General features: G+C 41.0%; 3 protein-coding genes across 6 annotated transcripts; 1 reads left to right on the top strand and 2 right to left on the bottom strand.

Moving 5' to 3' along the window:
• Positions 1–13,531: 13,531 nt before the first annotated feature.
• LOC121146989 (peflin-like) lies at positions 13,532–14,973 on the bottom strand. The gene is given in 1 exon segment (XM_040966594.1): positions 13,532–14,973. A coding segment is annotated over 1 exon segment (846 nt). The 3' UTR covers positions 13,532–14,127.
• Positions 14,974–32,777: 17,804 nt separating this feature from the next.
• On the top strand, positions 32,778–67,448 carry HPGDS (hematopoietic prostaglandin D synthase). 2 transcript variants are annotated; one of them, XM_040967371.1, is made up of 6 exons: positions 32,778–32,830; positions 45,015–45,156; positions 55,252–55,344; positions 58,839–58,948; positions 65,128–65,226; positions 67,100–67,448. In XM_040967371.1, the coding sequence occupies exons 2-6, from the start codon at positions 45,024–45,026 to the stop codon at positions 67,262–67,264; spliced, it is 600 nt and encodes a 199-aa protein (XP_040823305.1). In that variant the 5' UTR covers positions 32,778–32,830; positions 45,015–45,023; the 3' UTR covers positions 67,265–67,448. The 2 variants fall into 2 exon arrangements, with proteins under 2 accessions (XP_040823305.1, XP_040823306.1); XM_040967372.1 differs by lacking the exon at positions 32,778–32,830 and adding an exon at positions 35,462–35,715.
• A 2,414-nt stretch (positions 67,449–69,862) lies between these two features.
• Positions 69,863–135,930, bottom strand: SMARCAD1 (SWI/SNF-related, matrix-associated actin-dependent regulator of chromatin, subfamily a, containing DEAD/H box 1). 3 transcript variants are annotated; one of them, XM_040967369.1, is made up of 25 exons: positions 135,784–135,909; positions 134,955–135,206; positions 123,326–123,503; positions 116,268–116,433; positions 114,261–114,327; positions 113,865–113,867; positions 111,774–111,874; positions 104,025–104,126; positions 102,680–102,761; positions 100,431–100,822; positions 94,669–94,868; positions 87,529–87,619; positions 86,594–86,693; positions 85,770–85,829; positions 85,602–85,677; positions 84,360–84,495; positions 83,734–83,871; positions 80,106–80,201; positions 79,894–80,011; positions 79,586–79,707; positions 78,372–78,560; positions 77,317–77,435; positions 76,346–76,528; positions 75,686–75,795; positions 69,863–71,810 (listed from the first exon to the last, which is right to left on the bottom strand). In XM_040967369.1, exons 2-25 carry the CDS (start codon positions 135,142–135,144, stop codon positions 71,749–71,751), a joined length of 3,081 nt encoding a protein of 1,026 aa, XP_040823303.1. In that variant the 5' UTR covers positions 135,145–135,206; positions 135,784–135,909; the 3' UTR covers positions 69,863–71,748. The 3 variants fall into 3 exon arrangements, with proteins under 3 accessions (XP_040823303.1, XP_040823304.1, XP_040823302.1); XM_040967370.1 differs by lacking the exon at positions 113,865–113,867 and having other exon boundaries at positions 135,784–135,930; XM_040967368.1 differs by lacking the exons at positions 113,865–113,867; positions 135,784–135,909 and adding an exon at positions 135,584–135,766.
• Positions 135,931–144,179: the final 8,249 nt, after the last annotated feature.

Below are 144,179 nucleotides of genomic sequence, written 5' to 3'. Positions count from 1 at the left end.
CAACTGCATCTTCTGTATATTTCACTCATTTGGTCTTCACAACTATGCTATGAGACAAGTATTATTGTTACAGAATGACCAGAAAACAGAGGCACACTTATGTGTTACTTACCGGTCACACTCCAGCCATTGCAACATTGTATATTCATCTGCATTTCCTAATGCCGCTAAGGATGCAGAACTAACCTGGATGACAGCATTTCATCACACTACCGATTTCCTCTATTGCAGCTGAGAACTCAGTGGACAGTCATTATAAGGTGGTCTGTATTTTATCTCTAGTTACTATTTCTCTTTAATATTTCTCTGCAATGTGATAGATTACTCCTTTTTCATTGGTTTAGTGAATCTTGATTAAAATTTTCATCATTTTGAAAAAATTTTTAAGTAATTATTTGTTTGCACTTCCTCTCCATTTCCTATACTTTCTCTATGCAGAAACTTCAGTTGGAGGGAAAAGTCATCTTTCCTTTCGTCCCCACGCTCCTGAGCTTCCCTTTGCCCATTATGTTCCTTACATATGTTCCCACTATGTGTCTCCAATGCACACCTGATCACCTGTCTTTCATTTACAAAATTTATTTTCAGCCATTTCCAATCTGCTATTTAACAAAAATACACATTTGCTAATAACATAGTAATTTTCATTTTCTGATGTTCATTTTTATTACTTTTCAAATTTGTTAATATTTTGTTCTTGCATCACACTTTCAATAAATTATATTTTTACTCTGAAGCTAAACTACCTGAGAAAGCAGTGAAGATGGTCCAAATGCTTGGGATGCTGCCACCCACTTGGGAGACCTGGAAGGATTCCAGGCTCCAGGCTTCAAAATGGTCCAACCCTGGCTGTTGTGCGCATTTCAGGAGAGAACCAGCAAATTGAAAATCTCTCTCTTCATCTCTTCCTTTCTCTAAATCTGCCTTCCAAATTAAGACATTTCATATTAACAAGAAAAAAAAAGCCTTATATAATAATGTTAGCTGTATCCTATTAAGGATTTCTCTGATGATCAGATTGTCATTTTTTTCAAAAAACAGAGGTGAAAATTGGATATCTTATCAGAATTGAAAGCCCTTGCTTGCTTTAAACTGCATGTCTGCCTATGTGAACTGATGGATTACATATGTTTTAAACAATTATAAATGAATAATCCAGGAAAAGATAACTGCAAATGAAACAGGAATACAGAAGCAGAAAATGCAGGCAGAGACAGTCACCAAGAAAGTTACTAAATGGGCTTCTCTCCTCCCCTTCTTTGACAGCTGTGTTTGGAAGTAAAAATAAATGATTAGGTAAATAAAGCACATATAATCTAATTGCATAAGAGAAGAGGTAGTCTAATAAAATTAGTCAAACAATCAAGAAAGCCATTTGAAGTATGACTTGAAACCACTATTATTAGCAAAAGGTTCTGTGATAAAGGTAATTATACTTTAAGATATTAGGTAACTATAGTGATATATTTGCATAATTTTGTCATATAGCAGAAGTCACTTTGCATGCTTCATTTTTATTCTATATTTAGGCACAGCTGATATTTTTTAAAGTTTAGAGACCACTGCTATAACCAATTGGATTATCTTTCTGTAGACAATAAAAAGCTGCTGAAGCCAAAGGCTAACATGATTATTTTGCTTTTTAGATAGATTAATTTAATTGTAAAACTCAGGATGAATCCAAAGGAGTAAGACTGGAGGCAGGAAGACAAGTTTTAATGATTTAACTTAATGTTCAAGGGAGCTTCCTCCAGTATACGCTGATGGTAATTTCTATCAAACCTGAAGTCTGGATGGGGTTTCATTAGATTATCATCAGTAATACTGAATCATCACCAGTTACAGCGAGCCAATGAACTGGCTTTCTTAACGAAGTTTTCTAAATCATGACCCCCAAATAATTTATATTAAACAATTAACTGTACTTCATAATCATGATCAGAAACGGCAATCGTTTGTTCATACATCTTTTAGAAACATGGTTGGCAGCAGCTTCGGAGTGTAAAACTCTCTGATTAATTGAAATTGATTTCATTTTAAGATTATACTTGCCCTAGCTGGGGAACTACAGTCTGAACAAAGAAAATGAAAGTTATAAATTTTTTTTCACTGTATTTCTGTATGGCGTGTTTCATATCACTCATAACATTTACTCTTCCTAAAACAATTCTTTTGGGATTAAACTCAGAAGCTCAGGATAAATTTACATTTGTCTTTAGTGAATTTTAGTTAGATAAAGAGGTATGGGTTCCACACTGTAGTCCCATACCTTCTGCCACATTGTTGAGCTGCTTTCTTCACAGCAGGCTATCAAAACAAACAAACAAACAAACAAACAAAAAGCCAGCTGTAGTGCTTCTACTGCTGACCACTTTGAAGCTTGGAATTTGTTGCTAAGGCTACCTCTCTTTTCTCTAGAATAAAATCTAGCTAAATAGGATATTTGGAGGGGGAGACAGAAGGTGAAAGATACATGCTAAAATGAAATGAGTCTAGCATTGATTTTTCAGTGTCTGTCTTGCCTCCAGCACGGCTTAACTAAACCTGTTTAATCGGTAAACACTGAGTCAATTTCATTCTTGTCACAGATGAAAGCAAGCAACAGCAAGGAAATCAAGAAGGCATTTCACTTTGTGGCACACACACAAGGTCAATGCCCAATGATTCTCAATCAATTAAGTAAATCCAAATCAAAGGTTAACTGTTTGATTTACCAAGGCTTGAAGCCTTTTGTAAAACATTGGAGTATTGGACCCAGCGTGATAGTGTAATGGTTAAGGTCCTTGCCCTGAATGCGCCCGGGATCCCATATGGGCACCAGTTCTAATCCCGGCAGCCCTACTTCCCATCCAGCTCCCTGCTTGTGGCCTGGGAAAGCAGTCGAGGACAGCCCAAAGGTTTGGGACCCTGTACCAGTGTGGGATATCTGGAAGAAGTTCCTGGATCCTGGCTTCAGACCGGCATAGCATTGGCCGTTGCGCTCATTTGGGGAGTGAATCATCGCACAGAAGATCTTCCTCTCTGTCTCTCCTCCTCTCTGTATATCTGACTTTCCAATAAATAAATCTTTAAGTTCAAATGCTTCCAGAAATTAGTTAGAATATATATATATATAATTAAGCTATAATAAGCTTTATATATTAAGATTTATTTAATTTATTGGCGAGGCATATTTACAGAGTGAAGGCAAGACAGAGAGCAAGATCTTCCATCCACTGGTCCACTCCCCAAATGATCACAATGACCTAAGCTGAATAGGTCCAAAGCCAGGAGCCAGGAGCCCTCTCTATGTCTTCCAGGCAGGTTCAGGGTCCCATTTTCTTGGCTTTGGCCCATTTTCTACTGCTTTCCCATGCGATAAGTAGGAAGCCATCTGGGATGTAGAACAACAGGACGTAGAGTGGAATCCTTATGTGATGTCAGCATTTATAGATAAAGGATTAGCCAATTGAGCCATCACACTGCCTCCTAATTAGCTATATAATGTAGACAAATTTCAAGCCTCATTTCCTTACTTATCAATTAATGATGATAATAAAAGTAATACATACCACATGATATTTTGCGAGGATTAATTATAATAATTCAAACAAAAATATTAGAACAATTCCTGTATTAGTTGTTTTAGCTGTGATTAGAGAGTGGAAATAGCAATTCAACCTTGGTGGCTCAGGTGACGGCAGCCCTCCGCAGTGGTGGCAAATCGCTTGTGGACAGTACCCGGGCCAGGACAGACTCAATGCCTGGGACTTGACCCCGAGCACTGTGGCCACAGGTGAGAGTCCTGGCTGGTGGGAGGAATGTGTGCCCTTAGGCACCAGGCTCTGCTTGCTGACCACCCGGCAGCAAACTCTAGGGTTTTTAGGGTATGTAATTGTTGCTTAGGGACATCCAGGGATAAGGCTAGTGTGAGTGTAGGTAAGGGATGAATTCTGTGTGATTCCCAGCGACCGGGTGACAGAACTTGCTGGCAAGCATGGGGACTGAGGCTTGGTGGTTTGGAGGGGAGAGTCCATAAATTCTATTTGAGTCAGAATGATTCACCAACCCACATGGGAAACCTGAGATGGGCTGTTAGTGCAAAGCATCACTGATTGCCACACACCAGTCTACATGAAAGTTATGGTTAGGGGCCTGTCTGTCAGGGCTAGGTACAATACCTGACCAAGTGGGCAGAACAGGGGATGGGTCACACTTGGCAGGGTCAGGACACTAACGAACATGCAAGAGAACCAGATCCAGAGGTAAATTCTCTGGGGGAAGTGTGGACCCAACCCTGTGGAAATACAAGTCCTGTTGGTTAGCTCATGAGTTGGGGTGGTGATGGGCTGAACTAGGTGTCACCATGGCATCTGCCATCACTTATGGTTAAAGGAATCAACAACAGTCTGGGCAGGCCAAGGTAGCACCACCTGAAGGTGCATCCTAAAATAGGATGTGGGGTGGGCTGAGCTGCAACTGGAAGGGAACAGACCGGGCAGGGCAGAGCAAACCTTAACTCACAAAGAACAACAGAAATCAGGATGGAGCGCATGTCATGCTTACCTAGGCTCTTACACTGACTGGTCTGCATGAGCCAGGAGTACTAGGACACAGTAACTAAGGCAATGGCCAGATAGGTGAGGAACTATGCCAACTAGGTCAGAGCAACCACTGGCATGAATGCAATCCATGGCTGGGAACAGGTCCGATTGGGGAGCCAAGAGGACAACCTAACTGGTTTGGCATTCCCACTGGTGAGGGTGGGGCCAGAGTGGGGGCTGCATTCTGGTCTGGATATGGTTGCAATCTCCCTAGGCACAAGTGTGGACTCGGACTGGATACCCCAGGCCGAGCTAGACTCCAGCACTCTCTGGTGCCCTGGAAGACCAGGGTAGATGTACGACAGAGTAGGCTGGGTCTCTGCCACTACTGAGCCATGTGTGAGCAGTGTCTGGGTATGGACTAGCCTTGGCTGGGCTGAAACGTCCAACAGTAAGAACTGGAATGGATTGAAGGCCAGTCAGAAAAGGCTACTTTTCCTGCTAGGACAGGAGGTAAACTAAGGGCTGGCTCATGGACCCGCACGTATGCGCAAGATCTGGTAATGGGAGAGGTTCTGAAGGAAGAGCCTGGGCAACGCGTCTGGCAAGACACAGCCCATGCAGTTGAATGCAAGAACCACGATAGGAAGCAGACCAGGCCAGGGAAAGGTACCCACGGCATACATTTGGTATAGCTCAGGGCAGACCAGGTTTAACCAGTTCACATCACCCGCTGGCAAATCTGAACACCAGAGCAGAGTATGGGTCGGGCCAGGTATGGTTGTAACACATACCAGTACACATTACTGCTGAGATTGGATGCCTGGTGGCTGGGATAGGCTATAATCCTCACCAGTGTCAGCTGGAATTGGGTGTGGGCCGGACTAGGCCGGGCTACAATACCCATTAGCAAAAGCCAAGGTGATGTGGGCTGTTCCAGACTGGGCCAAGTGCCCAACCAGCACATGTGACAACCAGGGAGGGAGAGGGCAAAGCTGGTAAGGGGAATGTGGAGGGCTCCCCTACTGATGCTACTCCCACTGGAGAGCATGAGCTGGGATGGGGGCACACCAGACCAGGCAAGGCTACAACACCTGGGGACCTCATGTGAGCTAGATTAGGGAAGGGCCAGATGGGGCTGACTGTTCCTGCTGGTGCAAGCAAAAAATTAGAGTGGGTGAGGGTTAGTTGGGCTTTGCTGGAGCATCAACTGCTAGAGGCTGGCACTGGGGGTTAATTCTGTTAGGTTAAACCACAGAACGACCTGGAGAGTGCATGATCTGGAAGTTGGAGTGACCTAGTAAGGAGATAGTGGGCACCTCCCTAGTGGGTAACCATTCCCACTAGAGAACATGAAAACCAGGACAGAGGCACGGATGGCTAGACAGAAAGGTACATGCCTGTATGCATGTGGGCTGGATAATAGGGCAAGTTGGGTTCCACTAGGCTTGAATGCCCATTGACATGTTTGAGAGCTAAATGGGATGTGGGACAGTCTGAACAAGTCTGCCGTACGTATTAGCAAGCATGGGAACCAGGGTAAGGAGAAGGCCTGGTGGGTTAAGAGGAGTTGCCCTGACCATGCTGCAGCTCCCACTGGTTTGTGTGAGGGCTGAGTGAAGTGGGCAGGACTGGGCTAAACTGCAACATCTGTTGGTTCGTGTGGAAGACAGGGTTGGAAACAAATTTAACCCAGTAATTGCAACCATCAGCATATGCTTGAGCTGATTGGGGCGACGGACTGTGCCGGACCCTGTACTGGCAAGCACACACAAGAATCAGGCCTGGGATCATCTCAGATGAAGTTTCTCTGGGGACCCTTCCAACTGAACTGCTGATTTCAGAACCCCAACCGTGAAGAGACTATGTCAGCCAGTGGATTCTGAAGACTTCATTGCGCTTGGAGTGGCAAGATTGGCAGCAATTCAGAATTATTGAACTATCAAAACTGCATGAGCAGGACTCTTGCAGCATGCCCCATGTCAGAGACCTGGGATGGGTGGGAGGCTGGATGGGGGTTTCCCTTAATCTCTTCCCTTACCCTGGATACAGAAAAAAATATTATTAATATGGAAACAATGGTCTTACCCACTTTCCTGTAGCCCTTGACCCTTTGTGCCCTAATCAACCATGTAAAGATTACCAAAATAAAAGAATTTTAAAAATTTTAAAAAGAAGGTAGAAATAAAGAACAACTTAGACTTTGGAATGGGGCCATTCTATCTCAAAAGAAAAGGTCAAACATGGTGTTCTAATGAACTGATCTATTTGATCAGAGATCGCTTAGTGATAATAAATTGAAATACTTGGCTAGAGTCATCTTCAATCCTGGTATTTTTCACAAAACTTCCAACAGTTACATATACATCATATGCTGCACTGGGGAACAATGTAGTTTTTTCCTTAAAAGGAAAAAACAAACAGAGGGCCAGTATTGTGACACAGTGTGTTAAGATGTGATCTTGGCATCATATATTGAATCCTGGTTCGAGTCTCAGTTGCTCTGACTTCAATCCAGCTTCCTGCTAATGGGCCTTTAGAAGCAGCAGAAGCTGGTCCAAATGTTTGGGTCCCTGTCATCCACATGTGAGACCAGGATGCAGTTCCTGGTTTCTGACTTTGGCCTGTCTCACACCAGCCTGTTGCATTCATCTGGGGAGTGTACCAGTAAATGGAAGATGTCTGCCTTTCTGTATCTCCCTCTGTCTCTACCTTTCAAACAAATGATAACTTAACACACAAACAACAACAACAACACTCTTTATAATAGGCATTACTATATAGTAAGAATAGAAATACTACTTATGCATCCAGTCTCTGATATTTAGTTAGATAGCAATTACTTTATACATATTAGATTCCAACACACAGTTAAACAAATGAAAACGCACACAACAGTGTGCAATTATATTTATTTTTCAAGAGTCAGCAAAATGAAAAGATAATTTTCAGTATTTGTACCTAGAATCATTGCAGAATACATAATCTCTTATCACTAAAAAAATCTGGAAAAGAACATTATGTGTCTATGACAGGTGCAAACCTAGGTCCACTTTACATGAAAAACACGTCCTCATGTGACTTGCAAAATCTAGTTGAGACATGTGATCTCCTGGATCAGGGGACTATCACCACCACACTAAGCATTGGTCCCAATAAATTAGAATTAAACATCCTTGGAGTTGTGCATAAATCTTGGCCTGGCAAATGGACATGGAACAAGCAAACTGTTTCCATACTCATATGTTTTGTAACACTTGTACAGCAGTTAGGGAAGTCTTTTTTTCCATCAAAAGCTGTTTTATAGAAGTTCTGCAGAATAATTGGCAAAAACAAAAACAAATATTGAACACACATGCTGGGAAAATAATCCACATTTTCTGAGAGCTAACGATACTCCTTTCACTCCAAAACTGAGCTTGAGTTGGACATTTGGCTCATTTATTTAAATGAATCAGTAAGGTTGTGAGTTATATTGTCTGCATCCACAAATGTTATCCTTTAAAACCAAGCCAAATGCATTCAGAAAGGTTTTGGCAAGAACTTCACAACCACTACTGTGGTAGTCACTCAAGACTCGAAAAAATAACATTTGCCAAAAGATCAAGCTCAATTAGGGGACTATGCTTAAGTTTTGGTCTGGCTTAGAACACATAAGTTTTTTTTTAATTGTAGGAAAATTGTATGAAATTTATTATCTCAACATACTAATGGTGTAGTTTGGTGTCATTAGAATTTTCACACTGTTTTGTGACCATAGCCACTTCTGCCTTCACTATTATTTCATCAGTCCCCAGAAAGAGGAGTTTTAGAATACACATATACCAGGCTCTTTCCCAATTGATTCCTTACCAATGCATTTTTAAAGAAACTTTCAATTCCTCCCAGTTGCTTAGAAGAATGTGTATCTGAGTCAACCATATGAGTTTAATTTGTTCAGATGGATGTTCTGCTGCCTTGCTTCTTTTAGGTTTGACTTTATTTTCATTTTATTTGAAAGGTAAGAGAGATTAGAGAGAGAAATCTGCCAGTTGATGGCTCATTCACCAAATGAACAGCCAGGCCTGAACCAATATGAAGCCAAGGACCTAAACTCCATGTGGTTCTCCTGGGTGGGTGGTGTGGTTCTCCATGTGGTTCTCCTGGTGTGGTTCTCCTACGTGGGTGGCAGGAAGTCAAGTCCTTGAGCTATTACCTGCTGCCTCCAGGTTGCACATTCGCAGGAAGCTGGATGGGAAGCAGAGGAGCCAGGATTCGGCCCAGGTGCTCTGAGATGGTGTGCAGGCATCCCAAGCAGTGCTGCATCACTGTGGCAAATGCCTATCCAATTTCTGTGTTTTAATTCTCTGCTTGGTAAATAGCAAGTATCCCTATTGTAAGACACAAGGAGATACTAATGAGCAGAAAGTTATCTTGAATTATATTTTCATCAATGTGAATAGGCATGAAATTTTTTGGCTATGTTTTTACATTTTTTTTAATTTAAAGAGAATAGATTTCATACATCAGGTAGAGTTCTAAGAAGATGATCATGCTCCCCTCCCTCTCCTTTCCTCAGTCCCCCTCCATCCTTCCTTTTTCCCTTTTAATTATCTCAGACATAATTTCAATCCATTCCGTAATCATAGGCTTAATGTACCACCTGATAGCACTCCAACACAGAAATTATCAGTATTCCCCTTTATCCAGTAATTTTTTTTCAATTTATTATAACAGAATTCTTGTTTTATAAAGGTACATCTGAAGAAATCAAAAAAATGCTGATCTGCAGATAAAACTTACTCTCATCTCTCCATCCAAGCTAGAGCATCAAAGTTCCACTTAATATATTAATCAGTCTCTTAATAGTACACATAGAAAAATATGTATAGTATGGAATAAACAGAGCTGATATATGACTCTTTGAGTTTGAAAATTGCTTTGGGCTTTGAGTCTATCTGAGGCCTAGCACTATAATCCTGCCATGTTGGCAGTAGGGTTGGCAAGGTCACCTAGTTTCTGATCCACTTTAGGGTCTTGCTGCACTGAGACTAGCCATCCTTAGACAACATGAGTGTATACTCAAGAGACCTCAAGGTGGCAAAGGTCATTCCTACCCTGCAGGGACTCCTCTGAATGTGTAATCATGGCAGGAGGGCCATTGACAATCTTATTGATCACTGATTTCTGGATTAGTGCCAGACACATAGATGTCACTCATGAAATAGTTCTGGGGTAGACATTTAGTTCAGTAGCTTAGACATCTTATGAGATGCCTGTGTCCCAAATCAAAGTGCTTGGACTTCAGTCTTAGCTCCAGTTTTGATTCCATCTGCCAACTCATGCTAACCCTAAGAGGCAAGAGTGGATGGCTGAATTCCAATCTCCTAGCAATAGCCTTGACTTCTTGCGAGCATTTGGTGAATGAACAGATGAGTTGATAAATCACATGCTCTTTCTTTTTGCCTTTCAAATAAAGAAATTAAAGCAAGAAATAATTCTAGGATGAAAGAATGTTCTCCTTCCACCTAATCTGCCACCCCTCCTCACACACACAGTTATACACATATCCCTTAGTTCTACAAGCAGGAAGATATAAATGAAATAACATTGGCATAGATTGCCCAAATGGTTCAATGCCTCACCTTCCTGATAATTATTATCCTCTCTATCCAAAAATCCTCTGTAGTTCTTTGTAGTCTCACAAGTGTTTGGAGCAAGTCTGATCTGGCTGTTCTGACTCTGCTCCTTTGTCACTGCTGCCTGTTGCCTACCAGAAGTAGGAAGTGTGTCCTTATTATGAGAATGCCATGACTAAGCAATGTGAGAGTGATGCTACCCTTGATAGGAGCACTTTGGTGTCGTCATGACTGAAAAAAATCTTGGCATGGCAAATGGCATCATCCACTAACAACACTTGCTGGTGTGGAGGTGGGAGAAAAGGCACCGTGTTCTACTGTTGGTGGGATTGTAGCCTAGTGCAGCCACTATGGAAGTCAGTATGGAGAGTGCTCAGACAACTGAAATTGATCTATCATATCCCCAGATACGCTACTCCTGGGAATATATTCAAAGGAAGTGAAATCTTCATATGAAAAAGTGACCTGAATCCTATATTTTCAACAGCACAATGCACAATAGCAAAAACATCAAAACAACCAAGAAGCCCATCAAAAGAGGGACTGATAAAGAAACCGGTACATCAACTCCATGGAATACTACTTAGCCATTAAAAAGAATGAAATTCTGCCATTTGCAAGCAAATGGTCGCAACTAGAGACCATCATTCTTGGTGAAATAAGCCAATCCCAAAAGGACAAAGATCATATGTTCTCTCTGATATAAGGCAACCTCAATGCAAAATACAAAACAATTAGATATATAGTAAGCCCAGTATATACATATATTCTCATAGATGAACTTTGTAATGGAGACTAACATACCGGGAAGTAAAGATATGATGCAGTATACATCTCTACTCCAAAATGGAAGAAGAACTAACAAAATTGTTAAATGTGCCTTGACAATGTTATAATAGATTTTCCACCATTGCCAATACCTACAATGCCATGATACAGTGAAGTAGCAGAAAACGTTGGACTTGTGACTGTTGCTGAAGATCCACACTAGTATGATAATATGGAGGACAATAGTGGGGGATGGTGCAAGGGGAAAAAAGAAGAGGTGGTGGAGAGGAAAAAAACTGTTAAAAAAAAAAAAAGGCTGGGTCCATCACGATGGCTCAGTGGTTAATTCCTCACCTTGCATGCGCTGGGTACCGGCTTAAGTCCCGGCTGCACTGCTTCCAATCGAGCTCCCTGATAATGGCCCGGGGAAGATGTGGATGATGATCCAAGAGTTTGGGCCCCTGCACCCACATGGGAAACCTGGAAGATGCTTCTGGCTCTTGGCTTTGAATTGGCACAACTCGAATCATTGAGGCCACTTGGGAAGTGAACCAATAGATGGATAATCTCTCTCTCTCTTCTCTTTCTATATAACTCTGCCTTTCAAAATAAATCAATTTTTAAAAAGTAAAGAAAGCATATTTTGCAGGGTGAGCTTTGGGCTTCATTTAATTGTTGCATGGAATGCTGGTATACATCTCCTAGTGCCTGGTTGGCAGCCTGGCTACTTAGCTTCCCACCCAGCTTCCTGCTGCTGTTCACCCTGAAGGGCAGGGCTCATTTAGTTGGGTCTTTGCCTTCAAAGTAGAAGACATGGCTTGAGTTCTGGGCTCCTGGATTCAGCTTGGCCCTACGCTGGCTCTTGTGGTCATTTGTAGAGTGAACCAGTGAAAGAAAGATTTTCTCTCTCTCTCTCTGCTTTTCAAATTAATGAATGCAGAAGAGAAGAGAATATTTGACAATGGCTTTGGTATAAAGAGGAATATATTATCTATATACATGTTTTGAACTAGAAATTGTTTTCATGTGATTTTAAAGAACTTGACACAGATTCATGAGACTCATCTAATAACGTGTAATTGTCTAATTACAGCCATTGTGAACAACTGAATACTTGGTTTAGGCTAGACAGATTGAGAAATAGGCACTGTGTTGAGAGAGATTCCATAATTCCATTTACTTTTCTATGATATTTTAATGTAGTTTCATTATTTAGCATAAATTAAGCTTCCTATTTTCTTCAATCTATATTGGTCAGAGTGATTGTTCACCAGTGAAAATGCACTCCTGTCTATACTTCTTACTTCAGTTAGTTCTTCAGTGAGGGCTCACAGTGTAGAACATCAAGGCTCCTGAGGTGTCACTCTGGTGGGATACAATCTCTAAGAACCATGTGAGGCTCCCAATCTTAAATGGGTAATGCCTTCCTCACTTTTACTTCTGTGTCTTTGTGAAATGTTCTGTCTAAAATGTATTTCCACTTGATTGTATTGACTCTTCTGCAAAATTTGACTTAAGAATTACATAGTTGGGGCCAGTGCCATGGAAAAGTGGGTCAAACTTCTATCTGAAATGCTGGCATCCCATATGGATGCCAGTTTGAGTCCTGGTAGCTCCACTTCTGATCAAGCTCTCTGCTTATGGCTTTGTAAAGCAATGGAGGATGGTCCTTGGGCCCCTGCACCAGGGAGACCCAGAGGAAGCTCTAGGTTCTTGGCTTCAGGTTGGCTCAGCTCCAACCTTGTAGTCATTTGGAGAGTAAAACAGCAGATGGATGATATTTTTTTGTCTTTCCTTATCTCTGTAAATCTTCCTTTTAAATACAAATAAAATAAGTGTGTTTAAAAAAAAAAAAGAATTGCATAGTTGTTGCTCCAGAAAGACTGTGAAGTTGGGTTATGAGACTTTCCAAAGAGGCCATCTCCATGCATCTCCAATTTTCTCCTGATGACCCCTGATGCTGGTTCCCATGACAGTGTTTTAGATCTAAAATGAAGCCTTAGTTCTGTATGCACAGACACGACAAAGTGGAGCATGTTATTAGCAGATGAGAGACTCCTGAATGGTGGCTTGTCTCTGCTTTCTGTCACATTGTGTAAGACCTTCTATGCTCTGGCCTCAGGCTTGATGCTCTGGTCCAGAGCTGAGTTCACTGAGGCATCCTGCACCTCAGCCTTCTCTGTTATCCTAACCTCAAACTGACTACTAGGGCACATCCTATACAAAGTCCCAGAAAGAAACAGTGGTGAGCCTGGGGGCAAGATGCAGGCAAATTCTTGGAAGAAATAATTCATGGAAAACGGAATGAAAAGATGAGTTTGTCTTGGTTACAAAATGTTGAAGTCCGGACATACTTTTAATCATAAAATGAGTTTTCTATGAGCTTTTTAGAGAACTCCCATCTAACTCTTATATGCAGGCATAATTCAAAGACCCTTACAGAATTTCTTTTTTTTTTTTTTTTTTTTTTTGAGTTTCATCCTTTTATTGATGCTTACAGTTTCACTGGACTTTTGGCCCCAAATGAAAAAACTAGAAACAAACAAACAGACAAAAAAAAGCATTGGCAGTGGGAGATGACAACTGTCCCCCGGGGAATAAAGTCTGCAGGACAGGGAGGGGTCCAAGCCACAAGGAGCACAGCCGAGCCAAAGGTGTCCAAGGTGTCCGGAGCAACCTGTTCTTGCTCCCAGGACAGACAGCCCCAAGGCAGCTAGAAGGTTGACTCACAGCGAACTGTGGGGGTGGGACATGGCAAGCCACTGGTCCCATGATCAGGCCAGATCAACTCCACTTTGGCAAAACTGGACTCATCTGACAGGACGGTCTGGGGGAGGAAACAGGTGCTAGTGCTAAGAGACCAGTGCACTTACCCTGGCATCAGGGTGTGGAAGGGAAAGCCAGAGCCCAAGCCCAGCTGGCCACACACCAACTGCACTGCAGTGATTGCAGCTCCTGCTCCTGGGGCCAGGCGGTGCCACTCAACTGCTCAGTCCTTCACTTTTCTCCTAGGTCAGATCCTTAACTGTGTGGCCTCAACCTAGGTTCCCCATTATTTGGTGGACACACAGGACTCTCGCCTCTCTGAGTGTGCTGCATCAGCAAAGGAGAATCTTTTTCTAGGAAGGGCAGGAAAAGAGGAGCGGCCCACATCCTTTCCGCTGCTCTAAGGAGCCATGAGAGGCCCCCGGGGCAATCCACGCTGCAGACAGGCTGGGTCAGAGCATCCGTGAGGCTGTCATGGTAACAAAGTCCTCGAAGCTGAGCCGGATGTTGCCCTGTACGGCGGTGTCCTTCTCCCGGAAGGCCTCAGTCAGCACCTGCAGCTGGGTGCACACCTGAATGAAGCGGTCAAGCTGCATGGCAGGACTGGCAGAACGTGGGCAGTAGCGGGAGACCAGGAGCTGGGTGAATTGGGGGCTCAGGTTGTAGCCCATCTGGGAGAGAGCTTGCTGCAGCTCTGTGTAGCTGATGGAGCCAGAGTGGTCATGGTCATACTGTTGGAAGAGGTTCTTCCACTGCTGGATGAACTTCCACAAGGCCGAGAATCCGTAGACATCTATGCGGCCTGACTTTGTCTTGTCAAACATGTTGATCATCATGAGACACGTCTCGTCATTGAACGAGGACCAGTTGGAGTTGACCAGCGCCTGCTTTAGCTCCTTGATGGAGATGTAACCACTGTGATCGGAGTCCACTGACTGGAACCAGGAGTAGGCCTCAGGATCCACACCGGGAGGGGCGCCACCTTGTCCGTAAGCCCCAGGCTGCTGGGCTCCATAGGCACTTGGAGGTGGTGGCCCATAGGGGCCTCCTGGGGCTGCCCCACCATAGGGTCCTCCAGGAGGGACGCCCCCTGGGGTGGGGTGTCCATAGGGCCCTCCACCAGCTGGTGGTCCATATGGCCCTCCAGGCGCAGGACCCCCATAACCACCCCCAGGGGGCAGCCCACTGCCATACTGTCCTCCACCGTGGGGGGGTCCAGGGTAGTAGCCACCTGGAGGGGCTCCGGGCGCTTGTCCTGCAGCTCCTGGGCAGCCCTACCCGTACGGATAGCTGGCCATGGCGCTTCTCGACCCTTACAGAATTTCTTAAGTGTTCATTGGTATGAAGGAGTCCTCCTTATATGAAAAGGTCTGTTACTACTCTTAGTTCCTCCTTGAAATAACAAAGAGAAACAATGCATTTTACTGAGACCACTTCCTCTTGCTCCTCCTCTTGGCTACACACTTTTTCGTCCTCTGTACCACTGCCCAAATTTAATGTTTCCAGAGAAAGCCTTCATAAACAATATGCATTTTCAACATGATTGGTTTGTCTTTTTTTTCTCCTGTTAAATAAAAGCACAGATAGATTTCCTCCTATATTTTAGAGGTTTGCATTTTGTACCTCTTGGGTGGCTCTAAGGGATCAGTAGTTATTATTAAATGAACAAGTCCCAGATGCAAGCCAACCCTTTTGTGCTTAGCTGTGACCAAGATGGGGCTCAACCCACCAGATGAGAGAGAAAGGCAGGCTGGAGGAGGCATTTTAGCAAGGAGCTGGATTAGAAATGGAGCAGCAGGGACTCAAGTTGGCATTCCCCTATGGTATGCTGGTGCCACAAGCAGCTGCTTAACCTAGTGTGCCTTACATACAGAAAATATTGTGCCATGATTTATGTGCAATGTTACTTAATATAAGACAAAAGGAAAAAATGGTCAAATTGAAGAAAATTCGTTGTTCTCTGATTTTGCCTGAGAATCACCATGATTACATGGCAGAGTGAGGCTAAAAATTTCTCTGTGATACGAAAGTCTTAATTTTGCAAGGGGCACAGTGACTAAACTTACCAATCAAATAACAAATCTACCACCACCGGAAAGAATTTCTTTTGGCCCTATAAATGTACTTTTATCTCGAAACGTTACAAAATCTCTCTACAGGAAAGAGAAAAGAGATAGAATAAAAGGTAAAACAAAGAAAATGAAGAGAATGCCTATTAGGAAACATTTTAACACGCTTTCTGGATTTCTTTATGGTTCTTTGAAAAGCTTGCAATTTAGAGAATTTTATACATAGATTGTAAACCTAAAATACTTTTTAAAAAGATTTATTTATTTTTATTTGAAAGGTAGAGTTATAGAGAGAGACAAAGAAACAGAGAGAGGGATCTTCCATCTGCTAGCTTACTCCCCAAATGGCTGAAACAGCTGGAATTCAGTCAGCATGAAAGTCAGGAGCCAAGAGCTTCTTCCAAGTCTCCTGTGTGCTGGACCCATCCTCTGCTGCTTCCCCAGGCCATAAGCAGGGAGCAGCATCAGAAGTGGAGCAACCAGGACTGAAACTAGTGGCCATATGGGATGCCAGCACTGTAGGCAGAAGCTTAATTGACTACACCACAGCATGAACCTCACCCCTAGCATATGTTCTCAAAAGTTGGTTTACTAGAGTTTAAAAATATGAGTACTTGTTTTTATCTTTCAAGCTTTTACTTCAGTGAAACAATCTGGGCTAGATTGTTAAAGGGGCTCTTGTCAAAAGCAGCCACATTCTACAGATGGCTGTTAGTCCTCAGGAGCCAGGATCTGTCCTCCAGTGTATCTATCCCACGTCTGTCATGTTCGCTACATGCTGTATTTAAAGGTTTTAAAATCCACATCCTACTGGAGCTAGTTTAGAGAAAGTCCTAGACCAAGTCATCTGTCTGAGTACTTGGGACACACTCTTCCAATCTTGCCATCACTATATCATTACCCCGAGGTTTTGTGTGAAGTAGGATGGAAAACTGGATCACAAGTACAACTCACCTGGCTTGTGGGGTTCATCCTGTGCAAGCCCTTCTTCCTCAGCCTCATTGCCCTTGCACTTTCCTCCTCCCCTTCAGATCCAACAAAGTCAGTGTCATCATCATCTTTCCTATTTCTGACTCCACTTTCACTTCCTGTGCTATCTTCCACATCTGCAATGCCATACTTGCCCAACACGTTTTGTCCTCTGGGCAGGCTAGCCTTCTCCTGCTCCTAAGTCTTGATGGGATGACACTAGTGTAGGGTGTGACACAAGTGCACGGTGGGCCAGAGACAGCTTTGGATACAGTTTGTGGTGACACAATCTTCTTTATGCAGCTCCCGTCCAACAGGTCATTGACCATCTGGAGACCAGGGTTACTTCGCACATCTCCAAAACCCCTGGTAGCAGCTGTGTCTAGGAACTAGGGGCAGTGGAGTCAAGGAGTACAGGATATGGGCATCCAGTGCTGAGAGAGAACAAAAGAGCTAGTAGATATTAAAAGAAATAATAAAGGAGGGCCTGGCATGGTGACCCAGTGGCTAAAGTCCTCACCTTGAATATGCCGGGATCCTATATGGGCACTGGTTCTAATCCTGGCAGCCCTGTTTGCCATCTAGCTCCCTGCTTGTGGCCTGGGAAAGCAGTCGAGCAAGGCCCAAAGCCTTGGGATCTAGCACCCACTTGAGAGATCTAGAGGTAGTCCATGACTCCTGGCTTCGGACTGGCATAGTAACGGATTGCAGTCACTTGGGGAGTGAATCATCACAGGGGAGATCTTTCTCTCTGTCTCTCCTCCTCTCTGAATACCTGACTTTCCAATAAAAATTAATGAATCTTTAGAAAAAAAACAAAAGAAACAGAGCAGTCAGGACTCAAATTTCTACTCTAATATGCGAATGCCAGCATTACTAGCAGTGACTTAACTTGGTCTACTCAAACACCAGCCCTGTTTAGTAGCTGTTAGGAAACTAAAAGAGAAGATGTGCAGAGTTGTTGATGTAGAGCAGGTTCCGTTTTAGTAAACAGTGAGTTGGTGTGGTCAGCCAGGCTCATAATTCTGGGAATCTTCACAATTGGATGGGTGCTTGGTGGGGTAGCTAGCTAGCACTGGTGCCAACTGTCCTGGGAGCGTGGAACAAGTTCAAGGTCACCTTGCTCTCTAGTAATAGGGAGGCAGCCAGATGACACAAAGCAACTTTCTGCTTCATTTTTTTCCTTCTTTAATGTCATTCTTAATGTTTTTCCCCCCACTTAAGATGTGAATGACAGGCAGATCAAAGACAGGCTATAAAATATTTCTTTCAAATCATGCCCCAAATTCATTCTCTTAACTCTCCTGTACCTCCCCATTAGCTTAGCCAAATTATGTCTCTTATTTGTTTATTTATTTAAAAAAATTTTTCCATGATACAATTTTGTAGGTATAGGATCCCTCCCTCCTCATTTTTCTCTCCCACCATTTTCCCCCATATAATCACAGCACTATAGTCCTTTGGTAAAAGTTACTAGTTTAATATTCTGCTGTTTAAGTGCATCATGGCAAAAATGGATATTTTTAAATAGGCAGAAATCAAGAGTTTAGAATATTAAAATATGATAACACATGATTTACTGTTCAAGATGATGAAAAATAGGAAACTTACTTACTAATAGCTAAATGACTAGTAGTGATCCAAAGAAAGAATTAAAGAAGAGAGAGATCACACTACATAGTTTGGGCATAACTATTAACTAGAGCAAAACTTTTTATCAGGGGGACAAGCTGTTTCACACAGAGAAAAACCGTCTTAGGAAATGACTCAGGGAAAGCAGACAAGAAACACATCACGAGATTGAACCCTACTCTTATCTTTCTTTGATTTGTATCACAAAATTTCATAGTATATACTCGCAGTTTTAGGACAAGAATCAACCCAAGCCTTTAAAGTTCATTGATCTGACTAAACAATGAGAGAGGGAGAGAGAGAGATCCTTCAGTCACTGGTTCAGTCCCCAAATGATTACAATAGCTCAAGCTGGGCCAGATCGAAGCCAGGAGGCAGGAACACGATCTGGGTTTCCCATATGAGTGGCCAGGATTCAAGTACATGAGCCATCACTGTCTGCAGTCTTCCAGACTCATCAAGGAACCAGGAGAAGAACTAGCATTTAAACCCCAGGCACTCCAACATGGGTTGCGTGTTGCCCAGGCAATGTCTTAGCCTTTGCACCTAAAGCCTATTCCATTTTCTAGTTTATTTTTTGTTTGAAAGACAGATCAGATTTACATAGAGGAGGAGAGACAGAACAAAAAAATCTTCCATCTGCTGGTTCACTCTCCCAGTGGCCAGAACTAAGCCAATCCAAAGCCAGGAGCCAGGAGCCTCTTCTGGGTTTCCCACATAGGTGCAGGGTCCCAAGGCTTTGGACCATCCTCTACTGCTTTCCCAGACCACACGCAGAGTGGGATGGGAAGTGGAGTAGCTGGGACACCAGCTGGTGCCCACATGGCAACTTGGCTCTTGTGAGGTGAGGATTTAGCCATTGAACCATCATGCCAAGTCCCTATTTTACTTCTTTTAAAAAGCAGATGTTGGTTAGTGGCCAATGAGAAAGTTGGGTAACCAGCATTCAGAAATTTCTATTGTTTTTTAAAGATCTATTTATTTTACTTGAAGTCAAAGAGATGACTTTTATCTGCTGGTTTACTCCCCAAATAACTGAAAAGGCCAGAATGGTATTGTCTAAAGCCAGGAACCAGGAGCTTTGGGTCATCTTCTACTGCTTTTCCAGGACATAAGCAAGGAGCTGGATCATAAGTGGAGCATCTGGGACACTAACTGGTGCCCATATTGGATGTCTGTGCTGCAGGAAGAATATTATCTGGCTACACCATAAGGTCAGAACCTGTGCTGATTTTAATTAATCTCTTTGGTTTGAGTCTTGAATCTCAAGATCACTGTTGTGGATTTTGGTCCCAGGTGGCTCAAAGATCATTTCAAGGTGCTTGGGATGGCATCTCCTCAGCATGTATCCTTCCTACCTTTGGGAAATGTGGGCCATAGCTTTGACTACATGATTTAATCCTCCATGTACTTCTCGTGAAGGGTTCCCTCTATAGAATTTTCCCTTCGTATCCACAGGAAGATTGCTTACAACACCCACTTCAGATAGCAACATCAAAGGATGCTCAAGCCCCTTATATAAACTGATTGGCAGTTAGAATTTGGCCTAGAAGTTAAGATAAATATTGGAGTGCTTGATTTGATCTGCAGCTGTGGCTCTCAATTCTAGTTTCTTATTTATGCAAATCCTGGGACACAAGGGTGATAATTTAAATAGTTAAGTCCCTGCCATCCACATCAGAGACCCAGATAAACTCTCAGATCCTAACTCCAGCCTTGTTCAGCCACTGCCAGTGCAGTCATTTGGTGAGTCAGCAGATGAAAGCTCTTTCTCTGCCTTCCTCTGTGTCTCCCAAATAATCAAAAACAATTTTGTTTGATGGGATGTTTGCATATAACTCCTTCACACACATCTGTCCATATACTTTAAAATCTTGTTTACATTCATTATAACATCTAATATATTGTGGTCCTGAAATGATGGCTCAATTGGCTAACTCTCCCCCTGCAAGCATTGGGATCCCATATGGGCTCTGATTCAAGCCCCAGCTGCTCTACTTCCCATTCAGTTCCTTGTTTGTGGCCTGGGAAATCAGAGGAGGACAGCCCAGAGCCTTGGGACTCTGCACTTCTGTGGGAGAACCAGAAGAAGCTCCTGGCTCCTGGGTTTGGACCAGTACCATTCTGGCCAATGCAGCCATTTGGGGAGTGAATCAGTGGATGCAAGATATTTTTGTTGTATCTCTTTCTCTCTGTATATCTGCCTTTCTAATAAAAATAAATGAACCTTAAATAAATACATACATAAATAAATAAATATCTAATATAATATAAATGATAACTAAGCTTCTGTTGTATTACACTGTTTGGATAGTTATCACAAGAAGCATGTTCACAAGTTTTTGGCTGAGTATTTTTGATCCTCCATTGCTTGAATTGTGATGGTGGAGCCCACAGGCTATGGAGGCCTGTTGACTGTGCTCTGCATGCTTTTCCTTTGTCCTTGTTGATGATACTTTCTTTTTAAATATATATTTACTTCTTTTAAGTGAAAAGAGAGAGACATCTTTCATCTGTTCACTCTTTAAATATTCACTACAGTCCGTCTGGTGTAGGATTCCCAGATGAGTGGCCTGGGCACTGCTACTTGACCACCACCTGCTGCCTTCACAGGTGTACTGGCAGGAAGCTGAAATGGAAGCAGAACAACCAACATGCAATGCTGGCACTTCAGGTGTTAGCCTAGCTTGCTGAGCCACAAAGCCAGCCCCTGCTGCTGATGAGACTTACTTCTTCAGTCTTTTTAGCAGAGCTTGGGGATTGAAATGAGATTAACATCTGTAAGTCAATATGACATGGCTAACAGCTGATTTAGAAAGAGCAAGTTTGGGGCCCGGTGGCATGGCCTAGTGGCTAAAGTCCTCACCTTGAACGCACCGGGATCCCATATGGGCGCCAGTTCTAATCCCGGCAGCTCCACTTCCCATCCAGCTCCCTACTTGTGGCCTGGGAAAGCAGTCGAGGATGGCCCAAAGCCTTGGGACCCTGCACCCATGTGGGATACCCAGAAGAAGTTCCTGGATTCTGGCTTCGGATTGGCATAGCATCGGGCATTGTGCTCACTTGGGGAGTGAATCATTGGATGGAAGATCTTCCTCTCTGTCTCTCCTCCTCTCTGTAATAAATAAATAAATCTTAAAAAAGAAAAAAGAAAGAGCAAGTTTGGAGATACAAACCAGATATGAATAATAAGGAGGAAATTATCTCAACAACATCACGTGAGAAGCTTTTAGTATTGTAGATTCCACTGTGTAGTCAAAGCAATGATTTATGGGACATGCTGGTTCTGCAAGGAGTGGGAACCTGGACTCCAGGAAGCTATGGAGTAGTAGGGCTGCTGTCATGCTAAGAAGCTTCCAGATCAGCAGAATGGGGGTTTCCAGGGGAGATGGAGAGGGACAGGGGAAGTTGGGGAGCTACTGCTTGGTGTGCAGAGTCTTGATTTGGGAAGAGGAAAGGAACTGGAGATGGATGGTAGCAATGGTTATGCAACAACATGAAAGTTTGGTTAGAGCTATAAGGAAAGAAGAAACAGGGCACAAAGTCACAGGCAAACCAGGTGCACTCAGCAACAAGCTCACACGGGACTCACTGCCACATAAATGCACAGCTAGGGGCTCAGCTAAAGCTGGGCTGACAAGATAGTGGGAAGCAAGCTTGGGAGTCATGAAGAGAGCCTGGGAGTGCTGCGGGTTGGAGTTGAGAGCTTAGACAAGACTGTTGGGATAGTGGGGAGAGTTCAAATTGATGGCTGGGCCCTTCAGATAGTGATGTGGAGCAAGGCAAAGTATGGCAGGGTATGCCAGGGCTGGTCTAGGCAGGGCAGAGAAAGAGAGGCCTGCTTGCTGGCATGCACATGAGAGGTCAAAATGGATCTAAGATATTTGCCCTTGCTCCATCAATATGGGTAAATGATGTTATGTCGACTTTATGACAACCACCAAACAGACTACAAGAAAGAGTTTAGGAGACTATTCAATCCCACATAAGGGTATGGAGTTAAGCAGCTCCTAGGGATACTTGGCAGGCCTCCTTCTGAGACACCTGTGTCTGGGCTTGTAATCTGTCCTCTCTTTGTTTCTACCTTTATGAACATGTAAAGATAAGCTTTTTTGGAGGGCAGCTTGGACAAATGGCTCTAAATATACTTTAGAAAAATTAATAATCTAAGAAAACTCACAAGCACAGAGGAGCTGGAGAGCTTGGCTGCTGCAGGGAGCCTGTGGGCATCCTCACATGGTGACAAAGGAATCAACAAATGGCAAACCCAGTGTACAGGGGCCTGAAGCCTACCATGGAGGGAACAGGAAGGAGTGGGGCTGGGAACAGGGAGGGTTCCTATGAGGACGGTTAAGGCCCCCGTCTCCCTTGGCTGTGTATCAGTGGGGCCAAGACCAAGGCAAGCTCATGGGCCAAGAGGGTCACATTGACCTGCTCACTACCAGTCTCCTTGGAAACTTTCTGCAACCTTCAGAGACAAGGGGGTGGGATGAGGCAGGGACTCCCGGAGTCTCCTGAAGCAGTTGATAGCAGGTGCAACAGGCACTGGGCTAGGATATCTCATGCTGGAGGGCATCACAAGCAGCTCTTCGAGATGGGCAGCCCTTTCCAGGCCCCAGCAAGGCAATTTCCCTAGATAGACCTTCTCCAAGCAGGAGAGGGCAGAACGCAAGGAGAAGTCCCCAGAACCACTGAGGAATGGAACCATAGGGTCTTATGCAATGGCAGTTTCCATTCGAGCAGCCTCCCCCCACAGCTGACACTCCACTGAGGTCTCTGTCTTATCTCATCCAAGACATGACAGTCCAGTGGTCAGTCGCTCAGCTGCAATCAGATGGAACTGGTCGCAATTGCAAGCAACAGCTGTGGGGCCTGCAGCAAATTTCTCAACCTCTCTGAGTCACAGTTTCTTCATTGTATGTGTGATCTTAAATTCCACAGTATTCACCACATTGCCCCCTTGGAGCCACTTTCAATGACTGGGCCTGCAGGAAGGAGCCAAGAGGAACAAAAACCTTGCAGAGTTTTCAAGTCAGGCCACACTGGAACTGAATCCCTATAATGTAAAAGCATGACCTTTCTCCTGGCCCCAGGTGTGCTTGTCTTTCCTCCAAAAAAAGCAATTCACTAAATTGAGGATGGGCCACAACCAATCCTACAAGGTTCCAGCCACAGATCAGAACCTGGATGACCCCTGGCTATCAAGAGGGCTTCCTCTGGAGTAAAGTCCTGGAGGAAATGTAACTACATTCATTGAATCCCAGATGAGCCAGAGCGCATCTGATCATCATAAATTCTCTAAAGAGCATGTTATTACTGACCAGTCAAAGGAAAGATCATGGCATCACTGACCAATCAGGAACCGTGCACACATGTGCCTCTCAATCTGTAAGAACTTTCACCCCTAACTCCTTGGGGCTAAGCAATAGCTGCCCAGCTCATCACTCTGTGCTTTGCAATACATGCCGGCTTTCTTCCATCACCTGATATTAGAGATCGACTTTGCACGTCGGGCAAGCAGATCCGGTTGGGGGGCTGGTTCTACAGAACAAGCTTGATGTGTTTGCAGAGTTAGCCTCAGACAGAGGCTCCTCATGTTCCTCACCTCACCCTGACCAGGGACAGGCACTCAAGAGCTTAGGGATCATGAGCCAGGCCTGATTTCCCATGCTCCTCAGGCAAACTAAGAGGTTAGGGAGCCTTGATCAGAAGTGCCAGACTCCAGGCAACCACAGGAGTTTGTGTTTTGCAGGTGCCGGCACCAGGAGACCCTAGACTCCTTCCATCCTGGCTCTCCCTCCAGCAGGTGCACACAGGAAGGAAGCAGATGAGCAGGGGTGCTGAGAAAAGTGGGGACGGGGAACACCTGCTTCATGATTGGAATTAGAGGCAGGCCAAGGCACACCCTGGGATATACTAAATGCCACCGAATGGCTCACCTTTAAAGGATTCATTTCATGTTCTATAAATTTTACATCAGGTGCCAAGAAACATGGGATCTGTAGCTAACAGAAGGAGCAAAGGGTCCAGGGCTAAGAGGATATGGAGGGACAAGAAGCTGAGGACTGGCCAGGGGAAAGTTGGAAGTGGGTTCAGGAGACAGACTTGGATCCCATGGAGCCTAGGGGATGAAGAAGTAGGCAAGCCACTACAGTGTTGTGGGGAAACCTGGGAGTCACCCACTTCCTCCCTGCCTGCCAGTTCCTGGTGCAGTGCCAATGTGTGGGGTGGATGGGGCAGGGTCTTAGTCCTTCTAGCTGTTGAAGAATGGCAGCAGGGCCCGGCGTGGTAGCCTAGTGGCTAAAGTCCTTGCCTTGCATTTGCCGGGACCCCATATGAGCACTTGTTAATGTCCCACCTGTTCCACTTCCCTTCCAGCTTCTTGATTGTGGCCTGGGAAAGCAATAGAGGATGGACCAAAGGCTTGGGCCTTACACCCACATGTGGGACCTGGAAGAGGCTCCTGGCTTTGGATCTAGGCTCATCTCTGGCGTTTGTGACCACTCGAGGATTGAACTAGTTCATGGAAGGTTTTTCTCACTGTCTCTCCTCTCTGTAAATCTGACTTTCCAATTTAAAAAAATACAAAAAAAAATAAATGTTAGAACATCTTTTTATATTATCTTAGAAGCCACAAAAAGGAGCTTCAAGATGTTCAAGGGAAACTTGTATAATGAAAAATTATGCATGAATTCCAAAATTATTTGCACCAAAAAAGTCATATCTTTCATACCTTTTTCCACATATCTTTTGAAGTACCTTCACATAATGGATGTTTCAACTTAAATATGTATATTTACAATTTTTCTTTTAATGCATTCTTTTACTTATTTGAAAGATAGTGATAGAAAAAGAGAAGGAGATCCTCCATCCACTGGTTCATTTTCCAAAAGGTCTCAACAATAAGGGGATGGCAAGCCTAGAGCCAGGAGTAGGTAACTTCTTCCAGGTCTCCTACATGGGTGCAAGGGCCCAAACACTCGGGCTTTCCCAGGCACATTGTCAGGAAGCTGGATCATAAGTCGAGCAGTTAAGATAGGACCCATGCCCATATGGGATGCCAGCATTGCAGGTGGCAGTTTTACCCACTATGCCACAATGCCAGCCCCCAATTTTTCTTCTAAAAAAAATACATCTCCAAGGATACTTGCATGCAAAACCAAACTCCTTGAATAGATAAATAGGGCTTCATTAAAACTATTTTTTTAAAAATCAGAACTAAAACGAAACACCTAATTGGCTTAACTTCAAATATTGCTTTTTGAAATGTAAAGAGTATTAAAAGATTCGTGTAGCTACAATAAAAGATGAAAGAAGTCTTTGACTTCGATATCTTAAAAAAGAATATAGTGTTTTGCATTTGCTAAGACTGAAAACAATGAACCGGAGACAGCAACTTTTTTTTGATGACTGTTATGCCTCTTGATGCTGTTTTGGCTTGGCTGGTGTAATGAAGGCAACTTTAATCCAGATCACACACATCTCTCATCTGCTGTTTAAAACAGATAAAGGCACAAATTTTAAAACTTATATATGATTACAGCCACATGCGGGGAAATAAGATAAGAAGCCAAAAGTTGATTCTGAATGCTTACCAAACATAGCACCAAGTCTGAGTTAACACAGCTTAAGTGGATATAACTATGGCTTCACTAGAATTTTCATCTCTTGGCAAATAGAAGGGCCTCCGTTTCCAACTGGACTTAGCTGACAATCTGTAATAAGTAATTCCCCATTCATCTAAGGGCCTCTCCTTCATGTGGCATTTTTGGAAGCTGTCTCAAGTCACTTTGTTTTATGAACGACCAAAATGCCAAAATAAAATTTTATTAGTACATACTCAGAACCACATTTGTCAAATGAAAATCACAAAAATTTTGGCAAATCCCCTTTCCAAGTGTTGCATCAGAGTGTACAGAGTTGGTTTCATCTTTGTAAATAGCCTCTCATCCTTTGTGGGGTAGGCAGCTAGTTCAATCAGGAGCTTGGATGCCACTCCCCCACCAACACCTAGGTCCCTCCTGCCCACCTGTAATGTTCACCTGTCATCACCTGGAACCTGAGAGAGGGTGGCATTGCATTTTTGCATAACCTCGCAAGCTCCTATAAAGGCCCATGATACGGAGGGGCCCTCTCTTGGTCCTCTGCTTCCTGTCACTCCTGGTGCTCCAACTCTTGGCCTCCTCAGTACCTGCATGCTCTGTGGCTTCCGATGAACATTCTCTGAGGACAGGTAGCCCCTGAGCATGGTCCCTGATGTCTGTACTCCTCACCTCCTGGTCACTGCTTGGGTAGGACAGTAAAGATGTTAATGCTAAGATACTTTGTATTTCTAATTTGTGTACTTTTAAGAGTTCTAAGAGAGGTGAGTCCTAACAGTAATGGAATGTGGGCACAGGCACCAGGGAAAGGTGAATGTCTGTAGCTTTGTAAGTGTGTTCAGGTTGCTTGCTGTCTGTCTCTTAAGATAATTTATATTGCTGGTGAAGTTGGAACATAGGTCTTCAGTTTAACAGAAGTACTTCAGGATAATGACCATTTTGTTCTTCTCAGGGTTTTGATTCCAACTGGAATGTCACACGGACTTATCATTTGTTAACTTCTAATGGACTCTATTATCACCAGGCTTGGTTAATAAAGACTCCTAAACACACCCTAGACTTGTCTGGCATGATCTCACTCACAAGCCACAACACATTGATAGAGAAATAAGCTGTATGGGACAGAAGGTACTTGTTGGGGCATGTGCTGCACAAGGACATGGATGTGATGAGGACCCATGAGACTGCAATGGAGCAGAAGCATTTTTGTCACCTGTGACATCATGGATGTCATAATCCAGACACAGTGCAAGACTCAGGTAGCCACACCTCCTTTAGTGTCAGTCATAGAAAAGCATATCTAAGACAATTATATGGAGGATATGATATAGGAAAATGACAAATGACTATATTACCAGTTTATGAATTTACTATTCTTTTATGGAGTACACTATTTATGCTTTAAAAAACATAAAAACTATTACAAGATAACATGACATGCTCTGCCACAGTTGCAGGGAATTCGACGTGAAACATGGCAGCAACCTCATTTCTTGTCTCACATGAAAGAAGAATTTTTATGCGGAAGACTCTAGGTTGCAAAACGGGATTTATTTACAAAAGGGACAAAGAGGACTCCTGCCATAGTGACAGGAGGGAACTTTAAGGAAGGAAAAACCCAAGGAAATGGTGGAAATGGTATGCTTTTTTAACAGCATTTCAAAGGAGTCCCTCAAAGGGCAAAAAAGAGGAAAAAACTTACTCATCATGGGCAACAACATAGCACCTTGTCCAGAAGGACACTGTGAGGGTGGGGCTGGGAGGGGAATTGCTGTTGCTTCTGTCTTTTCGTTCCCCTTCAAGGGGAGAACATGCTCTTGGAAGGGTGAGAAACACAATTTTATATTTTAAAAGGTAATTTCACCTGGAACCAATGACCTTAACTGTCTACTATCCCATCTGACTCCCCACACCAGCACCATCCTCCAACAAGTTTATAGCATCACTTGATTTTCTCTTGTGCATGATTTAATCTCATGTTCTTCTCATAACAAAATGATATTCCCCTAAGCATCTAAAATCTGCTGCTCATGTTGCCAGTGAGAGGCCACAGGGAGTGACTGATGTGGAAACCAAGTTCATGAATGAAGGACCATGCAGGTGGCATTAACCAGTCAAGTCCATTCTACCATTGCTTTGTTCCTGAAGAACAACTCAAAAGTGATGGGAGCTGAGAAAGGATGCGCTTCCTGTAGAAGGATAATTAGTTGGATCTGTAGGAAGAAAATTGATTAAGAGAAGACATTGGGAAACCTTGCCAATGTAGAGCCATGGCCAGCTGCAATAGGCTCTGGGAGCACTTGGTGTGAAAATGCACTGCCCAGGAACTCGCTTAATCATCAGGTCTAGCTTATAAAACAGAGAGGCGATTCCAGGCAAGAGTGTGGAAACTCCCATAGTCTCAAGTCAACTTCCACTTGCCATTGATATGTAAGTTCCTCAAACCCTCCTTCCCTATGCCTATGTGACTCTCAGCTTTTAAAAGTCTGATGCTGGGCCTGGCGGCATGGCCTAGTGGCTAGGGGCCTCACCTTGAATGCACCGGGATCGCATATGGTCGCCGGTTCTAATCCCGGCAGCTCCACTTCCTCTCTCTCTCTCTCTCATCCTCTCTGTATATCTGACTTTGTAATAAAAGTAAAATAAATCTTTAAAACAATAAAAATAAAAGTCTGATGCTGTTAATAAACTTTGGCTACTGACCATCAGGCAATAGTCCACGTGTACGATTATCAGCTCCATGCACCAAGTCCATCATTGTCGACAGTGAACATCTTCCCTGAAGGCAACGGGACTAACATTTGGGAAGGGCCCACATCAGATGTGGATAAATTTCCAGCAACCTAGACTAAAAGGCAGACACAAAAGCCCCCCACCCTCTCTGCACCACAAGGATCTTAGCCAAAGCAAACATTTGTTTATGATGTTGACAGTGAGCACTGGGTCTCACAGTGATGTTGAGTGGACTGCTACCTCTGGGTGGTCTGTAGGATTCAGGGATCATTATTCATCAGAAAATATGAAAAGTGAGTGCTGAGGTTGCAAGTGTTGATGGGAAGGCAGCTGAAGAATATTTGGAAACTCTAGACCAAAATATTTCAGAGGACAATTACTTCCCAGAGCAAATCTTCAATATGGATGGAACCCCTGAATTCTGGAAATGGATGCCCAGAAGCACTGCGGTCTACAAGATGTCACATCAGGGCCAAGATTCAATGCTTGGAATTATATTTGTGTAGAAAAAAAAAAGGAGAGAAGGTCCGGCTCCATGGCCTAGTGGCTAAAATCCTCAACTTGAACGTGCCAGCATCCCATATGGGCACTGGTTCTAATCCTGGCGGATAGTTCTGTCTCTCCTCCTCTCTGTATATCTGACTTTGCAATAAAAATAAAATCAATCTTAAAAAAAAAAAAAGAAAGATAAGTTTGAAAAAAAAAAAAGACAGTGTTATAGTCTTACAATCTTGCTTGGGGATAAGGTTGCAGGTTATGCACAGAACCCCCTTAGGATCTGCCACAGCGAGATCTCCAGAGCCTCTAGGTCCATCAACACCACACACTGCCAGAGGAAGCAACAAGAAGTCATGGACAGAAATGGGGGTGGTGGGGAGAGTGATCCACACAGTGGCTTAGCATGCTGAGCCTCCACCCTGCGGCACCAGCATCCCACATGGGCATCAGTTTGAATCCAGGCTTCTCTACTTCCCTCCAGCTCCCTGCCTAAGGTGTTTGAAAGCAGCAGAGAATGGCTCAAGCCCTTGGGCCCATGATCCCATGTGGGAGACCTGGAAGAGTCTCCTGGATCCTCGCTTCAGAGCAGTTCAACTCTGGCCATTATGGCCATTCGGGAAGTGATGAAAGATCTCTCTCTACCTGACTACCCTTCTCTGCCAATCTGCCTCTCAGACAAAACAAAAATCAAACAAGGAAACAAGAAACCACAGATGAGCCTGTTGCTTTTCCAAGGTGTTCCCCTGAAATGTTGTGCCAGTGAAATGGAATATTGCTTGGAGATTAACACAGCTTGCAAAATTTTGCTTTTTGTTGATAATGCTCCTGCCCATGCTATCATAGGCGATCTTCATCCCAAGATCAGTGTGCTATATCTTCCCCCAACACCATCTTTTTGAACCAACCAACAGATTAAGGCGTAAGAGCAGCTGAAGAGGGCCACACCCAAGCTACCGCTGCAACATAGACGCCCGTGCCATTCTGTAAAGACCAGTATCTGTTACAGCATCATGAATTGTGCTACACTTGGGAAGACATCACAGGGGGTGTGAATGACAGCGGGAAGAACACCTTGAGAGATTCGTCCACGACCACAGAAGATTTGCCAAGAATGAGAAAGTTGACCAAACTAGAGCCAGAAACTCAATCTAGGCCTCCCATGTGGACAACAGGAATCCAATTCTTTGAGCCCTTAGCCTTGCCTCTGCAGCAGCGGGAAGCTGGGGTTATGAACCAAAGCCAGGGATTGAACCCACGTACTCTGCATGCATGCATCTCATCTGGGATCTTAACCACTAAGCTGTAAGTCTACCTAAGAAAAATATTTCTTAACCTAATTCCATTCATTGCTTTCTGGATTGTTGTATTGCTTTGATAGAAAAGAAACTGCTTCTGCTTTCAATATAAGCTGTATGTTTTTTTAAATTAATATGTAAAGTTTGTGGTTTTTTAAAAGAAGATTTATTTATTTTATTGGAAAGTCAGGTTACAGAGAGAAGCAGAGACACAGAGAAAAGATCTTCTGTCTGTTGGTTCACTCCAAGTGACTGCAGTGCCCAGAGCTGAGCTGATCCAAACCCAGGAACCAGGAGCTTTTTCTGGGTCTCCCATATGGGTGCCAGGTCCCAAGACTTTGGGCCATCCTCTACTGCTTTACAGGTGTCAAACAGGGAGCTGGTTAGGAAGTGGAGCAGCTGGGACACGAATCAATGCCCATACAGGATCCTGGTACATGCAAATTGAGGATTTAGCTATTAAGCTATGGTTTTGGGCCCAAATGTTTGTTTTAAGGATTGAAGTTTCATGTCATTTCTCTGGTCATCTTTCAAAATTGTCCTTTCATTGGGCACAGGACATGAGATGTTAACTGTGTCAGCAGAAATCAAGATGTACCCGTTTCCTGTGTTGTGTGTCCTCTGTGCATTGCAGGCTAATCAAAAAGTACCTTCCAGAAATACTGTATGTTTGATACTAAGGCATGAAAAGTCGATCTCTGGAAGGAAGTGGTGACAGCAATCAGCTTGGAAGGAATCACTCAGATCTGAAATCTACGCGAAGTAGACAAGTAAGCTAAAGAGGTGGAAGATCAGCAAGAATAATGTTAGCAAATGATAGTTTCTTCCTTTACCCAGGTGATCTTTCTTGAAGCAATCAAAAGCAGTCATCCTTAGCAACGAAACTCAAAAAGATGATTCTACTATTTGGTGACTCTGAAACTTTGGGGAATTAAAATCCTGAGGTTGTGTCTGGTGCCAGGGTGCAGGGGTGCGGTGCTCAGGTGCCAGTGTTTGCTAATAGAAGTCCTCTCCAAACCTGGGATCCTCCCAACACTTGCTTACTCAAGGAAATCTTTTAGGACTCAGGTCCCAAAGAGAGATATCTTCCAGGGCAAGGTTGCTTCAGAGGGCACCAGGTCAACTCTGCTACTTTGTCAGAACTGTGAGAGGAAATGTCACAGAATAGGATGAAAGCAGAGGTGCTGCTTAATGCTTCGCCCTTCTTCCCCTAGTTCAAATGGTAGCAATAAGGAAGTGACAGTGCTGGATTCTGGAAAAATCTCAAAACCAAGTTCAATGACTCTGTCTGAATGTGTATTTCCCTCATTCTTGACAGTAGCATAAGCATGGATCTCATGAATAAGATGTAAATGTTTGTGGCATTACACAACTACAGATGTTTTTCGTGATATTCCCTGGTTGATTTCTGGGGTCACACTCAAAGATACACACTATATGTGAGGTCTGTTGAACATTATACAAGGAAAACACACATTTAACAAGTTACAGCTATTTGTGTTACTATCATTTGCTCCCATTATGGATTGCCTGTAAAGCAAAAGTCTAGAGTGAAACATTTACTCACAGTTTGGGAGCTATCATTGCACCATACTGCGCGGTATCTGAGAAGAAGATAAGAAAAATAGTGTTAGCTCTGTTGAAATCAATTGATAATTGCATGAGCAGTTGAAACAGTTGCAGAGTCATGTCAATTACCCAAGTAGGTTAGAGTAGAAAGAGAAACATTCACTTTCTACTTTCTCCTTTTAGCTTTCCCCATTCTGAGTTTCCTAAATAGCCGATGTGAAAAGGGGGCCATTTTCTTAAATAAGCGGAAGCTGAATCAAGGAGGTTTTGTGGACTTCTGCAGAATCTTCTCCTTCCCTGTCAACAGAGCAGCTCGAAAAGGAGAAATAGGTTTGCTTATACACTTCCTGCTTACTAAAATAAGTAAAGAGGAACAAAACAAACACAATAACCACAAAAAGGTGTACCGATGAAGCAGTTCCTGTTTGCTAAGCAAAGTCTGAAGAGATTTCATGTAATTCCTTCGACCAAGGGAAGCAGAAAAGATATCTATGCTTAATTTTATACATGAGTACCTTGAGGCTGAAGAGTGTCGGGATCCACTGAGTGTGTAGGACTGGCCAAAGGCAGAGCTGAGATTCCAAACTCAGCCTGCCTCTCCCAAGGCGAACTTCCCCACAGCTCTGTAGAACCACAATGCTTCACAGGTTAAGAAAAGCAGGAAGAACAAAATTGGGTTCTGCCCTGAGATTTGGGGCAGCAGTGGAGAATTTGCTAATCAAACAACGCAAGATTGAGAGCTTTCCAACTAGTGAAGCACGGGAGAAAACAAAGATACAATCAGGGAAGGTGTAACGGTCCTTCTAATGATTGTGTGAACATGATCGTATGTCTGATCTGTTGGCACAGGATGTTGGTGAGAGGTGTGCCAGGAAGAGACCTTGCTGGCTTGCAGGGTGTAGAAATAGAATTGTCCCTGGGTGTGTGTGGGGGGGAGGGTCACCGCATTTTTCCTCTTTACCTTCTCACTAGTCAAGGAGACAGTCAGCGGTAGGCCTATTTCCTGAAGACAGCATGAAACATACAAGTTGCCCAACACCCCTCTCCCTTCCTAGCTTTGGGTCGCAACCACAGAAGAGCAAAGCATTCTTGAACAGAGACCTTGGAAAGAAAAACTTGGGGATCCCTAACCACGCTTGTCCTAAAGCACATATGAAATGCAGGGATCCCTAGCCATGCGTCTCCTGAAGCTCATATGAAGGCACTTGGAAAAGCCTGTGCAAAAACGGAATGAAAATCAATGTTGAAACTTGCTTTTCTACAAATGAATTTTTTATGAGCATTTGGAGCCATCTGTATGCACAAGGATTTCAATTACTTTTTTTTTTCTGCAAAATATGCTTCCTTTCCTCATTCCCATGAACTCTGTGAAGTACCTTCATGTCCACGCCTGCACTTCATCCTCTAAAAGCCATAGGAAGGTGCTGTTGCTGATACTGTTACAGTGTTCCAGTGAGATCCGCTTTGTCCAGTTTTGTCAATTGCTTTGTCTCATGTGTCCGGAAGAGTGCCTGCCAAAGACCGGTGTTCTTGATCAGGGGTTATGTTGACCATGGGTTGCATTCCCACCTAAAGATGAAGAAACTTAAGGACAGGCAGGTGAAGCATTTGCTCCAGCATCTATACTAGCAGCCTGGGAGATTCAAGAACATTCCCACCTGGGATGGGCCAAAACTGAGTAAGGAAGAGTGCTGCATGCGCTGGGATTCGTTTGTGCAGAACAGGAAGAAATAACTGCATTGGGCATTGGGTAACTGGAGGTTTAGGAAGCACCATCAGGCATTAAAGTGCTGTATTTGGGCCAGAAAGGAGCAGAGAACAACATATGCAAAGGCCATGTACATAAGGATGGGGCAGCCACTTGCACGGTTAACCAAGATCAGAAGCCTGCTTCTTTCCCAGTGATGAATTATTTTGTTTTCCCTCAGCCAAGGGAATTAGTTATAAAGCAGAAAATTATTATAGTGAATAAAGAAAGGGCTATTTCGTGCATAGCTGAATTTAATTTTTTAAACTTGAAGAAGTCTTTTTTTTATAGACAGGCAGCATTATATACAGGAAGAAAAGTATAAAATATGTCATCATAAGAACCAAGCTTTAACCTGCCTTTTTCCATCAGAAATCATTGGGAAATGTATTTAATTTTCTTAAGTCTCCATTTCTTGGTCTCTAAAATGAGGATTAACAATGATTGGAGTGGATGCAAAGTAATATTTGTTCTTGAAGATTTTGTTTGAAAGGCAAAGATACAGAAGTAGAGGGAGAAGGACAGAGATCTACCATCCAGTGGTTCATTTCCCAAAGAGCTGCATTCTCTCAGGCTTCACTAGGCTGAAGCCAGGAGCCTGGGCCTCCATCAGCTGGGTCTCCCACTGGCTTGGCTGGAACCCAGGCACTTTTTAAAAAATGTAAATTAAGAGTGAAAAGAGAATAAATGTGTCATTTTGTGTAGCTCCCACTCACATTCTATTTACACTTGATTTTTGACTTACATACTCATAAGTATTTTTGGAGGGGGTTGAGAGGTTATACTCAAGCATTTAGAAAGTCAGATTTATTTTCATCTCGTGTACTTATAATAAAGTTAAAAAGCACTTTAGAAACAACAGCTGTCCCTTAACTGATAAGTTTTTCTTGCTGCCAGTGAGGATGCTGTTGTGAAAGCCTGCCTGTGATTAAAATGATTCTTGGGTGATCCACAGGCTGCCTCTCACACAGGCAGTTTTTTATTGGCTCTTTTCACTGCACTGGCCTAATATTACATGCAGCTGCTATTAATTTCTGCACAAGGGAAGGCAAGGGAATGTAAAAAACAAATTTCATAAAAGAATATGCACGTGTTGCTACTTTGAATTACCAACTTCAACATGTCTTGGAATCCTCACTCCAAGTTTAAACAATATGCTCTTCCGAGAAATGACTGTAAACAGATTTTTCCACCAGCGATGCAAATGTAAAAGGTGCCTGTGAGAATGGGAGTCGTAAAGAAGCAGAAATTGGAATCGTTCAGTCATTAAGTATGGTGTATTAGTGCCCATGGCATGCCTGGCACCTCTTCGGACTGAACCTTCAGTAAGAAACAAAACAATTGAGGTGCTTGCCCTTATGGAATTCTCATTCTCTAGAGGAGAAAGAGAACAAACCAATAAAATATTATACTAGCTTTGTAGCCACTGCAAAGGACACCCACAGAGCAGATCAATCACGAGACTGGGAAGTGTGTTCTGGTGAGAGGTGGCAGCAGAGGACTCTCCGAGAACGCCTGGTTAAAAGAAGGAAACAATTTCTGTGTGGATCTTAAACGAATGTGTATTTGAACCCCTGGTTTCTCCTGCTCCAGGAGCTCATGACAAATGACCAGAAGTAAATGGGCACAGAGCAGTAACCACACGGGTGCAACTCTAACTTCGACTTTAGCCTGCACACAAACCTTTTGGATTATTCACACACAGATCTTGTGCTGTGTGAAGGCATCCCAGGAGTTGGCAGGCTTACACACGTAGGACAGGTAGGACATTCACGTTTCATCTAAGGACTGAGAGAAGAGATGGAGGTGGAACTGAAGTGGCTGCTTTAGTCATTGGCGGTGACTCGGTGACTATCATCACAAAAACCAAGTTGCAGCCACATCCTCATCCACAGGAGAGACCAGAGACCCCAGAGCCAACACAGAAGTAAGTCATACTGCTGAGCTCTATGCAGGTTTTGAAAATTAGATATTCTTTATTCTTGAAAGTTTAGCTTTTATTACTGATATGTCCTGTCTGTGATTGGGTGGTTGTTTTGTGACCTATTTCACCATTTTCCTGACTCTCATCTTAGTTCATGATCATGTGGAAATCCAGTGATAATTTCTAAGAGAAATACAAATGCATGAGATTTTTTTAAAACCCCATTTAAATGAATTTTTTACAAAGTGGACAAGTACTAAAACAAAATTCTGTCCTGATCAGGGGTTGTGATTTCTTCCAGAATTTTCCCCAAGTGATCTTTCAAAGTTGAAAAGAATTTCATTTCATGCTTAATTTCCTTTTCTTCTTTTTAAACTCCAGGGAATTTATTGACAATGTTTTCGATTATCTTACAGAATGCTTTGTTGGTATCTCCGTGTTTCGCCAAGAATCACATTCTAAAATCATTTGGTTTCAGAGAGAGCTCCAGAAGTTTGCCCTAGGCTAGAAATTTGAACTCATCGTTCCGGAGGCATATTTCAATTCTTTTTCTTGCTTTTCCTCTAATACGAGGCACCCATTCAAAGTCATTCAGTTATACTTATCAGAGATCTCTGTTAGAAAAACAGACATAGCAGCTTGCTGATTCAAAATTAAACATCCAGTGTTTTGCTTATATCAATAACCTGATCAGTTAACCAAAACTTTTCTTTCTCGATTTTGTTTTAGAATTTACCTCTAATCTGGGCAGCTTTTCCAGAACTGGAATAGGAATGTCCAGGTGTCCTGTGACGTGAAGAAAATTAACATTTTTCTTAACCACTAACTGTCAGGACCAAGAGAGTGTTGTTATTTCATGGCAATATGTGCCTGAAATCCCGATGCAAACTTCAGCACTTCACAAGAATGTTGTCTGAATACAGTTTTTGTATTTTGTAAACAGTCACTGGGAGGGCAGACATTGTGTCTGTGCCGGTACATTGTATGTAGGTTGATTATCAAACAAGTTAAGATGTAGCAAAGAAGAGCTGTTACCAAGTTCACAAACAACCTTAGTTTTTATACATCAGACTCACAGGTTATGCACAATTCCTAACTATATAAAGATTGTGTGGGGATGTGAAATTCCCAAGTCTGTTTCAATTCTCCATGTCTTTTTTTAAGAAGAGCTCAACTTGGCTGGTGTTTTGGGATGGATTGTAAAATGGCAAATATTTAATTCCTTACTTGTAAGTATTGTTGTCATTAAAATTGATCCCTCAAATTTAGTTGCTGCTAGTTGCTGTGCTCTTTGTCAAGGCGGCTAACACTATTGACTGCTGTCCCAGCAATTGTTCCTTTTCCAGCAAATTAATTTTGGATTTTTCCTAGCGGTCAGACACAGAGGACTTAAATTTTTAAGACGTTTTATTATGACCTTACAGAGATGTTCTTGGTAGATGATCAGCTTAGTCCAACGTAAACAGTTTCATTATGATAGTATTTTGTGAATGACCTTGTTGAAGTTGCCTCTGGGATTGAGACACTGATGTTTTTGTTGCTTATCAGTTGAAATATGTCAGTATTATTTAAAGTAAAAATAACCACACACCCAAGAGAAAGAACAAGTTTCCAAGACTTTTCAAAAAGTTTCCAAGAACTTTCAAAAACACAAGTGTTTGCCATTTAGCTAATGTTCAAAATCTTCTGAGGTTGATGGCTATATCTAGTGAAGTTGATATATGAGCCATCACTGCTGCCTCCTTGTGGCCGTGGTCGGCATTAGCAGGAAATTGGAGTCACATTCACATCAACTGTTAGTTCAAAGGGCTACACCCCATTTGAAGTTGAAAATCAGATTTGCATGGCTTGTTTTGAGTTTCAAATGTAGATAATTAGCTGGATTGCAAAAAGGGTAGTTTTATCTCTTCCTCGCTGCTTCTTAAACATTATTATAAGATAAAACTGTTATGTTATTGAGTTGACTGTGCTGAATAGCAGGACTAACGTGGGATTAGTATTACCCCTGACACGAACGGAAAAGCTTCATCCTCACATAGAATTGGGCTACGTTTTAAGCATAGATTCTTCATTGGGTTAAACAAATTTTCTGCTGTTCTGAATTGCAGAAAGCTATCCGCTTCTGAACCTCAAACTCAATAACTTTAACAAAAGACTTTTTTTTCTTTTTGACATTCACTATTTTTTCCTTTTGTATCACTTACTATCTACCGAGATGATGGTATGGTATATAGTTTAAATCTTTTACTCCATTAATGTAATTTCTTTTTTCAAAGATCTATTTATTTTTATTTGAAGAGCAGATTTGCAGAGAGAAGGTGAAATAGACAGAGACCTTCCATGAGCTGGTGTACTCCCCAAATGGCTGTAATGGCTGGAGGTAGACCAATCCAAATCCAGGAGCTAGGAGCTTCTTCTGGGCCTCCCATAGATGCAGGGGAGAGCTGGATCAAAGTAGAGCAGCGGGGACTGAACTGGTGCTCATATGGGATTCTGGTGCCGCAGGTGGCAGCCATGGAGCCCTTACTCTGTTATGATGATGCGGAGTAGCCAATCAGGCCCTGGTTTTATGGAATACATCTTTTAAGCGACCATCTGTGGGAAGGACTTTTATTCTCTCTTACTCGGAAGAAGCTAAGCCTCTAGCTGGCCACCACTGCCTCGGGACCGGAGGTTCTGCTTACCTAAGCATTTTGCTTCAGTATATTTTGATCTGGGTTATGTTTATCTTGCTTCTAAGCCTAACTATACATTCCTTGATTTTCCTTTGGATATTTTGTTTTCCATCCTTATGTGTTGCAGCAGGACGACCTTATCAAGCACCATGATATCAGGGAGCCGGTGCCAATAATATTACCCCAAATAGCAACAGAGCCTCCTCTCGGGCGGGAGCCATCTGCTCTCTTCCTGCCTTCCCACACTCCTTGCTATCCTTCTTTCATCTCTCTCTATCCTTTTGCATGTATTCCATGTGTCAGGCACTGCAGTGGCACTCTACCTACACCAGTGTCATTGTCATTGTAGAGGTGAGACAAGGGACCTGGCATAATGGCTCAATTGGCTAATCCTGCCCTTGCATGATCTGGGATTCTGCATAGATACTGGTTTGTGTCCTGGCTGCTTCCTGGTTGCTTTACTTCACATCCAGTTCCCTGCGTGTGGTCTGGGAAAGCAGTCAAGGATGACCCAAAGCCTTGGGACCATGCACTTGTGTGGGAGACCTGGAAGAAGCACCTGGCTCCTAGCTTTAGATTGGCTCAGCTCTGGCCATTGTGGCCATTTGGGGAGTGAACCAGTGGACAATAGATCTTTCTGTCTCTCCTTCTCTCAGAAAATTTGCATTTGAGACACATCATAAATCCACAGAAAACGCCAGCATTGGGCCTGGAGTGATAGCGTAGTAGTTAAAGACCTCGCCTTGCACATGCCAGGATCCCAGATGGTTGCCGGTTCTAATCTTGGCGGCTCAACTTCCCATCCAGCTCCCTGCTTGTACCTGGGAAAGCAGTCAAGGATGGCCCAAAGCCTTGGGAATCTGCACCCGCATGGGAGACCTGCAAGAGGATCTGGGCTCCTAGCTTTGGATCACACAGCACTGGCTACTTGCGGTCACCTGGCGAGTGAACCATCAGACTGGAAGATCTTCCTTTCTGTCTCTCCTCCTCTCTGTATATCCGCCTTTGCAATGAATGTAAATAAAATCTTAAAAAAAAAACCAAAAGGCCAGCATTGCAGGTAGCAGCTTTATCCACTATGCTGTAATGCCAGCCTCCCCACTGCTCCACTTGTGTCCTGACTCTGTGGAATGACCTGGGAAAGTAGCGAAAGAGAGCTTGTGTTCCTGCCCTCCAAATACCAGGACCCAAACGGAGCCCCCGGTTCCTTGTTTTGACCTGGTCTGGACGCAGCCATATGCAACCACTGGGGAGGGAAACAATGGATGGAAGAACTGTTTCTCAGTTTGTATGTGTGTATTTCTCTTTCTGCCTTTCAAATAAATAAACAATTTTTAAAATGTGAGGAGAGGGCCCAGAGCAATAGCATAGTGGTTAAGTTCCTCGCCTTGCACACATCGGGAACTCATATGGGCGCCGGTTCTAATCCCGGCTCCCATCCAACTCCCTGCTTGCAGCCTGGGTAAGGAATTGAGGACGGCCCAAAGCTTTGGGATCCTGAAAGAAGCTCTGGGATCCTGGCTTCGGATTGGCTCAACTTCAACCCTTGCGGCTGCTTGGGGAGTGAACCAGAAGATGGAGGATCTTCCTCTCTGTCTCTCCTCCTCTCTGTGTATCTTCCTTTCCGATAAAAATAAATAAAGAGGATAAGGTCATATTCTGGACAGCACCCTCTGTGGCTCTGCTGAGTGTTAACTACGATTTCCTTACTGGTTTTTATTGACCCTACAAACATTTACTTGAAATTCCTTCTGTCCATTTTTATGCAAAGCTTTACGTAATAGAGAATCAGTAAATGTTTACAGCTGTGTAGGCCACCCCCAGCCCCACCCCCGGCCTCTGCCTGCTACCTGCTGAGTATGACTTACAGCTTACCTGGCCTACCACACAACTTCCAGCCCTGCGTATGGAACGTGACCTCTGACATGATTGCAAAGTCAACAGGAGTTCGGTGTGCCTTTAGCCAATCACAATGTCATGGGGCGGGGGGACTGAAAACGCCCTCCTCCCCTTCCTTTCCTTAACCTTTAAAACCTTGGGACTCGTGCTCAGTAAAGAGACACTCTTCAGCAGCTTGTCTCTGGGGGTTCCTCGCCCAAAGAACGTTGTTGCCTCGCCCTCGGTGACCTTGGAGCCTGCTGGCCAGGCTTAAACCCTGACACAGAGGCATTTATCTTTATTTGTTTTTCATGTTATGAAAGTATGTGCATATAATCTGAAAGACAATATTTTCCAAGTTTGGAATAGGGTAGCTGTTGACATCAAGGAACCAGACTTATTTCTCTATAGAAAGTATAATGATGCAAGAAACTAAAGGAATGTACAGCTTCATTACTGAATTATGACTCTTGAAAGAATGTTCCAGAAGAAAAGATAAGCATTTGTCAGAGGTCCATGGACCTGGGCCAAATCTTAGATTTAAGATATGTTTCCGGAGAATAGATAGCTTCCAAGCTATGCTGAAAATTTTAAAATGTCTTTCTTATTTGTGCAAAATACAGTAAAAAAAAAAAAAAAAAAAGTGGCCTAAGTGCAAATTAACAACAAAAACAAGGTTTTGTTTTCATGCACCATTCAGGAAATAGATACTGATACTTATGTGCTTTTTGCCTGAAAAAGTAAAAGATACATTTATTTTTATAAGGATTTATTTGTTTTTATTGTAAAGTCAGATATACAGGGTGGAGGAGAGACAGAGAGGAAGATCTTCCATTGGCTGATTGACTCCACAAGTGGCCGCAATGGCCAGGGCTGAGCCATTCCAAAGCCAGGAGCCCAGAGCCTCTTCCAGGTCTCCCACATGGGTGCAGGGTCCCAAGGCTTTAGACCATCCTCAACTGCTTTTCCACGGCATAGACAGGGAACTGGATGGGAAACAGGGCCTCCAGGTTTAGAACGAGCAACCATATGGGATCCAGGTGCATGCAAGGTGAGAACTTTAGCTGCTAGGCTATCGTACTGGGCCCAAAAGATACTTCTTTAAGTTTTAGTTCTAATCGTAATAGATTTATGCATCTATACATGTTTGTCAAGAAAAATAATTTCTTTGTGCTATGCCAATAATTGACCTATAACAGAAAAAAAGTCTCAGAACCTTATGTAAAATGCTCTTCAAAGATTTATCTACTTATTGATTCCAAAGGCAGAGCGACAGAGAGAAGAGGCAAGACAGAGAAACATCTTCTATCTGCAGGCTCTCTCAGAAATAGCTGCAACAACCACGGTTACAACAGGCCAAAACCAGTAGTCAGGGACTCCGTCCAGGTCCCCCGTGCGGCGGAGGAGCCCAGAGCACTTGGACTGTCATCCGCTCATCTCCCCAGTGCGTTAGAGAGCTGGATGAGAAGTGGAGCAAAGAGAACTCGAACAGTGCGTTGATGTGGGATGTCAGTCAGCACGCAAGCGGTGGCTCAATGCACTGCACCACATTTAAACAGAAGTCACAACTGAGAATGACCTTCAATGAATAGACTTTTCTTCCTTTAGGGATTTAAAATAAACATATCAAGGAATAATAACAATTATGTTTTTCTTAGAGAATGATGCCTTAATTATGATACATAAAATATTTTTTCAGAAGTACCTTCGTCAGTCATATTTGCTATTCACTGTTTCTATGCTTCTGTATCTTTTCCACTCTTTATGTAAAAACGTCACAATGCCAAGTAACTTGGAGAATAGTCCCATTATTCTGTGGGTATTTCTTTTAATGCCCTGAATTTGAACTCCTTCACAAATATATTTTTCTACTCCCAGGGAATTTTTAGTTGTGAACTTAAAATATCTGTTGGTTTAGATGATTGTCTCTTCATTGAATGTTCGCACACATGTGTTATAGGTGGTATATGCCCATTGCACTTGGGTGGGGTCTGGACTTGTCAGTAGGGGTAGGGCAAGGACGCAAAATAATTGAGGGATGTTTGGTGGTTTTGTTTGTTTAAAGATTTATTTTTTCAAATTTATTTGAAAAGCAGAATGACAGAGAAAGGAGGAGCACAATCTTCCATTTGTGATTCACTCCCCAAATGGCTACAACGGCCGGAGTGGGACTCGACTGAAGCCAGGAGCTTCCTCTGGGTCATCCGTATGGGTGCAGCGACTCAAGCACTTTGGCCATTTTCCACTGCTTTCCCAAGCACGTTAGTAGGGAGCTGGATTGGAAGTGGAACAGCTAGGACTCGAATCAGCACCCATGTGGAATGCCAACATCACAGGTGAAGGTTCTGTCACCTGTCCCTCAACATTGATCCTGGCTTGGTCGCTAAATAAGAAACGCCAGCTCCACTCCACGTGAAAATCAGGGGCCAGATGAGTGCTAGGAGTCACCAACTCTGGGTTTCCCCATCCCCATGAAGGGTCTGGATTGAGAACTGCACAATACAGTTATTTCTAGGTCATTCACTCCACAAGTGAACCCTAGGAATATGAATTTGAGATCAGAATCTGGAAAACTGGACTTCATAATTTGTGCTTGTTGTTTATATGATGTACTTCCAGATGGAACTTTATTTTGAAGCTTGAACCAAATTTTTCTTTTTTCTAATGGCCCATTAATATTCTTTGAAAGAGTCTCTGAGTAAAGAAGGAATTATTTTTAATTCACTCCTTTAACTGAATTATTGCCATTGTATGTTTTATTCATTTAATTATAAAATGATTTCTTTTAATGTGTTATATTCAGTTTTTAATCTTGAGTTATAGAAAAAGAGTTCAAAGTTATTATTATCAATGCCAATAACTTTTAAGTATTTAGCATTGTGCCAAGTACATTATGTGCATAACTTCATTAATTTCTAATCCATGTTATAAAAAGTCAGCTTTGAAATTCAGATTTTATTAACAACCCAAAGACATACAGTAGTGAAATGTAAGAATTGAGTTCCAAGTGAAAATTTTTCTTCCTCTGTGGCTGGGTCATAAAATCACAGCACATTCCACTAGAAGTGCTTTCAAAACCATGAACTGGGGTGGGCATTTGGCTCCATGATCAAGACGCTGCTTGGGGTGCCGGCATCCCCCCCTGGAGTGTCTAGGTTCCACGTCCTCAAAATGTTCCTGACCCAGCTTCTTGCTAGTGCTCATTCAGGGGAGAGCAGGGGACTCAGGTACGAGGGTTAAAGCTTCCCATGTGGGAAAAGGGAATTTTCAAAATCATTAACCATGTATGCATAATAAAAATCACTGAAACTCAAAATTATAACGGCCTACATCTAACTGGTAGAGCCCATCTTAGTAACCTCTGTGAGATGCAGAAGTTTGCCTTTTCCTCTCTGGAGGCATAAGGAAAAAGCTCATCATTTTCCCACCCAGGAGACAGTCCAAGATTGTGTGTGTGTGTGTGTGTGTGTGTGTGTGTGTGTGACAAACAGATCAGGAAAAGCCTGCACCCTGGCTTCATTACAAGAGAACAGAGGGCACGGCACCGGTAGCCTTGTGGCTAAAGTTCTTGCACATGCCAGGATCCCATATGGGCACCAGTTCTAATCCTGGTGGCCCCACTTCCCATCCAGCTCCCTACCTGTGGCCTGGGAAAGCAGTCGAGGACGGCCCAAAGCTTTGGAACACTGCACCCATGTGGGAGACCCGGAAGAGGCTCTGGGCTCCTGACTTTGGAATGGCTCAGCTCTAGCCATTGCGGCTGCTTAGGGAGTGAATCAGTGGACGGAAGATCTTCCTCTCTGTCTCTCCTCTCTATATATCTGACTTTCCAATAAAGATAAATAAATCTTTTAGAGAGAGAGACAGAGAGACAGAGAGAGAGAGTGAGAGAGAGAATGGAGATCCACTTTTTAAAGCCTTTGATGTTGAGAGGCAGAAAGCACAGTGAAAGACGGGGTGAAGGCTGTCGTAGCATGGTCTGAGTCTTCTTGGAGGGGTCCTATCCTCTCAGTCTCTACCTGACTGGCCTTGCAAAGTCTCAGCTCTGTGCACAGAGCAAGCAAAGTGTCAGCCTTATACTAAACAGCTGACTGAGAGCCATGCAAAGATATATGAAGACACATTTTTTCCCTCTGCCCCTTGAAGTTGGTATGTGGAGACCTCTGAGCCTTGTAGATGTTTATAAACAAAATTTGAATTTGATTATTTCACCAGAATGTCCCAGTTCATAGAGAGGAGTGGGGTTAAGAGTTGGAAAAGAGAAAGAGATAATATTATTTCTGTTAAGTTTTCCCATATTATCTACTTATTTAAAAAAAGACAGTGGAGGAGGGCTGTCTTCCATCTACTGGGTCACTCCTCAGTACCCACAAGGGCCAGGCAGCGCCAGGCTGAGACCAAGAACCTGGAACTCCATCTGGGTCTCCAGCATTGGTGGCAGTGGCTGAAGCGATTGGACCGTTTCTACCATCTACCTAGGTACTTTAGCAGGGACCTGGGCCGGAAGCAGAACAACTGAGGCTTGACCTTTGGCTGTGATATGCAATGCTGACCTTGCGAGCACCAGGCTGGCCCAAGTCTTCATCTATTAGCTAGCCATTTATAATCTTGGCTTTGAAGTTTCCTCTTATAGCTCTAATTATCTCAGAAAAAAAAATGTTTTACAGTTCTCAAAAACACCCTCAAAGAAAAATGTTGAGACATCTCTTTAGGAGCCCTAGAGTAATCCCTCTCCTTTTCGCCTTCCAGCATCGCACCATGCCAAACTACAAACTCACTTACTTTAATATGAGAGGGAGAGCAGAAATTATCCGCTACATATTTGCTTATTTGGACATAAAGTATGAAGACCACAGAATAGAACTAACTGACTGGCCTGAAATCAAATCATGTAAGTAGCACAAATAATAGCTCAGGAAAATGTGGGCAATTTATACTTTGCAGAACTTTCTTCCTTCCTCAAGGAAATGAGCAAATAAAGTTGTTTTCATTTTATATACTTTTAAATGGTAAAGCCTTTTTTTGGGCAAACTAAATCAATGTCATGTATTTCAGCAAACTTCCTATCAAGAAAAGCACACCAAATAATTTTTTTTCTCTTGTTGAATTTATCACTGGCTCATGGATTACATGGTGGCATCATTTTCCCCCAAGAGACTTTTGTGTTTCCTTTTTGTCACTCATGTGTTGGTTACTCATCAGTGCATTTTTTTCATGGTGCTGTAATTTGTTGTTTATGTTGTTGTTGTGGCTGTTCTAATTCATACCAGTTGTTGGTCTTGTTTCATGGCTTCTCAATTATGGAAATGTACAGTGATGGAGTACTGGGGTCTACCATATACAGATGTGGGGGTATAATGCAACATGCATCCCTGCTTCCAGATGAAAGATGGATTCCCAATGAAACTGTTGGACATGTGTAAACAATGGGATGCTGGACTGTCTGACATTATCTGTACCAACAATGTTGGGGTACACTTAAATAAAAGCCTGATAGAATTATGATTCCTTATGAAAGACTACGCCATTGTGTAAAATGTGAAAAAATCTGACAGAGATGGGAATTTGGGGGGGAATCCCAGCCTATACGAAATTGTACCACATAATTCAAAATTCAAAATAAAAATATATTTTGAAAAAGTGCACAAATCTCTTTTGGGAACAACTATAAACAATAGCAGGTAAGGAGCTTTGTCAGGAGAGCTGCAGCCACCATGAAGCACACAGCTGTTAATAATTTGCAGTTAGGATTCCAGAAGCACAAAGAATTTAAGTGATTTTCTCAGTTCCCATCCATAGCAAGTAGTTCATTTAATCCTGAGTTAGCTTAGTTCTCCATAGCCAGTTGTTTTGCACTAGCCAGTGCCAACAGTAATAACACAATAATAGCTCGCAATTTGACAACAAGTTCCCACGTGTCTTTTGGAACCATGAGTAGCATCAGGCCCTTAAAAGATATGGCCTTTGCAATGACAAACCATCCTTTTTGAAAAGATTTATTTATTTGACAGAGTTAGAGAAAGAGAGATAGAGAAAGAGAATATGTCATAGCCATTGGCTCACTCTCCAAATAGATGCAACAGCCAAAACTGGGCCAGGCTGATATCAGAAGCTTCATTCGGGTCTTCCACGTGGGTTGCAGGGGCATATGCACTTGACTCATCTTTTCACAGGTTTTTAGCAAGGGCTGGACTGGAAATGGAGAGCTGGTGCATAAACTAGCATCCATATGGGATGGCAGTGTCATAGGGGGTATATTGGCCCGCTATGCTGCAATTTGGCCCCACCCCCTTTTATTAAGCAGAGACTTTCTCTCTAATAGGATAGGATATATTATTTCCTGTTCTCATTAAATGTTACCATTGATGGCCAAGTATTTTTCTTATCAAAATTTATATATGGGATTTTTAAGATAAAAGCTATGGGTGAACATTCATTTTGTTCATGGTTTCCCAAGCGGGTGCAGGGCCCCAATGCTTTGGGCCATCCTCGACTGCCTTCCCAGGCCACAAGCAGGGAGCTGGATGGGAAATGGAGCTGCCAGGATTAGAACCGGTGCTCATATGGGATCCTGACGCGTTCAAGGCAAGGACTTTAGCCGCTAGGCCACGCTGCTGGGCCCTGTCAGTAAACTTTTAAAATGTTCTTTGAGTGCCTCACTCCCTATTCCATCTTAACTTTTTATGCTATTGAAAATGGAACTTCTGTATTTTTTTTACTGTTTTTCTAAACTCTTCATAATGCTTAGGACATTCATTTCAAATCATGTAAGAGCCAAAAACATACCATTAAGTTCTCTTGAGGAATACAGACATTTGTATAAAACTAAAACAGTGAGGTTGTCAAAGATTCAATCCTTTTCTTGTGCTCTGTGTAAGATAATCCACTCTCTTTGCACGTTCAGGGTGCTGGGAAGAGCGAGGAGGCACACCCCTCACTTTCAACAATAAAACTGGATAGCTACAGAACACTTCGGATTGCATTATTTTGTCAAGAGCTTAGTCATACATTGGCCACATGCTACTGCAAGGGAAATTGGGAAATGGTGAGTTTACTGTGAATAACAGAGAACTCAGCTAACATTCCAGAGTTGTATTCGTTTGGGAAGAAAGGAAAAAGTGGGTGTAGTGAAGCAGCAGTGATTACACCTGTTACTGGGCTGCATCTCCCATCTAGTGTGGCAGTACGCTCAGGAATGTGAATCCCTCTCTGCTCTCTCCGTTGCTGGAGCCTGGAGCTGACTCAATCTCCAGTTGACCCTCTCCATCCTTGGATATTTCTACTAGAAGGGTCATTCTGGCCAAAGTTGACAGATGGATCACACATTTTTCGGCTTTTTTCACTCTCCTTAAAAACATAAAAGCATTTGACAGTTACAGTTTTGTGTTTTTGTTTGTTCATGTTTTACCATAAGGGCAAAACAACAACAATAAAACAACTTGAATGTGAGAGGAAAAAATTTGGAGAATAGTGAAATGAAAGTAGGTTCGCAAAGCTCAATAAGAAAGTTGGACAAAGAGAAGCAAGCTGACTCACTCTAAGTTCCTGTAAAAGGCTCAGTGAGTAGAAGCCACAGATGAGGGGATAGGGGACTGGCTGGAGGAAGGTGAAGAAGCTGTAGCAGCAGATCTTTTCCCACACACATCCTGGAAGAAACATGGACATTACTCAGTGTAGGGTGCGCCAGAGGATTCTGGGAGCACAAGCATGTCTGAAGACATGATGTTAGAATAAAGAAGAGATTTAAAGGAAATCTAAAGACCAACATGAGAGACTCATAGCCCCTTTGGCTGGCTCTACAAGCAGTACGCTACATGCAGGCTGATGTCACTCGGACAGACAGAAATTAGAGGAATTTTCTCTGGGACAACTAATCGGCCCAAAGGAAATGTCTAATGGATACTCAATATACGGGAGTTTGTCAATGGATTGTACCTGGCCCAATGTGTTGTCAAGGAATTTCTCTTTTTTAATCTTTTATTTATTATTATTATCATTTTATGATATAGTTCCAGAGGCCCCTGGGATTTCCCTTATCTCCTCCCTAATCCCCCCCCTCAATGGAGTTCCCTTATATCATTAATATTGTATAGTTCTTCATACACAGCACATCTCCATCATTGCGGACATGGACAATGGCAGAGAGTCCAGCATCCTAGTGTCAAGATATAGTAAACAGCTTCATTGGGAGTCCATCTTTTTGGGAAAGTAGAGATGCATACTACATTGTATCCTCACATCTGGATATAACAGTCTCCATTACACAGTTACTATACAACCCCTTAAATGAAAAGCCACAATACAAAAATCAAACACAGGAAGAAAAATAGAAATTTACAATGCTATGCAGTTAAATAACATGCTGCTACATATGATAGCCTCCATTACACAGTTACTCTACACCCCCTTAAATGAAAAGCCACAAAACAGTATCAATAAGAGGAAGAAAAAAAAAAAGAAACTAAAACACCATGAAGTTAAATAACATACTACTGAAAGACTAATGTATCGCTGAAGAAAGGAAAAAGAAAATCAAGAACCTTCTTGAAGAAAATGATGCTACTGTATGATCTATGGCTCATGGAAGAATTTAATCAGAAGAAAGTGTTTTGAAGAGATGAAATTAACAAAAAACAATCGAAATCCATGAGATATAGTTTCCACTGTTCATTGTTGGTGAAATGTGTCTCCTGTAGGCAACAAATAGATGGATTTTGGTTTTTTAATCCAGTCTACTAACCTATCACATTTGATTGATTGAGTTTAAGCCATTTACATTCAGGGTTATTATGTATGGGTGGTAATTTGGTCCTGTCACTTTAGCAATGGGTTGTTTATTGGTTTAATCTTGTGTTGTTATTTTACTGGGATTTTCTTCCCATTTGCCTTTGGTTTTGGTGGGCGCTATTCCTCTTCTCTGTCAAGAGAACATCTTGAAGTATCCTTTGTAGGGCAGGTTTGAAAGAGGCAAATTATTTTAACTTTTTTTTTTTTTTTTACTGTGGAAGAATTGTGTTTCATTTTCAAAGACAAAAGAAAGCTTTGCTGGATATGTTATCCTGGGCCGAAGGGCTTTCTATGCACATTGAGCTCCCAGGTGATTTTTATTTCTTGGCCTCTTATTACAGCAGTGGTAAAACAAAATCAATAGATATTTGAGGAACGTCTTTAATATGAAACTGGGCATAAACAAAGCTGCAGGGCAGAAAAAGCAATTCTGTGGGATACAAGATGGTTCAGTGAGTACACGCACACACACATCCCCAAATCTTCAAAATTATAGAACATCCAGAGAGAACAGAGAGATTATCCAATGTAGGAACTGGATTCTATAAAAGGAAATACTTTAAGACAAAAAGTTATTGAAAATTTAGAGTGTGATCTAAGCAAATCAACAGAAAGATTAAAATAAGGAAATCTTCCAGAAAACACAGTAGGACAAGCAAATAGAAAATGAAAGAAAAAAAAAAAAGTCAATGAAACTGAGGATCAAGCAATTTCGGAGGCCCACTTTTCAAGCCAAATTTTAGAAAAAGAACATAAGCCAGAAGACAGACAAACTTCTTTCATATACAAAACTAAAATGTGTCTCCTTATGACTTTCTTACACTGGTCGTTGATTCATCATTTTAATCAATGGAGAATAGACGATTTCTGCTTTTCATCTCCAAAACTCATAGAAAATGTGTGCTATTAAAACCTTCCCATGGATTACCAAATATTTTTTGCACCAAAATTAAGCTTGCCTTTGGATTTTATTTTTCCAAACTTTTTTTTTTTTGAGTATGCTCATGATGGAAGCAATTTGGAGGATATTGAAGATATTGGAGGAGGGAAAAGGCATTGCTGAGCTATCAGTTACATGAAGGTAAATGAAGGTAACAGTTTAGAACTGAGTCTCCGATCAACTCACGCAGGTGCACCTTGGCTTAATGAAGTGCTTTGGGTCATCCTTGTTTCACTGATCAGCCTTGTGAATTTCAGTTCCTCCTTCCCGTCCCTGACGGTCTGGGATTGCCACCACACGCAGGTGTGAGGGAGAGCACTCATTCCTAAGTGTTCCAATTTTAACCTCTGGGTTGCATTTCTCTGCTACCCAACTAGATGCCCTCTGACCAGGCTCCTGTTACAGAGCATCTGCTGTGTGGTGTCTGGTACCAGTTCAGAAACACAATGTTCTGGGCACGAGAACAGTGCAGAGTGGCATGAGACCATCACTCCATCGCAAGCCTAGACTTTATTTTAAAGCGTTTTCCCAGGATCACAGCACTTACACCGGCAGTCCTATCAAACTCAGGGCTCAAAGTCACTGTCAGAAAATTCCTTAAAGCTTTTGGACGGGACCTCCTACTAAGTGGTGCCTCCACTACAACTAATGTTTCTTGACACAAACAAAAAGTGGAGGATGTAGCATGTGTCTACCTGATTTTTTGTTAGAGGCAATTCGATCTTCCAGTTGTTGGGAGTTATTTCAAAATTGGTTCAAGCTCAACTGATGGCTGAACATTTACAAGAAAACACACCCCACTGTTGAGAATTTTTGTTCTAATGAAACTATTCTTAGTCTTGAGTTAACGTCTGCTCTTTTCTATTGCTTTTTGGCTCTCACGCCACATCTTTTTTTAAAGATTTACTTATTTTTATTGCAAAATCAGATATACAGACAGGAAGATCTTCTGTCCATTGATTCACTCCTCAAGCAGCTGCAATGGCTGGAGCTGAGCTGATCTGAAGCCAGAAACCTGGAGCCTCTTCCAGGCTTCCCAAGGCTTTGGGCCATCTTTGACTGCTTTCCCAGGCCACAAGTAGGAAGCTGGATGAGAAGAGGAGCTGTGGGATTAGAATTGATGCCCATATGGGATCCCAACATGTTCAAGGTGAGGAATTTAGCTGTTAGGCTACAATGCTGGGCCCCCTCTCCACATTGGATAGCTAGAGCCTTTTCTCCCATTTGATGGCTCAGCCATCCTTGTAGATGGCTACTGAGGTTTTTTTCCTTCTCCAGGAAAAGAGTGCCATGGCTCTTCAACCAATCCTCACCGACTGTGGTTTCCAAATCTCTCTGTCCTTTGGCTGCTATGCCCTGGGTATGCCCAGATTTTGAACATCTTTCTGCAACCCTGTCAGTGGCACCCCAAACCCTATGAGCTGTGTAACCTGGGTGATTTATAGAAGCACCTGCACCCTTATTTATAAAGTGAGATAGAAAGGTCTTCTTGTAAGTTCTAGACGATGAAACCAGCATGTGAAATACTGAGTACAATACCTGACACAAAGGAAACCCCCTGCAGCCCCGCAGAGTTGTTAGATAAGTTAGACAAGGAATTACCTCTTGTTCAGATGCCACCCCCATCCAAGTCAGCTCTGTTTGTGACTTATTTGTGCCCTGCATTGCCTCAGGTCCCTGGAACAGGGCTTGGCACAGTCTCTAGGTAAGTACTGTGAGACGCTTTAGTGTCTGGTGTGAACTGTGATTCATCTTAGCAGGTGTATGGCAGCCTTGAAGGAGAGGCACATGGTTGACTCTAGTAGTTGTGTGAGAGTCATGGCATCGCATGTGGTACTTTATTCTTTTCTCTCTTTCCCAAATATCTGCAAAGCCTAAAGCAAAGGCCTGATTGGGAAAATAGGGGTCATTCACATGATGAAGTAGTCCATTAATAAAACGATGGGCTTTCACTGATTTAGAAGTATTTTAAGAAGTTGCTTTTAAATATATAGAGAAACAAGATATTAAGTTGGTGGGTGGGAGTTTGGAGGAGGAATCCCAGTCTTTACAAAGTAGTACCATAAAATTTAAAAATTCCAAATAAAAATTTAACAACAAAAAAAGAATGTACACCAGCAAAAGAGATGGTAAGTCGGCTATAATTATGTGGTAAATTATTTTTTTATTTTTCAATTTAGAATTTTCCTAAAATGCATTTTTGACACATTTTTGACACTATGTAATAGGTTTGAATAAGAAAATAATATAGAATTTAGCAGGTAAATAATAATAAAGTATTTGTCATGAATCTGTCATTTATTTCTGCAAAAATGCTTGTTACTGTATTATATGCTTACAACCAAGACTTTAGCTAAATTCCTTACTACAACTTAAATGTAAATCAAAGACTATAATCCTAAGACTAAGGTTTTTAAATAACTGGTATATGATTCCAACACTGTCTGGTGTCCTGGAGGACCAGGGTAGATGTGGGACAGACAAGGCTAGGTCTCAACCCCTACTGAGCCAAGTGTGAGCCGTATGTGGGTATGGATGAGCCATGGCTGGGCTGAAATATCAAACAGCAAGAACCAGTTTGGGTTGAAAGCCAGTCAGGAAAAACCACTGTTCCTGCTAGGACAGGAGGTGAACTGAGTAGGCCTGGCTCATGGACCCCCTGGTATGCGCAAAATCTGGCATTGGGAGGGGTTCTGATGGAGGAGCCTGGGCAACTCCTCTGGCAGGACACAGACCCAGCAGGTAAATGCAAGAAGCATGACAGGAAACAGCCCAGAAGAGGCCATGTAAAGTTACCCACTGGCATACATTTGGATGGGTCGGGGGCAGACCAGGCTGAATCAGTTTTCATCATCCACTGGCAAACTGAGCACCATAACAGAGTGTGGGTCGAGCCAGGTTTGGCCGTGACAAAAACCAATGCACAATACGGAATGCCAAGGTGAGGTTGCCTGTACCGGATGTGACCACAGCACCCAACCAGCAAGCGTGAGAACCAGGAAGGGAGGGGGCAGAGCCGGCAGGGGAATATGAGGAGGGTAACCTTGCTGGACAGCTACTCCCACTGGAGAGCATGAGCTGGGATGGAGGCAGACCAGACTAAGCAGGGCTACAACACCTGTGTGCATCATGTGGACTAGATCAGGGAAAAGCCAGGCTGGGCTGATTATTCCTACTGGTGCAGTCTACAATTAGAGTAGGTGAGGGTTGTTGGGGCTTAGCAGCAGCATCAGCTGGCAGATGCTGGCACTGGGGGCTCATTCTGTCAAGTCAAACCACAGAACTACCTGGAGAGTGTATAATCTGGGAGTGGGAGAGACCTTGGAGGGAAATAGTGGGCTCTTCCCTCTTGGGTTACCACTCCCACAGGAGGGCACAAAAGCTAGGATGGGGCTGGGGTGGCTAGACAGAGAGGCACCCACCAATATCCATGAGGGTTGGTTGGTGAGCTGGTTGGATGGAACCAAGTTTTAATACCCATCGACATGTACGAGAGCAGAAGGAGATGTGGGACAGACTGGACACATACTGGCAAACCAGGGTAGGGGGTGGGCCTGATGGGGGTTATTGAGGTTCGCTCTCACTGGGCTGCAGCTCCCACTGGTTTATGTGAGGGCCAAGTATGTGCTGGGCAGAACCAGGCTGGACTGCAACACCCTTTGGTTCCAGTGGAAGACAGGGATGGAAACAGAACCAACCCAGCGATTGCAACCACCAGCTGATCAGGGCGATGGACGGTACTTGCTAGTACATACAAGAATCTGGTCTGAGAACACCTGAGACAAAGTTTCTTTGGGTATCTCCCCAATCGAAATGCCGGACTCAGAACCCTAACCAAGAAAAGACAGAGGACAGAACAAGTCAATCAACCACCTCAGCTATATGTTGGCAGCGAAATACTGGGCAAACGGAGACTCCAAGATGGACTGTGTTAATCATTGGATTCTTCAACAACCACATCGTGCTCGGAGTGGTGAGATTGGCAGTGATTCATAAATGGTGAACTATCAAAACCACTTGAGCAAGTATCTCAGAGCATGCCTCACATTCAGGACCTGGGGTGGGTGGGAGACTAGGTGGGGCTTCTCCCTCAATATCCCCCTTTACCTCAGATACATGAAGGAAACAATATGGAAATAATAGTCTTACCCACTTTTCTGTAGCTCTTGAACCTTTTTACCCTAGTTAACTATGTAAAGATTGTCAAAAATATAATGAAAAAAATGAAAAAAAATAAAGAACTGGTAATATGATCTATGATTGGGACCAGAAAATTTGGCTTTTTTAAAGGTTTTTAATTAAAAAAAAAATTTAAGTAGGAAGTGTGTGAGATTATGTAATATATACCATCAATGTGACCCTATGTGTTATTTATTTTAAATTTTGCCTTCACTTTATTTGAAAGGCAGAGAGAGAGAGATAGGGTCAGCCATGGGAAGATTATTTGCTGGCTCACTCCCCGGATGACCACAGCATCTGGGGCTGAGCTAGATGGTAGCAAGGAGTCTCAGACTCAGTCCATGTCTCTCATGGAGCAAAGCAACTGATTAGGTCACCAGGGTACACGTTAGCAGGAAGTTGAAGCCAGAGTGGATCTCAACCCACACCCAGGAGCTATGAGTTGGTATTTGAGTCCCAAGTACTGTCTTAAATCCCATGCCAAGCTCCTTCCTGACCTCAAACTTGGATTTTAGAATGAATTCTGACTTAACTTCATCGCAGGTCTTCTAAAACTTTTACAGTGCATAAACTGTAAAGATTCCACTAGAAGCTGTAAACTGTTTCTTAAGGAGTAACTAGCTATGAGTTCTGTGACTTGTGCCTAGCACGATGGCTCAGCGGCTAAATCCTCATCTTGCACATGCCAGGATCCTAGTTCATGTTCTGGATGCTCCACTTCCCATCCACCTCTCTGCTTGTGGCCTGGGAAAGCACTAGAGGGTGACCCGAAAGCCTTGGGACCCTGCAACTGTGTCAGAGACCCGGAAGAAGCACGTGGATCCTGGCTTTGGATTGGCTCAGTTCTGTCTGACCACTATGGCCTCCTAGGGAGTGAACCAGCAGATGGAAGATCTTTTTGTAACTCCTCTTTCTGGATCTTCTTTTCCAATAAAAAAACAAATTAAGAAAACGAAAAGAATTCTGTGACTTTAAAGCATACCCCTCCCCCGCCCCCGAAATTTCAGTAAAAATGTTAGTATCAAAGCTCTTGGTTTTATTGGGAAGTTGATTTTTTTTTTCCCCTAACTTTATTTTAAGGTATCCCATTTCACAAAATCCCCATTTTGGAAGTTGATGGAGTTGTCCTTCACCAGAGCTTGGCAATAGCAAGATACCTGGCCAAGAACACAGGTAATTCATGTATTGGCTTTAAGGTTTTTGATAAATGAAAAACACACACATATATGTGGCATTCACTATTTGTGATTGAATACTGTTGTACAAATGTAAATGGAATTAAAAGCTAAAGAAGTATAAATGCACCATTTTTATCGCTTTCCAGTTTAATGTTCCACGACTGCCTGATAAGCCAACATGTTTATTTTGTATTTGCCCTCTCAGCTCACACCTCCTTGCTCTTCAGGCCCTTTGGGGAGTGCAGAAATTGCTGGAGAGGTCTGTCTCATGCCAAACTTTTGTTCCTGTATTATATTATCAAAGAAGATTAATGAGTAGGAGACACATACGGTGGAGAAAAGCTGAAATTCCTTGGACTGTCAAAATCATGTCCTCCATCCTCGTCATGGGGGAGGAAGACCCCAGAATCTGTGGTTGCTTTATGTGGGTGTGGATTTCTGGATTGCAGGGGTAGCATCTGTATCCCATGGCATTGATGTGAAGTAAAGAAAAGGGCAGCCCAGGACTCACCTGCGCCTGACACCTTTCTTCCACCTGGTTCCATCTCCACCCTCTCTCTTCTCTCTTATCCCTCTCACAGTATTTCTGAATATAAAGCTACGTCAAAAGCTACTGTAGGTTCTTGCAAAGCTTCTTTCTGTCACATCCATCTGCAGGATCGCCAATTCTCCTATGCAGCTCACCATCACCATGATCTAAGTCATAACCTCATGGTTGTTATGGTTACACCAAAAATAAACTGGGCCATAAATACCAGTTTTTTTCTTTAAATCAAACAAAGTAACACATACTAAAGTACAGTAGTGTGTGCTAAACTAGCACATTTCCACAAGTACGGTGTTTGGCAATAAAGAACAAATGGAGATTACAATTGAATTGGTCTTTTACATAAAGCATGCCTATAATTGTGCATCAGTGTTTTTCAAAATTTAAGGACATCAGGATCAGTAAGAGGCTCATTGAAATACACATTACTCAAGCTCAATGTCAATTCCAAAAACTTGGATTCTGGGAGCCTCATGTGGGCATCTCGCTGTGAGCACCACGGGGTGGCAGTGTTCCAGACCAAGGCAAAAGGGCATGAGAACGAGAAGCTTTCCAGTGTGCAGCAGGAAGGAGGAGACACAAGAAACACCTAAGATCCCTTGGCTCTGACTGGCAGGGCTCGCCAGCAAGGCCTGATTTCTGAAGCAGAAATGCTGGGTCTGACCGCTACCTAGAAAGAAACACAGCTACAGTCGTGAGTTTAGGAAGCTGATTCTGATCATACTTGCACTAGCCCAACATTACTGCAGGGCAGCAGGCGAGGGTTCCTGGGAGTAGTCCAGATGACCTTGGCAAAGAAGAGGGGACAGAAAAATAAGAGTAAACCTGTGAATGTTGGATCAGTGTAGGGAGGACAGGACAGTAGTTGGCATTTGGACAGCAATTTTTGACCTTGAGAGAAGATAATTTTTTAAGCATTTATTGTATCTATTTGAAAGGCAGGATTAGAGGGAGGTAGGAGAGAAAGAGAGAGTTCTTCCATTCACTCATCAAATGGCCACATGGCTGCGGGTGGGTCAGGCTGAAGCCAGAAGTTTCATTTGGGTCTCCCACCTGGGTGCACGGGCCCACATCCTTGAGCCATCCTCTGCTGTTTTCCTGAGTGCATTAGCTGCTGGAAACGTGAAACATTAGGGCACACAAACAGTATCCAAAAGGAATGACAGCACTACAGGCCATGCTCAACTTGGAATACCACGCTGCTGACTCCAGCTGGGTCATTCGGCTTGATGTTGGTCTTCTCCAGTTGAACCTATGTGCCATGTGGGCAAAAAAATTATCATTTTTTATTCAACAATAATACAGCCCAGTTGGAGCTGACTCATTATTGGGGTTCAGTAACTGCTGAATTTAAAAAGGGAACTTTGGGTCCCAGCACTGGTAGCCTAGTGGCTAAAGTCCTTGCCTTGTATGAGCCAAGATCCCATGTAGGTGCTGATTCCTATCCCGGCTGCTCCACTTCCCATCCAGCTCCCTGCTTGTGGCCTGGGAAAGCAGTAGAGGCTGGCCCTTGGGGACCCTGCACCTGCACGGAAGACCTGAAAGAAGCTCCTGGCTCCTGGCTTTGGATTGGCTTAGCTCTGGCCATTGTGGCCACTTGGGGAGTGAACCAGCAGATAGAATAAATCTTTTAAAAAAAATGTTAAAGGAAGAATTGTTATAAGGTAGGGTGTTTGGATTTGTTGAAGAAAGCTTAGAAGCAAAAAAAAGTACTCACTCACACATATCCGAAAGGAGGCTGAGAGAAATGAGCCTACCTTTTTCGACTAAAAATATAGCCTGAGATTATCTACTTGAAAGGCAGAACTAAACGGATACAGAAGAGAAAGAGAGAAGTCTTCCATTCACCAAGCTTTGGTGTGGATGCCACAGCAGGGAGAAAGTGGGTGATGAGAACCTCCAACAGATTCTAAGGGACTGCGAGCTTTGAATGCTCCGGAGAAAACTGCACACCGTTTATGCAGGAACTCAAACTCCCTAGTGCATTTGTTCTGCTTTTTGCAGCTTTCACGAGGTAGAATGTATGCATAGTTCACTGTTGTCAGTATACAGTTGTCAATTTTTAGTGAATGTATGCAGTTGCACAGAAGTCATTTCTATGAGAGTGTTTTTGCATTGAATCGTTTTAAATAAAACAACGTGAGGAGCAGGACTTTGGCACAGAGGCTTAAGTCACCTCTTGAGAGACTACCACCCATGTGGGAGTACCTGGCTCAGGACCCAGCAGCTCCAGTCCCCTGCTAAGTCACTGTGGGGGAGAGGGGGTGTTGCGCCCAACCAGGTTGAGGATCTACTGCCCTAGTGAGAGACCGCGATGGAATTCTGAGTTCTTGGCTTCATCCTGGCCAGGCCTGGTTGTTGCAGAAATTTGGGGAATGAACCAATGGATGAAAGATCTCTCTCTCTCTCTCATTGTCTCATTGGGCCTCTCTAATAAAACAAAAATAAATTAAGCAAATACATTGAAACCCATGAGAAAATACTTAGAGCAATGATTTACGAGTAAAAAGAATGATTAAAAAAAGAGAAAAAGGAACCGCCAGCATTTTAAACTGTGAGTCTCTGAGTAGAAAATAAATGCTCAACAAAAATTATAAGGAAAGCAATTGAATACATTGTAGCTATGAGTTATTGCAATGTTGTTTGAATTGTCAAAAAATGGGAAAGAAACCTAATAAGGAAAATGAGTGGAAATCTGGTGTACTGAAAACGAAGAGCAAGGTGACATTTAGGTACCTGTGGTCGCTAACAAGGAAAATAAATAAGGAATTTTGCGACACGGTTAAGAACAGGTGTGAAGCTAATCTCCACTGATGACCATTTCATTTGTCTTTGACTTTTCCAACATAGAAACATTTTGCCTAAGAGAAGCAAACTTTGTGATATAGCAAATGAAATTCAGTGAGTTCGTGATCATAAAATGGCATCTCTGTGCTCCATAGATTTGGCTGGAAAAACAGAAATGGAACAATGTCAAGTTGATGCAATTGTGGACACACTGGATGATTTCATGTCACGTTTTCCTTGGGCAGAGAAGAATCAAGATAGAAAAGTAATGTGGTCACTTCGCTGTCACCGCTACCAATCACGTGTCGCTTGCCAGAAATTACGATAGGTGGTGCTAAGACACACTTTCTGGTGTTAAGTAATATCAATGTGTAGCTTTAAACCATCAAGTTATATTTAAATTTCAAAGGAAAGTATGCCTCTCACATTAACCCTCTGCTAAATGTAACCTTTTTCATGCTCTGGGATTTTTTTGGGGGGGGATTTATACTCTCCGTATTTCTCCAGGATGTATAAATATAGTTTTATTTGATTAACCAACTTAAGACAGTGTCTATGGACTTCTTGCAATGGCAATCATAATTCATCTCTTGAGGAAGATGTTGTGATGCAATGGGTTAAATCTCTGCCTGAGACACTGGCATCCCGTAGGTACACAGGTTCTAGCCCCAGCTGCTCCACTTCCAAGCCAGCGTCCTGCTAATATGTCTGGGAGAGTAGAGGAAATGGCCCAAGTTCTGTTATGCACCATGTACCAAACTCCATAATAGCCATTTGGGAGTGAGTTGGCAAACAGAAGATCTTGCTTCCCCTTTCCTGCTCCCTCTAATTCTAGCTTTCAAATAAATACACGCATCTCAAAAAAAAAAAAAAAAGTTACTAAACTAAATTGAACTAAAGGTTTAACCTCTTAGAATCATCTCTGAATCTCTTTCTCCAAGCTCCACATAAATTAAAACTGAAATGTTTAGGTTAGGTCAGGACTTACTGATTACATTAGTAGTCAGATGCAAATCTGTACAGAATTGTGTCCCACTTTGGTGTTTCCCTCCCTCTGGGGGATCTTCCACACTATCCAATGGCCAGCCATGATCTTCCCACAAGGTCAAAAGCAGCAGATCCTCTGTGACTGTTTCCTGGGGGGGATCTGGTTATCTCGGCTCTCCTTTTCAGGGCTTGCTTGGATTCCTGCACAGCTGCCGTCCTTGGCTTTCCCTCCACCGCTGTCCCTGCGCTGTTGTCTCTGCTGCTGGAGTTGATTCCTGGGTAATGCCCTCCTTCTTAGTTTACTGCACTGCTTCCCTGGAGCAGATCCTCTAGCACTCCAGTCACGGCAAGGAGGTAAGATGACGACAGATGCAGCGAATATGTTTGTCTTGCGAGTCAAGCAGCCTGAACTTGGTTCCATTGCCACCACTTGGGATGTGCTGTTGCTTTCCTGCTTCTTCACTGTCACCTTGGCTGCCTCTCTTACCATTTTCCCAGGCTCTTTTTTCTGTGTTCCATCCTGCTTTTATGAAGTCGTCCTCCAATAGCTTACTGATCAAAGGAAGCCAACGTTGGGGCTTTGCTGTTCTTACTTCATTTTGATAGTTGCTTTTCAGTTGTAGAATTCTGTGTTGAAAACAGCTCTTGCATCGTGCTTGGGAGGCATTATCTATGGTTATCTAGCTGTTATGAACTTTAAGCTGCTGTGATTAGTGACATTTTGAATGTGATATCGTTTTCCCCCTCCAAGGGTGGAACCTGGCCTTGGAGTTCTAAAATGGTACAGAGCTGTGTCTTGGCATGGCCGCGCCTTCCTCCATTCTGCTGTCGCCTTGCTAGGCCTCTTCAGTCAGGGTTGCTCACTGCTTCTTGGCTTGTGGACTAAGATCAAATGCAAGCAGAGAGTAGTAATCCTAATTCAAGAAAATATCTTTGAGGCATTTCACTTATGGTTTCTTTCCCCTTTATTTGCTTTGTCCCAGTATAATAGAATTTCTGTGGTCCATACAGTCATCCTTTCTTTTATATATATATATCCTTTCTTTTATACAAATATGTGTATATATATATAAGATTATATATATATAAGGATTATATATATCATATAATATAAGGATTATATATATATATAATCACAGTCAGATATACAGAGAGGAGGAGAGACAGACAGGAAGATCTTCCATCCATTGATTACTCCCCAAGTGCCCCAATCGTCAGAGCTGTGCTGTCCAAAGTCAGGAACCAGGAACCTCTTCTGGATCTCCCACACAGGTGCAGGGTCTGAAGGATTTTGGACCATCTTCGACTGCTTTCCCAGGCTACAAGCAGGGAGCTGGATGTGAAACGGGGCTACCGGGATTAGAACTGGTGCCTTATAGAATCCCGGTGTGTGAAAGGCAAGGACTCTAGCCACTAGGCTATCACGCCGGGCACTTTTCTGTTTTTTAAACACTACATTCAGAAAGAATTCTCCAACTTCATAAACTTTTGTCTCAGATTTTAAGTGCCTAATATTGTGTTTTAAAATTCGTAGGCGTTCTTTATGATAGTGTTGTGTGTCTTCAATGGAGTCTTATTTGTATCACATGAACATAATATCCTCTATTTGCCTAGAATATGTTTGAGAAATTGCGTTTGTACCCTAGCTGGTGTTTCTTCTGGGAGAGATCCATTTTTAATAATCTATGAAAAAGATGAAAAGCAGGGAATTTTAAGAGATTACTCAAAACTCTCAGCAGGGCGTTATGGATTTGGGGGATCTTGAGGCGCTGTGAGGGACACTCCCTAAGAGCATGGTCGTCAGGCATCCTGATGGTGGTGGTTTCTGGAGAAGACTAATTTTCAGCCCAGATCCAGGGGCCCGGCTGCCTGTGTCCCAGAGGCACGCAGGAAGGAGAGGCCCATGAGGCTCATAGTGAGCAGGTAGCAGGCAGGTGTTCACAGAATCCTCTCCTGAGGCACATCTGGCGTGCGTGATGTCCTCCTGCCCAGGGACCATCTGTAAGCGTTTCATCCTGCAGTGCACTGCGAGGAATGAAGTGGGGCCGTTGTCTGTGTGAAGTTGAGGAGAAACCTCACCATTGTAGCTCTCCACCCATCTTTGTCCTCTGCCCTGGCCTGTAACCCCAAGCTGAGCTCTGCCCTGTCATTGCCCAACTCTTGGGGAATCTCTTGGTGTGGACCAGGGTTAGTTCTCAGCATCCCTTTGCAGGTGCCATGCAGATGCCTGCTTTAAAACGTCAAATTTTGCTTCCTTTTGTCTCCTCTCCCGCCTGCTCCATGTGGGTTGTGGGTTATGTGTGTGTAAAGGCATTACTGTGGTTTTACGATAGAAACAGTTGCCATCCTCTTTCTCCAGGATCCTAAATGAGCCGTTTTGATCTATCCCAGTGCTAGCCTCCTATATGGTTCTCACTGCAACCTCTGTTTCTGAAGGTGTTTACCTGTTGGTTGTTGAGGTCCCCTAGGAGGCTATGTCGGCCAGGCCGGGTTCCAACCTGCCCTGTTCAGCTGGTGCACCCTCCCCTACCCAGCATATTGCATTTCACGAGGTTAGGCATCAATTTGTTGAAAGTCTGATTGGACAGCTGCTTATCACTCGCCAGGCACAAACCCTGTCTCCCTGGCCCCTTTAGCGTGGATTGCCACGCTCAGCCCACCCTGGCCTCCTCTGAGAGAAGGGCTGCTTCTGGACAGGCTGACTTTTCAGATGAAGAAGTAGAGAGAGAGGTTCCAGAGTCACTCCAAGTCACAGCAGTGACGGACAGCCGGGCTCCAGCACCCAGAGCCCCATCAGCTCTGTCCTGAGGGCTTGCTTGTCTGACTCCCTCCCAGAGCACCACCCAGGGATGCAACTGTTGCTGTCCCGAGTTGCCAGAGGAAAACAGAGAGGCATGTTGTGTAAAATGCTTGGCTCAAGCTGTCAAGCCAGCAAATGCTACCCAAGGAATTTCCATCCGTGTTCTTAGCTGCCCGGGTGTAGTGCTCAATGCCAGCAGCTGTTCAAAACAGCTGTGCATGCATATCTATGTGCCAGGGCCTAGGGCCAAAGGCCGTGGCACAGAACAGCAAGTGGTATTTTATTGATTCACCTAAGCACATCTATTTGAAATACTTTGTTTTATTAGGACCCGCAGGTCTGAATAGAAATATTTCGAGATAAAAGTATTTATATATGCCGACTTGATAAAAACATCAAGTTTGTGCTTGTGGGAGACACACACTCACACACACACACACACACACACACACACACATACACTTGCACCTACCAGGACAAGGCCTTTTATTTATTTTAAAAATTATTTTTTATTGGAAAGGCAGATTTACACAGAGAGAAGGAGAGACAGAGAGAAAGATCTCCTGTCTGCTGGTTCACTCCCCAAATTCCTGCAACGGCTGGAGCTGAGCAGATCCAAAGCCAGGAGCCAGGAGCCAGGAGCTTCTTCCAGGTCTCCTACACGGGTGCAGGGTCCCAAGGCTCTGGGCCAACCTTGACTACTTTCCCAGGCCACAAGCAGGGAGCTGGATGGGAAATGGAGCAGCCGGGACATGAACCAACACCCATATGGGAATGCTGGCACTTGCAAGGGGAAAGTTAGCCAATTAAAGAAGAGCTTAGCTATGATAAAGAAGGATAGAGATGCACTGGGGCCCCAGAGTGAGCCTGCCAGCTCTAGATGCCATTGGGTTTATCCCTTGCTTTTTTCTGAGCTCCTACTTAGAGTTGCAACTCTCTGTCTCTAAACGAGTGTTAGGACAGATCTGTTTTGAAGGATGTTGGAGGAACTGAATGATAGCAGATAAAATTATAGCTAGGGAACAAATGTTCAATACATTCCAGCTGTTATCATTAATACGGTTCTGACATAAAGCTCTGTGATAACTGATTTTCTTTAGACATGTCAGCTGTGGCTTCTCTCATTTACATATTCATTTCTGGAGACAAATAGATGCCTACTCCTCATTTTCCAAACAGTGTCTATAGATTTTTGTGTCACGTGCCAATGACTCCACTCAGGGACAATGTGTCACCTTCTCAATCTGCTTTGCTCCGCTGCTCCGTTTTCCACCTTTCTGTGGCCAGGGCTCCCGCTGCCACAGCGGCCAGGGCTGCAGCAAAGTGCTCTCAGAACGTTGGCAAAGAAACACAGTGCCTTTCTGTTAGAATGCCTTGGCATACTACCTCCCAAACCATCTCACAGGTCATTAGACATACAAGTGCATGAACAAAACATAGGAAGCGATAACATGTTACAGAAACATTGTTGATAACCACGGATTATTTAATTAACACCTGGCCAGCAGTGTAAAACGAATAGTGTCACAGGTGTAATTCCTCCCATAATCTCGCTGTAGTTAGTTACACTGCTGCCACCTTGTGGTCAAGTTAAAAATTTCAAAGCCAAATACCGAGAAATAAGGAGAACGGAAAAAATATTCTTGGTGCTATATGTGCTTTACAAATCTACCAAATGTACAGGAATTACAAATGTTTCAGTGCTTGTTGCTGCAAAGTTCTAGTTACAACTTAAAAGGTTGATAGCAAATAGGTCTCTGGACTTTGGTCAATCTAACATTCCTTGCACTTGCCACTCGTTTTCCCTTGGTTATTTGGTGTATGTGAGTTGAGTTTCATCACATGAAGAGCAGAGTATGAATTGAGAATGGTGGGATTGACATAAATCCTATGGCTCTCCCCAGATGGCTCCCATGGCCAGAGAGAAAGCAAGAATTCTATCCTGGTCTGCTATGTGAGTGGAGAAGTGATTCCCAATGGTATTACGAGGGAGCTGGACAGGAAACAGAGGAGCTGAATGGACACTCTGAGATGCTGTGCCAGTGTCTGAGCTGAGGCTTGGTGTGCTGCACCATCAATGGTGGCCTCATTATTTTGTTTATGTAATTTTGATGGATGTTTTTTAAACTGAGTTTTTCTAGGGCCCGGCGAGATAGCGCAGTGGTTAAGTCCTCACCTCGCATGCACTGGGATCCCATATGGGTGCCGTTTCTAATCCCGGTGGACCCGTTTCCCATCCAGCTCCCTGCCTGTGGCCTGGGAAAGCAGTGGAGGACAGCCCAAAGGTTTGGGACCCTGCACCAGCATGGGAGACACAGAAGAAGCTTCTGGCTCCTGGCTTCAGATCAGCTCAGCTCTGGCTGTTGAGACCATTTGCGGAGTGAATCATCAGACAGAAGATCTTCCTCTCTGTCTCCCCTTCACTTTATCAATCTGCATTTCAGATAAAAATAAAAAATCTTGTTTTTAAAAGATGGATGACTAGCACCTACAGATAAACAGATCAACATCCCTAATGTCATCAGTTTTAAAACTGTAAAAACTTTTCTGCATTTATGAACTCACGTGGAAGAATAAAGATGAAGAAATATACCTGCTCTGCAAATCACATGGCTTATCTTTCTTCTCATTAAAGTGATCTTTTCTCTCTTTCCCAGAATCAGGTGTTTCAAGAGCTGCTCACGGGTGAAGCACCTCACCTTCTGCAAGATCTGGACACATATTTAGGAGAAAAAGAGTGGTTCATTGGTAACTCCGTGAGTATTTTATATCGTAGAAAATAGAAGTAAATATGCAGATACATATTTAAATGAAAACATAGACAAAAAAAAAAAAAGCTTAAGAAAAAACACTTGTAGGGGCCAGTGTTGTAGGTCAAGCCACCGCTTGAAGTGCTGGCATCTCATACAGAAGCACCAATTTGGATTCTTCAGGGTCTGCTTGCAGTCCTGCTGCCTGCTAAGGAACCTGGGAAACCAGCAGACGGCCCAAGTACCACACCCATGTGGCAGATCTGGGTGGATTCCCTGGCTCCTAACTTCAGCAGGCCTCAGACCTAACTGTTTAGGAATTATGCAGATGTGATTGATTAAAAACCACAATCTTCAGTTAGGGGAAGGGAGATAAAGACTTAAGATAAGTAAAGTTAATATGGCATTCCTGAATCTGACTTAGAGGTAACAGTCTAAATTCATCTGTCCTTTTTCCTAGCTAAGACAACCAAAGGATTGTGTGGCTCTTTTCTTGAAACCACGACCAAACCGCAAGCACCCACATTCGGCTCGCTGCCGTATGAAGGAGATTCTTGCCAAAATGGCTTTTTCTCTGTTTGGCACAATGTAAAGACCAGGTGGGGATGCCCTGGCCATTGTCCAAACTGGAGTCATAGCCAAAGGATTCGGAAGCCCAGTTCTGTTGACTTGCATTTGGGCAAAGACAGAACAATTTAACTTGCAGCAGGAACATTAACCACAATGGACAGAATAAACGAGAAGCAGAGTGTAACACAACTACTGCCAGAGTTTATTTTTTAAGAATTGATTTATTTTTTAAATTCAAAGGCAGAGTTATAGACCAGAGAGTCTATATATATATGTAGAGAGAGAGAGAGAATTTCATCTGCAGATGCATTCCCCAGATAAATGCAATGACTGGAGCAGAGCCAGTCCAAAGCCGGGAGCCTGGAGTCTCCTCCAGGACTCCCGAGTGGGTTCAGGGCCCAAGGACTCAGAGCATCATGAACTATATGTTTTCATTCTAGAAATACATTTTTTCCTTATTAAAATTTATTTTTAAAAGATTTTACTGGAAAGGCAGGTTTGCAGAGACAGAGATAAAGATCTTCCACCTGCTTTTTCACTCCCCAAATGGCTGTAATGCCGGAGCTGAGCTGATACAAAGCTGGAAGCCAGGAGCTTCTTCTGGGTCTCCCACGTGGGTGCAGGGTCCATCCTCAACTGCTTTCCCAAGCCACAGCAGGGAGTTGGATGGGAAGCGGAACAGCCAGGACATGAACTGATACCCATATGGGATACTAGTGCTTAGAAGGTCAAGATTTAGCCATTGAGTCGTTGTGCTGGGCCTCTATATTTATTTTCTTTAACAAAGAGGAGAGAGGTTTTCCGTCCTTTGGTTCATTCCAAAAGTGGCCACAACAGCCAGAGCTAAGCTTACCTGAAGCCAGAAAGCAAGAGCCTCTTCCAGGTTTCCCACATGGATATAGGCTCACAAGCATTTGGGCCATCATTAGCTGCTTTCCCAGGCCATAAGCAGAGAGCTGGATAGGAGGTGGAGCATCCAGGACACAAACTGCTGCCCATAGCGATGCTAGTGCCACAGAGCTCAGGATGAGCCTGCTGAGCCATGATATCGGCTTGCTAGGAATACATTCTTTTCTGTTGATCATCTGCCTAGAAAAACACCTTATATCTTAAGGTGTTAATAGCAACTACTGGCTTTTGAGGGATGTTACCTGTAATTTTCCAAATTTCTATCATAACATTCTGCTTTTGTAATAACAAAAATTGTGAATTTAAAAAATGTCTTTTAGATTGAAGGAACTGTAATTTTGAAATGCTGCTAGTTTATGCATTAATCAAGAGGCTTTTGTTTTTTCCCTCTGTAAACCAGGTCACTTGGGCAGATTTCTACTGGGATATATGCAGTACCACTCTTTTACTCTTGAAACCTGACTTGCTGGACATGCATCCGAGGCTGGAAACCTTACGAAAGAGAGTGCAAGCCCTTCCTTCCATTGCTAATTGGATTCAGCAGAGACCCCAGACCAGATTCTAGCTGGGATGTGCTGCCTCCACAGCATCTCTCAGGCCAGACTCACCTGTCCTGCCAATTCAGCAAACAATCCACACTTCCGACCTCCAACACGCCTCTGGCTTCTGCTATGCTGTTTTCCTGCTTTTAACACATATGCATTAAGTTTCTAGTATTTCTATATATGCTTAATAAAATTTCTTTAGAATATTTTCATGGCATTTATAATTGAGGAAAACTAGTTTACAATATAGGTAGATGGCATGTTACCCTGGTTCTAATATGCATGAATTTAATTCTCCCCCAATTAAGTATAAACTTTGCACACTAGTAGCCTTTAAGCACTGGTTGGAGTCCTGGCTGGTCTGATTCTGCTGCATGCTAATGGCCCGGATGTTTGGACCCCAGCCACCCATGTGGAAGACCCAAATGCAGTTCCAGGCTCCAGGATGTGGCTGTTTGGGAGTCAGCCAGCACTTTTCCTCCTCTTCTTTCAAATGCATAAATTCCTCTTTACAAAAGAAAAGAAAGAACTAACTTTGACATTTTAATACTGCTGCAGTTCAAAAGGCAATAGATCTGCAGGTAGGGAACTTGAATAAAAGTGACCATACATAAATGAGCAAGTTGGCTGTGACAAAAAAAAAGGGGGGGGGGAGGGGCAGCACTGGGAGCCTACTGGCTGAAGTCCTTGCCTTACATCTGCCAGGAGCCCCATGTGGGTGTAGGGGCCCACGAACATGAGCCATCCCCCACTGCTTTCTGAGTCTATAAGCAGGAAGCTGCACATGAGTGGAGCAGCTGGAACGAGGACCAGCTCCTATATGAGATGCCAGCAACACAAGTGAAGGATTATCATGTTGAGGCACCACGAAGGCCCATTCCCGATGTTTTAAGATCGTTTGTACAGTTATAACTTGAAGGCACATTTTTGGTCCCATTCTACTGTGTGCAAAACAAGAACCAAGCATGGCAACAAGTCATTTAAACGGAATTTTCCAAATAACACCCCTCCCCCAAATATAAACCACTAACAATAAATAGCAAAGTTAGGCTTGATATTAGAAATGTTTAAGTATTTCTTGTCATAGAAACAGATGGGGTGCAAAAGAATGAGAAAAGGCACCCAGGTGTGCTGTTACTGTAGGTGCTCCTTTCCACTCAACAACCCTGTGAAATTGGGGAAAATGCTAAATACTTTATACAAACCACTAAGGATTACATCCTAGAAACAACGTATTTCACAAGCACCCTCCTTTGGATCAAACTTTCAAACTAAAGGCTGCTGATAAAATGATAGGGATGAGGGCCTGGCACAGCAGCCTAGCTGCTAAAGTCCTCACCTTGCACATGCCAGGATCCCATAGGGGCTCCAGTTCTAATCCTGGCCCAAAGCTTTGGTATCCTGCACCTGTGTGGGAGACCCGGAAGAGGCTCCTGGCTTCGAATCACTGCAGGTCTGGCCACTGTGGTCACTTGGGGAGTAAATCATTGGACAGAAGATCTTTCTCTCTCCTGACTCTGCAATAAAAATAACTCTTTAAAAAAGAAGAATGATCGGGACACGCACTGCAGTGCAGGGGGAGCTGCTGCTTGCCATGGCCAGACATCAGAGGGCCAGTCCGAATCCTGGACACTGCTTCTGATCCAGCTTCCTGCCTTGGAAGGCAGTGGAGGATGGCCAGTTACTTGGGCCTCTGTCACAGGAGACATGGACAGAACTCCTGGCTCCCAGCCCTGGTGTTGTGGGTGTTAAAAAGAAAGACTGAAGATCATTTTCCTTTCAAAAAAAGTATCTTTAGGAGTAAATAAAAGTGAACCAATCGCTTTTTCATTCCCCTTATGTCATCAATACATTATATAGGAAAGAATGTTACATTTAACAAAGAAATTCCAATTGTATTGTAGATAATACAAGTAACTTTTCCTCCTCTTCATACATGGCTATTTCATCCACATTATTATATTTCTAATTCTTAATGAGTGTACAATTTAATAAATGTAATGAATACAATGTTTATTCAAAAATATGAAAACTCAACACAATCTATGTGCTTAAAATCATAAATCAAACATAAAACACAAAGCACTTTATAAGGCATGTTAATTTCAGCATCATCTTTAGGGCACCATTTTCACAGAACAAACATTCTACTACTCCACCCTTCTCCCCAATTAAACATTTCCTTGTTTGGAGAGGAAGACAAAGGGTAAGGTTCCATCAGGGAAAGCTGAACTGTGTAATTACCTTCAGAAGGGAAAAAAAGAAAAACATCTTGGGAATAAGAAGCAGAAGCAGCAATTCCTTTATTCTATGGATTGCTTAAGTTTCAGCCTAAAAGTTACACAGAAACCAAACTTCTGGATGTTTTTGTTCTCTCAAAAATACAGGAAAACCAAATACTAGGAACAATAAAAATATTTCAGCATAAATATGTATTGGCATAAAGTTACAAGTACGTAAAACACCCGAAAGCATGGCTTCTCCCCTGGTGTGATCTGCTTTAGGAACTATAAAGCTCCTCGGCGGGTAACATTATTTCAACATATGGTTGCTCATCTTTCTTGATAACTGAGACATTTAAAAACATTAGCCGAATGAAGTGACAGTTGAGAATCGTCCTTGATAAATCCCGATTTATTGATCAACAGATAATATTAAGCACATAAGACGATAGCATTTGTGCTCAATATTATATATTTCAAGGGTAAGGTGACAGAGGGTTGCAAACTGTTTGTGAAAATACAACTTATAATCACAAATATTTTTATTAAGCCTAAGACACAATAGAGCATTACAGGGAGAAGCCAACTACATTTCATTTGAAATAAAATTGCAGATGTAGCAACAACAACAACAAAAGAATCAGTCTACCAATGAAAACACAGAAATACAGAAAAATTATGAGGAATCTATTGTCTGATTTTTAAAAGGTAATATTTAACAATTTGACTAAGGGACACAGGTACGGTGATGCAAGAAGAGGTAGTATTAACATTTTCAAATTTCTTTTAGCCCTATGACACTGAGACATATTCAGTGTGTTCAACATAACTTGAAGTTTGGGAAGTATACTGAGTCACGAGCTTGTAAGAGCTTGTAATAGCTGAAGGACCACTTTAAGAGTTTTATTCATGTTCTAAGTCCAGAGAGTTCTACTACCTAGCATCTTAGCAAGTTAGGATGCCTTGGAAAGTATGGTCTCCAATAATTAACAAGTCTCTGATTTATAAATAAGTTTATTTATAACAATATTTACATAATAAAAACAAAACACATGAAACTCACAAGTTATACAAAGAATGTATAATAAAACAGCATTATAGCCCCGACAGGCAAATTTTTAAAGAAAGATTTTAATAAAAAGTTAAGTATCAAATAGACAACTTTACTTCTAAATTTCACTATGTCACCCACACTGAATTGGAATTAAACAATGGCTCTCTCTTCAGGCGGTCCTGTAGTTAAAATTCTGGAAACTGGTAAATTATATTTTGATAAGAGTTTAAGGTAATATAACCTATTTCCATGCAGTTCCTAATGCTGCCTTAACATGATGTCACATCCAGTTTGCTTTGAAGTGAAATAGCTTTAAAGTTAGTTTGTTCTGCCAAGACAGAAAAATGTCACCAACATTTCGTTGATGTGTGGGGATGTGGCAGGAAGGAGCCAGTGTTCAGAGAGGAAGAGAACTGGAGCAGAAGTGACTGGGCAACAGTTTTTAAGAGAAGCAAAAGCCAGGAGAGGGAAATCAATGAAAACATGCACAAGAAGAGGCAGGTTAAGAAGCACCATTAGTGCAGGAGGGAAACAAACAGAAAGAATTAATTCACGGAACAAGAGGAGGGCTTTAGTTACTATTCACCAGAAAACAACTTAGTGCCTTAACCAAACAAATCTGTCTGAACCGACGTATTTGAGAGGACCTGGGGGATGCTAGTGTATGGAATGCCACGTTGAAATTCAGGTTGAGTTCTTGCTGACATTGGTGAACATCTGCTTCAAATAGCAACAAAATGAAAGCGGTATCATCTATACAGCTGTGTTCTTTAAACTAACATAATAAAACAAGACCTCAAATGACACAAGCAAAAACAAGACATAAGCATTGTCAAATAAGGCACATGTAAAAATCTACACACATTATCCAGTGAAAGACAATATATATATATTTGGAGGTAGAAATAATTACAAAAATACTGACATTTCTAAAGCATTAGCATATTTGTTACAAACAATCACCAACTAATCCCCATTCAGAAAACTGCTTTGTAAAATGATTCTTCCACATCTTCAGGACTACATATTTGTGGCTTTTTACGAAATCTCATGTGTGAGCATCTGGAGAGTTGTTAGTGGCAAGAAAGTTGTCCATACTATGAGAAATGCAATATGGAAACTATAAAAAGGTATAAATGTTCATAAACCCCATGGTCATCATAATGTAAATGTCCTTGAGGGCACCAAGTTGATATTTCCTTATCAAATAGGCATCGGTAGTTGTAATTCACAGGCCCATTGATGTCTTTAGTAATGTGGCTATATCTGCTGGCATACTCCCTTCATCACCTGCAGGTCAGAAAGTGCAAGAGAAGTTTAATTTAAAAAAAAAGCAAAAAAAAAGCTTATTTCTTGCAATATGCATCATCTTTTTTTTTCCTGATGGCAAATCCCTACTCGTCTCTGAAGGCCCAGTCTGGTTCAGCAACCTTCCCAAACCCCTACAATCTCAGGGCTGCTCACTCTGCACTCTCACTCATATTTCAGCATACCAATCTTAGGTTATGGCTCTGACATTATATTTAGATATAGATCTATAACAAAACATATTATAGATACTTCAGGTAATAATCTAATTCATATACTACATAGTATTTACTTCTTCCACTTGCAAACTGAAACATCTTTTAAACAAATTGAGCAGGGAAAATAGACACCGAAGCCCCCAAATCCTACCAAATCCCCCCACATTTGATTTTCTTGCACTTATCTAAAACTGTAAGGTAGGGGTGGGTGCTGCTTAGTAGTGGGTAAAGCACAGCTGGTGATGCAGGCATCCCATATGGGAGCTAATCTGTGTCCTTATTTCCCCACTTTTGATCTAGCTCCCTGCTAATAATGGCCTAGGAAATGCAGGGAAAAATGGCCAAGCCCTTGGGCCCTTGCACCCATGTGGGAGACCCAGAAAAAGCTCCTGACTCCACTTCAGATCAGCTGAGCTCTGGCCTCTGTGACCATTTGGGGAGTGAACCAGTGTATGGAAGATCACTTCTGTTTTGTCTTGCCCTCTCTCTGTAATTCTTTCAAAATATATAAGTAAATCTTTCAAAAACAAAAACATAAGTTTTTGAAGAACTTTAAGAGATGCAGAGAAAACTAGAGAAGAAATTCAGGCATAATCTGACCCAGATCTAATCTATACAACAAAAATTTTGCACTCTGCATGCCAGCCACAGAGTAAATTCACCACTGCAATTCACCTTCCATCCCGTGTCTGCTCAAGTTTTAATTGAGACATTAGTACCTAGACATTTCAGTTTTTTGTAATATTCTTTGGTATAAATTACCCTGTGTAACTGTGGCTAATTACTGTATTAACTGAGGCTACTGCTAGGAGAGATACAGAGAAAGATGAAAAAAAAAAAAAGGGAGGAGAATCTTCTAAGTTTAAAGGCAGTAAAAACAAAATGCAACAAAATAAAACATAAGAACTTCAACTCTCTATCACTTTCACATGAACAGTGACTGGAAATATATGTGAAAAACCATTAACATTATGGCAAAGACAAAAACAGAGGAAGATTTAAATGAAAAGTAAAAAGAAAGTGCGTACACACACATATACACACAGCACACCATTCCTACTCCAACAAATTTTAAGAAATTTAGGAGAAAAGCAGATGGAAGAAAACTGATGTAATAGAAAAAGTAAAAGTTTCGTCTGCAGGAGGAAGTGCAAGGGACAGCCTAGCCAGAATCTGTCCCTAACGCTGAGCAAACGGGTACTACGAAACATATGAAGGACAAAACAGGGTGAAGAGGCATCATAAACGTGGCTCAAGAGAAGCAACTATTTACTGCAGAGCTACAAAGCTCAAGGTTTAGCCTATGGGGAATTGGAATCTGATTTAGGATAACAGAGAAGGGTAAGGATGAGCAGAGGTAGGGAGAATTTACTGTTGAATATAACCACAGTCTTCAGTGCCTGCACTTCTCCACCCTGGGAATGTGGTGGTCAGGTGGCTCCTTCCCATCTTCTCCCATCACGAGAGACTGAGGCACACCTTCTGAGGAAATGCACCAGTCCAGTGAGAAAGACTAATCAAAAAGTGGGGAGTCTGACAATCACTTGGCTCTCTCAATAATTAAATGTCACAGTCATATTTAAAATTTGATTATTAGGATAAAATCCATATCTGGGCATTTGTAGCACTCTCAAAAGTGAATTTAATTAGTTTGTAATTCTATTTCATGGGAATTTATAATTTTCATTATCTTAAATTTTGTATATTAGTGCTAGGGGTTTTCTAAAAGTTCATGTAGGGCCCTGCACGATAGCTCAACTAGTTAATCCTCCACCTCTGAGTGCCAGAATCCCATATGGGCATCAGTTTGTATCCTGGCTGCTCCATTTCTAATCTAGTTCCCTGCTTGTGGCCTGGGAAAGCAGCAGAGGGTGGCCCAGAGCCTTGAGACTCTGCACCCATGTGGGATACTCGGAGAAAACTGGTTTCAGATTGGCAGAATCCCAATCATTGTGGCCAGTTGGGCAGTGAACTCGTAGAGGGAAGATCTTCCTCTCCTCTTTGTAAATATACCTTAGCACTAAAAATGTTCACAAAAAGTGAAGAAAACTATGTATGGACTTACGCAACAAGATAAACATATCTTTTAATTGCATTTTCCCAAAGTTTTCAACTCTCATACATTTTATTTCTTTATTTATTTTAAAAGATTTATTTATTTTTCATTACAAAGTCAGATATACAGAGAACAGGAGAGACAGAGAGGAAGGTCTTCCATCCGGTGATTCACTCCCCAAGTGAGCGCAACGGCGGTACTGCGCCGATCTGAAGCTGGGAACCAGGAACCTCTTCCAGGTCTCCCATATGGGTGTAGGGTCCCAAGGCTTTGGGCTGTCCTCGATTGCTTTCCCAAGCCACAAGCAGGGAGCTGGATGGGAAGTGGAGCTGTCGAGATTAGAACCGGCGCCCATATGGGATCCTGGCGTGTTCAAGGCGAGGCGTTTAGCCGCTAGGCCCCACCGCCAGGCCCTGTCATACATTTTAAATTTTAAACTATGGTAGAGAAACGATGGACAGAGAAAAGATCTTCCACATGCAAATTCATTCCCAAATAGCAGGACAGCCAGGGCTTATTCTAGCCCAGACCCAAGAGCCAGGAACTGAATCCAGGTCTCCCATGTGGTTGACCAGCACCTGCAACCTCCCAGGCCATTCTTTAGGAGAAAGCTAGAATTGCAAACAGGATCGACCAACATTAGGATCCAGGCACTGCGAAGTGGGATGAGGGCATTCTGAGTGGCAATCTAACCACTGTATCAAATGCAGACCCCAAGAGAAATATAATTTATTGAGGGCTCCTTCAGGATCTAGTGGCTTTAATCCAAAAAGTGAACATTATCACATTAAAACTAAAGTTATAAATGCTTTGATTGCAACTTAATACATAAATTCAACCTTAATAAATTCTCATATTTACAAGTCAAAATTAAATTAACATAAATATTAGGACTGTTTTTAATAAAGCTAATTATCTCATCAAATACATTATGCCATGTACTTTTAAATCTCGAGTTCATAGATTTTATGGTATGCGCATTATAATATTATGGGGGCCGATGCTGTGGTATATTAAGTAAAACTACTGCCTGCAGGCCGAAATCCCACACAGGTGACGGTTCAAGTCCTGGCTTTTCTAATTCTGATCCAGCTTTCTGTTACTGCGCTGGGAAAGTAGAGGAAGATGGCCTAAGTCCTTGGTGCTTGCACCCATGTGGGAGACCCAGAAGGAGCTCCTGGTTCCTAGTTTCCAAAGTGATCCAGATCTGGTCACTGTAGCTATTCCTTAACTCTGCCTTTCAAATCAATCAATCAATCAACCAATCACTCAATCACATAAAATTATAACATTGTGAATAAAACTACAGTCCTAACCTTAATCTTATTTCTTAAGTATTCTGGCAAGAGATGAAAGGGCTGTGATTTTTAAAAATCAAAGTGCTTGTGCTTGTTATCAATTCTAACAAAAATGGATCTTACTGTGTTACTGTGACATTAAGTATGCTCACTTTTCTTTCTTGTTATCGCTAAAGTGCGTAATATTTAAATTTGCTGGTCACCTCTGTTATCCTCTCAAGATGGCTGACTGGACGCATGGTCATGTAATAAAAAGACTAACGTTGCAGCTTACAAATAACTTACCTTCATCTACTGTGGTCATATCTTGTTCAAGTTTCAATTTTTGCTGGTTAATTTTTAGCATGGATTCCTCAATTGTCCCTTGACTTATTAATTTTATAACTAGTACTTCTCTAAAAAGTAAATGATATTTGTGCATTGGTTATTAAACAAAAAGTAATCTGGATAATTGTACACTATATTTCAGAGTCCAACAAGAATAACTCATAAATTACAAAAATGTTATTTCTGATAATTTAACTTTTATACAAACTTTCTTAATGGTTCAAGAGAACAAGATCTTTGTACTCTGTAACAAGCAGTGCTGTGTTCACACAGACATTACATTTTCAAAAGAAACCTGCTTATCACGCCCTGCAAAATAATGCTGTACAGAACAGAACAGTAAAGTACCACATTCAATACCGATAAATATTTGTTCCATAGTGAATTTATGGATGTCTTTCAAAAATACAGTATACCATTCCATGATGAAGACACAGATTATCTGCTGTTTACAGATCAAACTATAATGGCGTTCACTTAGTAAGGGTGGTAAGCAATTAGTACTCATATTTTGATGAAAAATAAAAACCAAGGCATGATAACCAACATACTATCTTCTAACAGTCTATATCACTTAAACTAACATCTGATTAAAAAAATTAAACTGAAAGCACTTACTTAGTTTGGCCTACTCTGTGGCATCTATCCTCTGCTTGTTTGTCATTGTAAGGATTGCAATCAATGTCATGAAGTATAACAACATTTGCGGAAGTCAGATTTATTCCCAATCCACCAGCTTTTGTTGACAGCAAAAATACAAAGATATCCATATCGGTGTTAAACTCATCGATTAGATGAATCCTAGAAAACAAACATGTAACGTCAAATTTTACTAAAAACTATATAATTTGATAAAAATTGAAAGCAATCACCGCATATAAAAACAAGTAAGCCATTACAGCCTACATATTCATGGCGTTAGTATTTCTTACTGTGGCGTTGATGCCCGAAGTCTTCCTAATTTATGTGCCTTTCCTATACTACTACTCGCCCTATCAAATAGTTAGGCTACTCAGACTTAATTACTTCCTTAAAGGCTATTTTGCCTTTTGTTTAATGGCTTCTAGTTGATCAAAATTCTGCATAAAGCTTTTCAATCTACAGTATTTGTTGAAGTCTAAGCTATTACTGGCAGACAATACACCTAATGAACTCAAGGTCCTGGTGTGCAAGGCGATGCCCACGCTCTGAAGGGCTCAGCTTTACAACTTTGTCCTGTGTATGGGGGTGGGGAGGGGATCATTTTGGCTGCCAGAAACAAATCAAGATACATAATGTCCTTTAAACACTAATTTTTTTCTTTCCTGCTTTGTAAATATGTTCTTTTTGTATTTTTGAAATTAGAAACAAAAAGCTGAATTTACTTATCCTGTAAAATAATCTGGATTAGAAATAAAGCACCTTACACTAAAGGAAAAATTCTCATAACTATTTCATAATATATTTGTATTGTTCAATTTAGAAAAAGTGAGAAGAAATTTAAGGTAATGACGTTGACACTGAAAGAAAGAAAATTCTATCCAATGATTTATACATTTAAATTTTTAACAATTATACGATTTTCTAACACTTAAGCAAAGCATACCAACCTTTCAGAAATCTGAGTCTTCCCGTCTAATCTCAGATATCTGTGCTGATGATGTTTTAAGAGAACCTCTAAAATATCCAGCATCATGGTAAACTGGCTAAATAATACCACTCTATCACCCTGTGAAAATATAAACATGGATTAGAAGCAAAAATGAAATCGTACTTTTGAAGCCTTGAGTATTCTAATAATTAGGAGTATTATTCCGTATCATGTGACAACTTTGCAGAAAATTCTTACCATTAAGTATCTCATGAGCAACTGCTTCCTTCACAAAAGTCTAGTAGTGATGCCTAAGATAATTTTCTTACTGTAGCTTATATATAAATTAACTTTTAAACTTAAGAGCTAAAATTCTGCTCAGTCTTGTTTTTAAACAGTTCAGTATTATTTCCCTTTCTTCAAAAAAAAATGTCACAGCAAATGTGAATAGCTATACAAGATGACTATTTTGGATGGGATGATGATCTTACAAAATAAGGTTTTACACACACACACACAACTATCAATACAGATTTAATCTAGTGATTCTACTATTTGGAGGTTCCATTAGGGGAAAAAATAGCAAGGATCAGGAAAACATGATCAAGTACCTCATGAAAATATTTAGAACCTTAGATTTTTTATAAGACTGTAAAAAACAGAAACAAAGATCACAGAAGACTGTAGGGGGCATGGTACGTGGCACAGTGGGTTAAGGCACTGGTTGTGATGATGGTGGCATCCTATCACAGAACACTAGTTCGGTTCCTTGCTGCTGCTCTGCCTATGGATCTAGCTCCCTGTGAGAACTTGAGAAAGCAACCAGAAACAGCCCCGGTACTGGGGTTCCTGCCACAGACAGGCCCAGTCCCAGGCATTGCAATTGTCTGAGTGAACCAGCTGATGGAAGATCACTGTCTCTGCCACTCTATCTTTCAAATAAAACAATTTTAAAAACATTTATTAACAACTAAAAAGCATCAAGAAAGCCAGCAAGTTAAAATTGCTTTTAGAAGTTTATTAACTGAGAAACAAAAACGAACAAACAAAAAAGAATACCATGTTTTTTCATACCTTCTGTTTTAATTCAGACAAGAGACGTCCTAAAACTCGGAATTTTCCAGAATCTAAAATCAAATTCATGTCCAACTGAAAATCATTTATGTGTCGATACTGTTTACAAAGTGCATGTAGTTCAAAGTCTGTCATAACTTCCATATCTTCAAAGATGAGGTCAGGATTAGCCTCACAATGTGTAGGTTCCTTAAAAAAGAACAAAACATAATATGCTTCAAAGGCAGAATAATAATATTGGGAGAACAAACAATGTTTAAAATTTGGTTCAAAATAATCCTATAAGGGTTCTGGGGATGAGGATAAAATAAGCATAGAGCCATCATCAAATGATAATTAGAAAATGGGTGAAAAGCACATGGGCAAAAGGTTTCAATATACATTTGTTTGTATTTCTACATATATCTGAATCATAGAAAGTTTTAAGAAAAAAAGACCACTTTCAACACAGATCTGATAGGAGAAATAAGGACAAAGTCCTCAGGAAAGATGAGGCAAAAATATCGGGAAATAGCTAAAATTATTTTGTATGTGAACATAAAATACAGTAAAGAAAATGAAAACAACAAATGTAAAAGGGAAAATGACTCATTACCCCTCCGCCACACAACATCAAAAGGACTGTTTGTAAGCAGTGGAAGATGGCCTAAGTGCGCAGGCCCCTGTTTTTTCCATGTGGATGACCAGGATGAAGCTCCTGGCTCCTTGCTTTGGATCAGCTCAGCCCTGACTGTAGTAGTGAATTTTCTTAGTCTATTCCTAACTTCCAAATAAATTAAAATTTAAGACAAACAAATGCCTCAAGAAAGTCAAGCTTAGGAGTTAGCAAGCTTTTCCTCAAAAGGGCAAGACATTAAATATTTCAAACTCTGTAGGCAAGATGGCCCATGTCACAATATTTAACTTCGTTCCCACAGTGAAAAAACAGGGAGACAACACTAATCTAACAGTGCTTAATCATGTTGTAACAAAGCAGCTACTGCCCTAAGGCTACGGTTTGCTGACTCCTAACATGTCCATCCCGCTTATTAGGTTGCCCAAAATGTCTTGAACTTTGTCTGAAAAAAAAACAAAACAAGCAAACAAACCCAGAAAAAAAAAAACCTTTTCTTAAATAGGTGGTTAAAGGAGTAACATATCTATTGGGTTGAGTCATTTGACAACCTCCTCAGTGTCTAATATGATTCATAATAACAACACAAACCAATCCTTACCTTTAGCATAAGCTGAGACATTTCCTTGAGTTTTTCAGCTGTGTAATACTGACGATGTAATAAAGGGTGATTGGCCATTTTTCTCAACTGCATCATGACATTACACATTTCTGTATTTTTTTCTGTGATTTAAAAATTGCACATTAGAAATAAGCTAAGAGCTGTTTCTTGAAATTTACCAATTTTAAAAGTTAAAACTTATGGCAAATTCTAACTTTACAAAATGAGAAAATTCCATCGTACGACAAGATAAAATGCAGTCCTAGTGCAAGATTACTTTTCTCGCATATTTGTAAGCCCCACTATACCCAGGTTGTTGATAGATTTTTTCAATCTGTTGAAAAGGCCCAAGTAAAGCTGCTCCTGCTTCTCTGACATCGTGCACAACTCAATTTGATCTCTCTTAGGTGGAAGCTGCTTGAGGACCTGAGAGAGGAAAGCAAGTTAAGATGTGCCTTCTGACGAAGAGGAGACAGACTGCTAGAACGTCACGACAACCCCAAACATGCATGTCCATTACCTCTTCTTTCACTCTTCTGAGAATAAATGGCTTTATAATTTGTTTCGCGTGTGCTATTCTCTCCTTTTCATATATACTTTGCTCATCTGCTGATTTCTAGGCAAAGCAAAAATATATTCTTTTAGAAATTATTCATTATGCCATCACAGTAGCAATTCGGTACTACACATTAAGAGACTCTTCCTCAACTAGAATAGGATTTATATTCTAAAGACTCATTTCCTTCTGGATGGATGGTACTCCACAATTGAATTCTAGTCTAAAAGCTACTTCTTGAAGCTCCACGCATATTCAGAAGCTTCATTCTATGTATCCGTGCATTCTGATGTGGTAATGAATTTGAACTGTACCAGGCTAGTGTTTAGATACTGATGTGTCACAGATTACTTTAACTCTTATGCAATGAAAACACGTGTTTTAAATAACAGGAGGAAGATGAGGTGCAAGAGCAGGAGAACAAGTGGTAGAAAATGTCCATTTCTTTGTGAAAAATGGAACCAAAAGAAAGCAAATGTAGGTTGATACAATCTAAAAATCAGAGCTTGTGCTGAGTCAAAATTAGTGTTTACAGAGAATTAAAAATGGAGTTCTAATCTAACAACAAAGAAGTTCCTCAAATCTTATTAAAGGTAGAAATATGGTTTCTGAAATCTGGTAGGCCATATCAAATGGCTGGGTCTATGTAAATAAATGTTAAAAATGCAGCTCATTTTCAGTGGAGGGGTATCATTAAACATTGTTTATTTTTTTTTAAGATTTATTTATTTATTTATTGGAAAGTCAGGTATACAGAGAGAAGAAGAGACACAGAATATTTTTCATCTGATGATTCACTCCTCAAGTGGCCGCAACAGCTAAAGTTGAGCCAGTCTGAACCCAGGAGCCAGGAGCCAGGAGCCTCCTTTGAGGCTCTCATGCGGGTGCAGGTTCCCAAGGCTTTGGGTCATCCTTGACTGCTTTCCCAGGCCACACGCAGGGAGCTGGATGGGAGAAGGGATGCCAGGATTAGAACAGGCACCCATATGGGATCCCAGCACGCTGAAGGCAAGGACTTCAGCCATTAGGCCATGGCGCCTGCCCAAGCATTCCTTAAAATGCTGTGATTTGGGGGATTGGCAGTGAAGCACACTTAGCTAATCCTCAGCCTGAGGCACTGACACCCCATATGGATGCTATATTGTGCCCCAGCTGCTTCACTTCTGATTCAGCATATGTCTTGGGAAAACAGCGGAGAATGATCTAAGTCAATGGATCCTGGCACACATGTGGGAGACATGGAAGAAGTTTCTGGCTCTTGGCTTTGGGACTGGCTTGGCTCTGGCCACTGTGGCTATTTGAGGAGTGAACAGCAGATGGAAGGCCTCCTTTCTTTGTCTTTCCTCTCTGTAATTCTACCTTTCAAATAAACAGATATACAGATAAAGATAATGTCATTTTGGAGAAACTACATTTACACAAAAACACTGTCCTGGAAAATCTACAAGTTTACAAAGACTGTAATTCTAAGCTTAATGAAGGAAAACATTAATCAAATTACTCTTTTAATTTTCCAAAAAGATTTATTTATCTACTTGAAAGGTAAAGAGAAAAGAGTTCTCCCACCCACTGATTCATTCCCTAATGGTCATAAAAGCCAAGGCTGGGCCAGGAGAAAGCCAGCAGCCAAGCCAAGAGTTTCATTTGGGTTGTGCACATGGTCACAGCAGCCCAAGTGTTCAGACCATCTTAATTGCTTTTTCAAGCACACTAGCAGGGAGTTGGATCAGAAGTGGAGCAGCTGGGTCTTGTGCTGGCACCCACGTGGGATTGTCGGTGTCTCAGGCAGCTACCTTATTCACTGTGTATTGATACTGTCCCTTAAAGAGGATTCTTCAGTGTAGTTTTAGAAATTATTTTCTACTTATGGACTTGTTATTTCAAAACATACTTTCCAGTACATTTAAGTGTTATCTAGAATTCTAGTTTGTCTAATGCTGTATTTTATCCACAAAGAAACATTATCAATAATTTCCCTGGGAAAAAAATGTTTTTAAGTGTATAGCACACATAGGGCCAGCCGTGTGAAATAAAGGGTAAAGCTGCTGCTCGTGATGCTGCCATCCCCTATGGGCACTGGCCTGAGCCACAGTTGTTTCAGTTCTGATCTAGCTTCCAGCTAATGTGCCTGGGAAAGAAGCGGAAGATGGCCCTCGTGCTTGGGCCTAGCCCAGCTGTGAATGGCTATTACGGATGTCCATCTTGGGAGTGAAGCAGCCAATGGAAGATCTCTTTTTCTGCTGCTGTCCTTCTCCCTTATATAAATGAAATTAATAAATAAAACTTAAAAAGAAAACAGGTACAGCACATAATTTCTTCACTAATACCATTATCAACCTTGTACTATTTAATCCAAAGAGATTACAGAGTTAATTGCAAAAAAGTGACGGAGAATATCTATGTATGTCTGTTTTATTATCAACAAAACACACCTCTGACACTGAACACTGAATATACCACCTTCCTAGGGATGTTAAGGTAGGAATTAAAAAACTATCTGGAAAGCTCAACCAACATTCTAGAGTACTTGTATTAGGAAAGCCAACGTCAAATTGTGCAGTCCCCATATCCTACTTTCTAGCATTTGAAAAGTGGTCAATTGTGAACTCCAACTCTATTCTGTACTAATCCAAGAAGAAATGATTATACCCAGCCTCCCCAAGTTCTGTGAGAGCAGGGTGCCATGAGCAAGGAGAAGGGAGGGGTGATAAGGCCAATGTGCCAAGCACTCAGGCAACACTCCAAGATTTCGAGCTTCCACTTACATTCTAGTAGTTTTATCACCAGACAAAAAAATGCATTTCACTTTAACATTACCAGCAGACTCTATGAATCAACTGGTATTAGGAAATATTAAAAATATAGAACCAGAGATGTACTTGACTAAAATGTATCTGTTGCTGAGAAATGGGAAATGAAGTTTCTGGGCCGTGGGCTGAGAGGGCCCCAAGTAATCATTGTCTTCATTGTGGGGAACAAAAAATACCCTATGGGAGCAGGGAATATGGGCCTCAGAAAGGGGACAAAGGTGTTTCTACTCTTTATTTGGCTGTGGCTGCTCCCAGGGCAGCGCAGGGTAGCTGACTGTGTCAGGGATGCCTTGACCCAGAGCACCAGAAGGGGCAAGCATACTAGGCTGGAAGCCACGTCAGAAACTCAGATAGTTGGCCCAGCATCAGCTTACTGCTACAGGTTCAGGAGGAACACTGCTATCCTGAACACTGAGCTCTTAGCTGAAGCATGGTTACCACCTGGCACTCTCATCCTACTTGACCGCTTGTGATAAACATGCTACGATCAAGTCTTTTCAACATATGCTTGTACAGCTAAGCTCTCCATTAATTTACCATTGTCATTCTTCAGGAAATTAGGATATTAAAATCTAAAACTTTGGATAGTGAATATGGTAGTTATCCGCTTTTCCTTCATTGTGTTTTGTCTAGTTTATAAATTGATGCAAATATGAGAATATGAATTACTTTATTTCAGACAGCCTAGGTACTACGAAAACAACAAAAAAGAAGTAACAGTAAAATGGGCTACATATAACACAAAGTAACACAGCTGCGAGAAAATACATGTGTATGCTTACTGTCTTAGAAGAAAACATTCTTCGTATTTCGCTGGTACTACTACTAAACATGTGTGGCATAACGAAATTCAACAGCGACATGAGTTCCAACAGGTTATTCTGCACAGGTGTACCCGTGAGCAGCAAGCGGTTATTTGCCTGTGAACAAAGGTAAAATTTAGATTAGTTTTATAAAAGCCACTCCCTCAGTATCCACTCTTCCCAGTAAGTGACAAAGAAAACAGTCTGTGAAGACATGCTGGTAATTTAAACAATCTGCTGTTGTCATCTTTCCCTACATAAAGCAGAATGTAAAAACCATTAGCCTTATTTTATAAGTAGGTAAGCAGTATTTTTACTTTAGTCAGGCGAAGTAAGATAAAATATATTTGATTTGTGAAGTTCACTTTGTTGAATAGGGTTGCTGTAGAACAGGGGTTGCAACTCATAAGTTATGAAGTAAGAATGGTTTCAGATTTTTAAAGGATTGTTTTAAAAAACATATTAAGGGCTCACAAAGCACCAAAAAATTAACTATCTGGCCCTTTAGAGAGAAAAACTTGCCATATCCTAGGTGGAATAAAAACACGTTAAATTCTGTAACCTAGAATGTTGTGATTTGGAAAACCGGTCAAATGCTCCCTTACGTTAATCGTCATAAGGTGTTGGTATCGGATGGAACCCATATTCTTCAGCATGTGGCCCTCATCAAAAATTGCATAATTAAGTTTCAGGCGTCGAAACAGACTACGATCATCAGAACTGCTGATTGCACAATTATACCTGTCACAGAAGACAAAAACCTCTTAAGGTTATACTTTTATGAGCTAGGACTCTAGAGAAATTTTATGCTTTCTAAAATTGTACTAATACTTAGTACCTAAGGGGCAGCACAAGACATGGGTGGCAGTCAAACTTTGATGTACTTCACTTTAATAATGACTGTTGTCTATGTTAACAAATTATAAAAGCTGTAATATGTAATTAAAGAATTGTGAAGTTTGGCTTAATTATTATTACGTGCAGTCAACTACTGCACTTCTGAGAACAGGGCAATGTTACAAATAATTGATGTATAATTTACAAATAACTTGCTATTATACACTGTGTTCAATGAATTGCTATATTATCTCCCACAGACACCCATATGATATTAGGTCATCTTTTGCTGCCTTCCCAGGAGCATTACCATTGAGCTGGATTGAAAAAAAAATTGGGGCTACTTGATATGGGATGGCAGTAGGCCAGTGCTGCAACTAGCAGCTCAACCCACTAAACCCTTTGTTTAAATATCAGACATTTTATTAAACTAGTAAAGTAGGCCAGGAAATAACAATTAATAGCTAGCAGACACACTGCAGTGTTTTATGAAGAAAAGATGAAGTTGTTGAATGAATTCAAGGGCAAATTGTTACAGAAGTCAGAAATGAAAAATAAAAATAAATAACTTATTTAAATAACCCACAGCATAAATATCAAATCATGAAACTGTCAGATATTTAAGCCAAATAGCAACTATGATTTAATAGTTAAAGTTATGCTTTTCATTTTTATTTCAGTTACATCTCAATTATTTCATTGAGAAAATGAGATTCCACTGTATTTAAGTTAGAAATACCACCATTAGTTTGGTGGAGTATTCCAAAGTTTACTTTAAGCTCGAAACTTACTATCCTTTCAGTTAGTATGTAAAATCTTCTTGCAGCCACTGTTAGTATCAGTGTTAAGCATTAATCTGCAAAATGCCCAAGTCTACTCCTCAATGTAAATTAATCCATTGTTTGGTGGACCGTTCACAATTTAAGCTTGCCCACATGGCACTGTAACTTATTTTTTTAAGGGACTGCATAAATCTTATCCCTTCCCACAAAAATTATCTCCATACTCACGTGGTCACAATTACATTATAATCCTCATATTTACTGTGAATGTTTAATCTGATTTGTTTACGTTCTTCTTGAGATCCTAGAATTTAAACACATATACTGTACACTGTCATGTATTTCAACTTTAAAGAATTTCCCAAAGTTGAAAAAAGCAAAATGGCATATTCTTACCGTAGTAACAGAGCACATTTAAAGTAGGGCACCACAAATTGACTTCCCTTAACCAGTTATCTAAGAAACAAGAGAGAAATTGAACACTAAATTTTGACAAGTTTTACTTGGAAACTATTCTTATATTATTAAATATAAGTGACACATGATTTTTCTTTCAACACTGACCCTTCACATTATATTTCCACAAATAAAAGAATTTTGCAATGCTAAAGAGATCAAAATGAAGGGCAAAGGGTAGAAGAGCAGCTACCATACTTGCAAGTGCTTCCAATTTAAGGAGATGAGGTTTTTTTCTGGTTGTGGTTGCTATATCATATGCACACCTGTTGTCTTACATCTAACCAATTAAAAAATGGGAACAGTATCTTGAGTAGAGGTTATATACTTTCTGATTCAATAAATGCTTTTTTAAACTAAAAGTAACTTATTTTCTCTTACTCTTGAAAAATGTAAAGGTACTCCAAAATCAAAACAGCTGGCCATGTATCAAATGGTCTTGATCTAAAACAATTTTTAAAAGCAAACATGGGCTTATATTTAAGTTATTTCCATTTCAGAGCTGCCAAGCAATCAAACACACACATACGAGGGATCTGCAGTTTCAGGGAAAGTGTGCATCATGAAAAAGCTACCCATGAATTAAAAAAAATTTTTGATCCAAATAAACTTACCTTTTCATTCTATTCTAGTTTTCCCACATTTAATCATACACAAAGTAGAAGATGACCACAAAAATTAATACTCATCTCCACAAAGACAGAAACATAATTCTATCTTAAAAAACACTATTAAGTAAAACAGTTGCCCCCAATAATACCAACCTATAGTTGAGGCTGGAACAACAATCAGGTGAGGCCCTTTATTACCCTCCTGAAAGAGGTATGCCAGGAAGGCAATGGCCTGAATAGTTTTCCCAAGGCCCTAGAAGGAAAATTATAAAGACAATATAGGAAATGTTAAAATAAAAAACAAGTAAATATTAGGAAGTGTAAAATGAAAAGGAATATTTATATAATATAATCACTTTTGATTTTCCACAGTGCCTGTAAGAATCTATTCTTAGTTCTCAAATGACAGAGTGGATTAATTTCCAATGACCTATAATGAGCAAGCTGGATGAATCTCAATAGCTAATTCATTTTCGTCATATTATTAACAGGATTTTTTAGACTGCATAGACAGGATGTAATTGTGATTACAACATAATTACAGTAAATATTTAATAAAAACTGGATGAAGTGCTTGTCCTATGTCTAACTGGATATGAACATACTCTTCCTCTATTATCCAGAAATTTCACCCTCAAGTATATAAACAACTGATATAAAATTTCTTGAAGTTTAATATAATAAAGTATGATTTCTGGAAAAATAGAGATTCAGAAAGACACTTAATAAAAGTGAAATGGCTAGAGTGATGCACGTAAATTTATAGACTTATTTATTGATAGGTATCTAAAGTTAAATTTTAGTAGGTAGCTATAGAAACCACAAATATAATAAAATATCAATATGTATGACAACACTGCAAGAAGTTCATAGAAAACAAAAATTAACCTGCATCCACAAACTTTTTGAAGATCTCTTATAAATATGTAACCGTATAAAATACACACAGATATTTGAATCTAACAAAGATAATAAAGAGAAATGTCACTAAGGTGAGCCTGGGCAAATACAGGCACAAGGGAAAAGCTCATGTTTTACAGCACAGCAAGGACACTTTAAAAACAATCCTGGAGACAGAACACACTTACCATTTCATCTGCCAAAATGCCATTAAGTCCATGTTTATGTACCAATGCCAGCCAATTCAAACCAACTTTCTGATAGGGCTTGAGTGATAAACTGGTAAAAGAGAGTTATCAAATAATATGGATTTACACTTCAATTAAAGTTCTGTGCTAGTTTTCCCAAGATGCACATAAAATGACAGGCCTAAGCTTGCCTTTCAACTACTAATATAAACAAGGTACATCTGCTAAAGAAAACGTACCCACAAAACAGAAACATCATCTTTTCAAGTTTTATTCTTATTGATTTCTTTTGGTAAAAATGATTACATAAAATATTCCCATACTTGGGCATAATGTAATGCCACCAAATTAAGGAATTCCATAAATGACAACAGTATTAACTGTGATAGCATATTACTAAACACTATTACATGGGAAAGCTAAACTGTATTAACTTCATAGCACATTAACAAGCTTAAAGCAGCAAGACAAAAAACATATTCAATTTGTTACTCTGTAAGGCTGATTTATGTCAATGATCTGGAGAATTCTATAGCATATATATGTATATATTTATTTATTTACATGCATGGCATGTACAAATGTAAATTTGAAATATTGAATATCAGTGAGAAGAAAGCAGCATGCAGATGCAAAAAATCTTTTATAACTTGGAAATGTACACACGAATCCTCAGAATGACTTGTTTAGAAGGCAGTATAAGAGGTGAAAATCATTCAAGTGGTTAAGAACTAAGACTAATTATAGTTTATTGAACACTTATCATATTAAGGTACAAATAGCTGAGCCTGATGCAGGAGCCTAGTGGCTAAATCCTCGCCTTCATTTGCCAGGTTGCCATTTGGGTGCAGGTTCATGGCCCAGCTGCTCCACTTCCCATCCAGCTCCCTGCTTGTGACCTGGAAAAGCATTAAAGGACAGCCCAAAGCATTGGGACCCTGTACCCCTGTGGGAGACCTGGAGGAAGCTCCTGGCTCCTGGCCTCACAGAGGCTCAGTTTTGGCTGTTGTGGTCACTTGGGGAGTGAAATAGCAGACAGAAGATCTGTCTAGCTCTCCTTCTCTCTGTAAGTATACCTTCCCAAGAAAAAACAAATAAACCTTAAAAAAAAAAAAAAGACACAGCTGTCATTTTTCAGACATTACACAATACATATTCTGTAAAGTAGCTACTCTCATAACTTTAAAATAATTTAAACCTATCTTACTCCAAAGCTTATACAAACAGTCATTTAAATGGCTTACTGTCCACATTAACATGAAAACAGAAGATAATGCTGTGCCTCCCATACTCCAATGTTTATGAATTATTTTTTATTTCCTTTTATACACATTCTGACTGAGCATACAGAAGTCTAGGCAATCCTTAAAAAATGGTTAAAAGGTCCAACTCTGACATTAAGACATCTTAACCAGAATAGGGTAAGGGAGGTAGTACTGAAAGCAGTCATCTTCATCCAAAATCTTTGAACTGAGGTATATACAATCCATAAACTATTTCTCATTTAGAAAAATCAAAAGCTTAAGTTAATATTAAGGTAATTAAAAAATTAGTCCTGATATTGAATGTCTTTATAATTTTCGAAAAACATTTTTTACCCACTATAATTTCTATGCTACTAGAAAGGTAATAATGAATAAAACATTGATATTTACCCTGCAAACCCAAAACATTTCCTACCATACCGGTGGTGAAAGTAAAGGCTAATACTGAGCATCTACCTCACTCCAACCTCTATGCTGACAACTGACATGCATTATTTTACTGACTCTCAATAAAGCAGATAATATTAATTATCTACACTGTATAAATAGGACATTTATCAGCACTCAATGAAGATAAGTAACTTGGCCTAGGTCATGTAACTAATAATCAAGCCCTTGTGCGCAGTGCTAAAGTCAGGATCCATACTTCAGCTGATACTTCAGCTCTTTTTTCTTTTTTTTTTAAGATTTATTTATTTATTTATTTATTTGAAACTCAGATATACAGAGAGGAGGAGAGACAAAGAGGAAGATCTTCCATCCTATGGTTCATTTCCCAAGCAACCGCAATGGCCAGAGCTGAGCCAATCCAAAGCCAGGAGCCAGGACCTTCCTCTGGGTCTCTCACGCAGATCCAGGGTTCCAAGGTTTGGGCCATCCTCATCTGCTTTTCCAGGCCACAGCAGGGAGCTGGATGGGAAGCAGGTCTGCTGAGATTAGAATTAGTGCCCGTGAGATCCCAGCATGTGCAAGGTACTACACTACCGCATCGGGCCCCATAGCTCAGCTCTTAATCACTAAACAAACAGAAAAGTTCTCTCTCTCTCACCAACATGAAAATTTTTATTATTTTTCCAGATTTTCCTCAATGCACTGGTCATCCTGCACATATGATGCTGACATTTCATGTAAATGATAAAACTGGTAAAGTAAGTACACTGTATTACACATAAATGCATCCGAGGGTCAACACGCTGCCTCCATGTATAACTTAACACAGTCAAGAAATATTGTTAAACAGAAATTAGTAAAATTTTCTATCACTGACATGTGTTGAGAAAAGAGCATGTTTAACACAAACAATTACACATACAATTTTAATAAGTGATGAGGAAAATATTACATAGAATTTATTTAAATGAAACTTCAATTTTCACAAAAAAGCCCTGGTAAGGTGTGTTTATTTGTGCATCACACATCTTTATTAATGTATTTGTTTTAAAAAATAAACAAGCATTAATCTGCACATGTATGTACACAGGGTTATTTCAAAAAGATCACAGAAAAATGGAATTAAAATGTAAATGTATTTGGGGGGTGGTGCTGTGGCACAGCAAGTCAAGTGGCTGCAGGGTCACCTACCTCCCATGTCAGAGCCTCTCACCTGGATACCAGCCACTGCTACTCTGTTCTGCTACTCTGTACTACTCTGTGGAGCTTGCCACTCTGCCCAGCAAGGAGCAACTGTTGAATGTTGGTTTTCTGCCACACACATGGGAGACTTGGAAAGAACTCTGGCTTCAGGTTTTGGCCTGGCTCAGTTTCAGCTATTGCAGGCATTTAGGATGGAAAATAAGTTTTCTTTCTCTTTCCCTCTTTCATTCTTACTTTCTAATAAATAAAAATAAATCTTTAAAAAGCAGCTTATTTTGCTGCAAAAATTTTGAAATTCACACAGTTTTTTTTATAATATGTATACTCTCAGCAATGTCTGAGGACCATGAAAGTTTAAGAAAAACATGTATGGAGCCCGGTACAATAGCCTTGTAGCTAGCCTTGCATGCCACCAGGATCTCACACAGGCTGCTGGTTCATGTTCTAACTGCTTCACTTTCTATCCAGCTTCCTGCCTGTGGCCTGAAAAAACAGCAGGGGATGGCCCAAAGTCTGGGATCCTGCAACTGTGTGCAAGACCCAGAAGAAGCTCCTGGCTTTGGATTAGCTCTGGCCATTGTGGTCACTTGGACAGTGAGTCAGTGGACTGAAGATTCTTCTGTGCTCTCTACGTAAATTTGACTTTTTAATCAAAATAATAAATCGTTTTTAAAAAGTATGTATTTTAAAAATACAAATTTACGCTAATTGGTTGTAACATATGTGAAAAAAAGATCAAATTCAAGGTACTGAGGAAATAACACATAAATTTGGGATCGGCCACTAGGACAGACATCCTTGTCAGACTACCTGAGTTCAACACCTTTCTACAGCTCCTGACTCCAGCTTCCTGTTGCTGCAGGCCCAGGGAGGCCGCAGCTGGCACAGTTGCTCCCTGTCAGCCGTGCAGCACATGGGATCCAAGCTGGTTTGTGGTTCTGGCCTGGCACAGCAAAAGCACAAGTTGGATAAGCATTTGGGGAGAGACCCAGTGGATGGGAGTGCACACACACTCTGTCTCTCTCTGCTTTTCAAATAAGCAATAAATTAAAAATGACTTTTTAAAAAGAGCTCTATCAGATCCACATGAATTCTGCTAAAATCAAATACCCAATTTATGAAGAGGCTTTAGTGGAAGAACGGGGAATCACTGATGCCTCAACAAGTTTACGGGGACAATAACTAAAAATCAAATCAGCGCCTACAAATGAGTCACTTGTTAGGAAAGAGCACAAATGATGTTGACGATTAAACCAGTAGTCAGATCATCCATACAACAACCATGAGAACAAAATTCATCTTGTTTATGCCTTAACTGAAAAGGACCAAGGATGAACATCAGAAACAATAGCCTAACATTTTTTAATCGGCTCAGTTTACATAATTCTGATTTTTTAAAAAGGGATCTTTCTACTCCATTGGTGTGGAAACTTTTGTGCTCAGATTAGGCACAGACAAGATATATGATTTCAATAGAAATTTTAAGCAAGTGGGATCAAGATCCTGAAACATTTTTGGAGTTGTCACATGGCTTCAGCATAACAATCCTGAAGAGCAGGCACAACCAAGATAATTAATGGCTACAAGACTGGACCTCATCCAGTCAAAGCAAAAGTATACCGCTTGAGAGCCGAGGCAAAACAATGTATATAGGATATTCAAAGCACTCTATTTATTGATTCTTTAAATGAAATTACTAGCAGACTACTTTATGCTAACAGAAATAGTCAAACCAAAACATTCACATCCTGGCACTTTGTGTTACAAATCACCAGTGTACTATGAATTTGCATAGACATCATTACCAAAAGGTGTCACAGCTCGTGTTCAGGAATAAGATACTGAACCAGCCTGTTTAGGAGAAACAACATCAAAGCAACCCTGGTAGATACATCCTCCCAAAAATCCAAAAACTAGTGAGACAGAAAACATGGTTAATCACAGTATATACTTAGCAGATGAAAAATTTCTCCAGTTAATGCAGTTTTAGATTAACTGCGAGACCTTTGGAAAAAATGGTAACAGCTAGAGTATAACAGGAGAACTAGGAAGTTTCAGAAATTTTGACTTCAAGGAATAGTAATCCTTACATTTTAAAATAAATTTTGCCTCTAAGGGGCCATATTTCTAGTGTTACATTCTCATAAATTTGAAATAGGAAACAATATTAATTTTGCCTCATGGCAAACAGTCACAAATAATGTGTTCTGTTAAGAAAAAGATGCAAGAATGGCAGATTTATCATTATGATGGTCTAACACTTTCCTACATGCTAAGAAATTCTTTCCCAAGGAAGGAAACAACTTTAATGCCTGTCCAACACACCAAGTAAAAATGGGTCAGGCAACTCTCATTTGGGCTGAGAACAAAAATCAAAACAACAAATTCCAACCCCTAAAAGTGTACTTAAATAAACTCTAATGAGATGTATATGCAGGCTTTTGGAAAATTACACTTTGGATTAGATCCAATTAGCTCTTTTGAAAAAACCAGAGCAATTTTGTTCGTCTATTTATTAATATCTCACTAAACAAAAAACCCTGAGTTTAATGGAAAGGACAGTTCATTACCTAATCACAATATTTACAAGTAACAGGGCTTTGTAAATGAATGTGGGTTTAAAAGAGAAAATTTTAAACTGATGCAATAAAGCAACTGATTTTTAAAAACCCAAATTATAAAGTAGACTCAACTGGGTAAGTCTTGCAGAGTGAAGAACTCCCCACATCCAATGCTGGAGAACAAGAAGCAGCAGCTCCAACTACACTTTTAGGAGATGAATTTGCTGATATAGTTCTTTCTATGCAACAGAGAAAAGAGCTTCTTTGTGGGCACTGCATCAGGTTTCCCTACACCATCCCATAGCACCCTAGAAGGGCACAGAGAAAATTGTAGCTTACTATTAAAGGCCAGCAATTGTTATCTTTCTTATCACTTGATTTTTAATTAATCAATGATCAGCAAATATGCTTTGATCATTAACTTAGAAAGATACCAGAAGTAAATAAAATCACCAACTGAGGTAATTAATTTTAATGAGACCTAGTGCTAATCTTATAAAAATATCATAAAAATGTTAGAAATATCCTGGACAACTTGATCTCATTTGTAAAGTTATATGACATTGCAAAGTATGAATATATGATAACTCTATTTCCTAATTTCAGAAACTTTGTTTATACCATAAGTAATATTGTAACAACTTTATACATTCTATAAAATCAAGGAGTCCAAACAATTGAGCATTTAAACTACTTAAAAAATTAACAAATAAACCTTTAAAGAAATTCCAAAACAATTTTCCCACCCCAAATGCCCAACACCATGTAAAATATGGTTGTCATAATTACAAAAGCCATTTTAGTATGTGCTGGCAGTTTGACAACTTTTAGGGTTTTTTTAAAAGAAAAAAATTTAAAAAATATTTCTGATGAGGGGGCTTGTACTGTGGCATAGTACATAAAGCCACAGTGTAAAGCCCCTATCCCATATGGGTACTGGTTTCTGTCCTGGCTGGTCCATTTGTAGCCGAGCTCCCTGCTAATCCTCTAGAAAAACAGTGGAAGAGGGTCCTTGCACCTACAGGGTTCTTAGATGAAGTTCCTGGTCAACTAAGGCACCTGGGGAGTGGAATCAGCAGACAGGTATTACCACTCTCTCTTCTCCCCCTCTCTATCAATTTCTTCTTCAATAAATTAATCTTTAAAAGAACAAATAATTCTGGTGAAGTCTTTTACCGAAAAACCACTTTACAAGAATGTGTATATTTATTCAGTTCATTTTAAAAGGTATCCAGCCTTTTCTAATGTGTTTGTAAGTCCCAAAACGTTTAATATCTAGGCTTGTGAAGTATTCTAAACATTTTGCCCAAATTATAGTGTATCTGAATCATTTCATTTAGAATTTAAAAGAAAATGGCTAAAACAGAAAAATGTTATACTGATGCAATTGGCAATGGTTGTTTGGGGCACTGGACAGGGGTAGTTAGAACCATCTTTTCAGTTTTTCTAATGATGATGCTAGGAACTCAGTAGTTTTTACACAAGGAAGACATTCCATTTCTCCCTTCTAACTTAACAATGGCTGTGAGAAAGGGGATCAGTGAAAAATAATTCCTAAACCACTTAATGAGCCATTGTAGGAAATCTTATTTTCTTCTCATATTAATTGCTGTTTCAATTCCATATCTGATAACCCTAGACACAATACAGAAGTAAGTCAAAACACTTCATGGACTTTTTACAACAGAGGTAAAAGAGTAAGTACATTCAACGAAGATCACCTTTGGTTTAGAATGGAAGGTTGTTCGATGTTCCAGCCTCCTCCATTTCCAGTGAGCATGGTTACTTGCTTGGTCAATTTATTTGAAATGTCTTCACATTTGTTCATCAGTCTTATAACCACATCCCTTTCTTGGATCAATGTTTTACAGTTCCATATTATATCTTCTGATAAGCCATTAGTTTTGGACATCTTTGTGAACTACAACATGAAAGAAAAAATATTTTAATAGTTTAGAAATAGAAAGTCATGCTCAGCTTCTTTCTTCATGAGGAAAAAGTAATTAGAATGGTAGATGTAAAAGGTTTCACAAACAATTTCTTAGGAAGTATATTTGTACTGAAATATGAATTTTGCAGCCATAGTGAATTACTGAAGTTAGTAGTATTAATAGCAGCTGGCATTATCAAAAAGATATTACTAGTTTTTCATGATGAAAACAAGCACCACTAATTAGTATAAATAGAAAAATAAGTGAACAACAACAAAGCAAAACAACTAATTGGAAAAGACAAACCACTAAGCAATAACAAAAAAGTCAACATGTAGCTTACTACACGGCTCTATGATAGGCATTTACACAAGTGTAATAACACAAATAGTAAAAATGATCTTCAGGGATGGTGATCTGGAACAGAGGTTTAAGATGCAACTCAGAGGAGAGGGGGGATGGCAGGGGTCGCATGCTGGCAGTTGGTTAAGTTGAAACCTGCAGTACTAGCATCCCATACAGGTGCCAGTTCATGTCCTGTTGATCCACTTCCAATCCAGCTCCCTGTTAATGCACTTGGGAAGGTGGGAGAGCATGACAGAGCGTGACTCAAGTGCCTGGGCCTGTGTGAATCATGTAGGAGGCCTGGGTAAAGATCCTGGCACCCAACATTGACCTAACCCAGCCTTGGCTGTTGTGGCCAGTTGGGGAGTTAATTAGCAGATAGAAGATCTGTTTTGCTCTCACTATCCCTCTAGCTCTCCCTTTTGAACAGATGAATACAACTAAAAAAAAAACAAATAAATAAAGCAGCAGTTTGGGAATGCCCAAATCCCACATCAGACTGCCCATTTTACTTTGGATTCCAGCTTGCAGTTAATGCATTCCCTGTGAAGCAGCAGATCACAGCTTAAGAACTGGCATCCGTGTCACCCACATGGGAGATCTGGACTTATTTCCAGGCTGCTGGTTTCAGCCAACTGGATCAACTGTTGTAGTTATCTGGGGAATGAACCAGCAGACAGAACTGTCTATCTATCAATATCTGTCTCTCTGCCTTCCAAAGAAATAAAAAGTTGAACATATTCTTTAAATCATTATATTCATAACATATGTATTGATAGGATTCAGGAATAGTAAATGGGCATGTCAGATGAAGCAGACAGTAAGAGGAAAATCCTACTCATTCGTAATGCTATGCTGACAACACAATGAAGGAACAACGTATTACAATCTTATTACCTAGAGATAAGCATGTGATAAGTATAATCAGAAAAAGCTGTAAAAGCAAATCTACAGTAGAAATTAGCTGGGGAAAGGTGGGAGAAAACAGGTTCATTAAATGACTTAACTATTTATGTACATACAATATAACAAAAATCAAAAGATTAACAAAAAATTACATAAGCTCAAGATTTACAATCACAAGGTTTTCATTCAGTTGGGAGCAGAGGATAGTGGACTGGCACTTAAAAAAAATGTGTAAGAATATTCTATTGTCATCTCATGTAACTCTTTTCTGAACAAAAGGAACATTTAAGAATCCTGAAGATCACTTAGCTTCACCAAAATGATTTAAGAAAAATAAATATACCATAAATTAATAATCTGAGAAGCCTAGAGCATTGGAAGTATGATCTTATTTACATGGTATGAAATATACAAATGAATACACATGAAATACACAAATGTATACATATACATGTTCAAAATATATTAACATGGTGAATAACTTTTGCAGAATTCCAGAAAAAAAAATGGACTTCAACTTCATTCTTAATATGTATTGCGTCAATTTGAAACTAAAGAAATTAATTTTCAGAAATGAAGCTAGTGTTTCAAGGGCAAAAAAGGAGGTGGGGGAAGAGGAGTGTAATTGCTCCATGGTGGATACCTGCATGAGAACAAAAGTTATCGATGAGTTCTGATTAATATCTCTTCATTAAGAACGATATTACCACTGTAAGAATTTTTTCATAGCTTCAAATGAAGTACTCATTTCTTGCCACAGTGTGTCACCCTTACTGTAAAAATGCTTTTCAATTTCTACTGGAAGAAATTGTTTAAAAGCAGCTATATCTCCTAAATTATTTAATACCTACAGATAAGCAATAATCCCAAGGGGAAAAAGTCCTAATCTTTTTCATTATTAAATTTCATGCATTTATAAAATTTTAAATGTTTAGTAATTTTAATGTTAACTTATATATATTAAAATAAACCCAGAATACAGAAATCTTAAACAAATTCAATAAGGCTGTCTTGTCTGGAAGGAAGAAATACATACAAGAATGCTTAAAGTGACAATCACATTATACAGAGATCACAAGATGATGCAAAGAAAGAAAACAGATACTGGTAGATAAGCTACACAATGAAGAGCATAAAGTTATTTGACATGAACCAAATTTGGATTATTTGGTTAACAAGAAAAAAACAACTATGCTAATTTAAGTGTTAACAGCATAGATACACAGGAAAAAAGCTTATGATTAAGTTATTCATGAATATCTCATAAATCAGTATTCATAGCACTAATTCTCTGGTTAATGTATAAGAATGTAATACAATAAAATTTGTCAGACACAGTACTGCATCCCACCATACAAAGCTAGACAAAAGTTCAATAAGTGGAGAGTAAATTAGTGCCATCAAATGTGTGTAATGTGGTAATAAAAATTCCAATTTTTTCCACTTTAGCCATACTAGTTTTGAAACCAAAGACATTTTTGGCTTGCTACATTTCCAAAGTCTACCTGATTCTTTATAATGTAGTTTTCTTACAAGTACCTGCATTATTGCTATTATGCAAGAAAGCTATTAAATAAAATAAAGTTATGGAGAGAATTTTAAACAAAGAAAAACATCCAAAAGCCCAGAGCACTGCAAATGTAAGCACACTCTCAGGCAATGCACTTACTTTCTAAGATCAAAGGTTCTTAAATAAAATGAACATATTATACTTTGCATTTCATACTCGAATTATGTCTAATATTTTCAAAACTTCAATGATCTATAATTTTTCGAAGTTTTTAAAAGTCATTGCTAACAATCTTTACATTTGAGCTGCTTAAGCAAGGCTGAAGTATGGCTACCTGTAATCATTTAATCACAATCAATACTATGGGAATTGAATTTTTAAAAACAAATCACAAAAATGCAATATATATACTTGGGTCATGGGCTAACATGCATTTTTTTGTGAAATATTTATCAATTTTTTTAAAGTTCTGCCAAATTCTCCAATTTGGATGACCAAATAAACTTCAATGAATTTTTAAGACCTGACTAGGTATTTGCAAGGTTTCTAACTATATAACACCTTACAAGGTTTATTAGAGTTTGAGTATGGGTGACATAATTAAAATATCAACTAATTGTCACAGGTATTGTTAAGTACAGCAGTTATCAAAACAAAAATTAGAATTTCATTCCTTCTGAAGCTGCCTGAGTGGCTTACCAAACTTCGCTGAATAATGAGCTATGTAGTTTTATCAAAATATGCATAATGTTGACTTATCCTCTGATTATTTTTCTGAAATATTTAAATTGTTCTATAAACCAGTCAGATTCAAAACTCTAAACTACAAAGTAGAAGCTAAAAAGTTCTAAGAAAATTCATCATATACATTCTGAACTTAAGTAGAAAGCTTAATTTTAAGACACTTTTGAAACTGTTACATAAAGTATTCAAGATCTGGAGAGTTGAATAGAATCAACAATAATCATGTGCATATTCAACTTTTACTAAGGGGCAATACCTTAGGGGATTTTAAAGTAACACATTATCTCCAAATTCATGTCAAGACTAATTTAAACTATGCCAATTAATTAGCAGGGGAAATCTACTCTCTACATGTTAAGTTGCTGAATATTTGTAAAAAACATCTGGCATATAAACTTCTGGTAAAATTGTATAATTTACTTTTCCTCTAAGATATCTGGGCAAGTAGTTACAATGACTAAACAAAGTAATGCAGATAATTGAATTCCTTTTTCAATAAGTAAGAATCCAAACAAGCCTGTGCAGCCCAACCCTGCAAAAACACAGGAGACCATTAAAGATGAAAAGAAAGAAGGAAGAAAAGAACAAGAAAGCCCTTCAGCAAATACCTTAACAACCACTCAGGCAAAACCAAACACGTTTTGAAAGGGCCTGCTTTGACAGATGTTCTCTGCAAAACCAAGGCTTCAGGCAAAGCACACGATTTTATTTTACTTTATTTTTTAAATTTGAAAATGATAACAATGTTTTTTCTGCATTTTCAATTATTCTAGTTTTTTAAAAAATGCTTTTTACAGTCGTTGTTGAGGTCCAATCAGCACTTCAAGACACTGAAGAGTACTTAGGCTCATTAAGATTTACCAGAGGTATGGGTTGGAGACTGGGTGAGGCTCCTCCCTTAATATCCCCCTTTACCCCAGATACATGAAAGAAATAATGTGGAAATAATAGTCTTACCCACTTTTCTGTAGTCCTTGAATCTTTTTACCCTAATTAACTATGTAAACACTGTCAAAAATATAATTAAAAACAAAACAACAACAACAAAAAAAAACAAAAGATTTACCACAGGTATAAAACTAACTACAATTGTAAATTTACTCCATAATTTAGAAGATAAAACTTGCTAAAAAGTGTTATTCAGGATCTGGACTCCATCCTTCAAAGCTATAGCAAATAATTCATATTGCTTTTACAACGGGGCCTATACAAAACTGAGGTAATTAAAGCCTACATTCTCAGGAGACCTGGAGCAAACTGTAAGAGTTCTTTTTGTCTGCATGAACAAAATTTGACGACTGACGTTTATAAAACTGAAAACATAGGTATTCTGGTTAAACTTTATTTACAGGAAATCAAACTCCAAAAAAAAAAAAGATCATGCAAAGTGTACTTACCAGTATTCATGCCTTCCCTTCACCTAACGCTTGAATGCTAGGCTTCCAAACTTTTCTATCTTTCCAATTAAAAATGCTGCAGCCAGTTACACTCCATAAAATGGCCGCGTTGTTTAACCAAGAAAAACATGTTAGAGGTTGAGCTGTCACTTTTAGAAGAAAAATAAACAATTTCTTCTTTTGTGATGAAGTATAAAAACACTTGGGCCGGTATTTTAAACCATGGAGATCCCCTGGATGTTGCTATTGCTCTTCAAGAAGCTGTGGTAAAGTTTTTGCCACGTTCTTGCTTTCTGCATGGTGTCTCAGCGGTCACCGATCAGAACAGGCTAGCAAACAACTCCTTCCTAAATGTAAGCTCTAATTTCTTCTTCTGCAGTGAAATGAACCAAGTTTCTGTGCAAAAGAATGAGTGACAGTATTCCCAGCCAATCAGCTTGGGTTTTTGCAGGGAAATCACTCTTAATTCATTCAAAATTAGGTCATATGACACTATCTGAAATACTATTGGCTTGCAAGGAAAGTAATGTTTGACTCTACATGGGGTAAGGCCACCCATCTATGCTTCCCTGGGCTGAAGGCAACTTGACTATAAACGTTACTGTGAATTCAGCACACACACAAAGGAGGGGAAAAGAATGGAGCCTTACCAAAGCTTCCCAACTGTTAAAGGGCCGGAGCTCTGTTATCTTCTGAGCCTTTTTCTGAGAACACTGGGGAATCAAAGTAAGTTCACCAATTGAAGCATCTTGAAGGAAGTGAAGAATTTTACCCTTATATCCATCCTCCATCACTTCTTCACCACTACTATAGTCTTCATCTAGGGAACTACCGACATCAGAGCCTGAATCATACTCAGAGTCGTCAACGACTTTTTTTGGATTAAATACATGTTTTTTACGCTTCTTGTTAAAACCATTTTGTGGTTTCATGGAAAATTTCTGTTTCAGTTTTGTTTTAGTTGGATTTTTAGGATAATTCTGACCCCTTGAAGAAACTTCTTTTCCATTTGGAACCTCATTTTGTGAAGAATATTGTGAATCTGTGTATAAGAAAAGACAAAACGGCAACTAAGTGACAAAATGGAAATTAAGAATATGGCTTCAAGAAAAATACTGAAACATTTACATAATCCTTCTGAATACAGAATTCAGCCATACTTTATTGTTAAATCTTGATCTACTTTATAAGAAATCTCCTAAGGGAAAATTTCAAGTTAAAATGGTTTCAAATTAAGTTGATAATTTATTTTTTAAAATTATTTAAATATAAATCTCCATTTTTAAACAATGATTCTGACTGCAAATCCAAAGATATTCCAATGCTCCTTACAAGCCTCACCCCCATGTAAAACACACCTCCTGTGAAGCTTACTAATAAAAACTGTTCTACAATCCATAACCATATAGCCATCATTGTCATCACTAAGTCATCATTGCCTAAAAAATTATTTAAGCATACCATAAAAAATAGCTATTTTATTAATGACTAGTCACAGAATTGTAGCATGCCTGTAAGTCAGTTATTGTTAGCTTCATGTACTAGGAAAACAAATAATAAAGCACTTATGAATCGTGGCTCTTTGTATCCACGGAGTCTAAATCCATGGATTTGATCACAGATTTTTTAAGAATCAGTAAATACCAAAGGTGTATATTACTGAACACATACAAACTACTTACAATGCAATTATGTACATGGCATGAACAATATTTGGGTATTCAAGTAATATAAAGATGATTTAAAGTATATGGGAAGATATGCATGGGTTACATGCAAGGACTATACCACGGTTAGATAGGGGACCTGGACACTGGCAGATGATGGCGTCAGCAGGGCACCCTGAATCAATCACCTGGACATGGAAGGATCACTGAACCTCTAGACTTAAAAAGATGATACATTCATTGTTACACATAAAAAGTGTAAGCAAAAGTAAAATGGATGAGCAATTGCTCAAATTTCTCCACATCAACATCTGGATCTTTTGAATCAGGCTTTGGGCTTTGAAGGGGCACTTCTAGCAATTCTCCCCGTCTCCAAATTCTTTAGTTGTACAGCATTTCTCAACTGACTAAAAAGCACCTAAAGTCACTGTGCAAGGTTTATAAAGTTCACTTTGGAATTATGAAGAGCTAGCCAGTCTACTGGATTCTTGTTTTTGAAATATTATTAAATGTGAGGGACTCAAAACTGCCCATTATTTTGACCTTCTATTTTCTTTCCATCATGTTGATGATATCCCTAAGCTTATGACACTGGAGCTTTCACATTCATGTAAATACAAACTAATATCATCTATATTATAATGATCCCAAGATCCATGTTGACTAGTGAATTTTCTTTGATGACTCTCAGGGTGAAAATAATTTGACCCATAAAAAAAGACTGGTTAAACAGAAAGAGGTTACTCATTGTTTTGTATTATGTTGTTAAAAAATAGGTCAAAACATGCACATGTGCAGGATGCACGTATGCGTGCAGACTTCTATGCATTTCAAACAAAGGAATCTTTGAAAACAGGGAGGAGGCACAGCACGTTGTCTGCAGCACCGCCAGCTAGGACCCCTACTGCTCCACTTGTGATCCAGCTTCCCTGTGAATGTGCCAAGGAAGGCAGTGGAAAGTACCTGCACCCCTGCCACCCATGTGGCACTCAGATGATGTTTCTTGCTTCTGACTTCAGCTTGGTACAACCTGAGCAGCTATAGCTATTTGGGAAGTAGACAAATGGATGGAAAAGATCTAGCACTTGTTCTCTCTCTGCCTTTCAAATACACAAACAAATCCCACATCATTTGTAATCCCACTCTGATTCATATCTAGGTTTATGACCATCTCATACACTAGAATATAGAATATAATGAAAACTGTGTATTTTCTATGACAGAATAATTACCTTGGTCTTCTGCAAACACTTTTAGAGATTCTAAAGCTTCAGTGTACATCCACTCATGTTCCTTGAGTACTTCTCTCAGTTCCTAGAAATGTATCATTGCTCTATTAAAATTTCAAATTAGCAACTTGTAGAAATACACAAATTCCTTTCTGATTATTTTATCCTTTATGTGCTTTACAAATGTTTTCTGTAAAATTTTACCTATGTAAATACATAAAGAAAGGAAACTTAATTTATTTTTGCATTTCTAGCTGTCCTCCCAGTCAAGAAAACTCTTCTTAATTAATAGTGAAACCAGAGGTCAGCTCTGTGGGACAGGGGATTAAGCTACTGCTGAAACGCCAGCACCATATATCAAAGCTGTCTGCTAGGGTTTTAGCTACTCTGCTTCTGATTCAGTCCCTTGCTAACATGCCTAGGAAACAAGAGATGATGATCCAGTCCTTGGGTCCCTGTACTCTCATGACAACTTGAGAGATGGAATGGAGTTGCAGTCATTTGGTAAGTGAATCAGCAGATAAAAGATAACATGTGCACATATGCTGTGTTTATACCACATATACATAGATATGCACATATAAATATATGTATATAGATAGGTATAGTTTAAATTCATATAGATCATATATTTAGACAGATATATACATATTTGTCACATATACATAACCATGTATATAATCTATCTATATTATAATCTATATATACACATACATACAACATGAACTGCCAATTTCAAAAAATGTAATTTCATATGAGAAGAATCACACAATAGCAAGGCACTGCATCCAGCTTATGTGAATCCAGCAGATACACAATCTAAACTTAGGTTGGATTTAAAGTAAGTATCATTGTATTCCAAGGTTAAATAAATCCATGCTTCTATATATGACCACTGGATTAAATAGAGGCCCTTGTAACACTGGTAAGCTTGGTGTGTATTTAATGACCCTGAAGGAATCCTTATTATCTGGGAAGCAAAGCAATTTTTGGAATATAAAGACACTGAAATGCAATGCTGCATTTTAAAATCCTCATGAGAAATTTCAAGGATGAAAACTAAACAGCTATTTGACTTAGGGTAGAGTCATCAATGGATTTCTAGATGATTTATATGTTATAAATGAATTTACAATCTTTATAATAATACCTGTTACAATGCTGACACTACAACTAGTGAACAAGGTAAAAACATAAGAGCAGTTTAAAAATATGAAATAACACTCATAAAAGAAAAACTTCACTGGAAAATGGGAACTTACCCTAAGCTTTTACCTGGTTAAACGCTAAGCATCATTTTGTAATCCTTATAGTACACACTATTAAATTTCTGCACATGACTACTCACCTGTTTATCAAAATTGGGAAATTCCTTTTGCAATTTCAGTACAATACTTTCCTGCTTTTCCCAATTACTGCTAGATTCTGCAGACTCATTTGATTCCTCACCCTAATTGCGCAGAGATTAAAAAGAAGCAAATTAAGAGGTCATCTGTGATCAAGGCAGAGGGAAAGACAGCTGTAATAAATAAAATTTCATTTTATTTTTAAATTCTATCAATGAACTATGCTGAATGCTAACACTCATTAAAAATTAAAATAAAATTTAGAATGTTAAAAAGAATATCAATAACAGTTTTAAGGCAATTACATTTGTATTCTGACATGATTTGGAAGTTATCACATTTGATCAGAAGAGTCCAACATGTATTTCCATTCATATGAACTCCGCCCAATTAATGACTTGAAAAGAGTATCCCTTTGTATTCTCAATCAACATATCATTTATCTATTAAGTAACTAAAAAACAATCTACTTTCTCTTTTACTTCCATTTTATTCAACAACTAGACCGCTTTACTTTTCTCTTGTAATACCTGCGATAGAAATAACTAAGCAGTAGTACTTCTCTTACGTGAGGAATAAGATATAAATAAAATGTGGTGGAGGTTTGGGGTGGGAAGAAGATTGCAAGTATTTTATAACAGTAAGTGATACATTTGGTTCAGAACAGGGAGATCCTGGGTAGCCGACAAGACTGAAGAATGAATTGCAAATTGATCTGCATAAGCCACAAATTATTCAGGTGAGAAAAAATTCAGACAGGGAATAATAAAAGCACTATTTGGAAAACTGGTTTCAAAACTGTAAGAAATACACATTGCTACACTTCCCCCCTGCTGCCCCTCTGTGGTGAGGACACTGAAACTTCAAGAGCAAACATGTGAACTTTAGACAATAACCAGAGTTGTCTAACTCTAGAATACAGCTTTTCTAAACTTTATTATTCATATGTAATATTATGAACATTAAATCTATATCAGCAGAAAATGGATAAATTAGAACATTCTGTCATCAAAAAAAATGAGAACTGATATATACTACAATGTGGATGAATCTTGAATATATTAGGCTAAGTTTAAAAAGCAAGACATAAAAGGTAATATGTGATTTCATTTAAACGAAACATCCAGAATAGGTAAATCCATAGATAAAAAGCAGATCAATGACTGCCAGGAACTATTTGGAGGAGAAACTGCCTAATTGATATAGCATATTAATATATATTTGATTATTAAGATGTTTTACAAAGTACTAAGGGCTAATATTGTGGCATAAGTTAAGCCACCACCTGCAGCGCTGACATCCCATATGATGCTCCTTACAGTCTGGGCTGCTTACTTCCAATTAGCTCACCTGCTAACATGCTTAGGAAAAGCAGCATTATACAGCTTAGGAAAAGCAGCATTATACAGCCCAAGTCATTGGGCCTGAGCATCCAATTGGGAGGCTTGGGTGAAGCTCCTGGCGCCAGGTTTTGCCCTGGCCCAGCCCCAACTGCTACAGCAATTTGAGGAGTGAAACAACAAATGGAAAGATCTCTCTGTTCCTCTAACTCTGCCTTTCAAATACATAAAAAACAAACTAAACAAAAGCACACTGGGGCCAGCACTGAGCAATAGCAAGTTAATCCTTTGTTGGTAACACCAAAATCCCATGCAGCGTGCACTGGTTTAAGTTCCAGTTGCTCCACTTCCAAACCAACTCCCCTCTAATGTCCTGGGAAAAAGCAGAGGAAGATGGCCTAAGAACATGAGCCCCTGCTCCCTCTTGGGAGACCAGAAAACGCTCCTGACTCGTAGCTTCAAAATGGCCCAGCTTGGGCTGTTGTGGCCATTTGGAGAATGAACCAGTGGATAGAAGATCTTCAGTCTGTCTTTCCTTCTCAATGTAATGTTGTCTTTCAAATTTTAAAAATAATAATACATAAAAGTGTTTTAAAAATATGTAAGAATGGTCATGTACAACATTATGAATATATGAAACACAAATTTTTACTCAACATGGTTAATTTTTGTGCTATGTGAATTTCATCTCAAAAAGAACATAAACCATTTGGAAAACAGTAATGAGCTTTTAGAAATCAGATATATGGCATCACAAATGAAGTATTCAACATTCAGCAAGGCTTTGATTGCATGTTTGCCTTTAGGGCCCAGGTTTCTGCCAGCCCTATACATCTCTGGTGGCAGTCAATATAAACGGAGTCCAGTGGATTCAGTAAAGCTTTGCAGAACATGCTATTTGGGTCTTAAGCTGACTCAGTTTATTCAGGTCAAAAATACATAATTGGAAAAGATATATCTGGCACTTGCAGAAAACAGTTAACAGCTCCTAAACACATGAACAATGAGCAATTATTATGGGAAATAGTGACAAGATGAAAGTTGCTAGAACGGACTCTCTTAATCAAAATAACAAGAACAGGGATGTGGCCTAGTAAATGGTCCAAATCCCACACTGAAGTGCCTGAGTGTGAAATCCAGCTCCACTCCTAATTCCAGCCTCCTGTTGATACAGTATAACTAAAAATTAAAGCAGAAAAAAATTTTTACCAGCAACAATATCATATTCCTGAAGGCACTGCAGTCTGATTCTATGACTTGTTCCTATGCCTTTTTAGGCTATATAGAAGCTGAATAGTTCTTGGAAAATTACCTCAACGCACTGCAAGATGTTTTAAAGTATTTTTGTTTTGGAGGTCCATTTTTCAATAATTCTCTAAACAGGCAAGAACTAAGTAAAAATACAAATATAACATGGTATGGAACTCATGTAGTTTTCATTATCAAGTGTATTCCCTTGCGTGACTTAAACAATTCCCTTTCCATGGCTCAGAGTTTGGTGAATGCTATTACTGGATGCAGTTTCAAGCTGCAACTTGGCACTGGGGCTGAGAATCGGTCACAGTATCACTCAGAGCCTTAAATGACAGAACACACTGCATATTCTTTAGAATCAGTTTCTTACAGACACATGGTCATAAGATACTTGTTTTTATCAAAACCAAGAATTTATTCAATACACAGTTGCCTTCTTTGGTTTATTTTTACATTACTGCTGGGAAAGTCCTTTGTAGCTTTTTCATCTGCACTAACAGCTATGCCTTAAGCAGATGGTGGCATCCACTGGCACCAGTGTGAACTTGGTAATGGGGCTGGTTGGGGCGAACTGAGCTTTAATACCGATCAACATGTACGAGAACTGAATGGGATGTGGGACAAACGGGACCAGTCTGCTGTACATACTGGTAAGCACAGGAACCAGGGCAGGGGCAAGCCTGGTGGGGGTTTTGTGGATTGGTCTACCTAGACTGCAGCTCCAACTGGTTTGTGTGAGGGCCAAGTTTGTGGTGGGCAGGATCGGACTCGGCTCCAACATGCATCGGGTTTCGTAAAACATGGGGCTGGAGACAGCAATTGCAACTACCAGTATGTGCGTAGACTGATTTGGGTGACAGACTGTGCTAGACCCTGTATTGGCAAAAGCACACAACAATCAGGTCTGGAATGGCCCAGATGATTCTTGGGCAATTCCCTACCAACCTAACTGCTGGACTCAGAATCCTAACTATGAAAAGAGAACTGCAGGTTCCATGGGCTGACTTGGGAGTGGATGTGTCAGAGCTGGGCCTCCTCATTGGCTCAGATGGAGCAGAGACAGCATATCCAAATGTACATGGAGGATATGGCAGTACATCGGAGCCTCCAGAGGACACCTGGTACCATGGCAAAGGATGGAGGACAGAACAAATTGATCAACTACCCCAGCAAATCATTGGCAGTGAAGATCTGGGCAGATGAAGACACCAAGGTGGACTATAGCAGCCCATGGATTTGGGAGATTTCATCGTGATTGGAGTGGCGGATCTGCCAGCAATTCAGGATTTGTTGAACTATCAAAACCTCTTGAGAAACTCATGGCTTTGTAAATTTCTATTTTTCTTCCTGTTGATTTTGTATTGTGGCTTTTCATTTAAGAGGGATTTGTGGTCACTGTGTAATGGAGACTATCAAGTCCAGATGTGAGGATGCAGTGCAGTGTGTATCTCTACTTCCAGAACAAAGAAGGACTCCCAATGAAACTATTAACTGTATCTTGACAATGGGAAGCTGGACACTCTGCCATTGTCCATGCCCGCAATGTGACTGATCATGAAGAGCTATGCTATAATAATATGGGTGATGGGGGAGAGGGGAAGCAGATTTGGGGAGGGGCTAGCAGAAATAAAAATGAATAAATAAAAAGAAATAAACAAATCTGTTTTAAAAAAAAAAGACAAATTTTACAGAGTGAAGGAAAGACAAAGAGAGAGAGATTGTTCATCTGCTGGTTCACTGTCCAAATGCCCACAACAGTTGGACCTGAGTTGATCTGAAACCAGGAGTCAGGACTTCTAGGTCTCCTATGACTGTGCAGGGGCCCACACACTGGAGCCCTGTTCCATGCTGCTTTCCTTGTCCATTAGAAGGGAGCCGATCAGGGCAACTGGGACTAGAACTGGTATCCGTCAAGGATATTGGCACTGCAGGCAGAGGATCAGCCTACCCACCACAGTGCTGGTCGCGTTCTTATTTCAATTTTCTTGTTTCTCTTTAGTATTTGAAAATTCCTTTTACATGTGCTACACAGTACTTCTGAACCAGAATGCTTACAGAGGTTTGGGATGTGGAATTAGAGCCTCTGTCAAACAGAAAAGCTTGTAGGACAATACACGGCTATAGTAGGCTGAACTGTGTATTTTATGTACTACATTCCTACTTGGTTTGGTTCAACTTAGAGGAGTCATCTGCACTCACTTAATACTTACGGAAAAACCTGCACCTTAGGGTTATGGCCAAAGTGTTCTATACTGTGTTAAGTAGACTGGAACAAACTCACATTTTAGAAACAGTACTGTTCTATTTTTGTGAAACAGCTCTTGGCATAATAGGTTCGGAAGGAAGCAGAATGACTGAACATGGGACATCAAAGATTGCAAAACTTGAGTTGCTGCACGACCTAGGTATCATCATGAAGAAATGGTATGTTTAAGACTGAAGTTGAGCAGGTTTAAAAGACATGAATAACTTGTATATACAGGAGTTCAATCTCTCCATAGTTCCTACTTTTGCTTCAACAATGCCACTTCTGCTACATGTGTCTGCAGCACTATGGGAAATTTTTCAAGATCAGACACTGGGACATGAGAGAATGACCTTACACTTGATTTAAAATAATTTATATAAATGCTAGAATCTATGAAAGTGAAAGACTGCTAAAATCTAGTACCACTGAGACAGGCACTGTGGCAAACAGCATAATTAAAGCTGCTGTCTGCAGCTCAGGCAACTCACAGGGCAGTGCTTTAAGACCTGGCTGTTTCATTTACAATCCAGCTAATATACTTAGGAAAGCAGTAGAAGGTGGCCCAGGTGTTTCACACACTCATGTGGGAAACTTAGAAGCTCCTGGCTCCTGATTTTGCGCTATAGCCCAACTCTAGCTGTTGCAGTTATTTGGGGAGTAAATCAGCAGAAGGAAGATCTGTCTTCCCTCTCATTAATTCTGGTGTTCAAATAAGTAAATAAATAAATAAACAGATCTTTAAAAGAAAATTAAAAACATGTATTACCACTAGAAAAACAGCCACGTGCATCACTGAGGAAAAGTTTGCTGTTGATTTGGCACAGGAAGAAGTCAACAAAGATACAGATCAACAAACATATCATGGACAGCGGCTGATGAGAGTAAGATGACAACAATGGCTAGGAAGTCTGGGGAAGTGGCATTCTGCTAAACAAATCAGTCCAAGATTACAAGGTAAGGGTGATAGTGTTTCTTGTGAATGTTCAGAAAAATATGTACATAACAAAGTCTGCACCACACCAAAAGATCACTCACATTAAAATGTCCATTTACAGAACTTTTACTTCTCACAAATACTAGTTCTCAAGTGAAGAATGCTTCTGCGCAGGGGCACAAGAAATACCCCATTAAATTAGAGTAGAGTTTGCCACCTGGCTGTTTGGGTCATCTTAAGCAACTAAGTCACAGAACAAAACATTAACACACTGGATGAGGAAAATGACCAAGTTTTGTCACAGATAACGCAGACTGTAATATGTGTCACTGGAACCACTGGCATATTTCCTGGTAGATGGGTTAGTAAAGTAAAACAAGAGTAAACCAATAAAAGCAGACATAGATATATACTGTTATCCCTTCCAAAACTGAAATGTATTAAGCAATAGAATTGTTCTAGGAAGTGATTAGCTGCATTTACAAAAGGGCTAAGGCCGAAGTGGAGTGAGTGTGTATCCTCCTCCCCACCCTTTGTTTTTTTTTTTTGATCCCTTCTGCCAGATGAGAACAAACTTCTTCCCTTTGGGAAGAGGAAGCATCAGAGTGCCTACCTGGAGGCAGTGTGAAACTGTCACAATTCCTGGCACCTTCACAGCCTCCAGAATTGTGAGAAGTGAATTTTCCATTTCTTGTAAATTACCCAATCTGTGATGTTTTGTTAATAGACAAGTCATGAACAATTTTCACTGAGGAAAAACACAAATATGTAAATAATAGCTGTTTTTCATGTGTTTTACAGCTATAAAAACTGCTTTAGGGAGTGACCCAGTCGATGGAAATGTCTTTCTGCCTGTCTCTTTCTAACTCTGCCTTTCAAATAAGTCAATAATTCTTCGAAAGACTTAACAACAAAAGAAAGGGTAAGTTTAAAACATCGAAAGAATGTTTTTAAAATTAATTTTATAACTCGGGAGATAAGCAACACTGGATACATCAGAAATAACGTCGCAAATTCAATACAAATTTCCTGAACTAGTTGTGAATAAGGAAGATAGACTGATTCATTTAGGTAGCTTTTCAAATCTGGTTATCTATAGAATCAAGGCATTTCAGCACTACAAATGTTCATGGAAAAATAGAATTAAACGGCTATGAAATCAAGTTTCTTCTGGTATTTGTGGGTTAAGCTACTACGTGCAGCTCTAGTGGCTTCTTATGTATTACAGCACAGGTTCAAGTCAAGCACTTTGACAGCAGCTCGCTGCTAATGCACCTGGGAAAGCGGGGGAAGATGGCCCAAATGCTCAGGCCCCAAACCCTCAACAGGAGACCCCATGGTGTCCCAACTTTCGGCCTTGTGCTGGCCCAGCCTGGGCTGTTTGGCCATGCAGGAGTGAACTAACAGATGCAAGACCTCTTCTCTGTCTTTACTCTTCTTTCCCACTCTTCCTTTCAAATAAACAAAATGAAATTTTAAAAAAAGGAAAGTTTACTTTTGTATAATGTTTTTAAACTTATGCATAGTTTAAATTAGTTTACATTTTCCATGAACTTTTTGATGATCCACATAGACATGGAATCCAGAAAATTCTGCACCAAAGTGAACTTTTTCTAAAAAAAAAATTTACTTATTTTTATTGGAAAGCTAGAGCTAAACAGACGGGAGGAAAGAGAGAGATCTTCCATTCACTGGTTCACTCCCCAAATGGAGACAATAGCTAGGGACAGGCCCAGCAAAGCCAGGAACCAGGAGCCAGGAACTTCCTTCAGGTTTCCTACGTGGGGGCAGGGGCCCAAACACTTCCCCAGGCCCACTAGTAGGGAGCTCACCGAAAGAGCAGCTGTCAGATCCCCCGTTGGTGCGCATATGATATGCCAGTGGTGCCGGTGGTGGTTTTACTTGCTACACCAAATGCAAGCCCTGTCATGAACTTTCTGAAGTACCTTGACACTGCAATTTAAATGTAACTTACATGATCCAGCTTTGTCTTTTTTAAAGATTGAGCATCATTAAATTCATCTTCCTCATATGGCTCTGAAGAAGATGATAACTTTCTCTTCCTGGGTCCCCCACCTTTTAAAAGAGAAGCACACTCAAAGTCTTTAACAATCAATTTAATGTAAAACAACACCAAACATGTAACATAATGGATACTGGACAGTTTACTTGATATCATACCCAATGATATTTCTTCTACATATGATTAGATTGAAGGAAAACTGAATAATCATTGCAGTCTTTCCAAAGTAGAAAGCATTAATACTTTATTTATAAACCATTACAGTATCATCTGATGCTCAAAATCTCCCTCTTAAGCGACAATTTTAGTAATACTACGAAAGGGAGATCTCTTAGTGTTGGAGTGCTCTGCACTCCATTGTTACCAGAACAGCATCACTGACATCAACTACCAACTGTCCACCTCCAGACCAGTCTTCAGACAGATCTTTTACACAACTGTTCTGTGTATTTCCAACAAATAGACCAAAAAGTAGGAAAAATATTTTACAAATGAATTTGAACTAAAGTACAGAGTTAAGCAATTAACATTTTTAACTTCAAGGGAGTATAACAATATAAAAGTTAATAAATCTGCATACTTTGTTATAACAAAGGAAAACTCAAACACTACGTGATCATGAGAAGCTATGCTATATTTATACTTTGAATACATTTATTTACTTACTAGAAACTACTTTCAAAAATCATTCCTTAGGCCCAGCACAGTAGCCTAGCAGCTGAAGTCCTAGCCTTACACACTTGGGATCCCATATGGACACAGGTTCAAATACCAGCTGCTCTAACTCCCTTCTAGCTTCCTGCCTGTGGCCTGGGAGAACAGCAAAGGATGGTCCAAAGACGTTGGACCCTGTGTCTGCATGGGAGACCCAAAAAAGGCTCGGGGCTCCTGGCTTCAGATCAGCTCAGCTCCAACTGCTGAGGCCTCTTGGGGAGTGAATCAATGTATGCAAGATCTTTCTGTCTGTCTCTCCTTTTCTCTGTAAATCTGACCTTCCAATAAATTTACATAAAATCTAGCTCCTGGCTTCTGCAGTCATCTGAAGAGTGAAAACCAAGATTCAAAAGTATGCTACATTGGGGATCAAAGTGTGGCAGAAAATATCTCCTCTTAAGACAGAAAATAAAACGGCTAGAGGCTAAACCAGTAGAGGCTTTCAAGTAGGGGCTTCCTGAGAAATGGAGGAGACTGTCTGAGAAATATCTAATGTCCCAGGTCACCCGAAACAATGAAGACTGGTAATCTACAGAAAGGAGGGTTGTGGGCAGTCCTAGTGAGATCACCAATTCAAATATGTAATCACTGAAAACGTATTAGAAAAGGTAATGTTTGTGGGGAAGTATATACAACCATACTCTGCTTTATTCAGGGTTCAGAATCTGGGGACAAAACTGTGCTCTACATCAGTAAATTATCGTAGTAGATAAAGCCACTTTCTGCAGCACCAGCACCAGCATCCCACGCGGACACAAGCTAGAGTCTGTGCTGCTCCACTTCCAATCCAACTCCCCGGCTAATGCAGGACAGGGCTGGGCTGGCTGTTGCAGCCATTGGGGGAGTGAATCAAAGGATGAAAGACCTCTCTCTGTCTCACTCCCTCTTTTCCTACAATTCTGCCTTTCAAGTAAATACATCTTTAAAACTAGAACAAAAGAAAAAACTCAATTTCTTTAAAAAAAAAAAAAAAGGACAATGCAAGAACGAAAAGAGAAATTCGGCAGAGGTTTGAATTTCAGGAAAATTATAAATTCCATGAGGACAAGTACTATATCCACTCTGTTTCCTTATGTACCTTCAATGATTATCTGTGTGTGCTAAGTGCCAAAAACAGAACCAGCCATTTGGTGGCTGAGCAGACAAATACTTGCTAAACAATTAAATCAAATGATACAAACTGCTCAAGAGAAAAAATACCAAACATTGTTATGGAATAAACTTATTCTATAATTGTTTTAAAAGTACAATACTATGAGAGCAACAAATAGCAGTAAAATTTCACAACAAACAATAATTGAGTCTACCATTTTTCAGGAGCTAAAATACCTTCTTGGAAATCAATAATTAGGTAGACAGTCAACCTCCAGTTGCATGTAAATGTATTAGGAACCTCTGCAGAAATTGACATATGTTCTTAGCAATAGTATCACAGAAATACAAATTAAAACTATTAAAAATGTATAAATCCTTGGACTTAGCATCCTAATCTGCATGGAGAAAACCCAAAATCAGGCTAGAAATCTGGTTGCTAAACAGCTATATGATCTTATGTAAGTTACTTAACCTAAACTTCAATTTCTTCATCTAAGAAAACTGAAGATGCTAATACCTCTCAAGTTCTTGTGAAAATTCCTGAAGGTAAACTTTAGGCCAATATGCTTGACAAGATAGTATTTAGACGAAACTCATCCATCCACAGGGCTGAACCGAAATGAGGCTTACCTGCATCACCAAACATTAGCAAGGCAGCAGCAATTGCTCCATCCATTGTGCTTGTTGAGTCTATCAACTGAGACGAGAAAATACAATTAAAAATAAAACTTTCAGAACTATCTCACATTATTGAAATACTTAGATACATGTGAAACAGATACAGTATGGGAAAACCGCAGGTCACAGTTGAAGTCCTTTAGTCTTACTATGAATATCTTAAAATAATCAGATTTACTCACTGCTACAAACAAAAATTTAAGCAAATAAAAACACCATCTACCAGATTTTGGTTCTTTTAATTATGAGATTTTATTAGGAAATCATAAAAACTTTCTACTTCTGTGTGTCTAAGTACTATGAGTTTGTGTGTGAGACAGAGAAAAAACACAGGAGACTGATAGATGTTTATTCATAGCTTTTAAAATATTTATTTCTAAGGGAAAAAGCATACTTGGCTTTTTATTAACTAGTGCTTTCTATAATCACAGGGACTGCGGTTGCAGGGCATTGAGTTAAGCCTCAGCCTGTAATGCCAGCATCCTACAGGGGCTCAGTAGTTCAAGTCTCAGCTGCTCCACTTCAAATCCAGGTCCTGCTCACGCTCCTAGGAGAGCAGAAGACAGTCCAAGTGCTTGGCCCCAGCACACATGTAAGGAAACCTGAATGAAGCTCCTGGCTTTGACAACGAGAATGCTGCAGCCATTTGGAGAATGCAATCACAGACCAAAAATTTGTTTCTCCCTTTCTCTAATTCTGCCTTTCAAATTAATAAACGCATGTTTCAAAAAAAAAAATCATAAAAGTATCCTTTTACTTTATAATAAAATGCATGAAGATCTTCCAGAAAATATGCATACGCACATGCATAGAAGCATCAAGCACATTGTTTTTTACATCAAGTTTCAGTAATACTGTGTTTTTCTCATGTTGCAGTTTCCCATTATTTCCATTATTCTTATTAAAAATAAAAGCCATTTCTGTATGAAAGCCTCAAAGCAAATACGACGCTTCCTTCCTTACTAGGCATTCCTGCTTGGATCCTCAGATATCCTATAGACCACATCCTTCATATCATATCAAAACAGTCAAAAGTATACCCTTATTAAATCTAGAAATGACTTTTTTTTACAACTCCCTAAATGTTTTAAACTGTCCTTTTAACTTCGTAAATTATGCCATTTTCAAATTTTTACTACATTTATTTTTATTGGAAAGGCAGATTTTACAGAGAGGAGAGGCGGAAGTCTGCTGATTCACTCCCCAGTTGGCCGCAACAGCCAGAGCTGAGACAATCTGAAACGTTTAGCTAGGAGTTTCTTCTGGGTCTCCCACGTGGGTTCAGGGTCCCAAGGCTTTAGGCCATCCTCCACTGCTTTCGCAGGCCTCAAGCAGGAAGTTAGATTGGAAGTGACATGAACCAGTGTTTCAAGTAAGATCCCAGTATATGCAACATCATGCTTAGGCCTGTCTTTAAATCTTGTAATAAAGGGGGATCATTTGAAACAGATTACTTTAAAGGTTCAGTGCTGGGACCGGTTCACTATTACAGAGCAAATCATACAGTCTAGCTCATTTTTGTATTCTCTTCTTTTCCATGACAATGCTATCAGCAGAACAACCACTTCTGTAGGACAATACTCAAGGGAGTAGGGTGCTGGCCTCAGGACACCAAATGCAAAAAGCAACCCAGTTATTAGCTGTAGAGATGAGGCTGTTAGTAGGAGGTTCCCCCTTTAGAAACACTGAAGCATAAAAAAGCTACATGTGCTATCAAGGGTCAGATTATTACATTATTTACAAGTGAGAAAATTTGTATTGAGACTCTTAAGCAAATGTCTAGAATTTACTTGTGTTACTCACAAAATGATGGTTAATAATTATCTTCAAACATTATAGATATCCTTAGAAAAATAACCACCCAATACTAATTATAGTGCTATCTTTAGAAGAGATTTTATCACTATTATAGCTATAGCAAGCAATTACTATTAAAAAAAAAAAGAGAGAGAGTATAACCTTAAGCAAATCACTGTCACTTGTTTGTGGGAAAAGCTCCTTCAAGGTCTGAAGTTTAGCATCCTTAAGGTCTTCTAATTCTGAAAAGTCCTCCAATTCTGAAATATCATTTCTCTTTGTCATGGTAGGAAGGCCTTGGGATTCCTCATCTTCAGATGGCTCAGAACTAAAAATGTTTTTAGAAGGGAAAAAAACTTTTAATGTATTTCCAATATTCCTGTATTATGCTATCTATATATTCATGCAGAATACAGCACATTCCCAGTTCTTTCCTGTACTAAATGATATCTTAGAGTAAAAGAGTTTTTCCCCCATGAAATGCAGTTAGGTATACAAATTCATGTTATCAAAACTAGCAGTTAAAAAAAAATCTCAAATTATCTGGGCTGGGTTAGGAAAGATGGAAGAGAAGTAGTGTCATCGCTTATTTTAAGATCCACAAACATTTACTGTATGCCCACCTTCTCCTTCCTAACTCTTTGGCAGTGCTTTGGATCTCTGATGTCACGCAGCTGCTGAGAAACTATGAAATTATTAAACCTATTACAAAGTTAAAATAATTCCTATGGTCTACCTAGATGATCAAGAGTTAAAATTAGAATGGATTCATTCAGTACATGATTTGCTGACAGAAACAACACTTTCAACAAGCAAAGAACATTTACTTCATTAGAGCTTATTCTTGAACAAGCGATTTTAATACTGTCCACTGCATTTCATATATTCATCCTATTTGAAATATGGAGTCAAATTGTACATCTTTATCTCTTAAACCTAAAAATCCTGGGAGACCGGGGATGTGGTAAAGGTTAAGGTTAAAAGGCCTGCAAAGTAGAATCTCATACTAGAGAGCTGGTTCTAATCTGGCTGGTTGCCTTCCAAAACAACTTCCTGCTGCCATTCCCTGGAGGGCAGCAGAAGACGGTCCAAGTACTGGCACTCCTGCTACCCATGTGGGAGACCGAGATGGAGTTCCTGGCTCCTGGCTACAGCCTGGCACAACCCCAACTGCCATGTCCATTTGGGGAGTAATCAGAAGATGGAAGATGTCTACGTCTCTCCCTCTCTGTAACTGTGCCTTTAAAAGAAGTGAAATAAATCTTCAGGAAAAAAAATTAGTGAAAATCATGGACTTTCAAACCTGATACCTTTCACAAATAAGGATAAGCAGTGAGCAGAAGTTATGGAGCCTAAAAAGCCAAGAGAAGAAAGCAAGAAGAATATAGCATGTGCCTTCCTAATGCCAGTGAATACAGTTTGCAATACAGCTTATTCTAATTTTGAATACCTCTCTAGAATACAGCCAGGAACAGCATTATGGTAACCTTTATTCATCTTAATTCTTATGTCATTTAGGGCCCTAGTGATACATGTAAGAAACAAGCAAGAATAATTAAAAAGCAAATTGCTAAGAATCAAAAACAGATATTTTACCACTTCCATGTTGACTTCTTTGTTGACTCTGCTTTGAGAAATTGCTCTAAAGAAAGTAAATTTTTTCTATTTTTCTTTTTTTAAAATTCCAATCCTGTTAAGTTTAGCCATGGTCCTTCTTCAGCTCTTGCTCAGAATGCGCATTGTTAAAAATCTTCACACTCTTCCAGCTGTCATATTAAACCAAATCCAAGATATTGACAGGACAAAGCCTTGTGTCACTTGATGTAGCTAGTAGGTAACTAAGAATCAGGCCTTGGACTGAATCAGGACTTGTAGTGTACAGCTGCAACATCTACATGTAGTTTGTCATTCTCTCTCTCTCTCTCTTTTTTTTTTTTTGGTTGGAGAAACCAGCTACAAAACATATGAAACCTAAATATGTATGTACTGGAGAACCAGGCATTTGTCTCAGCATAAAGATCCCATGGAGTGGGCCCGGCATGATGGCTCAATGGCTAAATCATCACCTTGCATGTGCTGGGACCAAATATAGGCACAGGTTCGTGTCCTGGCTGCCTACTTCCTATCCAGCTCCCTGCTTGTGGCCTGGGAAAGCAACAGAAAAAGGCCCAAAGCCTTGGAACCTTGTATCCATGTCAGAGACCTGGAAGACGCTTCTGGCTTCGGATTGGCTCAGCTCCAGCCACTGCAGTTACTCGGGGAGTGAACCAACAGATGGAAGATCTTTGTCTTTCATTCTCTCTGTAAATCTGATCTGCTTATCCAATAAAAATAAATAACCATTTTTTAAGAAATTGCCATGGGACAGGGTGCGGCTAGAGTTATGGTATAAAGGGTAAAGCCATCATCTGGATGCCAGCAGACCATATGGGTGTTTGTTTGAATCCCAGCTGTTCTACTTCCAATCTAGCTCCAAGCTGATATGTCTGGGAAGGCAGCAGGTGCTGACAAGTTTTGGGCCCTGGCTCCTATGTGGGAGCCTGGATGAAACTTCAGGAGACTACCTCAGCCCTGGCTATTGTAGCTATCTGGGTATTTAACCAGCAGATGGACTCTCTTTCTCTCTTTCTCTTTCTCCCCGTCCTACCCGGCTCAGTAACTCTGCCTTTCAAACAGAAAATGGGGGAAAAATGCCACTTTGAAAATCCACATCCCATATAGGTCTGGATACAAATCCTAGCTCCCTTCCACTTGCTGCTAATGTGGACCTGGGAAGCAGCAGGTGATGGTCCAAGCACGTCTCCATCACTCAAAGGGGTAACGTGTATTGACTTTCCTGATCCTAGGCATCTAGGAGAATGAACTAAGACACGGAGTACTTTCTGGTGTCCATCTAGCACTGTGCAAGGGGGCGGAGGGGGAAGTATCTACATACACCCGATTCCCTTTATATAGAGCGGTAAAGAACTGTTATTTAGGAATTTCTCACTGCTAAAAATACTGAATTTTTTGGTAAGAAGTGAGATACACAACCAGAAATTAAGGGGAGAATTGTTGAGATGTCTATAACTTAAAAATATTTTAGTCAAAAATAATGAAGAAACAATGAACATGTAACAAAAACAAGTGGTAAAAGTAGACAGGTAAATGAGTATTCACTATTTTCAGGAGGTGTTACCAGTATCTCTAAATGTATTATTGTGGAAGGCGCAGCTTCTAACAACGCAGAATTATCTAGACCCAAATGTCAGTAATATCATGAAGGTAAGAAATCCAAAATGCCTACTAAACTATGAGACATGGATGGATTGCAACACTGTAGTGTTATGAGAATGAATGACTGAATAAATAAATAAAGGTTTCCAGGAATAAGATTTATCAGGCATACATACTACTTAGTGAATAAAACAAAGAACAAATAAACATGGACCCAAAGTAGTTCCCCCTTGTCAGTGGCTTCATCATTCAGAATTTGCTTTCCATAGTTAACAGTGACCTGAAAATATTAAATGGAAAATTCCAGAAACAACACCTAAGTTTCAAGGAACTTATAGGATTATAACTATCATTTTATGTTAATTTTTTGTGTCTAATTTATAAGTTATACTTTACCATAAGGATATTACATCCTGGAAAAAAGCAAATTATAAACAGAGTCTTACTATCTGTGGTTTCAGATATTCTCTGGGGTGACTCCTAAGGCAAATCCTGTGAATAAGGAGGATTACTAGCATTGTGCTATCTTTTGTGTAAGATTACAAGAGTAACAACAAAGATACATAAAAGAGAAAACATAGCAAAAACCAACAAACTGGTTAGTTTTAAGGCGGCACAGGAGTGGGGCTAGGGGTTGAAATGAAGATGGGGTGAAACTTTTCTGAAATGCCTTTATATTGTTTTGATTTTTGAAATCTATTAATATTTTAATTGTGTTAAATGTGTATGTTTAGAAAAAGATCAAAGGAAAACATACTGAGATGAAAACAAACAGAAATTATTGAGTCTAACCCTATTTCAAATGAATAACAGCCAAAAAACTAATAGAAAGCTTTCACTACATATCCTCTTATAAGGACAAAATCCAGAAACAAAATTTTGACCTCTGCTTATTGGGCTAATGTTCAAATAGTAGAGGTAAGGCAATCTGTAAACTATATCATGCATACCTGACAACTGAACAAATTAAATACATTAATATTGGTACAAAGCCAGCATTCTCATTTTCATTAGAAAACAGCAGGGTCAATTCTTGTAATGATAGATTAGAATAGCATCATTATCAGCAAATTTGAAACAGAACACACTTTCCCATTTTCTCTCCCACTCGCCCCTCCCCCTAAACACCCCTCATTTTGCAGAACATCTTTCCCTATTGAAAAGAAACAGCGTTACTCAGACATTCTTACTTTAAAGTCTGGGATGGGGAAAGTGCACATCTAGAGCATTTAAGTTAAAAAGACTAAAGAAAAATTACAGGAACCTCTCAGACACAACAGCCTTCTTGAGAAGGCACTCCTCTCTGCCACTCCAGCAGTGCATGGCAGCTCTCTCCTCTCTGTAACTTTGACTTTTAAATAAATCAATCTTCAAAAACAAATGATGGTAACTAAATTTATGAAGGTAACAGCGGAGAAAATGCTAGCCAAAGTGATTCCTTTCGAAATGATTGTGGGATCTGATTACATCATGTTTGCAACTTTTCTGCAAATTTAAAACTTTGGAAAAACAAAAAGTGAAAAGGAAAGAAATGATATATAAGTTTTCCTTAATAAAAACCATGAAAGAACTTTATCATTCTCTATTTTGGAATGAACTTCAGGATGAAGTATCTTTATTGTGTTTCTGTGTGAAAAGTTCATTTTAAACACCAGCAGACAGTTCTGGCATCTCGTTCCTGTGCATGTTTAGCTTCCGGAAGAAGAGCACATTAACTACCAGTGCCTCTTACTTCAGTTGGCTGCTGCTTCCTAGAACCTTCTGCTGGTTTCTTTTCACACCCCCCTTTAAAAAATTTTTATTTTATTTTTAATGAAAGGTCAGATATACAGAGAGGAGGAGAGCTGAGCTGATCCGAAGCCAGGAGCCCAGAGCCTTTTCGGGGTCTCCCATGACAGTGCAGTCCCCAAGGCTTTGAGCCATCCTCAACTGCTTTCCCAGGCCACAAGCAGGGAGCTGGATGGGAAGCAGGGCTGCTGGGATTAGAACTGATGCCTATATGGGATCCTGGTGCATGCAAGGGCAGGACTTTGGCCACTAGGCCATGGCGCCAGGACCATCTCCCCAACTCTTAAAATCCAGGGTTTCATTGGCTTTAGTATTTCAAATAAGCAGATTTTCTCTTCTCCAGGTTACTGGTATCCCTTAATGATTTAATCTAACCATAGAGGTTTTCTTTTGTTTTTAAATATATTTAAAAGGCAGAGATATTTATCTTCCATTCAGAAATGCTCACGACTAAACAGGAATGGTTAATGCCAGGAGCCCACAACTCAATCTGGTCTTACTAAAGAGGGACAGAGACCCAAGTCTCTCAAGCCATCCTCTGCAGCCTCCCAGGGCACACATTTGCAGGGCACCAAGAACCAGGCACTATGATACATGAATACCCCAGGCAGTGACTTAACTGCTGAGCCAGCTGCTTGCCCCACACAGTTTCAAAGAGCAATCAACCATCTGTTGACTCCCAAGTCTACACAGATACCTGCCAGAACACAAATGCAAATCCAATGAATTATCTGATACCTCCACTTAGATATGGCAGTCTCCTCAGTCATGTTCAAGATGAACTGCTGACTTCCTTCCAAAGGTGTTCCTCACTCACAGAACCAAACCTTCCTTAACTCCACTGTCTCAATTACCCAAGTCAAAGATCAGAGATTCTTCCCCAACTCACTTTTCTCCCACCAATAAATCCTCCCTATTTTACCTTCAAAGTATGTCCGGAACCTAACCACATCCTACATCTTCTACAGGTACAAAGAATACATTAAGTCACTACCATTATTTTCTGGGATTATACTCTACACTACTAATCTTCCAAAACATCAAGCAAAATTTCACCTCAGGTTCCTTGATGGGGTGTCCCCAATGCCTGGAATACTATTTCCCCCAATTTACTTTATTACCTCCTCCAGCTCATTACTGTAGCACAGCTCCTTGATAAAGTCTTTTCAGTGTTCTTTAGAACTGTCTTGACTCTGAACTTGCTATTTCCCTTCCCCTTTCTTCACATTCCTCACTCTTTGAAAGGCTGAACCTCAGCGTACATCCCCAAAGCCTTTGATGTAGAGATTATAGGGCCTTTTCCCTAGCTTGCAGTTCCTCTGTAGAGATTCACTTATTAAGTTAAGGGAATGGCATTATTATTCCCATAGTTAACAGGCATTATCATCATTCCCATAGTTAACATTACAATGCTAGCTCCAATCGAGAGCTTCTGCAGAAACTCACAAACATATCTGATCAAACCTTAGATCTAAACTGAATCTCACATTTGCCATTCCAAAGGAAACAAGAAAGCAGAGACAAAAAGATCTTACATCCGCTGGTTCATTCCGCAAAAAGCCACAGCAGCCATAGCTGATCTGATCCAAAGCCAGAAGCCAGGAACCTCCCCTGAGCCTCCCACAAAGGTGCAGGGGCCCAAGGACTTGGTCCATTCTCCAATGCTTTCCCAGGCCTCGAGCAAGGAGCTGGATCAGAAGTAGAGCAGCCAGGACATGAACCAGAGCCGACGTGGGATGCTGCAGCCACAAGCAGAAGCCCAGCTCACCATGCCAAGGCTCCAGCCCCAAAAAATCTTTTCTTAAAAATTTCTGGGCCTGTCACAGTAGCCTAGTGGCCAAAGTACTTCCTTGAATATACCAGGATCCCATATGGGCATCGGTTTGTGTCCCAGCTACCCCACTTCCCATCCAGCTTGTGGCCCGGGAAGGTAGCTGAGGATGTCCCGAAGCCTTGGGACCCCGCACCTGTGTGGGAGACCTGGGAGCAGCTCCTGGTCCAGATAGGCTTAGCTCCAGCCTTTGCAGCCACTTGGGAACTGAAACAGCAGATGGAAGATCATTCTGTCTCTCCTTCTCTCTGTAAATCTGACTTTCCAATAATAATAAATCAAAGTTAAAGCAGAAGTTTCCAAAAAATTCATAACAATGCCCAACAAGTATCTTTTTTGAAAACTCTTACACAAGCAAATATAAAGAAACTATTAAGTAGCTTACACTATAATCACTGTATCTTTGTTGCATTTTTTCTCTTGAACTGTACTGGAGCAATTTGGAGAAACAACATCTTCACTATCAGAAGATAAGTCAATATACTGTATTCCTCTTTGATTCTTGAAATATGATATACTTGTTTTTCTTTCATTTTCTGGAGTTTCTGGAACACTTGAATCCTCTGTAAAAGAAAAAGAAGGCATTTTGAACAACTTGAGAACTAATCCAGGCCGCAGCACCCACTGGCATGCAGGAGCACCAGGTCTCAAGGCAGGGTGGCCACAGCGCTCACAGGAAGGGCCATAGGCAAGTCTTGGGGACAGTCTAGTGCAAGTTCTGGAGAGCTGCCATGGCCAGGCCAGGCCAGAAAGTAACTGTTCTCCACAAATGTAGTTCTGATAAGGAGCGGCACACCCCTTTCGCTTCTGTCTGCCCACCTCCCATCTTTCTCTCCCATCCTTGATCCGCTTCACCCCTACCAGAGGCCCACATGGGTCTGTAATCCCCATTTCATCATCTATAATGAACATTAAAAAATTAACAATGTCGCTATAAAAAGAGGGAATGAGGGTGAGGTAGAGGGAGAAAGAAAAAGAGAGAAAGACAAAAGAGGGAGGGAAAGAGGAAGGAAGGAAGGAAAGAAGGAAGGGAGGGAAGGAAACTATACCTGCTCTTTCTGATAACTATAATATGTGAAAATCTCTAAATTCTCTCATTGTTCCCATTCCAAAATAGGAAACACCTATCACTTTAAAAAAAGCAAAGTAAATAGTCAACCAGGCTGGTGCTAAATGATTTTTTGTTTCACAAGTTACTTACTAGTGAGACTTCATTGAAAACTGAAGGCAAAAGTTTGGATTTTACATTCAAAAAATTTTTTTTTAAGATTTATTTTTATTGGAAAGTCAGGTATATAGAGAGGAGAGTCAGAGAGGAAGATGCTCTATCTACTGATTCACTCTCCAAGCAGCCACAATGTCTGCAGCTGAGCCAATCCGAAGCCAGGAGCCTTTCCTTGGTCTCCCATGCAGGTGCAGGGTCCCAAGGCTTTGGGCTATCCTAGACTGTTTTCCCAGGCCACGAGCAGAGAGCTGGATGGGAAGCAGAGCTGCCGGGAATAGAACCGGCACTCTCATGGGATCCAGGTGCATGCAAGGTGAGGACTTTTAGGCACTAGGCTACCGTGCCAGGTCCTACATTAAAATTCTTATTCTAATCTATGCTTTTATTTCCTTGTATATTCAAACATGCTCAGAAGACCTGAAGTCCCATCTTCTCTCCTTTTTGTTTGATACATGAAACAAGATTAATCTTCCACCCAGGTCTGCCATGTGGATGACAGGGACTCAGGAACATAAACTTCCTCTGCTGTTACCCAGGTACAATAGCTGGAAGCTGGAAAATCAAGTAGCCACACTCAGTTCAAGTCTGGGATTTGGAGTGTCAGTCTCCCAAGTACCAGCTCCTAATCTGCTCTGAGTCCAGCCTTATTGCTTAGCCTTGCAAGTAAGATTTAGTTTCCCTTTCAGTAAAATACAGGCACTAATAACAAAGCTAACATGCATATAAGTTCAGATGATACAGGTAAAAGCATTGACTTCAATAACTGTCAACTAGCCTCTTGTTAACATTAGGTCTTAAGTACTGGTTGGGCTGAACTGTGTCCTACCCACCCATCCACCTATTCATTTGTTTAAGTCCTTAATTCCCAGTACCTCAAAATTTATTACAAACAGGAACGTTATCTGTACTATTCTTAACAACAGTAAAAACAGCTGAGGCTAAAAAAATTCCCAGTGCAATGATGCTTTTCACTTCAAGCAAATAAGCACTTTTAAGCATCATCACACACCAGACATGGAGTAAAGGACAGTAAAAAGCAGAAACAATCACAAAGGAAACAGTACTACTCAGTTTTGAAATATATTGAATTTTGCCTGAATTTAAGACACTACATCAAGACACAGAGGGTATTAAGGGCTATTACAGTAAGTCAAGTTCAAGGGGCCCTAAACAAACCAAGTAGCCATGTTAAAAAATAACTTATGAGACTGTTTTAATGTCATAACAGAAAAACTTCAAAAATGCAACAAAAATTACTGAGAGATCATGAGTTCATAGAGAGAATTCAAAAAATATCTGATAATCCCCAAATAAAACCCATTGCCTCAAGACAAAAATGCATTAACTTGTATACCTATACTACAGATTTAAGAAAGCCTGCAATTTTTGATATTCTAATAAAGTGCAGCTTTACAAATTCTAAACAAGGCAAAATTCTTATTTACAATTCTAAACATGGCAAAAGATTTTCAAGATATTTCCTTTGAACATCAACAAAAACACAGCCTACAGGCCAACATGGTAGTACACAGGTTAAGCCACTGCCTGCAATGCTGGAATGCCTATATGAATGCCAGTTTGTATCCCAGTTTTCCTTCTGATCTGGCTCCCTACTTGCAGCTGGGATATTCTATGGAAGATGGCCCAAATGTTTGGGCTCCCGTCATCCACATGACAGATCTTGACTGAGCTCCGGGCACCTGGTTTGGGGCTATCTCAGCCCTGCCTGTTGTGGCCATCTGGGGAATGAACCAGCAGATTGATCTCACACTCCATCCTTCTTTCCATATATAATTCTACTTCCAAATAAACAAACATTTTTAAAAAGGGTTGGTGGTGGGGCCAGCACTGTGGTGAGGAAAGCTGCTGCCTATTGAGCAGGCATGTCACATGGCTAGGTGTGCCCCTTCTAATCCCTGCCAATGTGCCTGTGGAAGGTGGCTCAGGTCCATGGGCCCCTGCACCTACAATGAGACTGGAAGAAGCTTCTGGCTCCCAGTTTCAGACCAGTCCAACCCTATCCACTGTGGCCAGATGGAGAGTGAACCAGTGGATGAAAGATGTCTCTTTCTCTCAATTCTACACTCCAAAATAAAAAATAAATAAATCCTGAAAAAAAGAAAAAAAATACTACAAATCACATTGGTCACAAAGCAGTGAAATTCAAAGTAAATGTTAGTAAAAACATGCAAACAATATTTTGACCACCTGGAAATATTAAAAAGAAGAAAAGCAGCCCATAGAAACAGTTTACAAACATCCTTTAAGCCAAAGAGGAATAAATAACAACAACTAAAAAAACATATCAAAATCTAGGTATATATGATTATATGAACAATGCAACAGGAAATAAAATGATACACTAAACCAAGTAGACAAACACTAATCCAAAAGATGCATATATAGTTAGCAATTTAGAACAGAAACATACATTTATTTATTTGAAAGGCAGTTACATAGAGAGGGAAAGACAGAATGAGTTCATCTGCTGGTTCACTCTGCAAATTGCCACAGCCAGGGCTGTGCCATATCAAAGCCAGGAGCCAGGATGGTTCTCCAAATGAGTGAAGGGGCCCAAACACTTAGTCCATCTCACTGCCTTCCCAGGTTGCTTACAGGGAACTAGATCAGAAATGGAGCAGCCAGAACTCCAAGAGATGCCCATTTGGGGTGCTGGCGTTGCAGGCAGTGGATTAACGCACTGTGTCACAACACTGACCCTAGTCACAACATTTTAAATTTAAGAAAACATGTAATAATGAATTGCCCTGAGATAATTAATTAGTAACTGAAAAATAATGAAGGAGAAAAATGAATTATGCTTTCCTTAGTTCTAATAAAATAAATCTCAGATTACATTTAAAGTGCAACACCAACACAAAATCCACAAGATATCAGCTCAAGGGCTCATTAATTGACACAGTAGGTTAAGCCACTGCCTGTAACACCCAGAACTACATGAGTGCTGGGTCACCAGTCCTGGCAGCTCTGCTTCCAATTCAGGTCCTCGCTGATGCTCCAGAAGCAGGAGTGGACTTGGGTCCATGCCATGCACAAGGCAGATCTGTGGATTTTCAGGCTCCCAGCTTGAGGCAGGGCCAGCCCTGACTGTTGCGGCCATCCAGGCAATGAACCAGTACATGAAACATTTTTCTCCTTCTCTCTGTTTCCCACTTTCTGTAACTCTGCCTTTAATTTTAAGTGAATTAAAAACCAACAAACAAAAACAAAAAAAGCAAAAACCTCATACTCATCAGGTTAGCATTTACTAAAAATAAGCATCAGTGGAGATGTGAAGAAATTAGAACTCTAAGCACTACTGCTATGGAAAACACTGAGAATTCCTCGAAAAATTAAAAATACAATCACTGTATTATTATATGCAGCAGCTGCACTTCTATGTACATACCAAAATAATCGAAAGCAATGTCTCATGCTGGGGTCCGTGCAGTGGGTGTGCATGACACGAAGGTATGAAGAAAGCAGCTCCCCTGTGTGGCAAGGCCAGGGGAGCTTCCAGCTGTTAGGCAAGGTCTGGGGGAAGACTCTCTGACCACCTTGACGCTGTTTCACCCCCTGGTTGCATGGACACTCAAGCACCCCACTAAGAATTCTGTAATCTATTGAGGCATTGTTGTCTGCCCCGTGAGACGGTTTTTGCAACCGATGTGAGCTTGAGAGTTAATGTCACTAACGTCTTGGTGAGTGGGCCTTTGACAATTTACACACAGGAGCACAATTAAGCCCATGCCATTTTTGGACACCTTATTGGGTACTTGACCACTGTCTTAGAATTTGGCCCAGACATGTAGCACACCTTCTGGGAAGGGGCTTGATATGTATCCTAAATATTAATGCAAGTGATGGGAGTAAGAGCTGAAACTGCTATGGCAATAAATATACTTATTGTTATCTCAAAGCCTAGCCTGTCTTGGCAATTTTTTGGAGCATAGAAAATAATCCATTCAGATGGACTGAAATTACTCTGTTGGGCATTATGCTGCTTCCAGCACACATTTTTGGGGACATATCTCAGTCAGATCATATTTCAAACCATATTGCATTACTTTTCTAGTTCCACAAGTTTATTTTTATTGTAGTTGTGCTACCTTATAACTATTGCAATTGGTTTTTTTTCTTGTTTACTTTTCTAATGGTAATCTTGTCCGTCAGTTTATTTTTATATTGCTTTAAACATTTAACCATCTTTTCTGCTGCTTGCAGTATCTGAACTTCATTTTCTTTTTCAAGTTTACTCAGTTTACTTGAAAGGCAGAGCTACTTTCACCTGCTGATCCACTCCTCAGCGTTGGGCCAGTTCAAAGCCAGAAACCAGGAGCTTCTTTGAGGAGGTCTTCCCTAAGGGTACAGGAGCCATAAGCACCCTTTGCTACTTTGCCAGGCCAAAAGCAGGCAGCAGGATTGGAAATGCAGCACCCATACCAAGAACCTATGCCCATATGAGAAGCGCAGGTGCTCAGGTGGTGGTGGTGGGGCGCCTTCATGTTGACAATGAAGCTTCAGCTTCTCTGTAGTGATTTCTTTTACCTTGAATATAAATCAGATTTTCCTTTACACAGGTTGTGATTCTGAATTTTATCCTGGATATTGTAAAACATCTGATGCAAAAACCAAGGATATCACTAAATTCTTTAACACATGATTTCTGTTCTACAAGGGAGTTGATTGACTCAATTCAAATTCTAAGTTTTGCATTTTTTGCAGTCATTAGTAACTATTTCTTTCAGCTTCCAATGACTGGTTTTTATTGGTTCCTCTGAAATCAGCCATGTTTACATAGCACAGTTGTCAGTAAGTAATTCTGATCAGTTTTGCCAGCAAATGTAGGAGCTCAATTTCTTTTGAATCTCTCATTTATCAGATTCAACTTTCTCTATCATGTTTATTGGTTGTATACTCAGCCCTAGATTTTTCTTTCCTCTATCCTGAATCTATAAAGTGATAGCTTTTATTTTTGTGATCTGTGTGGGAACAGGAAAATGTCGTGTGATAAAACAGCCAAAATGTACATATTTCCCCCTTACTCGTCACCAGAATACACTTTCTGCCTTTGATTTTCATTGCTCTTCAGCACGTCAGGGGCAGACCAGGCTGAACCAGTTCACACTACCCGTGGGCAAAACTGAGCACCAGAACAGAGTGTGGGTCGGGCCAGGTTTGGATGCAACACATACCAGTGCATATTACGGAATGCCAAGGAGAGGTGAGCTGCACCAGATGTGGCTGCAGCGCCCAACCAGCACACTTGAGAACCAGGGAGGGAAGGAGCAAAGCCCGTGGGGGGAATGTGGGCTCCCCTGCTTAACAGCCACTCCCACTAGAGATCTTGAGTTGGGATGGGGGCAGACCAGACCAGGCAAGGCTACAATACCTGTGGGCCTCATGTGAGATGGATCAAGGAAAAGCCAGGATGGGCTGACTGTTCCTACTGGTGCAAGCAAAAATTAGAGTGGGTGAGGGTTGTTAGGGCTTTGCCACAGCATCAGCTGGCAGAGGCTGGCACTGGGGGCTAATTCTATCAAGTTAAACCACAGAACCACCTGGAGAGTGCATGGTCCAGGAGTTGGAGTGGCCTAGTAGGGAAATAGTGGGCACCTCCCTCTTGGGTTGTCAATCCAACCGGAGAGCATGAAAACCAGGACTAGGGCAGGGGTGGCTAGACAGAAAGGTACATGCCAGTATGTGTGTGGGCTAGATAATAGGGCAGGTTGGGTTGAACTAGGTTTTAATGCCCATTGACACATACGAGAGCTAAATGGGATGTGGGACAGACTGAACAAGCCTGCGGTACATACTAGCAAGCATGGGAACCAGGGTAGGGGCAGGTCTGGTGGGGGTTAAGGGAAGTCGCCCTGACTAGGCTGCAGCTCCCACTGGTTTGCGTAAAGGCCGAGTATGAAGTGGCAGGTTTGGGCTGGACTGTAACACCCATTGGTTTGTGTGGAGGACAGGGCTGGAAACAGAACTGACCCAGCAATTGCAACCATCAGCATATGCTTGAGCTGATTGGGGTGATGGACTGTGCCGGACCCTGCACTGGCAAGCACACACAAGAATCATGTCTGGGATCACCTCAGACAAAGTTTCTCTGGGGACCCCTCCAACTGAACTGCTGATCTCAGAACCCCAACCATGAAGAGACTATGTCAGCCAGTGGATTCTGAATAAAATTCATAGTGCTTGGAGCACTGAGACTGACAGCAATTCAGAACTGTTTAACTACGAAAACTGCACGAGCAGGACCCTGGGAGCATGCGCCCATCGGGGACCTGGGATGGGTGGGAGGCTGGTTGGGTGAGGCTTCTCCCTTTGTTTCTCCCCTTAAGCCAGATACAGGGGAAAAAAATGAAAATTGAAAAAAAAAAAAAATAGAGAGAATGTGGAAACAAAAAAATGTGAAGTTAAAGAACTGAGTTATATGCAATATCAGCAGGAAATATCTAATAGGCAGTTGGGAAACAAATGGGAAAATGCAAAGATGAGATTGTGTTTCCCATACTCAAGGAACCAAGGGGCTGTCACAAAAACCGAAGGAAGTGAAGTATAAAAACAGGGGAGGTTATGATAAAATACGTGATGACATACAATTTCATCCTATATATAAACTTTGACCTGGACAATGTAAGCAACCGAACTAACATGGGATGATCCCATACCAGCAGCATGAAAACATTCCCTTTTGACTGCCAGCCTCCTCTCCAGACCCAACTTTTTATCTCTCCAGAGGACCCACAAGCAACATGGAATCCCTCTCTCTCTCTCTCTAAACTGCCTTAGCCATGTGGAGCAGAATTTTAAGTCTTATTAAAGCCATGTTGAATGGCTGGTTAATAGATACTTCCCACCTATTCAGAAAATCCTTGGATTAATTTTTTAAATACCAAAAAATCTTAACATTTATCTCATTCGTACCTTGTATTTCATTGTCAAATTCTATCCTAAATAACTGAAATAGCTCACATCTCACTTTCTTTTCCATTTCCATATTACAGTCAAGATTATGCAGCTAGTGAGTTATGTTGTGGCCTACAAAGCTGGAATCCCACATGAGCACTGATTGAAGTTCTAACTTTTCATTCTGATTTAGTTCCCCATGAGGTTATGCGTGAGGATGGAGTGTGTGGTGGGCAGGGTTAGGATGGGCCACAGCATCCACTGGTTTGCATATGAGATGGGGCTGGGGACAGAACCAACCAGCTGACTGCAACCACTAGTGTATATGTAGGCTTATGTGGGTGATGGAATGAGCCAGACCCTGAACCTTCTTTGGTGAGGGTTCTCCAGGGACCCCAACCTCAAACTGGATCACTGGACTCAGAACTCCAACCACAGGGGAAACCATACGCTATGTGGTCCGACCGTGGAGTGCATGTATCAGGATTGGGTCTCCTTGGTTGCTGAAGCCTATGTAGTGGACAGCATGCCCAGATGCACATGGAAACATAACAACCAGTTCATTGAGGCCTACAGAGGACATCTAGTACTATGGAGGGCAGGAACAAACTGGACAGCTCTCCTGGTCAAGCTTTGACAGTGAATATCCGGGCAAGTGGAGACTCTCAGGTGGACTATGTCAGCCAAAGGGCCTTGGATTTCCTCAACCCTGGAGCAATGAAATTAACAGCATCTCAGAACTATCAAAACCACTTAAGCAGTAACCTTGGAACATGTCCCATATCAGGGACCCTGTGAAGACACTGATTGTCATCCCCGAGTCCCAGTCCCAGGTACTGATGTGGTTGGCTGATGAGAGAAGCCCTCTTTCCTTCTCTTTCCACTTTGCCCAGAAACAGGAAGAAAATGGAGATTGGAGGCAGCTGTCTCATCCACTTCCCCCATCCCTAAGCCCTTGCCACCCTAATCAATTATTCATCCAGGCATGTAACTTTCTTAATTATGTGAACATCATCAAAAATAAAATGAATTTATAAAAAACATTTACTTCCATCTACTTCAAAGGCAGAGCCACAGAGAGCAGGAGAAATAGAGAAATCTTCCATCTACTGGTTCACTGCTCAAATGCCTGTGATAGCCAGGACCAGGCCAAGTCGCAGGCAGAATCCCAGCTCTCAACAGAGGTCTCTGACACAGGGAGTCAAGCACTGAGCCATCACTTGCGACATGTCAGGATGTCAGCAGGCAGCTGGATGGGCGGCAGAAACCGCCACTCAGAGAGGCACCCCACAGGGAATGGGAGTCTCCTACAGCAGCCTAACTGGCTTGGCCATATCTGCCAAGACCGCCTAATTGTAAGCAGTTTCTTTGCTCATTCTATCATTTTATTTGTAAGTTTTAAATGCATATCTAGTAACTGCACTGTAAAATCTAAATTTACTAACCTTAGTTTGCAAGATTCTCAAAACCACCATTAAAATAAACTCTTCTTAAAGCAATATGCTCCATTCCTAGCAAAGTGGAGTCTCATCATTCCTAGAAAACAGGTTTAAGTTTTTTACTTCCTAATGTCAAGATTTACCACATGATTCCTCTTAAGTCTCAATTTGCAACAGGAATTTCTATATGAAAAGAAGTCTCAAGACAAAAAGGGATATCCTTGGATACTCCTTCTAGGAGGCACTAGCACAGAGCTACCATGTTAACACCCCGCCTGCAAGTGCCAGCATCCGATAGAGCCAATGGCTCCCATCCTGGCCGTACCACTTTATTTATTGTTTGTTTGTTTTATTTTTGTGGCTGTACCACTTCTGACTCAACATTTCTTGTAGTCTAGGGAAGCACTGGAAGATGGCCCAAGGCCTTGGGCCCCTGTTACCCACATGGGAAGTAGGGAAGAAGTTCCTGGCTCCCAGCCTCAGATCAGCTCAGCACTGGCCATTGCGGCCATTTAGGGAGTGAACCAGCAGATGCAAGATCTTTCTGTAAAAAAAAAAATCCGCCTTTCAAATAAAAACAACTCTTAAAAATGTATATGTTCCTTATTAGAAAAAGATAGGTCAAAATTTAACCTTACCAATTGGTAAATAACCAAAACACTGCATTGAATTCGTTCCACAAAATGCTTTCATTTTCAGAGATGAAAATCTTGCAGCTCTCAGATTTTCAGTTTGTTGTTCAGTGTTCCACACTGATTCATGGTGAAGCAGAAGCTTACGTCCACCCTGGCCTTCCATGCTGTCACATTTGCACCCGAAATTCTTTAAATTCGCTTCCAGTAACATTTTTTTAAAGTTTATTTACTTGAAGGCCTGGTGCAAAGCTCAATCAGCTAATCCTCCCCTTGCAAGCATTAGGATCCCACATGGCTACCAGTTCAAGTCCCAGCTGCTCCACTTCCCATTCAGTGCACTTTTATGGCCTAGGAAAGCATTAGAGGACGTCTCAAAATCTCGTGACCATGCAACAAGCTGTAGACCCAGCAGTTCCTCCTGGTTCCTGGATTCAAATAGGCTCAGCTCCAGCTGTTACAGCCAATTGGGGAGTGAACCAACTGATGGAAGATCATCTCACAGTCTCTGTCTATAAATCTCCCTTTCCAATTAAAAAAAAAATTTTAAAACAAAAACAAACTTTATTTACTTGAAAGAACAACAGAGGTCTTCCACCAGCTGACTCACTCCCTAAATGCTTACAATCCCAGGGTGGGGAGGGTGTGGGTCGAGAGGGCAGGCAAAGTACAAGAGCTCAGAAATGCAAGTTTTCGGCCCCACGCAGGAGCGACTCCTACACGACTCCTACTCCAGCAGGCTGAGCTGCTCGGCAGCCTCACCTGGAGCATGCAGACAAGCTCAGAACTTCTCAGGCAACCAAAGTCTTCCCAGATTTCATGCTTAATCACCTTTTCATCTCCTCTACTAAATCATCCCAAGAACTTATCTGCCCGAACCATTACTTCCACATGGAGGAGAAGCAAGCAGAAAGATAGCAATGCTGCAGACACCCATTACCAATTTCTCAGGCCACATTATTCAAACACTGAATCAGAGTATCACACACAAAAGGCATTAGTGAAATAAACATGAAAACAAAACTTTCATCACTCCTTTCGTCGTATACCGAGTAAGCATTTATACTTGGGAATCTGTCTGCTTGGACCTGAGCTCCATCTGGGCTCACCCGTTCATTGCTCCTCCAGGTGTCGTTTCTGTACCTCTTAAGTAACACCTATCCTGTATGGTTTTTGTGTACATTCTGAGTCAGGATACGAAGCACTTAGCCCAATGACCTCTATTCCTTTGCTGCTCAACACACACATCAGAACGAGAATGGGAATTCTGGGCTGACTGTCGAATTCTATTGTCTGAAAGAACCTGCGTAAATGAACCTGCCTCATGGTTCACCATGAAGAACACCAATTACTCAAGTGTAAGCTGTGCGTATCCGCAGTTGGCGGGGGCAGTGTATGAATGGGATGTGATCCTGTTTGTGCACACACATTGTCTTCAGACACTTTGGTCCGCATCTCCGCTCACAGCAGGGCGCTTGCACTTTGAAGGAATACCAGCAGGAAGTAAAGCCTCTGGCCAAAGCAGCAGCCTCGGTCAATCACGGCATTCCATCAGCTCCACTCCTCCTCCAGCAGCTCCCTTGACCTCAGGATGACCCCCCCCCTGCCTTCCACCTTCACCCTTGGGCCAGACGCCCAGCAGGGATGGACACTGGGCTGGCTGCACACAGAGCCCAGGGCAGTCCGCAAGCTGTGCTTCCTCTAGGGTAGCCTGGAGGACAATGCATCCCCACGTGTGACCTCAGAATAACTACAATGCCTCCTGCCTCTGTCACTCTCTGCCCTGCCGTCCAGTCCACTCACCTGTTTTCTCAGTGACATCTGAATCGGGGGTGTTGGCCCTGCTAACTTCCCCTTCGGCATTCTCCTCTTCAGCACTCAGAGAAATGGGTGAGGAAGGGCCAGGCTGGGAGGGTGGGGGGGTCGCGGCGGGCGCTTCCTCTATTTTACTCCTTTTCTCAAAGCGAAAACGGTCCAGGTTGAAAAGATTCATATTGGAAGAAATCACCCTGCAGGGAGGCCTAGGGGGAGGGTGGGGAACTTCAATCGAACTATCTGTAGGGGAGGGGGGAAAAAAAGGAGAAGAAAAGAAAAAAAAAAAAAGAGGCGATGAACACCTGAGATACAAAGGCATGGCCGTGCATTCCCCAGGCACGCCGCGGGCTCACGACTGTGATGGCTGCGCCTCATTGTCTGGGCCACGCCGAGCGGGAGGTGGACAGCGGTGTCCTCGCCCAGCGTGCACGGCCTGTACCCCGCCGGCGGCCGGCGCCTCTCCCGCCCCTCCGCACTCGGCCCACGAGCTTGACCCCTCGTGCACCGTCCCCTCGCCCCGACACGCGCAGGCACGTCCCCCCCGAGAGCACGCCCGCGCGGCCGCCTCCCGCCCACCCCCCAACACACACAGGAGCACCCCCGCCTCGGGAAACGACCTGTCGGGGCCCGCGCCCCGACTCCGCGGGGACACAAAGGGGGCCCGCGCCGGGGAGCGGCGGACGCCGAGCTGGCGGGCGGCCGCCCGGAAGTGGACGCGGAGCGATCCCAGCTGAGAGGAAGCGCTCAGAGAGCAGCCAGGCCGGTGCAGCGGCGCGGCCGCTCGCTCGCTCGCTCTGTTCCGGCCCTCGGTACTTACGCTCTCGCAGCCTCTGTGCGGTGGAACAAAGACTGAAAAGGGGGGGAAAGAAATAAATAATTCCTGGCGAGCGGCGACGGCAGCCGGGCCGGGACCTTCCGATACACCACACAGAGCCCTCACGAGCGCGCAGTGATGACGCAACACGCAGCCCAGGCCTTTTCCTTCCCTGGCGCCGCGCGAGCGAAAAATGTCCTGGCGCGCGCCGTTGTCATGGTAATTGGGATCCGCCGTTTTTTTTGCTTGGTTTTGAGGCTGGGATTGTTCCACTCGTTTGTTCGGCTTTTACAAGTAGAGTGGAAACTTGTTAGGTAGAACAGTCATAAGTGACACAGGGACAGCAAATACCAATCATACCAGTTTTACGTCTCTTAACCTGTTTGATATATGCTATGGGTAGCATAATAATATAGTGAATGCCGTAATTCAAATGCCTTTAAGAAACTTAGTTCTTACAAGATAAGGAAACAGAGGGTTTCTTTTAAAAATGTCTCATAAAATGTATTTATTCTAAAGGCAGAATTACAGAGGGAGGGAGAGATGGAGAAAGGTCTTCCATCCGCTGGTTCACTCCGCAAATGGCGCCAATTTCTGAGGCAGGCGGAGCAAGAGTGAAAATGGAGACCCACACACCATGTTTGTAAATATTTAAACCTTGTTCTTGCCTGAAATGTTAAAGTACATTACTGCGGGGCCGACTGATACTGCTTCCTGTCCTGGCTGCTCCACTTCCCACCCAGCTCCCTGCTTGTGGCCTGGGAAGGCTGAAGAGGACAGCCCAAAGCCTTGGGACCCTGCACCCCAGTGGGAGTCCTGAAGGAGCTTCTGCTGCCTCGGCTCCTACCTGGCAGCCGTTTAGGGAGTGAATCAGTGGATGGCAGATTCTCTCTCCCCCTCTACAAATTTGCCTTTTAAATAAAAATAGATAAAATCTTTAAATATATGTACGTATAATTTCTGTTTTGAAAATAACCGGGAAGGCCAGATTGAATTTAGAATTTCAATTACATTACAAAGTGGGTGGTTCAAAGAGGGATGCTTGGTCCCTTTAGCCTGTCTTCCTGACAGTCGGCCTTCTTCCCCTCTGTGTGATGCCATTGGAAGCTTTGTGCTCGTGAATATGGACACAGAGTGCAAGACGTTCAGCCGCAGGGCCAGCACTATGGCATGGCAGGCTGAACTAGCCACAAAGACTGGGACTGGGCCAAACCAAGTCCCGGAATCAGGAGATTCTTAAAGATCTCCCGTAGGGGTGCAGGGGCTCAAGCTCTAGGGCTGTGCTCCATTGCTTTCCCAGGCCCATGAGCAGGGAACTGGATCCTGGAAGTGGAGTAGCCAGGACTTGAATTGGCACTCAAATGGGATGCCGGCACTGTGAGTTGTGGCTTAGTGTGCAATGCCACAAAACTGGTAGAAATTGTTGATTTAGAAATTCATGAGGTACAATAAATGCCTAAGCCATCGAATGCTTTCTTAGTTTGTTGTGTAGTAATGGATAATTGAAGCATATTCAAATATTTTCCTTCATCTTTGTCTTGAGTGCTATGATTCTTTCAGTTAGTGTTAAATATTCATCCCCCGCCCCAACTCCTTGCTGTTCTAAATCTGCTTATTGAGAAACTGTTGGGAAATCGTACGTTTCTTTTATCTCAAGTTTGAGGTTGCCAAGTCCAGCCATTTTTTTTATAGGCTTTATGTGCTAAGATTTTTTTAATAAGATTTATTTAATGTGTGTTTTTTTTGGAAAGCAGAGTTACATAGGGAGTGAGAAAGAAACAGATCTTCCTTCCATTTGTTCACTCCAAACGTGCAACAAAGCCAGGCTAGGCTGACCCAAAGCGACGAGCTCATCCTGGCTCTCCCACGCGGGTGACAGGGGCCTGAGAGATTGGGCATCTTCCACTGCATTCTCAGGTGCATTATCTGGGAGCTGGATAAGAAGTGTAGCAACTGGTACTGAAACTGGTACCCTTCGGGGACATTGGTGCCAGCCCTAAGACTTCATTTATTCTTACACATTTTGTCTCTACCTTTTTTTGGTGAGAATGATTTCCCACAATATTATCTGATTTTTCTTTCTCAAGATGATAAAGAGATTAAGGAAAAACTACTTCTCCAAAAAGATTTGTCTATCACAGAAAGCACTGTCATTTCCAATTTCTGTTGAGCTGCTCTGTGACTTTGAGCAGCTCTATTAAGATGAAGGTCCTAGGCTATAGAGCACAACATAGAATTGGGACAGCAGACCTCATATGTGCTCACAGAGATCTGAGAGACCCAGGGTCCCTTAAGGAGATACACTTGACCTTTTAAGTGGCATTTTTTCAGTGTGGCCACCCAAGTCCTGTTAATGATCTATTCGTTTTTTGAAATTACTTCAGTGAGGGCCCAGCAGCGTGGCCTAGAGGCTAAAGTCCTCGCCTTGAACACCCCGGGATCCCATATGGGCACCGATTCTAATCCCGGCAGCCCCACTTCCCATCCAGCTTCCTGCTTGTGGCCTGGGAAAGCAGTCGAGGACAGCCCAAAGCCTTGGGACCCTGCACCCATGTGGGAGACCCAGAGGAAATTCCTGGATCCTGGCTTCGGCTCAGCATAGCATTGGCCATTGCGCTCACTTGGGGAGTGAATCATCAGACAGAAGATCTTTTTCACTGTCTCTCCTCCTCTCTCTGCCTTTCTAATAAAAATAAATAAATCTTAAAAAAAAAAAAGGAGGGCCCGGCGCGGTGGCGCAAGTGGTTAAAGGTCCTCGCCTTGCACGCCCGGGATCCCATATGGGCGCCGGTTCTAATCCCGGCAGCCCCGCTTCCCTTCCAGCTCCCTGCCTTTCCAATAAAAAAATAATAAAAATAAATCTTTAAAAAATAAATAAATAAAAAAGATTTATTTAAAAAAAAAAAAAAAAAAAAAAAAAAAAAAAGGAATAACCTTCCCCATTGTGAACTGAGTTGATTAAGAAACCAAACCAAAAAAAAGTAAGCAGCAATGGAGATTAGAAATGATATATGTAAGCTTGGAGCTCTCCTTGATTTAATATCTTAGAAATGTCAGCCACACCTGGCTGCTGATGGAAACTTGTGCAAACTAATCTTACCTCCCACACACAAATATGAAATGAGAAAGACAAGATATCAAACCACAAGTCTAAATAAATCTTATTTTCTTGGTAACAAAAACCTACACCATGAAGTACCAATCTATAAGCAAATACTTCTCTTACCAGAAAACTAGTTCTAAATTTGGGAAAGCTTATAACAATATTGTAAAATATGTTTCACCTATCCAATTTTTAGAAATGTATGCCACCTCCTTCCAAAACCATGTGCTCATTGTGGTCTGTATGTCAGGAGATCACAAAAGCCCTGGTACTCTGTGACATTGACAACAGTGAGGTCCTTACTCCGCACAACTCCAGTGGAATTCAAGGTGCTTCCATCACTGTATGTGCCTTGTTAAACATAAAACCTCTAGCAAAGGTCAGAAACAATTTAGAAGACTACAAAGTGTTGGGTGTGGGTTTTTTGGTGTTTTTGTTTTGTTTGCCCTTTTGATAATTATGTTGCTGTATTTAACTGCCTACCATAGGTCTTTTGCTAGGGAGTGAAAGGAGTAGTGTATAAGTTCCAAATAAAATATATTGTGTTTTGATTTTTCCATCAACCTCACTTTGAAGAATAGATCCCATGATATACCTTGTCCTTCCTGTAAATTGCTGTCACAGTTTCTCTGCCTTTGTCCATGCAATTTGCAGAGGCCAAGGTGTTTTCAGGTATATCCTTTGAGCCTCACGTTTTTCTCCTAGTGTCTCTGCAATTTGATTACCCTCATTGTGATTCCATTGTGTAGGCGTCATTTAGTTGTATACCTCTGCCATGTCAAATGACACTTGATTCTGAGTCCTTTACTCATGTGTGAACTTGTGTGATCGCCTCTTCAATGCCACTTGTCCTTGCCTTGAAATTACATGTGCCATTCTGCAGATTTCATTATTCACAATATATTTAACTCTAACAGAATCATTACAATCACTCAATCCTGTACTTACACATTTTTCTTCATAAAATGGCCTTTACAAAAAAAATTCCAAAAGAAAATAATCATCTCAGTTGTTTCAAATTCCACAGACATTAAACACTTGACAATTTCTTTTTTTTTTTTACTCCCAGATCTACTTAAGTGTCACGAGGACACAGTGTTGGAGATAAACACATATTGACATCTTGCATTTTTTGTGCCATATATGTTGTCCATGGACTGGTCCTAATTGGGAATTTGCTGGTGTTCTAAGTCCTTCATTGTGTATATCTGTTTTATTGAATTAGCAGCATTACTGAATTAAAAACCTGGAGTTTCATAAATAGTCATGGGTGATATGTTCATAGTCAAGTATAATAAGGAAAATGACCTTTTTCTAAGCAAGTAATTTGAAATTCACAAAGTCATTATGAAATTAGGGGCACCTTACTTATAATTCCAACCTGTCCACCAGCTGTGTGATATCCTCTCCATTCACCTTGTCTATAATATGGTGACTGCATTTTATGACTGGATTTTACAGTGGAAAGGAACCATCCTTACAACTCAGAATGGAGGGAAATAGCCACACTTTGAAGAAGTTATAATCAAGAAAATTGACTTGAGTTGTGCAAATACTCCTACCAAAATGGAATGTAGCGAGAAAGGAAGCCTCTGTCTACAGAAAAAATGTCAGTTAATAGATGCAGAAGATAAAATTGGAAAATCATTACCTTGAAGCTTCAAGATAAAAATTTAGTAACAAGTGTTTAATGGATGGTAAAGTGAATGTGTAAAAGGGCAGTGAATGGGACCAGTATTGTGCTGTTGCCTGCAGTGCTGGCATCCTGTATTAGAGTGGTGGTTCCAGCCCTGTCAGCTCCACTTCCAATCCAACTTCCTGCTAATATGCCTTGGAGGGCACTGGAGGACAGCCTAGGTGCTTGGTCCCCTGCCACCCATGTAATACCTGGTTAGAGTGCTGGGCTCTGGTTTTGGTCTGGACCAGCTCTGGCCATTGCAGCCATTTGGAAGTGAAACAACAGTTGGAAGATTTATTTTTTCCTCTCTTTCTATTACTTAGCCAGTGAAATAAATGATGAATTTAAAAAAAAAAGGGGGGGGTTTTAGGTCCTGGTGTGATGACTCAGTGACTAAACCTTCACCCCTTCACCTTACATGTGCCAGGAATCCATATGTGTGACAGTTCATGTCCCAACTACTCCATTTCTGATCCAGCTCCCTGCTTGTGGCCTAGGAAAGCAGTAGAGGATTTCCCAAAGCCTCGTGGCCCTGCAAGTTGTAGAAAACCTGGAAGAAGCTCGCTCTTAGTCTCATATAGGTTCAGCTCCAGCCATTGCAACCAGTTGGGGAATGAACCATTGGATGGAAGATCTTTTTCTCTTCTCTCTGTAAATCTGCCTTTCCAATAGAAATACAATAAATATTTTTCCAGTTTTTAAAAAAATTATTTTTGATGATGTTTGCATAGTTGAGAAGGATACATTCCTATATGGACCACGGATTAGGATGGGAAAGGTTGAGGAATAGGAGAAAGTAGATAAGATCATTATGTCTAGGCTGTGGGTTTTTTTTTTTTTTTGTATTAGGGTAAAGTGGGGACAGAAGGGGAGAAGCTGTACACAGCATCCCACCACATCATTACCTGGGCATTGGGACAGTCACCTGATCTCATTCCAGGGTCCCCAGTGTGGAGCATGCTCCAAGGGTACTGCTCAGGTGGTTTTAATAGTTTTGAGATGCTGTTAATTTTGTTACTCCAACAATGAAGAAATTCTTCCAAGGTCCATTGGCTGACATAGTCTCTCTTAGAGTCTCCACTCACCCAGATACTTGCTGTCAAAGCTTGCCTGGAAAAGTTGTCAAATTGGTTCTTCCATCCATCCTCTGCTATGATACTAGATGTCCTCTGCAGGCCCTAGTGAACTGCCATATCCCCCAAGTGCATAATGGGCATGTCATCCACTTTGGCAACTAAGGAGGCAAAATTCTGACACATGCATTTCATGGTCAGACTGCAGATTCTATGCTTTTCTCTGGCTTCTGATCATATCAGTGCAGCTCTGGCTGTTGTGGCCACTTGAAGAGTGAATAATTGGATAGAAGATCTTTCTCTGTATCTCCTTATCCCTGTATATCTGCTTTTCCAACACCCTCCCCCCCAAAACCTTTGAAAAAATAATAGAAAAGAAAATTATTTCCTTAAAATGGAGAAATCTGGTGACCTTGAGTTTATATAGCTCCTGATATACTATATTGTCTCCCCAAAATTTAAATATTTAAGCCTCAAGCTTTAGTATCTCAGAATGTGACTGTATTTAGAGATACAACCTACAAAGAATTAATTAAAATAAAATTAGGTCATATGAGTGGACCATAATATGACTCGTATTTTGTTTTTAAAGATTTATTTGAAAGGCAAAGTTATAGAGAAAGAAAGGAAAAGAAAGCTCTACCATTTGCTGGCTTATTCTCTAAATGGCTACAACAGCCAGGGCTGGGTCAGGCTAGGAACAGGAGCCTGTTCTGGGTCATTCACATGGGTATAGGAATCCAACCATACTTGGGTTATCTTTGCCACTTTTCCAGGGACATTGACAGAGAGCTGGATTGGAAGTGGAGCACCTGATGCCTGTGCTGGATGCCAGTGTTATAGTTGATGGCTTAACCTGCAGCACAAGCACTCAACTGGTATTCTTGTAAGAAGAGAAGGTTAGTTGCTTCCTGCCATTCCAAGCCATGGGAGACAGTAGTGGTGACTCGTGACTGGGTTCTTGCTACATACATGGGAGACCTGGATTGGTTTCCAGCTTGCAGCTACAACCCCTATTCAGCTCTGACAACAGCGAGCATTTGGGGAGTAAACCAGCAGATGGGACTATTCTCTCTGTCTCCATGCCCCTCATTTTTTTTTAAAGAGGATATTAGGGGGCCTGACACATTGGCTCAGTGGCTGAATCCTTGCTTTGCACATTCCAAGATCCCATATGGGCTCCATTTCCTGTTCTAGCTGCTCCACTTCCCATCCAGCCCCTTGCCTTTGGCCTGGGAAAGTGTTAGAGCATGATCCAAGGTGTTGGGATCCTGCACCTGTGTGAAGACTTGAAAGAAGCTCCTTGCTTCACATTCACTCAGTTCCAGCCATTGCAGCCACCTGGGGAGTGAACCAGTGGATGGAAGATTTTTCTTTGTCTCTTTCCCTGTGTTAATCTACCATTCCAACAAAAATGAATTTTTTTTAAGGAGGGTATTAGGATGCAGACACCTTTAGATAATGACCACATGCTATGAAGCCAGGGCTAAAAGAATGGAATATAATTAGTTTGTAAGATGTGTCATTTCACTTAATCCTGACTGTGATCATGCAGATATTATTTCTACATGTTACAAATGAAGAATTTGACTCATGGGAATATCAAATGACAGTGAAATAGCCCCTGTTTTAGCTGATAAGAAACAGAGCTAAGACCGGAAAATAGAGCTGGGCTGTTTACACTTCTCCCACTGGCATTACATAAAACGCTGAATTTATAATTGAGTAAGAAAAATGAATGGATGTGATTCCAGTCGTTGCTCCGCGTAGTGTACTGTGACACTCCATATGAATTTCAAATGTTGATTTTTACTCTTGTCTTGTGTCCCTTCTGAGTGTAGAGTTAAATTTATGAGGCATGGGGTGGGTGTGATATCTGCATACCTACAGAGAAACTGCCTTTGGCTGACAGTTAAATTAGAAGTCAACTTTTAAATTTATTCACTAAGACAGATTTGAAGCTAAGTATTCATGGAAGGAAAAATAGGTTTGTAATCCATCTGAAATCTAAATCAGCATCATTTAAATTTTATTGTCAGATTATCATCATGTTATAGTTACTTAAGGATAATTTTATAGATAATACTAAAACACATGTAAGAAGATCAGGAATCTAAAGTGATAAAATATAGCAGAGAAAAATGTTTTATGAGTTCCACATGTTCAGAATTTGGCTCCACTGAACTTTCTGTAGCAGACACACCTGCTGTCTTATTTTTAACATATTTCTGAGATTGACTGGGAAAGCACTTTGGAGTTAGTATACCAGAAAGCATCATATTGTTTATGTAATTTACAGATGTATTATATATTAGAATAGTGTGGATCCCATGCAGTGGGTCAGTTACCTAATCCTCTCCTTGCAAAATGCCACGATCCCATAGGGATGCCAGTTCATGTCCTGGTTGCTCCACTTCCCGTCCAGTTCTTTGCTTGTGGCCTGGGAAAGCAGTGGAAGACAGCCCAAAGTTTTGGGACCCTGCACTTGCATGAGAGATCTGGAAGAAACTCTTGGCTCCTGGCTTTGGATTGATTCAGCTCCAGC

This window comes from Ochotona curzoniae, unplaced genomic scaffold (assembly GCF_017591425.1).
Source record: "Ochotona curzoniae isolate NIBS_2020 unplaced genomic scaffold, NIBS_Ocur_1.0 scaffold_4506, whole genome shotgun sequence".
Taxonomy (NCBI): domain Eukaryota; kingdom Metazoa; phylum Chordata; class Mammalia; order Lagomorpha; family Ochotonidae; genus Ochotona; species Ochotona curzoniae.
This window is presented reverse-complemented; position numbering and strand designations above follow the sequence as displayed.

Excerpts from the sequence above, each read along its gene's own strand:
- HPGDS (XM_040967371.1), top strand. The coding sequence starts at position 45,024 with ATGCCAAACTACAAACTCACTTACTTTAATATGAGAGGGAGAGCAGAA. Across the intron at positions 55,345-58,838 it reads ATACCTGGCCAAGAACACAG|ATTTGGCTGGAAAAACAGAA; the intron begins GTAATTCATGTA and ends TGTGCTCCATAG. Across the intron at positions 65,227-67,099 it reads AGTGGTTCATTGGTAACTCC|GTCACTTGGGCAGATTTCTA; the intron begins GTGAGTATTTTA and ends TCTGTAAACCAG.
- SMARCAD1 (XM_040967369.1), bottom strand. The coding sequence starts at position 135,144 with ATGAATCTTTTCAACCTGGACCGTTTTCGCTTTGAGAAAAGGAGTAAA. Across the intron at positions 100,823-102,679 it reads AGTGTTTGCAGAAGACCAAG|ATTCACAATATTCTTCACAA; the intron begins GTAATTATTCTG and ends TCTTATACACAG. Across the intron at positions 83,872-84,359 it reads AACACCTTATGACGATTAAC|GCAAATAACCGCTTGCTGCT; the intron begins GTAAGGGAGCAT and ends CTTTGTTCACAG.